The sequence below is a fragment of the Zingiber officinale genome, chromosome 2A (genome assembly GCF_018446385.1).
Source record: "Zingiber officinale cultivar Zhangliang chromosome 2A, Zo_v1.1, whole genome shotgun sequence".
Taxonomy (NCBI): Eukaryota; Viridiplantae; Streptophyta; class Magnoliopsida; order Zingiberales; family Zingiberaceae; genus Zingiber; species Zingiber officinale.
Window position 1 is genome coordinate 48,946,286 of NC_055988.1, and position 144,179 is coordinate 49,090,464.

The 144,179-nt window shown below is 40.0% G+C and overlaps 1 protein-coding gene and 1 non-coding gene across 3 annotated transcripts; both read left to right on the forward strand.

The window, feature by feature from the left end:
• The first annotated feature begins 24,527 nt into the window (after positions 1-24,527).
• On the forward strand, positions 24,528-110,827 carry LOC122041098 (protein LAX PANICLE 2-like). 2 transcript variants are annotated; one of them, XM_042600677.1, is made up of 4 exons: positions 24,528-25,198; positions 25,268-25,318; positions 25,403-25,475; positions 110,586-110,827. In XM_042600677.1, the coding sequence occupies exons 1-4, from the start codon at positions 24,837-24,839 to the stop codon at positions 110,763-110,765; spliced, it is 666 nt and encodes a 221-aa protein (XP_042456611.1). In that variant the 5' UTR covers positions 24,528-24,836; the 3' UTR covers positions 110,766-110,827. The 2 variants fall into 2 exon arrangements, with proteins under 2 accessions (XP_042456611.1, XP_042456612.1); XM_042600678.1 differs by having other exon boundaries at positions 110,589-110,827.
• On the forward strand, positions 46,006-46,113 carry LOC122044695. The gene has a single exon (XR_006129715.1). It is a non-coding gene; the product is annotated as a small nucleolar RNA R71 (small nucleolar RNA).
• Positions 110,828-144,179: the final 33,352 nt, after the last annotated feature.

A 144,179-nucleotide genomic window follows, 5' to 3' on the forward strand; every position in this document is an offset into this window, starting at 1 on the left:
CACGCTTCCATCACACCTTTTGTATACACAAGACTTATCCAGTTACTAAATAAATCCATAGATCTGGATTACTTTGATAAACTGGATGTTCCAAGACCTTGAAGCTTTGCCTCAGTCCATAGACTGATTGAGCTTACACAAGATGCTCTTAGCCCTTTGCAATGAACCCTTCTGGTTGCTTTATATGGATGCTTTCTTCAAAACTTCCATTAAGGAATGCTGTCTTGACATCCTCTTGCCAAATAGATAAAAGAATCCGGATAGACTTAAGCATGACTACCAGTGAAAAAGTTTCTTTTTTCATCAAGCCTTGCTTTGAAAGTTACTACCTTCCTGTCTATCCCTCTTTTCCTATTATAGACCTTTTTACACCCAACGGCTTTTACACCATTTGGTGATTCTACAAGCTTCCAGATTTTATTAGAATACATATATTCTAATTCTTTTATTCATTACTCTTTGCCAAGATGCTGCATCTTTATCTTGGAGTGCTTCATCATATGACCGGAGATCAGGTTCATGCCCTCCAGGGATCGAGTCCAAAAACTCTCCCAAAACATGAACCTATTTAGGTTGCATAACAACCCTCCCACTACAATAAGACACTTTCTGTAATTGTGTATCAATTTGTGATACGTGTTGCAGTTTTCTTGTGGTATCTCATCTTGTACAGTTGGTACTAGATTAGACATGCCTTTTATTATTTCCTTAAGAACAAATTTTCTTATGGGCACATGGTTTATTACATAGTCCTTTTCTAAAAATCGGTCATTGATACTAACAATGATCTTCTGATTTTTAAGACTATAAACCTACTTTTATTTTACTAGGATAACCCACAAACAAGTGAATTCCTGTTCAACTTATCATTGTCTCTCTTCTGCATATGTGCTGGACTTCTCGAATCCGAATATGCTTCGAAATAGGCTTACGCCTATTCAGCAATTCTATATGAGTAAAGAGTTCTGACTTTAGAAGGTACTATATTCACTCTTGTTTCCAGAGTATATCCTTAAAATGATTTTGATAATATTCTTAATAACTCATCAATCTACTTATTTCCATAAGAGTCCTATACCTTCCTTTTCCTACACCATTCTGTTGGGGTGTACCAGGTGCAGTTAGTTTGGATTGAATCCCTACTTCTGATAAATGACTCCTAAATTCTCCCAAGAGGTACTTGCCACTACGATCTTCCATAGTGACATTTTACTTTAACATTTCTCCGCATCAACCTTGTACTCTTTGAACTAATCAAAGTACTTAGTCTTGCGGTACATTAAGTAAATTTATTTGTATCTTGAATAGTTGTCTATAAAATAGACAAAATATTCAATACTACCTCTTGTCTGGATAGTCATAGGATCACACAAATCAGAATGAACCGATTTCAACATATCTTTGACTCCATACCCCTTGGACTTAAAAGCTTCTTGGTTATTTTCCTTCCAAGTAAGACTCGCAGGTTGGAAATATTTCCACTACCAATGAACCCAAAAGTTCATTAGTTACCAATGAATCCTACTCAAGTATAACCTAGCTTTTAGATGCCAAAGATATAATTGGTTCATTTCCGAAGGTTGCTTTCTCTTAAAATTAGAAGATGTGTTACTAATTTCCATTTGTTGCATCGTGGGAGTTATTGGATTATAAATTGTCAACCATCATACCAGAATAGATAACTTCCCTATTTTTCTTGATAACAACTTTGTTATCAAAATAGACACAATATCTATAATAGTTTAGAAACTGAAATCAGGTTCTTTCTAAACTTGGTATGTAAAGACAATTACTTAAAATCCATATTTTATTCTTATCAAAGGATAAACATCTCCCACTGCAATAGCTACCACTTTTACAGTAGTGCCCATGTGGACGGTGATTTACCTTTCATTTAGTTGTCGGGTTTCCTGGAACCCTGCAATGAATTGCAGACATGATTAATGGCATCTTGTATCTACACTCCAGGTACCGGTAGATAACTCCACTAAACATGTATCAACTAATGAATAAAATACACCTCTATTATTCTTAGTTCTAAAAGGACAGTCTACCTTAATGTCCAAATCCTATTTCCAATCAATTATAATTGGGACCACTAAGTCTATCCTAAAGTATATCAGCTAGGGATTGACCATCATCCTAAGAATCACAAAAATATTTGGTTAAGACCAACTCCTTAAAAATCCCCATGAATTTTGTATGCCACGTTAGTGTGGACGTATACAAATTCAAAGAGGAAATTTTATTATTTAATTTTATTATCTCGTCATCCTTACTTTATGACGAATAAAATTAATAGTTGATCTATCTTTAATCAAATATTTGGTCAAGACTCTAAATTTAAAATAATATTGATTCCTCTAACAATACTATTTAAATTTACCAACACCTCAAAACACCGTGAATTTTGCATGCCACGTTAGTGTGGACGTATACAAAATTAACATTTGTAAGAGGAGGGTTTTACCCATTAACTATCTTGTCAACGTAACTTTATGACAAATAAAATTATCTCAAACACCGTTAATTTTGTATGCCACGTTAGTGTGGACGTATACAAAATCAATCATTTGTAAGAGGGGTTTTAACCCTTTAATTTTATTATCTTGTCAACCTAGTTTTATGACAAATTAATAGTTGGTCTCATTTGGTCACACAAATAATAGCAGTGACTCCGATGGGGAGGATACTATTAGATGTGTCTAAGTGTATACCATTACTTGACACTAAGTCCATTAATAAGATTATGCCCCTTCCGTTGGGGAAGATCACACGCTCTTAATTAACTTCCTATAGTCATCCAAAAATGGAAGTCTGTTCTAGTGATCTGCAAACAAGCCCATCCGTTATGGAGGAAGGCACTCAGAGCCAACGCACAAGCTTGTTTGCATCACTTACAAACCAGTAATGGAGACCATGGGATTTACTTAAAAATCCCTCTCCCACTTAGTTATTTATAAATGAGGAATTTTTAACTATGCTAGCCTACTAAACTTGTAAACTAACATGCACACACAGCACAATATAAAAGCAATAAATAGAAAATCTAATTTTCAACTATTATGACTTTTATCTCTAGTTGTCCTCCGTGTGTTGTCATCCCAAGCTGCTGCCATATTTGGCCACCACCACCGGGTCTAGCTGTCGTATCCATCTTGCTCCTAGTTCCGCTGCGCCTCTGGTCCTTAGAAGGTTCCACGCTTTGCAAGATTCGATCCGCGACATAAATAGAATTTTACATTTTGATCCTATATTCCATAAAAGGAATGTACATGTATCTAGATCAAAAATAAAATCCTAATAAATCTAAATACAGCTCCTGCTGTATTTTAATACAATCATGCACACACATATAAATGCCCTTGACATGTCCAAGGGTCCAATCACACACATAATAATTAAAAGCCATAATAGTTAGATCCTGCATCCACAAAGTTAGCACATCCTACTATTAACCTGCCTAAATTATGTATGACATGTGCATAATTAACCTAATACCAAATACACAGAGGCAAAACCCTAGCTCTGATACCAATTGTTGGTTGCTACTCGGAAAACCTAGAGGTTCCACTGTACAAAAATTTTGTACAAAGGTCTGAACCTTTTCCTAGCTACCATGTGTTCTTTTAAATTAAATTTTGGATCGCCTGCGGAACTTAACACGTTTGATCCAAAACTTAATCTATTTGTTCTTTAAGGTTTAGACTTGGATCTCCTGCGGAACTTAACACGTTTGATCCAAATCACCTAAGTTATTAATTCCATTAAATATTAATTTCCATAATTAGTTCCCAGTACTGACGTGGCGAGGCACATGGCCTTCTTGGATATGGGAACAACCACCACCGACTAGACAAAACCTTTTATGGAAAGCTAATATTTAATTTCCTAAAATAACTTTAGGTCAACCAAAAAGAACAATCAAATCACAAGGAAAAGAAAAATAAAAGAACACAACTTCGAAAAACATATTCGAAATACTAGAATCATAAGCCTCTTGTATTTGGTATTATTTCCATAAATAACTAGCATGATGCGGAAAGGAAAAATTACTAGTTATACCTTCTAAAAAGACCTTTGATCTTCTACCATATTCCTCTTCTAACCTCGGACGTTGTGTGGGCAACGATCTTCCGAGATGAGAACCACCAAGCACCTTCTTCTTCCTTGCAAGTTTCGGCCACCACAATTCTCCAAGAGAAGTAGAGGTCCGGCCACCACCACCAAGCTCCAAGGGATACAAGAAACAAAAACCACCTTTCTCTCCTTCTTCTCCTAGATAGAACCGGCCACCATCAAGAGCTCCAAGAGGGGTTGCCGCCGGCCATAAGAAGAAGAGAAGAGGAAGAAGCTAGGGCCGGCCACCAAGGAGGAAAAGAGAGGAGAAGAATAATAGAGTTGATCACCCGTGAAGGCACCTCTACCCCCTCTTTTATAATCCTTGGTCTTCACAAATAAGGAAATTTTAAAAAATTCCTTAATTCTTTTGTCATAAAAAAAGAAAAATTATTTTAATTAAAAACAATTTTCCTATTCTCAATTTACATGGCCGGCCACCATCAAGCTATAAACAAGGAGAGTTTTAATTAATTAAAACTTCCTAATTTGTCTCCAGAAATTTATAAAAAATTTCTCCAATAATTTTCCCTTCATGGTGGTTAATAAAAAGGAAATTTTATAAATAAAAATTCTTCTTTTAAACATGTGGATAAAAAGGAAAGTTATCTCTAAAAATTAAAATCTCTTTTCAATCTACAAATAAGGAAAGATATCAAATCTTTTCTTAATCTTTTGTAGAAACTAATAAAAGAGAATATTTAATTTTTAAACTTCTCTTTTAAATTATTATCATGGTTAAAAAGGAAAGTTTTTCTTAAAAATAAAATCTCCTTTCAATCTACAAATAAGGAAAGATTTCAAATCTTTTCTTAATCTTTTGTAGAAAGCTTTTAAAAGGAAAGATTTAATTTTAAACTCTCTTTTAAAACTATGATATCCACATAAAAAATCCTTTTTAATATGATGTGGCTGGCCACCTAAGCTTGGGCTCCAAGCTATTGGCCGGCCACCTTAAGGCCAACCTTTAGGCTTGGCCGGCCCTAAGCTTGAGCTTCAAGCTTAGCTTGGCCGGCCCCTATTGGTTGGGTAAGAAGGTGGGTATGTGGTGGGTATAAATCTCTATATACAAGAGGTTACGATAGGGACCGAGAGGAGGAATTGGTTTTGGTCTCCCGATAAAATTAAGCATCCCGTGTTCGCCCCGAACACACAACTTAATTTTATCAATAATAATTCATTCCACTAGAGAACTATTATTGAACTACCGCACCAATCCCAAATTACATTTTTGGGCTCCTTCTTATTATGAGTGTGTTAGTCTCTCTGTGTTTAAGATATCGAATGTCCACTAATTAAGTGAGTTACTGACAACTCATTTAATTAATATCTTAGTCCAAGAGTAGTACCACTCAACCTTATCATCATGTCGGACTAGGTCCACCTGCAGGGTTTAACATGACAATCCTTATGAGCTCCTCTTGAGGACATTATCAACCTAGTATCTCTAGGACACAGTTTCCTTCTATAATCAACAACACACACTATAAGTGATACCATTTCCCAACTTATCGGGCTTATTGATTCATCGAACTAAATCTCACCCATTGATAAATTAAAGAAATAAATATCAAATATATGTGCTTGTTATTATATTAGGATTAAGAGCACACACTTCCATAATAACCGAGGTCTTTGTTTCTTTATAAAATCAGTATAAAAGAAACGACCTCAAATGGTCCTACTCAATACACTCTAAGTGTACTAGTGTAATTATACAGTCAAGATAAACTGATACCTAATTACACTACGACCTTCTAATGGTTTGTTCCTTTCCATTTTGGTCGTGAGCTACTGTTTATAATTTATAAGGTACTGATAACATGATCCTCTGTGTGTGACACCACACACCATGTTATCTACAATATAAATTAATTGAACAACTACATTTATCATAAATGTAGACATTTGACCAATGTGATTCTTATTACTAGATAAATGTTTATACCAAAAGCTAGGCTTTTAGTATACATCCTAACATCTTCTTCCTCTCTTCTCTTGCTCTCCTTCTCCTCCATTGCCGAGACCTCTCAAGGGTGCTAGCACACTCTAAGTGGTTTTCTCCACCTTTTGTCCGTGTGGATACGTGTAGAGGAGTGTACACTTGACACTCTATGAAATCCGGCAACCGTTTGGGCGAGCGGGATAAGCGAAGGGCATCGTTACAAGGGTATACTTCTTTTTCATGTCGATCTAAGGTAGATCAAGTGTAGAAAAACATATACATGTACAATTTTATTTATCTTCGCATGGATCCATGGCTAACTTCGGGGTTTCCGCAACACAAAAAAGTGATTTTTGCAGCTCGAATGGCTAACAGTGGTATCAGAGCCATGTGCGAAGCATATACATGTTTTGTATTTGTTATTATGAAAAATTTTTAGATCTGTAAGTTTCTATAATTTTTCTATTTTTATGGATTTTGTGAGTATTTTTCTCGTAGAAGCGAAACAACGAGTGCTTGGACACTTGTTGGCTTTGAATACCGAGAAAAATCTTCCGAAACGACAATGTCTCGCCCAAACAAAAATTATTTTTTTTAGGACAGCGACTTGAGGAACTTTTAGATCATTTTGGGACACTCGTGATATTCATTTCGCGAGAAGGGGCGCTGCCCCTAACCCCGCAAGGGGCATTGTCTCGCGATCGTGCCCGAAAATCGCTAAACGGGACCGCCACGGAGTTATGACTCATAAAATTGATAAAAACAGTAGTAAAATTATAGAAATTTATGTAAAATATATAATTTAGAATTATGTATTATATTGTGATGGTCATGGCCCAAAACCCCAATTTGATTGGTTTAAAATTGTGTTGTAATTCATAATATGGCCTGCGTGCCATTTTAATGTTGTGCGTGTTGTATATGATATATGACCTGCGCGTCGTGCCTCCTTTATTTATGTTCCTGTTGTAAATAGACTTTAGATTCGAATGTAACTCAAGTTTCATATTTGTAATGTACAAAATGAAGCGGTGGAAGGTTCACTCAAGAAGGAGTTACGAGCAGGATGCAGTCAACACATGGCGGTCAAAAGTAGGCGCTTGAAGAAGCCGTTGACCCTAGGTTGATCGTCCGATCTTCTCATTGGCTTGAGAAGATCGTAGTAGGGTCATGACCTCATCACAAATTCATTAATCAGTATATATGATTGCTTGTGTGTATGTGATGCATGCTAATGTAGGGTAATTAGTGCCTTAATGCGTATATAATACACATTCATGATTAGATTCGATCTTAATCAAGTCAACTCGAAATGCCTACCAATTTTTGATACCCATCACTACCTCAATCATTTGTTGTTGTTGAATCTGCCAAAGCAGAGCAATGCAAATTACCTTGGTAGGGTGCGGAGGGGCAATCTTGGTTCCGCCTATCAAAACTTGGGTGAGTACAAACTCAATTAGATTGAGTATAACTAGTTAACTCAATTGGATCAAGTAAAACTATAGGTATTTTCCAATGGTTGGATAAACAAGAGTTGCATAGAGATATAATTGATAATTAGTTATCTACCGATCATACTAAGTCTTCGGCGATTTAGCCAAAGCTAACTCAAGGCATAGTATGATGTGGATCTTGTCCCACGAGAATTATAGCTAATTGGTATGAATCTTGTAGTGTGGTTTGACCACATCCATGACTTGATTCTACAAAAGCCTTATAATTCAGTGTGAGCATCATTTAGTTAAAGGTCTAATTAAATGATTAGTGGAATATGATATTTACTCTCTGCTTTATTTATGTTGTAGATTGTCATGTCGACAAACACGAACACTTTCTCCCTGCGTTCTGTCCTTGATAAGGACAAGCTCAATGGAGCTAATTTTCTGGACTGGTACAGGAATCTGAGAATCGTTCTCACACAAGAAAGAAAACTGTACATCCTAGAGCAGCCCTTTCCGGAGGCACCTCCTGCCACTGCCATACGAGCTGACCGAGATGCATATAAGAAGCATCAAGATGATGCATTAGATGTGTCATGCCTCATGCTCGCAACCATGAACTCTGAGCTTCAGAAGCAACACGAGTTAATGACTACTTATGATATGGTTGAACATCTTCGTCAACTATATCAAGGACAAGCAAGGCACGAGAGATTCGAGATCTCTAAGGCATTGTTTCAGTGCAAGATGCAAGATGGGACTCCCGTAGGTCCATATGTACTCAAGATGATTAGGTATATAGAGAACCTACAGAGGTTGAGATTCCCACTTGGCCAAGAACTGGCCACTGACTTGATCCTGCAATCCTTGCCAGAAAGTTACAGTCAGTTTGTCATGAATTACAACATGAACGAAATTGATAAGCCACTGCCTGAGCTTTTAAGCATGTTGCGAACTACTAAGCTCAACCTTAAGAAGGTAAAGCCTAACTCCATTCTGATGGTGCAAAAGCATAAATGCAAGGGCAAGCCTAAAATCAAGGGCAAGCCTAAAATCAAGGGAAAGTCTCAAGACAAGGGCAAAGGCAAGGTAATGAAACTTAAAGGAGGGGTTGCCAAGGATGCAACCTGCTTCCACTGCGGTCAAACCGGGCACTGGAAGAGGAACTGCAAAGTATACCTGGAAGATCTTAAGAAGAAGAGAAATGAGGTTTCTACTTCAGGTATATATGTTATAGAAGCCAATCTCTCTATTTCTTCATCATGGGTATTAGATACTGGATGTGCTTCACACATTTGTACTAATGTACAGGCGCTGAGAAATAGCAGGGCATTGACGAAGGGCGAGGTGGACCTATGAGTAGGCAATAGAGCATGGGTTGCTGTTGTTGCTGTAGGAACTTACTATCTATCTCTGCCCTCTGGGCTTGTACTAGAATTAGATGAATGTTGTTATGTGTCTGCTCTCACAAAGAACATCATTTTAGTTTCTTGTTTAGACAAGAAAGACTTTTCGTTTATAATAAAGAACAAATGTTGTTCCATTTATTTAAATGATATGTTCTATTGTAGTGCACCTCTGATGAACGGACTCTACATTCTAGACTTAGAGAACCCCATCTATAACATAAGTACCAAAAGGTTCAAGTCAAATAAAATGAACCGAACCTATCTCTGGCATTGTCGCTTAAGTCATATAAATGAGAATCGCTTATCCCAGCTCCATAAAGATGGTTTGCTGGACTCATTTGATTTTGAATCATATTAGACATGCGAGTTATGCCTACTAGGCAAGATGACCAAGACTCCTTTTAGTGGACACAGCGAAAGAGCAAAAGAATTGTTAGGACTTATACATAGTGATGTATGTGGCCCTTTCAATGTCACTGCCAGAGGTGGTTATAGGTACTTCATTACATTTACTGATGACTTCAGTAGATATGGTTATATGTATTTGATGACACATAAGTCACAATCCTTTGAAAAGTTCAAAGAATTCAAGAATGAAGTACAAAACCAGCTGGACAAGAGTATTAAAATTCTTCGATCAGATTGAGGTGGTGAATACCTTAGCTATGAGTTTCGTGACTATCTAGCTGAGTGTGGATTCTATCCCAACTCACTCCTCCTGAAACACCACAGTGGAATGGTATATCCGAAAGGAGGAATCGTACCCTATTAGATATGGTACGATCTATGATGAGTCACACAGATCTTCCTATATCTTTTGGGGGATATGCTCTAGACATAGCAGCCTTCACACTTAACCGTGTTCCATCCAAAGTTATGATAAAGACACCATATAGGATATGAACTGGGAGAGATGCCTAGATGTCTTTTATGAGGATTTAGGGTTGTGAGGCTTACGTTTGACGTCAAGTCTCGGACAAACTTGGACCCAAATCTAATAAGTGCTATTTTATAGGATATCCCAAGGAAACGAAGGGATATTACTTCTACATTCTCAGTCACCACAAAGTGTTTGTGGCTAAGACTGGGGTATTTCTAGAAAATGACTTTGTTTCTAGAACAACTAGTGGGAATACGTTCGATCTTAAAGAAGTTCAAGATATGGACCATAGCACCAAAGCCTTGATGGAAGTTGAATTGGAACCGCAAAATATTGTGGAAGATGCGATTGTTGCACAAGGAGTTGAGCAACAATAACCAATTCAAGTAGACCTACCTCTTCGCAGGTTTGACAGGGTACGTCGTCAGCCTGAGAGATACTTATTTCTCTTGTCTGACCATGACAACGTTATGCTCATTGAGAATGAGCCTACCTCCTATCAGGAAGCTGTGATGAGACCAGATTCCGAGAAATGGCTAGAGGCCATGAGATCCGAGATGGAATCCATGTACACCAACCAAGTATGGACTTTGGTTGATCCACCTGAAGGCGTCAAACCCATTGGGTATAAGTGGGTCTTTAAGAGAAAGACTGACATGAATAGACTTATTACCTATAAGGGTCATTTGGTAGCAAAAGGTTTCAAGCAAATTCATGGTATTGACTATGATGAAACTTTTTCTCCAGTAGTGATGTTTAAGTCCATTCAGATCATGCTTGCTATTGCAGCATACCACGATTATTATATCTGGCAGATGGATCTCAAAACCACATTTCTGAATAGAAACTTGCTCGAGGATGTGTACATGACACAACCTGAGGGTTTTTTAGATCCACTGCATACTGGCAGAGTATACAAGCTACATAAGTCCATTTATGGACTAAAGCAAGCTTCTCGGAGCTGGAATCTTCGATTCGATGATGCGGTCAAACAGTTTGGTTTCATCAAGAATGAAGATGAACCTTGTGTCTACAAGAAGGTTGTTGGGAACACAGTTGTCTTCCTTGTATGACATCCCTTTGCTGTAATCTGTAAAGACTTGGCTGGGGAATTGTTTCTCAATGAAGGACTTAGGTGAAGCAGCCTGTATTCGAGGCATAAAGATTTATAGAGATAGATCTAAGAGATTGCTTGGCCTAAGTCAAAGTACATATATTGACACGGTATTACTACGATTTTCCATGCAGAATTCCAAGAAAGGATTTTTGCCGATGTCACATGGTGTGAGTCTTTCGAAGACTCAAAGTCCCTCTTCTAAAGAGGAGAGAGCCCGCATGGATAAGATTCCTTATGCTTCAGCCATAGGATCTATCATGTACGTCATACTATGTACTTGTCCTGATGTTTCATATACTTTGAGCATGACGAGCAGATACCGGTCAGATCCAAGTGAACGTCACTGGATAGTGGTCAAGAATATTCTTAAGTACTTAAGAAGGACTAAAGAATATTTCTTGATATATGGAGGTGATGGCGAGCTAGCTATAAAGGGTTACAGTGATGCCAGCTTCCAAACTGGCCAGGATGATTATAGATTGCAGTCTGGGTTCGTGTTTTGCTTAAATGGTGGTCTGTGAGCTGGAAGAGTTCGAAGCAGGACACAGTTGCTGATTCTACAACAGAGGCCGAGTATATTGCTGCATCAGAAGCAGCAAAGGAGGTAGTTTTGATCCGCAAGTTTATTATTGAGCTTGGGGTGCTTCCTAGCATAGCCGATCCTATAGAGCTCTATTGTGACAACAATGGAGGAATTGCGTAGGCTAAGGAACCTCGCTCACACCAGTGGACCAAACACATAATACGGCATTTTCATCTCATTCGAGAGATCATTGATAGAGGAGATGTCAAAATTTGTAAAGTACCTATAGAGGCGAACGTCGCTGATCCCTTGACCAAGGCTTTGGCATAGAGAAAGCATGATGGTCACACTAGGTCATTGGGCATTATAGCCTACACTGATTGGCACTAGTGCTAGTGGGAGATTGTTAGTGAGAGCCCTAAAGTCAATCGTGTGATGATTGTTGTATGGACTCGATATATCATATTCCTATATTTATAAAGGCATTTCTTATGGTTATTATACTTACTTGTATTGGTGCCAAATAACTAAGTATAATAGCGTCCTTGAGTGGAAAGTTCTTATCTATATCAATCGATTGGTTGAATTGATAGTGAGAAGATATAGAGAACACTACTCTTAATCATTCCTAGTCAAGTATTAACATTCAGGGGCAATGTTAATGCGCTGAGACTAGCATGTAGGTCAACTCGATGACTTGATCTCACAAGTCATGGATATTAGATATCAAGTTGACACATGGGTATGCATTGGAGAATGTATACTGAATGACCCGCTATGAGAAAGTATCATGGATCGTTATATGAGTGTCATATACTTTCTCATGTGACTATTAGTATGACTATTAGTCCTTGGACATGAAGTCACCATGGTTCCCTACATAAGAGTTGCATACTTTGGCTTCGTCAAACGTCACCCGTAAATGGGTGGACTATAAAGGCGACTACTGGGTATGTAACAAATTATGCAGAGGGATGTGAGTGATGTAGATGGGATTTATCCCTCCTATATGACGGGAGTGACATCATGATTCTTGATAGAATGAGACCACTAAGTGCATGGCCATGCCCAAATGAGTCAATATGAGATATTGAGCTCATTTGATTAGAGTGAGTCTACTTGGAGTTTAAGACATAGATTGATTAGAGGATGACATGGTCTATGCCTCAATTGATCAATCTAGATGTCTAGGATAGAAGGACATTGTCACATATTGTGAGAGTCACAATTAGTAGTCACAATGGTGATGTTGGATCTCAACATTCTTGTAACTTGGGTAGTAATGATGTGTTTCTAGATACCGCTCATTACTTATGTTTCTAAATGGGTTTAGGAGCATTGCCAACGTTACATAAACCTATAGGGTCACACACAAAGGGCAATTAGATGGATATTAGGTTCATATGATGGACCAAGAGGATTAGATTCATGTGATGAACTAAATTGGATTAAGAGTAATCCAAACTAGACTAATTGAGTTGGACTTAATTTGATTCATGTGTCGAATGAGTCTAATTTAGATTATGATTCATTGAGTCAATTTAAACCAATGAATAGAAATTCATTAAATTAAATTGATTTGAGTCAAAGGTTAGATTTGATCAATCATGGGAGATAAGAGGTCAAGTTTGACTTTACTTGAGAGGGAAGATGAAGGGTCAAGTTTGACTTGACCAAATGCCACGACATGGTGACTTGGCATGGGCCGACCAATGATGGTGTTCCACATCATCAAGGCTACATCAATGTGTGCCACCTCATGAGGGAGACCAAGAGTCATGACTCTTAGTATTACATGGAGGTTTAAAACCTCTCATTTAGTGGTCGGCCACATTAGTGGTGAGTGAATTCTCATTCAAGGCTTCTTCTTCCTCTTCCTCTCTTCTCTTGCTCTCCTTCTCCTCCATTGCCGAGACCTCTCAAGGGTGCTAGCACACTCTAAGTGGTTTTCTCCACCTTTTGTCCATGTGACTACGTGTAGAGGAGTGTACACTTGACACTCTACGAGATTCGACAACCGTTTGGACGAGCGGGATAAGCGAAGGGCATCGCTACAAGGGTATACTTCTTTTTCATGTAGATCTAAGGTAGATCTAGTGTAGACAAACATGTACATGTACAATTTTATTTATCTTCGCACGGATCTGTGGCTAGCTTCGGGGTTTCCGCAGCGCAAAAAAAGTGCTTTTTACGACTTGAATGGCTAACACCTGCTCAATACACACATAGTGTACAAGTGTAATTTTATAGTCAAGATAAACTAGTAATAAATTACACTACAATCATTCTAATGATTTGTCCCAATCCTTCTTGGTTGTGAGCTACTATTTATAATTTATAAGGAACTGATAACATGATCTTCTGTGTGACACCACACACCATGTTATCTACAATATAAATTAAATGGACAACTGCATTTTACTAAATACAGACATTTGACCAATGTGATTCTCATTTCAAAATAAATGTTCATACAAAAAGCTAGGCTTTTAGTATACATCCTAACATCAATATGAGGTTGCACAATGGGAGACATAAATCTTGCAGAAATGGGTACAGAAAAATCTCTTAAGGGCATGTTTGACATGTTAGTGCTCATGGATATCTAATAAAAAATTATGAGAAAAAAATTAAAATTAAAATTAAAATTAAAGATAAGTAATAAAATGCTATATGAAAAAAAAGAAAGAAAATGCAGGATTTAAATTGCAAAAAAGAAAGTACATAATGAAAACAAGAAAGAAAAGGCAAAAGGAAAAAAGAAAAATGTCTAGAGTAACTCATGCTAATCAACTAATATTAATCGAAAACAGTCCCCGGCAACGGCGCCAAAAATTTCTTACGAACCGCAAGTGCATGATTTCGTCGTCAGTAATAAAAAATATCAAATCCACAGGGACTGTTGATTAAGCACTAGTTAACTTCACACGGTGAATTATCTAGACAAACATAAGATTGGTGAGAAAAGAGAGTAAGAGAAAGAGAAGAAGGAAGAGAGAGAATGGATCTTGAGAGGGGTTAAGCTAAGAGGATGGAGGATGATAGATTCTAAGATTTTAGTTTCCTTATAATGCTAGGCGATGTTATATAGATTTCTTTGTTCCTATCCTCTACGTTAATGCTTTTGTAGGAAGTTAGATGCATTACTGACTCTCCCCTGCAGTGGATAAGCCGGCATGATCTCCTACTCCATGTCCTATGCTACCAAATGGAAGTGATTCCTATGAATTTTGTTAGTGGGGTAGCCCTGTCACGATGCCCCTCGGTCATACAACATAGAAACACACTAACACACAATAACATAGAGATAGAAATAGTGATTATGTATGATCCCCTACTTCCTTGTGGAGATTTGCTTATCCTTTCAAGGTGATACCCTAGACGTCCGTTAGCGGGGCAACCCTGTCATGACACCCCTCAGTTATACAATCTAAACATGAACAAGGCATTAACAAGTCATTGAATAGAAACATGACAAATCCACATAGTTTTATATCTCTATCACATCACAAATACTTCCTACATCCTAGATCTGGAGATCTACTCCATTGCAAAGGAAGAACAGTCCCAAAACATAAAATAAAGCATACTTACAACCCTAGATGTGAGAAGAAGGGTAAGAAGAGATGCTTGTCGATGTTTCTAATGTCTTGGGGATGCCTCCTTGCTCTGGAGATGGACGAATCTTCAAGGGATGGAGGTGAATGAAGCTTTAGAGTTTCCACCTAAGGGGAGAACCCTTCCCCAAGGAGACGGACGAAGTCCCAAACCCAAGATGAGTCAAAGAATGAGGATCTTGACCCTTTTATACATCCTCCAAACTGCCCAGAAAAACCAGGATTATAGGGGTATGGTAAACTGAGTTTTCACCCATTAAATTAGGTTTTCTCGTGACTCACCATGAACCAAAGTTGTATCTCTTGAAGTTACCTACAATCTGATACTTGGATTGAGCCTTGGCTCCAACCGACCTGGAAGTTATAGCGGTTCAAAGTTTGGTCTGCAGTCTGGGCGGAGGTCTAGATGAACCCGCGGTTCGGAGACACGGACGTGCCATTTAACACGGGTAGAAAATGCTATCTCTCTGTTGAATATGAAGCAAAGTTGTAGACTTTAAAGTTAGCTACATTTCAATATAAAGAACAGCCCAAAACTCCAACCAAGCGTAAAGTTATGGCCATTTTATGATCGGCCTGCAATCTGCCAGAATTCAGCATAACTCTGATTTGGCATGGCACGGCCCCATGTTCTTCGTCACACAGTCGTGTGGTATCCACATGACCTCACCTGACTTCCTCATGGGTTGAGTCACACGCCCATGTGGCTCACACAGCTGTGGCCTTCTTCTTCTCTGCCAAAGTCACATGGTCGTATGAATTCACACGGTTGTGGCCTTCTGTGCCTCTGGAAAGTTGGCACGGTCGTACCATTTGGCACGACCATGTGCTGTTTGGCCACAGGATGTTGACATGGCCATGTGGCTCACACAGTCGTGGCTTGATTTGCCTCTGGTCGGGGAGCACGACCGTGTGGGTCACACGACCTTGGCTTGATTTCTTCCAAAGTTGTTCTCGTGTGCGTTTTCGCTCCATTTTCGCTCCAAATAGCGTTCTGTCAATAAAAACAAGCAAAGAGCATATCTCTGAATAGAATATAATGGAAGTATGACATTATAATGAAATAGGGTGCAATAAACATAGATTATGCTCATGAAATAAAAGTAGATGTGCGTCAAGACATGCATAAAAGTGTATAAAACCTACGCACATCAGCCCACAATCGTCAATCACTTTCGTTGGGCAGTTCACTAGAAATTCAAAGTATTACACAATATATCTTGATTGCAATGTAAGTGTGAATATATAAAAGTTACCAACTGCCAAAGATTTGTGGACTCAAGCTTTTGGTCAATGAAGCAGCATTTCGGCGTAGTAGAATTGTTTCCGGAGCAACGCAATGGAGAGAAAGTCATTCGAATTGATCTACTGAAGGTGCTACTTGAACCCTCCTTTTATAGCTCCATTTGGGCACCTGGACTCCTCCCTCAACACCTTCCCATTGGGCTGACGTGATGTGCTCTTGTCAAAACTTCATCTAGTAAATTTTATCCATCTCCGGGCGCTTGTACTTGTCTGAGCGCCTGGACTGTGACGTAGGTCGGTGAATTAGTGTGCACCACCTTAGCTCCTGAGGTCACTCGCTCGGTCCCATCCCAAGCACCTGGACCACCTTTACTCGTCTGAACATTTGGGCGCCCAGACCTAGTCCGGGAGCCTCGTTTTCCAGCGTTTGTCTTTTTGCAAAATAGAGTTAGTTCGATATATAATATGTAAAGAAAAATAATATTAGACAGTCTCTCGACTGTCCGATCCTGATTTTGAGTTTCATTGAAATTCTAAGTCAGACCAACGCCTACTGCTCTCTCTATAGGGAACATGTCTTCACCTACTCCTCTCAGGAGAATTTACCTTTTACTACACCGGTCTTTCAGACCGTTTGGACTTTTTCTTAACATCCAAGACATTAGGACTTTCACCTAATATTCCCAACCCTAGAATTTCTTGCTTGGTATTCACAACCTCCAGGACTTTTACTTAGTGTTCTTGACCCTAGAATTTGTACCATACATCCTCGACCTACCAAGACTTCACACAGTCTCACAGACCAAGACTTCATTGCCTAGTCATAATTAGGACTTTCCACCTGCCTAGTGTCCACTAAGACTTCTTTGCCTAACCTTAACTAGGACTTTCACCATGCCTCAAATCACTTAAGACTTTCCACACACTCAGTTAGACTTGTTAGATCACATCACAACTTAACTTTGAACCACTTCTAAATATAAAAGCAAAAGTTTGATTAGCTAGTGCTTCTAGCACCAACAATTTCCACTGCCTAGCTTCATTTTACTAGGGATTTTCCATTGCTAATCTCTAGTTAGGAATTCTCAATATCTAACCTCCAGTTAAGACTTCTCATTGCCTAACTCTAGTTAGGAATTTCTATTGCCTAATCTCTAGTTAGGAATTTCCAAGACAAATATATAGTCCTCCCTTGAGCTACTTGACTTATCTCTCATATATTGTCAAATATTGAAACTCAAGCTTGAGCCAACTTAAGCTTAGTTAAACTGGTCATCCTTAACTCAAGGACGATTGCACCAATACTAGGGATGATCTATGAGGACACTTGGGATGAGCGTAATCACTTTTTATTACAATTGCATAAAATTCATATAAGTCAATATATTATAATCTTGAACAATTATTTATCTATACAAATTTAAACATTCGATCAAGAAAACAATTATATACCTACTGGTAAGTAATGCCCAATATGGTTGCATGCTAAAATATGTTTTATAAATATGCACGGTAGAAGACAAAATGATAATTCCTAATTATTACAACACAGTATTATATGCATACAAGGATACATCTCATGCAGACATGATCTTAAAATAACTTTTACTCTAGGTATATCTGATAGATGATGCAAAGTAGAAATGGCATCAACTAGCAAACCCAACGGAGTTTGCCTCTACTTGTATCCATGCAGAGTTGTCATTGAGATAGCTTCATGAAGCCACGAGGCATTTATCTTTGATCGGTGGGCGATGTGACACTGAAATTGTCAACATTGAATTTGTCAGCACCAAAATCATCGGCACCAAATTTATCGGTATTGAATTTGTCGGCATCGAATTCGGTGGCTGGAGATGACCAACGGTAACTCTTGGGCGGCAAGAGATTGGGTAGTGGCTAGAGAGAGAGAGAGAGAGAGAGAGGGAGAAGAGGATGAGAAGAAGTCATAAACAAATTAGAATTTTCTCTCAAAGAATAAAAAATCACTCCTCTCTTCTCCTCATAGAGAGGTATTTATATACCTCTACATAACTTTGAAAGCAAGTCATCTCCTAAACTCAATAAGCAAAGCCAACCCGATCCTTTACCATTAAGATTAAGTTTGGTTCAAAACTAAATCATCTTAGTTCATAATTAAACCAAACCCTTTTGGTTTATTATTAAACCAAGTTGTTTCATAACTAAATCAGACCTCTTCTGGTTTATTATCAAACCATAATGAATCCATATATCTTACAATAGTCATGGCCCATCCATGCTTCCATTCCGATAAATATCTTTCAATATTTCTCATTTCTGTTTGATCCAACTAGACTCTATCTCTCTCTCAATTTGAGAATCAAATTCTCAAACTCGTTTTAAGTCTCTCAGATAAACTTGTAATACATGTGATCTTATAGGTTCCTGGTTATGTTAGTCATCCATAATTAACAATTAATTATTAAATGATCATGAGTGACACCTAATAGTACATCATGATCTCCAATTGATCAAAAAATCATAGTTAATTCCAAAATCACTTCTGAACCCTTCAACAGCTATAGTGAATCGTGTCTCATTCCTTTCACTTCTCTTATATCCACTTGGTTTAGGACATGGTTTATGTATCAGTCTCCACTAGGCTGACTACGTCACACCTAGCCTAAGAAATATTTCCTCGTCTTACGAATTTAAATTACTTGTACATGTGTCCAAGAGTACAATACTCTTAACATATGATGCTTTGACCAAAGACTTTGAGTAATAATCTTGATGTAAAATACAACAACAAATATTAATTAAACAATAAGGTTAAATAGAGGAATAACCTTAACGAAATTTTCTGGAATTTTTAATTTTTTTTTGAAAATTTTTCGGATGTCATATGGTGTAGGTTATGGGGATCAATTACAAGGCCATGGGAAAGCCTATTTAATCTACCCTCATTTTAACGAGGAAAAGTTAAAATTTTCCTTTTCTTTTCTTTTCTTTATTTTCCCTCTTCGATTTCCTTATTGTGCCCTAAGCTGACCTGACACCATCTTCTTCCCCAAACCGACGCCATCTCCCCTCCCCCCGCGTTCATAACCCTCGGCCAAAGGAAAGCCCGAAGCCCCAACGTCGCTTTCCCCTCCTTTGTCCCATCGCCTCCTCGCCGCGGAGATCCCATCAGGCCAGCGCTTCTGCTAACCACCGGTCGTCGGGCGTTAGTGCCGACAACCACGAAGGGGTTGGATGCCACTACTTAGCCTCACAACCTCCATAGTAGGTTGCAGCCGCGATAGGAGCAGCGACCATCTCTCACAGTCGCCTCGCGCCACCCTTGCTCCACCACTTCGCCGAGCGCTTACGTTGATCGCCACCACTTGCCAACGCCAACCGCGAACCAGTCACTGACCTTGGGGAAGCATGGAGTGTAGCTTGCTAGTGGACACCTCTCCTTTTTTCCCCTGACTCCAGCCTCTGTCGATCTCACGCCTCAGCACCGCCATCCCTGTGCCCTAGCGTCGACCGCTTTCTTCTCTGCCCAAGATTTCCTCCAGCCGATTTTCTCTCGCCAATGCTCTCTGCTCTAGTTCACCACCACAGGAGCTTGGTATTAGGTTAATAGGGATCAGATTTCATGTTCTGTTGGATGTTGAGATTGTTATGTGACCGAGCATTTTTGTCCCTTGCTCAACAGGGGTATTTGGTTGCTGTATTCCAATTTGATAGTGTTGTCTCTTGGTTTCCAGCGGCTACCCTTCTCTGTAAGCAGCATCCCTGGCTGTGAGTTTGAGGTAAGATATTTAAATTAGGTTGAATTAGGTTTTGGTAGTTGAGTGAAACATGGATTGTCACTAGAATTGATTTAAGTATAGATTTAAATCTAAACGGATAATTGGGGTTAAGGAAACTAACCCTAGTTGACCGTTGAGTTATATTTAATTAAGGTTAAAAGGTTGGATTCAATCTAAACTTCGAGTTGGATCCGGTTTATTTAATTAATCGAGATCAACGAATAAAATTAGGATTTCCTGGTTAATAGGAATTTTGATTAAGCTATTGGATATTTGCGAGCATGGCTTAATTATATATATGTTGTTACAGGGCTTTGATTCGAGACGAGCGTCTTGGCGTGGGGTCTATTTTGGAGACGATCTCCACTTTTTGAGGCGGGTACCTTGACTTATCTCTTTTGATAATATTATGTTGATATGCGTAGTAGGTTATAGCCTCTAGTAATAATGATGTTTATCTTTGATTTGGTATGTCACTGCATGATACCTGTTGCATGCTTTTATCTATTCTGCATTTATGTTTTATACCCTCTTGTTTATTGCCATGATTATTTATGCTTATAGAGGTAATGACATACCATGCCTTATGATAGACCGGACTGGACATTTATCATATCTGACCCGTGTATCTAGATCTGTTTATTTGATCTATTTATTTTTGGTACATGTTTTATCGAGGTAGATATAGTCAGGATTTTTATGCTTAGTGTCATGCACCATCTCGCATGATTTCATGCTGAGCGATTGTCGGCTCTATTATTGTTGAACATATCGCCAGTTACATGGATCTGCATACACAACCATTCATGGGTTAGTGGTTTTTATTCAAGCAGGGTGTGTTGCATCAGGTTGCTCTATTAGGCTCTGTTTGTCCGCTCATGGGTAGTGGTGACACAGCGTGGTAGCCGGTAGGGATCCCTCTTCTGGATTGTCTCAGGGAGATGAGAGTATTGAGCTCCCCCACTTATGATTTGGGGTAGGAGGATAGGTGTACTCCGATAGCATCCTGTCCACTCGGTCACTCATCAGGAGTAGTGATAACAGAGTGCACAATTGTCATAGCCCTACCCACTCGGTCTTACCATCGTGTGAGATGACTAACAGACCTCAGGGGTGACCAGGGCATGTCATTTGCATCATATGCATGATTGCATTTATTGCTTGTGTCTGTTGCACTTTATTTACTGCATGTTGGATGGATGCATATGATTGACATGCATACATGGACATGTTATTTACGGTCTGACGACCTTATCATCCTGGTAGGAGGTCCTGGAGAGTACAACTTCTCCCTTTTCTTTCAGTTATGCATTTTCATTACTTCAGGAGACTGTACACATATTTGTTATTGTTGGTTATAGTTTATTATACATGTCAATTTGGTATCCGCTGAGTGTTGGACTCACCCTGTTGATTATATCTATTTCAGGTTGAGGCCGTCAGGAGATTCCAGTCGCTAGTCCCCACTTTGTGTCACGATGATTTTCTGCTTACGGACTTGATTCCTTGTTTTTGTGTTGATCTTCTTGTTGATCTATATACTTGTGATTGTTCTCGAGGATTTTTATCGAGTTTTGGTCTACTACACTTATTTTTCCGTTGCGTTGGTTTCTTTGTTGTGGTTTTAAGTTTTTCGTCGTTGTGGTGGAGTAGGGCTTATTTAAATATAAACTGCGTGGTTGTGTCAACCAGAGGCTGAAATATATAAACTGCGTGGATTGTTAGTTATGTTTATTATTATTGTTCTGACCGTGTTGGCCAAGGTTTGTGTGGCTCAGAGGGCTTTGTAGTAAAGTTTCATATTGTCACCCTTACAAGGGAGATGCCGCCGAAATTTCTTCTGACAGGGACTACCTGGGGCGTGACACCTGACAAGTGGCCATATGGTATACATCTCCTCGCAAGGAGTGGTGAATCCTCTATGGGCTATTCATATACTTTTAGACACTTTGACTTATACTCAATCATCCCGGGTTCACATCTCTATGGAGATATTTACTTAAAATGTCAAAGTATAAGTCTTCATGACCAAGATGACTTGAATACCTTAAGTCGAAAGAAACTTGCACTCGAGCTACAATAAGATTTTCATTGACATATTTATATATGTAGAGAATCATATGAAGTCTCATAGTAGGTCATTCAAATGTACTAGAGAATCATATAAAGTTTCATAGCAAGTCATTCCAATGAACTAGTTACTATAACTAACATCCATGGTTATATCTCAATACCTCTAGCCAGTGATGAACAACTGCTTGGTTAGACCAAGAAGTATAACCTATGCTCGTCTTACAAAATTGATGATTTTCAAACTCATCAATTCATCGACTAGAGATTTTTTCAATACATTCATAATTATACATATAGAGATACTAACAAATTATGATCCAATCACAAGTTATCTCATGCTATAAATCGTATTACAGACATTTAGTAAATGAGTTTAAGGTCAAATCATACGCTCAGAGTACGTGCACTCAATTAGTAAAACTTTATTTATCCAATAAATAAATACAAAGCATATGACGATTGTCTTAGGATACCTCTCAAATATAACACTTATCATTATGAAAACCATTACATATTATTCTATAAATTAACAATCCATAATTTTAAATATTGAATTTTACCCATAATCGTTTAAGCTCGTTGGAGTTTTTCACAGAGACTAGCGAGGGCATCATCATGCAGTTACTAAGGAGGAGAAAGGTGGAGGAAGATGACATTATCGATAGAGAAGAAAGCTCGAGGGAAAACCATGGTTCCTAGCCATGGAGGGAGGTAGACGGAGGAAGAGGAGAAAATAAAAAGAAAGAAGAGAGCTATGATGACTCATGGAGGAGGAAGAGGACGGTAAAGGAGAAGGAAGAGAACGGTGAAGGAAGGAAGGTAGTGGTTAACTGGGGAGAAATTTAGGACAAATATGATTAAAATTTTACTGGCCAAATTTGTAACAATATTATTTTTGATTGAATATTGCCCACGATATAAGTTTTAATTTTTTAAAAATTATAAGCCAAAAGCTTGTTCCATAAGATTATCAAATTTTGTTGGTAAAACTTTTAAATAAAAATCTAGTGTCCAACTTCGAGTGTGTTTTCATAAAAAAAAAATGTATCGATTATTAAACAAATTTAGTTAGCAAAGATTAAAAATATATAGATCAAACTTAACCGTAAATAGTAAAAATTAAATGGTAGTACTTTTAAATTTTTAAGCAAAAATCAACAAAGGACATTGTCAAATGGGCATTCTAAAAAATATCAAATAGACGCCCAGCAAATATTTCATCATGAGAATATCTTTACTCTGAATACTGTTATGATAGTTACGACTAGCCGCTATAAGGGTATTCATATTAGATGTATTAATGGAGTATTATAATACCCTTTAGTATTAAAACTAAAATGAAAAGGTGTTGAATGCATTCAAGATTTTGAATGCCTTCAATATAGTGCGGAGTGGGGCTGGCCCACCCCATATGAGTGTATTTTTAAAAATTATATTTATTAAAAAAATTATAAATTTTTGAATATTATTTTTTAAAATAGTAAAATTATTTTTTAAATGTAAGATTATTATTATATATAATAATAATAATTTTAATATTTTAAAATATATTTATTTAATATATATAATTTTAAAATATTGAGTGAATTGTGAGACTTATAAATAATGAATGTTAATGTTAAAAAAAATATAGATGAAAAAGATATATTGTTATAAAAAGTATGTAACAGTAAATCTCATTCGTTTCGATAAGATGATGAATATTATAATGAAAATGGATTATGGATACTCTAATGTATAGTAATTATTATTTTTTTTTTGTACCTATTATAATATTATAACACTCTTTACATCCAATACTCTTATAACAGCTATGATTAGCTATTATAATATGAAACAACTATTGTTGTTGTTACTATAACTATTTAAAAGTTATTTTAAATAATTTAAAGATATTTTGATGATTTTTTTTTAAGTTAATAAAAAATATTTTTATATACTAATGCTTTATGTGTAACAATATTGCTTAAAGTAAAATAGTCAAATTTTCACTATATTAGTAACTACTATAACAACTCCAAAAATAAGAGATATTTTTGGTACAAAACATCTGGTGGTGAGACTTCCTTTTGTCTTTTTCTTAAAAATAACATCATTTATATAATTTGGGTGCTCTTTGAATTTTCGTCCTAAAATTTTTACTACCAAAAGGTACCGTTACGTTACCTTAATTTTTATTACTTCATTATTATAATTTTATTCTGTAATTATTGATACTATATTGATGCTACAATATTATAAAAATATATAAGTCTATCCTATAATAATAATAATTATATTTTTTAAGAACTTAAAGTTTTCTTCGGCCTATCTTAGAGGGGCACTAACAATTTTCTTTTCTTTTATATATATATATATATATATATAACATAAGAGATGCTCCAACCTCCAGGGCGTCTCCCTCCACAATCTGACTGCCACAAGGACAAGTTAGCTGGTAACTTCACCGGATTCTCTTAACCATCTCCTTCGCCATGAACTCCTCATCCTCCACTGTCTCTCACCCACCGCTTCCGTTTCTTCGGGGACTTCTACTCTCAGCTACCTATTAGTCGAGTGAAGCGAGGAGGAATCCCAGACGCCGGCCATGAGACGACGATGGTCCGCGTGATCTGCTTCAGCCACTCTAGGAGGAGGCCGAAGCTCTCATGCTAATGCTACCACAACCGTCACCAATACTCGTGCGAAGTTGAATTCCTTCATTTATGGATGAAGCGCCTCCCCAAGAGCAAGAAGAAGAGGAAGAGGGACAGGACGAAGCCGACGTGGCTCCCACAACCAGCTCCTCCCGAATGGCCGCTGATTGGCTCCAATTAAGCCTCGGGACCACCGCTTCGCCGGCAGTCATCCGGGAGAGATCAGGAAGACAACCGCCCCCTCTGGTGACGTTGCCAGAACTCCGCTTGTCTGTAGATATCCCATCATCACCTGTGGCGGCGGCTGCGGCTGCGGCTGCAGGTGAGCCTCCAGGACCAACAAGTCAGGATCCTACCAGAGACATGAGTGTGATTCGTCCTCCGCCAAGGCAAACCGGCCTTTGGTTGATGCTCCAGGTCCAACAATCCCAGTAAGTCTATCGCTCACTGCCAAATTAGCTAATCCACTGGCTAACTTGGGCTCGCTGGAATTGATGCAGAGGAGAACAGCCCTCTTTGCCTCAGATCTCCAGGAACTACTTGAGAATAAGGCTAGCACTCGCTTCAAGAAATCAATACAGTTCTGGTTTATCATAATCATCTTCCCTACTGTCGTTAACATACACAACATGCAGAGATGGAGGAATGACAGTGAGACTGCTCATCAAGTACTTAGTCAGCAAACTATCTTTGGAGGATGAATCAGAGGTATGTTCTTAATTAAATTAGTAACATACATTGTCATTTACTCTGATGCTCATGAAATACAGAACGTAACTCTAAATTACTGGTATTAATTACTTTACTCTTGTTTCCTTCCTCGCTCTCTTTTAGCCGTTGGTGTATGGTTTTGTCATGGTAGTTGACGCAGTAAACACATGAAAGAAACCTGGGAACTGAAAGAGCACTAAAGAATGTGGCCTGCCAACTTAAGGCATAGTTACTAGTTGGAGTTTAGGTAGAACGTGCATGTCGAGTGCACATCAATACTTCTCATCATGATTAAGGCTTCTTAGCTTGTCTTTGGCACTAGCAGTGTTTAATTGAGTTAGGTCTACCCCATCTGAGAGATCATGATTGATTAAGCCCAATTCGAATCTCCTGCATCAACCATTAAGGTATGGGAGACAGAGAAATGGCAAATAAGCAGAGGAGAAGACAAGAGCAAGTTTGGCGTCTACGAAAACTTTGGAAGACAAAAAAAAAAGAAAATGATCGTATAGGTGTATAAAATTCACTGCTCACCTAACATGGCGAGCTGAAAGTAAATATGTCTCGTCGTTTCTTCTTCCACGTCTTGATTGGTTCCCTATGGCTACCATGAGTAGCTGAAAGTAACTTAGCCACAAAATGATCTCGACGTTTGAATTGTTTCTCTATTGTGTTTGGTGCTAAATTCTGTCGGCAGATCTTTTCCAATGGGCATGCAGACACCGTGAAGAAATTAATTAGGGCAAAATATCTTGATCGTTCCCACTCATTTAAAATAAATCCACTTAATTTGGACCTTCTATTCGTGTTCAATGGAGGACGTAGAAGTACTCCTCCCAGCCTGCTCCACCAAAAAATTCTTAGACTTGACGTCGATTGGCTTTATGTGCAAATTTATAATAAACACATGCATTAGCCTGCTGATGATGCAGAAAGAAGATCTGCCGTTGAGTCGCATGTTGATTCGAGAGTGTCGACCTGTATGGATATTAGTTTTGAGATCAATTTTAATAAGTATAAAATACCTTTTTTTTTGGATGTCTAATTTCCCCTATACAAAGGTCATTGTGCCGGATAAAATATCCCATGTGATTTATCTGTTCATATTTTACCTTGAGGCCGACAATACTAAATGATTTGGGACGAACAATATTATCTTTTACTCTAAGAAAATGTTGATGTGGAGGCAATTGCCAACAAGATGAATGTCGAGCAAGAGATGAAGTTCCACTAGTACAATTGTTGGTCGCTATTCAAAATTCTGTTTTGCTTCTCATGTACAAAAATTTGTACAAGCACAGAACTTTCCTAACAACCTATGTGTTCCTCATGAGTTAAACTTGAATTGTAAACGAAACTTAACATTTTTACTTCAAGTTCAACTCATATGTTCTTCAGTAGTTAAAACTTGGATTGCAACCGATACTTAACATTATTAATCCAAGTTCATCTCATATTATAGAAGTTGATTAAATACCTATTTCAAGGATTAGCTTCCAGGTTAAACATGGCGAGACACTTAGCCTTCTTGGATATGAGATCATCCACCACTTCCTAAACAAAGTCTTTCAAAGAAATTGGATATTTAAACTTTTTACAGTAACCCTATTAATTTAACGAATAAATCTTACCCATTAATAAATTAAAGAAATAAATATTAAGTATATGTGATTGTTATTATATCGGGATTAAGAGTACGCACATCCATAATAACAGAGGTGTTCTTTTATGCATTCAGTATAAAAGGAAAAATCTCAAATGGTCCTACTCAATACACACATAGTGTACTAATATAATTTTATAGTCAAGATAAACTAGTACCAAATTACACTGCAATCATTTCAATGGTTTGCCCCAATCCATCTTGATTGTCAGCTACTATTTATAATTTATAGGAAACTAATAACATGATATTCTATGTAACACCACACACCATGCTATCTACAATATAAATTAAATGGACAACTGTATTTAACTAAATATAGACATTCAACTAATATTATTCTTATTATAAAATAAATATTCATTCAATAAATATTCATACAAAAATTAAACTTTTAATATACATTCTAATAATAACGTTATCCAATTTAGACAAACTAACTTATTGTTATCCAATTTAGACAAACTAGCTTGACTTGTGCATCTGAGAGCAAATGTCAGAGCCATCAGGTGAAATACTTCTGAATTTTAAATTACTAAGGTGGAGTAGAAGTCAAAGTTAAGAGAATTACAAGTGAAACTGCTAGGCTGTCGTGTCAAGAGCCGTTATATTTCCAAATTTATCTGGGGATGAATTGGGGACGGCAGTCCACCTCCCGAATCAGTGAGACAAAGGCTTAATATTTGGATTAAAAAAAAAAACAAAAACAAATGAGAATTACAAGTGGGAGAGTGATTCTATTCTTGTAAATAATGCCCATTCTTTGTATTTATGTACACGAGATCAAAGGGAAATTATAACCACTTCAGAAAATCACTTAGTTATTTCCATTGATGTCAATAGTTTGACCATTATTGGTTATGAATTCGGAAGCAATTAATGCGGAGGAACCATGTAAAGGTCATGGGCCACGTTTGTGTATGGCCATTACTAAATCGAGAATTTAAGGAATCAATATTGATGAAGAGCTCGAGGAGTTTGAAATATATGAAGGTAAGAACTTGGGAGTTCGAAGTGGGGAGCTTGGGAAGCTCATCTCGGGAAGTCAACTCCTTGTGACCTTGGGTCAAGAGAAACATACTAATGTCGAGTGGAATCACGCAGGTATGATATGCTGATATAGCTTAAGGCCATTACCAAGGTTATAACAAGCTTCCCTTTCAAATCGAGTTAAGGTACACAAGACTTAATTGGGGTATTCAGGGCAGCAAGTTGTCGAGGTGGACTCATGTGTATAGCTGGGTGGTAGATAAAAGGGCCTTTGAGGTGGGCTTCCTTGACGATGAAACTGGCATGAAACAAGGACGAGTGGAAGAGGGTGGTTGCCAAAGAGTTTCCTTAACGACCAATATTCTATAAACCTTGTAGGGTTTGTCACCCTCAACAATTCAATCAAGATTGCAACGGAGGTTCAGGGGTCAAGGGTCGTCAGTTGCACACGGACGTAAAATCTCAGTCTGCTGCGCTTTAAATTCCACTCAACCCCCAGTCACCCCTCCTGCCTAGCTTAACCGTGATTTACCTCCTCTGGATATCTGTAGGGCCGGACCCAGGGGGCCGCTAAGGTGACGGTTCCATCTTAGATTGCCACACTGGAGGATTTGCAAACCATACACTGCTAAGCCGACTAGTGAACCATCTGACTTGGACTTGCTAAATAGCCCATGTTATATAACCAACCTTATCTTTGGGGCACACTAATGTTTTCTTGGCATAGACAATGATGGTAGACTAGGAGATGCTAGAGCAAATCCTGTGTATCTATCATGCCCAAGTCACAACTTAGTCTTGGGAAGTTGAGTAGAGGTTTTGACGTTGTACAAGATAATGATTATCCTTCGGACTAATAAGAAGATGGAATTGAGGAGAAGACAAAAAAAAATCACTCAAAATAAAGAGAAACTCATTATTTTCTAAGTTTTACCTAAAAAAGAAAATTTTATTATCAATAGAGAATGATTTCTCAAATAGCTAAATAAGTGCTTATATAAACTCTAGAACTTAAAATAAAAAAAAAGAAAGAAATCCTAATATATATAGATCTCAATTCCTATCTTGTAAAAAAAATAAAAAAATCCTACTAGAAAAGAAAAATTCATAATAGAAATCCTAACAAAAAGGAATTATCAAAACAGAATGTTTATATAGACAAACTCTAACACATAAATGTTTGACATAAAAAAAAATATCTTAAATATCATAAAAATAAAAATTACTAAATATAGTACAAAGATATTTGGATCCTCCGAAAAGAACCTAAACCATGCTCTTTGGGCCTAAAATTGATAGTTACGAGTTCCCCGAAAACAAATGTAGATCTTTAAATTCTACACGCGTGAGCTTAGACAGAGTGTAATTATGAGTCTCGAGTCAAAAGTTATGTCTGTTGAAAATTGGGTACTCCAATATTTGTCCTGCATCAGTTGCCTCAGGTTGAAAAGAACTCGTCCTCGAGTTCATAGTAGTATCATCGGTATCCTCAGAATAAGGAGTCAAGTGTTTCTCATTGAAGACATCAAAAGTCTTCAAATGAGTAAGAAGGCGCAACCTATAGAAATTATCGTTGATCTTTTGTAGTATCTCACACGATCCAGTCTTCCAATCCTTTAACTTGTTATACTCGTCAATAGGGAAAACGATCACAAGTCAATACAATCTAGACAAAATCTCCAACCTTAAAAAGTATCTAACGACGATGACTATCAATTCGAGTCTTGTACTTGGTATTGCTCTCAAGAATTGTCAGTTTCATCTACTCATGCATGCCCGAAAGATGTTCTGTCATATCATCTTCTTTAGGACTAAATCATCCTACATATGGAATAGGAGCTAAGTTTAGAATCCCATATGTGTTTCACCCATAGACAATCTCAAAAGGACTCAAACCTATAGTCTTATTTGTCGATCTATTATATGCAAATTCTACTTGAGGTAACGCCAAGTCCCACTGCTTTGATTGAGTTCCTATGAGACATCTCAGAAGATTACCTAGAATTTGATTCACCACCTTGGTCTATTGTCCATCTATATGAGGGTGGTTGACACTTTAAAGTTTAACTACGTGTCCAATTTTTTCCATAAACCCTTCCAGAAATGGCTGATTAACTTGATATCTTGATTTGAAGTCATTGATTAAGGAACTGCATGTAAATGTACGATCTCCTTAAAGTAAAGATGGGCAATCTGGACAACATCCATAGTTTTCCTACAAGATACAAAATGTGTTATCTTTGAAAATCTATCAACCACAACTATAATACAATCTAAGATTTGTCGGATGCAGGGTAATCCCAATACAAAATCCATGTTGACATGGAACCAAAGAATTTCAGGAATAGGTAAAGGAGTGTACACACTCGCATTAGTGAGAATACCCTTAGACTACTGGCATGTAGAATAATGGTTCATGAAGTGAGCTATATCACTTGTTAACTTGAGCCAATAAAAATCAACAAATATGAGAGCGAGTGTCTTATCACGGCCAAAGTGCCCCTTATTATGAAATTCACTAACAATTTTCTACCTCAGTGAATAATTTGGAACACACAACTACAATCTATGAAACATGTAACTATTATGTGAAATAAAATCATGGCGATGACTGTCATGTAACTAGGCATGGCTGTGTTGAATGACATAGTCGTGCAGTTCCTTCTTTTGAGTTTGGAGGCATGAATATGCCTGAGGGGCACAACTAGCTCGTTCCTTCCTGCAGATGCTTCACAAGACCAGGTGAATGAGACACGACCGGGCCTTCAAATTTACTCCAGTTTACTCCCGACACCATTTTTCTTAGGTCTTTCTCTTTTCGGATGCCTCCATGCCCACAGAAAGATTCATGGCCAACTCCTGGAAGCTAACTATCCTAAAAATATAAAAAATAAACAAACTAAAACTCTAGAATAATAAATGCAAACAAGAAAAGAAATTAATCAGCAGCACCCTTGGGTTATCTCCCAAAGAGCACTTATTTAAGGTCATGAGCTCGACCCCAACTGGCTCAGCTATGACTCTTTGCCTTGAAGGGGAACATCTCCCCTTGATCCTAGCAAAGTTTGCTTGACCCCTCCATCTGGGCACATGCCGAAATGATGTATTTTTCATTTTGGGTGCGGGATCATTTTTCTTTTTTCGCTAGATCTGGTGCTTCATCCGGAGGTTTCTCTTGGGAATGGTGGTATCCTCTTCTTCTTGGTGGGCTTGATCTACCTTATGGAAATGACTTTCAGAAACCGAGACTTGGTAAGAAAGCTTAGACAAATTGAATTCTAGTCTTTCCTCGCCTATTTCCAGTGTCAATCTATGATTCTTAACATCAATCAGTGCTCCTGCGGTAGCAAGGAAAGACCTTCCATGGATTACAAGAATTTTAGGATCTTCTTCCATGTCGACAATGACAAAATCCATAGGGATGATGAATCCCCCTACTTCTACCAACACATCTTCTACGACACCCATTGGGTATCGGCAAGTATGATCAACAAGTTGTAATGTCATGGTGGTTAGTTTTAGATCATTAAAATCTTACTGATAAAGGAGACTTACACTAGCTCCAAGGTCATAAAAAACCTTACCGATAACTATGGTACCAATCTTACACGCTATAGAAAAGCTTCCTGAGTCTTAAAGTTTTAGAGATAGTGTGTCTAGGAGTAGAGCGCTACACTCTTTTTGTCAGGGCAATAGGCTCAAATCCTTTTTTCTTTCTTAAGCTAGATATGATCTTCTTCATGAACTTTGTAAATCTTAATATTTGTTGCAAGGAATCTAAGAGAGGGATGTCAATGCATATTTCCTTAATCTTCTCTAGAAACTTGCCAAATTCAGCATCTTTCATTACTTTGAAGATTCTTTGAGGGAAAGGAATGGGTGGTATAATTCTTTGCAATGGATACCCTTCAACCAGTGTTGTAATTCTCTTCCTCCTCTTGAACAACCCCATGAAAAGAGGTAGAAGGAGACAACTTTCCATTATATGCCATCCCCTTGTCTTTAGCGGTCACTTGGGGCACTTTAAAAGTCCGTCCGATCCTCAATTCAATTATATTGTAATGTTTCACTAGGTTTTATTCTAGCTTTCCTAGAAAATTTCCTATTGTCCTTGAAGAAGAACTCACCACTTGTGTTATTTGAGTATCAAGCATCTTCAAGTACTTTTTGGTGTTGTCCATCCTTGTGTTCAGTTGTTTGATATTGTTCTTCATTTCTCCTTGATTGGCAAGTATCTACTTAAGGAGTTTCTCTATTCTTGATGATTGATTGCTTTGTTGATATCACGCTAGCCTTTATTCTTGATTATTTCTATATCAGAAGTTTGGATGGTTCCTCCATTCAAGGTTATAATTGTTGGAGTATAAATTATTTTATCTTTGATTGAAGTTACCTCTCACATCAACTTGTTAAATTTGAGCCAATTATACAGCAATGGCTTCAAGTGGGTAGCTTCCTTATTATGTTCAATGCTTCCGCATCCTTCACAAGTAGTAAAAATATCATTCATTGGATTGATCTTCATTTTATCAAACTTCTTACTTAGGGCCTTGTTACGATTCCGCAAGTGCACGGATTCGTCGTCAGTAATAAAGATTATCGATCCCACGAGAACTGGTTATAAGAACTAGTGATGACACACTTAGGATTAGCTACACTATCGATGGTTGTAAGTAATCTAAAGAAAAAGATTGGAAGGCAGAAACGAGAACTAGTAACGAGAAGTAATCAACCTAGTTTATGAAGAGTTCTAGGAGTTCGGTTTCATTGTGGTGGTATTGATGTATCACATACTATCCTATACTCATTGTCCATCAGTATGCATTCACCGGAAGCTAAAGCAACTATCCTTAAGCACCAAACAAAGACGATCCCTATGAAATCCTGTTACAGTTAACCCCTATCACTAGGGTGCCTCGGTAGATCACAAGGGCACAACTCTAATTGATGTTATGAAGGATAGAATTAAGGAGCTTAGTTTGGTCTCTTACTTCCTTGTAGAGGAGTCGCCTCTCCTTTCAAGGAAGTACCCTAGATGTCTGTGAACGAGTTATCCCTGTCACTAGGGCCCCTCGGGTATACAATCTAAGGTATTCCCTCTATGAGGCTGGCAATTCCTACACAATCAATCAACATGACATAGAGATCGAGTAGTCGAAACAAAGCAAGCGAAATCATCCAATGAATATAAGCATAATATGAGTCTTACATCAAAACCAATCCATAATTACTCCCTCATCCTAGAACAAGGACTCTACTCCATAGACGCCGGAGAAAAACCCGAAGACATGATGTATTTAAACATATAATTCTCAAACATGAAGAGAGAAAGAAGAAGTATGTTTATCCAACGACGTAGAGTGATCTTCGGATTCAATCCTTTGCTTTTGGAGTTGATGTGGTGATGAAAGATCACTGGACCGATGTTCTGGATGGCGTGGGACGGCACCAGAGTGATTCTCTTGTTGACGGCTCACTTCCCGGCTCCCCCCCCCCCCCCCACCCCCCTCTCGAGGAAAAGGGTTAACCCTCTATGGCAGCATGACCGTGTAAGGATGGAATGACCGTGCTCTTCTTTGTCTCTGGCTGCGCTGCACGGCCGTGCCAATTGGCACGACAACTTCGGGCTCGGCTCCTGGGACACGGCCGTGCAGGGTTGTACGGTCGTGTGTTGCATGGTTGCGGTCATGGGAGGGCACAGCCGTGCAGGGTTGCACGACCGTTCCTTGCTTGGTTGCTGGCTGTGAAGCACGACCGTGCTCAGATCCCTCTCTGGAGTGGCCACACAGCCGTGCAAGGTTGTACGACCGTGCTCTCTGCTTTATTCCGGTGCATTGACAATCATCGTTTTCGCTCCAAAAGTTTTCTCTGTCAACACAAAATCAAACAAAGAGCAAATATCCGAACAAAAGAGTATATATGATGAATACATGATAAAAGAGGTGATCATGCAAGAAATATATACGTATAAAGCAAGTGAATGTGTGTTAAAACATGCATAAACGATCATAATATTTATGCACATCACACCCCCAGACTTGAACCTTTGCTTGTCCTCAAGGAAAACACTACAAACGATGTTCATGAGCGCTTGACAGTGTTTCATAACCCCTAGTGCATTCGCCTAACTCTATCAGCTAGTTTCATTGATAAACATGATCGTGGAGTTACCTAAGTATGACCTAAGCATAAGTTCTTTGTACTCAGTGCAATAGTAGCTCAAACTCTTCAAGTTTCAATTCTTTGTCCTAGTTAAGTCATTATACAATTAAGTTCCTAATGTTCCTTGTGATAGGCACTTACCTGTCACACACTTGGTTCGTTTTTCTTAAATTACACAAGGTCTCAAAGGATACTTCTCGGAATCAAGAGAAGCATAATATTCATTTCCCCAGTAACCTCGGGCTCAAAGGGGTGAATTGTTTGTTTCCACTCATGACAACTATTTTTTATCCCTTATTCATTTTTTTTATTTTTTTATGTTATAGTATAATACTAATCACATATGCGGGATGCATATGCTGGGATTTAGATTTTCCCAAATGAGCTTCCATGATCCGAGGTCATCCAGTAACCAAAATGTAAATAAGAAATCATCATGGGAACAAAAGTACTAAACAATTTGGATGAATCATAAATATTCCAAAAGTATTTCTACTATTCAAGCTTAAGTACTTAAGTGTAGTGTAAATAAGATCCTTAAGGTTAAGCCAAAATTTATACCAAACTCCGTACAATACTTAGCTTATTTCATACTACTAGAGATAGAGAAAGGAGATACACCAAACATACTAACACTATCTTGACAACACATAAACTAAGAAAATGCTAGTCATTTTGCTATCGGACAAATAGCAGAAAAAGTAGAAAGTTTGATGTTCTCAAATATACCTAGAAATATGAATCTCATAAAATGCGAATAAACAAAGCAAAGTGCAAATGAGATGCAAATAAAAATATGAAACTAGTAAAATACGAATAAACAAAATAGACTAATAAAATATGCAAAACAAAATAAAATGCAAAAAGAAAAAAAACTCGACTTGACTCAGGTTATGCAGACAGACACAACACCCCCCCAGACTTAGACTTTTCATCGTCCCGATAAAATCAAAATGGTTGATGAGGCCGAAGGTCGGGGAGATTTGGAAGCTCAGGATAAGTCTTAACCACCCATCTCAGATCCCTTACCCGTTTATGATATGCAAACAACTCATCGATATTGCTCTGAAAGTTCCTCATATACCACCTAAAATCTTCATTCCAAACCATTCTCTTTCTATGAGCCTCCATAAATTCAAGCATTTGTGTGCATAACTCTCTCTCTCACTCTTAAAACAATCTTATAGTTGCTTAAACTGCTCGTCCTCCATGCAAAAATTCCTAGTAAGCAATCCATTATTTTGTTCTAGATCATGATAAAGAGAGTTAATGATAGGGCTAAAATCTTGAAAATCAAATCGTAAAACATCCCGACTAACCGAAGGCATATTTCTAGGAAGGGAGGTTGGAGGTGGCCTAATCTATTGCTTTGCTAAAGTCAAACGCCAATTCCCCTTAACATGGATCATAGTTAAAACTGGGTTGGGCAATATAAAGGGAAAACTATCCTTAATCACAAGACTATACCCAATTCCTCTTGACAAATCAAACGAGTGGTTAAACAAAAATTTAAATCTATTCGAGAAACATCTTCAATTATTTCAAGACCACTCAAGTCATAGCCTAATACTACTGCAATATGAGTAAGCAATCCACCTAAAACAATGGGGGTAGGGGAGGAATTTTTCCCTAATTTTACCAAGTGCTTCAAAATGAAATATCTTGAATTAATAGACATATTTTCTACCATTCCCCATAAACAATACAAGTCTGAAAGTCTTACAATTTCATCCTTATCGCCCCTTCCAAATATCGTGTTTCTCATCATCATATGGACATATCGAAAGATTGGGTTAATGATACTACTACCATTAGAAATGTGTGGATTAAAGCCGGACTCTCCACCAATTTGCTCCCATAAATTTGATTTTTCAAAAGCAGGCAGGATTATGCAAGCTCCATCCCTAGGTAAATCATAGCATATATTAAAATCCTCAAGACTCCATTCATAGTCATCATTAAATAAATGAACTTTTAATTTCCCTCCTCCTTGAATATTATCAACAGAAATGGAGCTTAAAATTTCCAAGACAATACGAGGATAAGTTGGGTACCTTAGGGTCATTATGCTAGGCCAACCTATTCTATCAAGCAACCAATCAATATCATTTCCAAACCCTAATACTTCTAAGGTTTCTCAGTCCATAAATCTAGTGCTTAAAATGGGACATTTAGATAAAGAATGATAACGATGCAATTGATCATCATTAGAGAAAGTAATACCAAAGTTGTTCGATATACCTTCGAAGTGTGCATTCTCCTCGTTTGAGACGACCAACACTTCTTTTCCTTTCCTTTGACGAGAGTTCCTTTTGATGAAGTTCGACATCACAGATGATCGATTGGAATGAGATGAACGTGGGGAAGGAGTGGTAACACCTTGGGAAGTTGGAGGAAGAGAGGAGAGAAAGGAGGTATGGGGGAGAGGGTGAAAGTCACGGCATCGGCGTGCAAGCCTCCGCACACCTGTGCCCTAATAAAGGAGGAGTTTGGGCCGGGTCGTGTAGGGTTTCATGACCCCTTCATGGTGATTCTACACGGTTGTGCCAATTGGCACGACCCCCTCTTTTCTCCACTCGGCCGAAGTTGGACGGCCGTGTTGATTGACACGACTAGCTCCTTCTTCCTTTCTGCCTTGATCGCAAGGCTGCGTCGATTGGCATGGCCTGTGTCTCTTTTTTTTTTCACTGGTGCCCTTGCACGGCTGTGCCAATTGGCACGGCCCGTGCCTTTCTCCTTTCTGCATTGGCCACACGGTCATGCAAGGTTGCATGACCAGTGGCCTTTGCCTCTCTGTCGGCTTCGCATGACTGTATGTGGTCACACGGTCGACTCCTTTAAGTGCACGGTGGCTCACCTTTCACCATTTCGGTTCTTATGACGCCTCCACGCCCATGAAACACTCACGACTAGCTCATGGATGCTCTGCACATCCTGAAAACGAAAACCCAAAAGAAATAATAAAAGTATTCAACTTAAACTTACTAGAGAAATAAAACGACAAAAGGAATGATGAACTAAAATAAAAGAAAACCCTTGGGATGTCTCCCAAGAAGCGCTTGTTTTAGGTCTTTAGCACGACCCCGTTTTAACTCATTCAGGTGGACGTGGATCTGAAAAGTATATCAGCATATTTCCTCTGCCGGCACATCGTGGAGGTATTTTTTTAAATGCTGCCCGTTTACTTTAAATTCTCCACGCTCCTCGCTCCAAATGTCAACAGCTCTAAACGGGTAAACCTTCTTGACTTGGAATGCTCTTGTCCATCTTGATTTTAATTTTCCAGGAAAAAGTTTCCATCTTGAATTAAACAGCAGCATTGAGCCCCCTTCCTTGAATTCTCTCCGCATGATATGTTAATCATGTCATCTCTTTGTTCTCTCTTTGTAGGATTTAGCATGTTCGTAGGCATCCATCCTCAACTCATCAATATCATTTAATTGGAGTTTCCTTCTGTCTCCTACTAACTTCAGGTCCATGTTAAGCTTCCTTATCGCCCAGTAAGTCTTGTGTTCTAATTCTACTAGAAGATGCCACGACTTTCCATATACAAGTCGGAATGGGGTCATACCAATTAGAGTCTTGAAAGCAGTACGGTATGCCCATAAAGCATCATCCAATTTCAATGACCAGTCTTTGCGGGAATTGGACACTGTCTTTTCTAATATTGCTTTGATCTCCCGGTTGGAAATCTCCGCTTGTCCATTGGTCTGGGGATGATATGGTGTTGCTACTTTGTGGCAAACTCCGTATTTTTTTAGCAAATTTTCAAATTATCTTTCAATGAAATACGAACCCCCATCGCTAATAACTGCCCTAGGTACATCGAACCATAGGAAAATTACCTTTTTAAACAATTTAATGACTGTTTTGGTGTCACTGGTAGGAGAAGCTATGACTTCTACCTATTTCGACACATAGTCCACTGCCACCAAGATATAATTGTTTCCATATGATGAAGAAAAGAGTCCCATAAAGTCTACTCCCCATACATTGAATAGTTCCACTTCGAGAATGTAATTCAGTGACATCTCATTTCTTCTAGTAATGTTCCCGGTCTTCTGGCATTGGTCGCAGGACTGCACAAAATTCTTCGTGTCTTTAAATAGACTTGGCCAAAAGAATCCTACTTGTAAAATTTTTACAGTTATTTTTGACACGCCCAAATGTCCACTGTAAGATGATGAGTGACAGTGAAATAAAATGTCCTTGATTTCGTCTTCCAGCACACACCTTTGGTTGATTGTATCTCCGCATTGCCTAAAAAGTAGTGGTTCGTCCCATATGTAGTGTTTGACGTTTGAGAAAAACTTTTTCTTCTGCTGCCAGGTAATTAACAAAATCCGCATACCAAGGAACTCTCTTAGAATTTACTGCCAACAAATGCTTGTCAGGGAAAACATTATTTATGGGCGGATCAAAATCCACGTCTTTTTGCCCATTTGGCTATACTTGGGATAGATGATCTGCCACAACATTTTCAGCCCTTTTTTTATCTCTAATTTCTAGATTAAATTCCTGAAGAAGCAAGATCTACCTGATCAAGTGAGGTTTGACATCTTACTTATTAAGCAGATATCTTATGGCAGCATGATCAGAATACACTATCACTTTTGAGCCCACTAGATAGGACCTAAACTTGTCGATTGCAAACACTATGGCCAACAATTCCTTTTCAGTGGTAGAATAATTCATTTGTGCTACATCCAATGTCTTTCTCGCATATTGGATTTGTTGGTTGCTACTCGGAAAACCTAGAGGTTCCACTGTACAAAAATTTTGTACAAAGGTCTGAACCCTTTCCTAGCTACCATGTGTTCTTTTAAATTAAATTTTGGATCGCTTGCGTAACTTAACACGTTTGATCCAAAACTTAATCTATTTGTTCTTTTAGGTTTTGACTTGGGTCTCCTGCGGAACTTAACACGTTCGACCCAAATCACCTTAAGTTATTAATTCCATTAAATATTAATTTCCATAATTGGTTCCCAGTACTGACGTGGCGAGGCACACGGCCTTCTTGGATATGGGAGCAACCACCACCGACTAGACAAAACCTTTTATAGAAAGCTAATATTTAATTTCCTAAAATAACTTTAGGTCAACCGAAAAGAACAATCAAATCACAAGGAAAAAAAAACAAAGAAACACTATATCGAAAACAAATTCGAAACACTAGAATCGTATGCCTCTTGTATTTAGTATTATTTCCAAAAATAACTAGTATGATGCGGAAAGAAAAATTACTAGTTATACCTTTTAGAAAGACCTCTTGATCTTCTACCGTATTTCTCTTCTAACCTCGGACGTTGTGTGGGCAACGATCTTCCGAGATGAGAACCACCAAGCACCTTCTTCTTCCTTACAAGTTTCGGCCATCAAAACTTCTCCTAGGATAAAGAGGTTCGGCCACCACCACCATGCTCCAAGGGATGCTAGAAAAGAGGCTTCTTTTCTCTCCTTCTTCTCCTTCTTAGATCCGGCCACCAAAGCTATCTCCACCATGAGAAGGTTTCGGCCACACAAAGGAGAGGAGAGGAAAGAAAGGGCCGGCCATACCCAAGGAGAAAAGAGAGGAAAAATAGAATAGAGTCGTTCACTTTGAAGCCTCCTCTACCCCCTCTTTTATAATCCTTGGTCTTGGCAAATAAGGAAAATTTAATAAAAACTTCCTTAATTCTTTTGCCATTGAAAAGGAAAATTTATTTAATTAAAATAATTTTCTCTTTTCAAATTATAATGGCCACTCTTCCCCAAAACAAGGAGAGTTTTAATTAAAACAAAATTAAAACTTCCTAATTTGTTTCTAGAAATTTATAAAATTTCTCCAATAATTTTAATCCCTTCATGATTGGTTAATAAAAAGAAATTTTATAAATTAAAATCTTTCTTTTAAACATGTGGATAATTTCCAAAAAGAAAAGTTATCTCTAAAAATTAAAATCTCCTTTCAATCTACAAATAAGGAAAGATATTAAATCTTTTCTTAATCTTTTGTAGAAACTAATAAAAGAGAATTTTTAATTTTTAAACTTTCTTTTAAATCATGAATATAATTAAAAGGAAAGTTTTTACCAAAATTAAAATCAACCTTTTAATCTACAAATAAGGAAAGAGATTTTAACTCTTCTCTTAATCTTTTGTAGAATCTTATAAAAGGAAGGATTTAAATTTTTAAACTCTCTTTTAAATTATATTATCCACATAAGAAAAATTTTAAAATTCCTTTTTATTTAATAGGGCCGGCCACATGAATTCACCCATGAACATACCCATGGCCGGCCCTAGCTTGGTCTCCAAGCTAGCTTGGCCGGCCCCTATAGGATGGGTAAGAAGGTGGGTATAGGTGGGTATAGTACTCTATAATTAAGAGGCTACGATAGGGACCGAGAGGAGGAATTGGTTTTGGTCTCCCGATAAAATTAAGCATCCCGTGCTCGCTCCGAACACACAACTTAATTTTATCAATAATAATTCATTCCACTAGAGAACTATTATTGAACTACCGCACCAATCCCAAATTACATTTTGGGCTCCTTCTTATCATGAGTGTGTTAGTCTCCCTGTGTTTAAGATAACAAATGTCCACTAATTAAGGAAGTTACTGACAACTCCTTAATTAATATCTAGCTCCAAGAGTAGTACCACTCAACTTCATCGTCAAGTCGGACTAAGTCCACCTGTAGGGTTTAACATGACAATTCTTATGAGCTCCTCTTGTGGACATTCTCAACCTAGATCACTAGGACACAGTTTCCTTTTATAATCAACAACACACACTATAAGTGATATCATTTCCCAACTTATCAGGCTTATTGATTTATCGAACTAAATCTCACCCATTGATAAATTAAAGAAATAAATATCAAATATATGTGCTTGTTATTATATTAGGATTAAGAGCACACGCTTCCATAATAACTGAGGTCTTTGTTCCTTTATTAAGTCAGTATAAAAGGAACGACCTCAAATGGTCCTACTCAATACACTTTAAGTGTACTAGTGTAATTATATAGTTAAGATAAACTAATACCTAATTACACTACGACCTTCCAATGGTTTGTTCCTTTCCATCTTGGTCGTGAGCTACTGTTTATAATTTATAAGGTACTGATAACATGATCTTCTGTGTGTGACACCACACACCATGTTATCTACAATATAAATAAATTGAACAACTACATTTATCATAAATGTAGTCATTTGACCAATGTGATTCTTATTTCTAGATAAATGTTTATACCAAAAGCTAGGCTTTTAGTATACACTCTAACAGGATTGTGTACAGTACTTTGTTCTTTCTTTGTCCTAAAATTGCACCTACTGCAAAATCACTGGCATTGCACATGATTTTGAATGGGAGTTCCCAGTCTGGAGCTTGAATTACGGGAGCTGAGATAAGAGCACTCTTGATTTTCTTAAACGCCTCATTACAGTCATTATCAAAATAGAATTCAGCATCTTTAATCAACAGGTTAGTTAGTGGCTTGGAAATTTTTAAGAAATCCTTGATGAAACGCCTATAAAATCTAGCATGCCCTAAAAAGCTCCTAACCCCTTTTACGTTAAGAGGTGGAGGTAGTTTCTCAATTGTCTCTATTTTGGCTTTATCTACCTCAATTCCTCGTTCTGAAATCTTATGTCCTAAAACAATTCCCTCTTTGACCATGAAGTGGCATTTCTCCTAGTTCAGAACTAAGTTCACATCTTCACATCTCTGAAGAACTTTAGGAAGGTTCAGAAGACAAGAATTGAAGTCATTCCTATAAACTGAGAAATTGTCCATGAATACCTCCATAATCTTTTCTGTGAAATATGAGAATATTGCCATCATACATCGCTGAAATGTAGCTGGTGCGTTGTAGAGTCCAAACGGCATTCGTTGATAAACATAGGTACCAAAAGGGCACATGAAGGTGGTCTTTTCTTGATCTAGAGGATGTATTGGAATTTGAAAGAAACCAGAATATCCATCCATATAATAAAAATAGGAATGCTTTGCCAATCTTTCTAGCATCTCATCAATGAATGGTAAGGGAAAATGATCTTTCCTAGTCTCCTTGTTTAGCTTCCTATAATCAATACACATCCGCCATCCTATAACTGTCCTTGTTGGAATCAATTCATTATTTTCATTTCTAACCACAATCATTCCCCCCCTTTTGGGGGTCACATGGACTAGACTCACCCATTCACTATCCGATATAGGATAAATAATTCCAGCATCAAGAAGTTTTAATACTTCTTTCTTCACCACCTCTTTCAAATTTGGATTTAACCTTCTTTGATGCTCAATTAAATTTTTATATCCTTCTTCAAGCATAATTCTGTGTATGTAGATCGAAGAACTGACCCCTTTAATGTCATCAATGGTATATCCGATTGCTTTTCTGTGCGTTCTCAGCTCCTGGATAAATTTCTGAGCCTCCATCTCCATCAAATAGGCTTTAATTATTACTGGGAAGGTGGAATCTGGACCAAGGAACACATATTTAAGGTTAGGTGGCAGAGGCTTTAAATCCACTTGAGGTGGTACAATCTCAGGCAAGGCTGGTTCCTGTTCTAATAATCATATTTCTTCGTTTACCATGACTTCTTCTAGTGCTCCCTCAATTTCTTGGGTCATTCCCTCAATATCATCGTCATCATCTAAGTCCTCCTCCATACATGATGCCGAGGTAGATATCAAACCTCCCGACAATTTTAATAAGACCTCTCCACACCAAGGAAACATTTTTTGTACATCCTTGCACCGCACACTGATGGACTCCTCTAATTCTACCTGAACCTCGTTCCCTACGTGTCTTAATTTATTTCCATCCATCAACACTCCCATATCATATTCTACTTTGATCAGGTGTAGAGATAAGTTTAGCACGTCTTGTCCTGACCACTCACTAAGATTTGACACCATCATATGGATTATTTCTTGTGCTTCATCCAAACTTTTTTTCATGAGTGATCCCAGTTGCTGTGTCCAAAAGGCTCTTGTTTTGGAATGAGAGTCCAATGTAAAATATGTGAAGAACCAACCAACTCTCAATACCGTGATGTGGGCACTGATATAGAATTGACAGGTACCTATCCCAAGCTTGATGCAATGCTTCTTCGTCATGTTGCTTGAAGTGTAGAATCTGATCCCTCAACTGAGCAGTTTTTTTGGGAGGAAAGTATCTATTTAGAAATTTTCTCTCTAATTCATCCCACGCCCTGATGCTTCTCGGCTGCAGAGTGTTGAACCAAACCTTTGCATTACTTCTGAGACTGAATGGAAAAGCTATAAGTTGTATTGAATCAGCCGGAACCCCCTCAACTCTCAGTGTGTTGCAATAGTTGTGGAAATCTAGGAGATGCAAGTAAGAATTCTCTAAATCTAATCCCCTCAAACTGATTTTCTTGCACTTTAGAGATGAATGATGATCTGAGCATAAAATTCTTCGCTGGGATTTCTGGAAACATAATGGACCCTAGCTCTTTAGTAGACTTTGGTGCTCCATAATCCTTTAATGCTTTTAACATCATGTCCTATCCGAACAGACCGGGAGCGCGAAATAGACAGACATGTAGGGTAATTGAATCTCCTGCAAGGTTAGCTATTTGCATGCAAAAACAATATATGAAATAAAATGCAGAATGTTAGACAAAGGAAAGATAAAGAAAAAGAAAGCAAAGTCTAGTCTAATCTAATATGACTATCACAAATGTTATAGACGCAGTCCTCGGCAACGGCGCCAAAAACTTGTTACAATTTCACAAATGCATGGATTCATCATCAGTAATAAAGATTATCGATCCCACGAGGACTGGTTATAAGCACCAGTGATGGCACACTTAGGATTAGCTACACTATCGATGGTTGTAAGTAATTTAAGAAAAGAGATTGGAAGGCGGAAACGAGAACTAGCAACAAGAAGTAATTAACCTGGTTTATGAAGAGTTCTAGGAGTTCGGTTTCATTGTGGCCGTATTGATGTATCACATACTATCCTATACTCATTGTCCATCAGCATGCATTCACCGAAAGCTAAAGCAATTATCCTTAAGCACCAAACAAAGACGATCCCTATGAAATCTTGTTACGGTTAACCCCTATCACTAGGGCGCCTCGGTAGATCACAAGGACACAACTCTAATTGATGTTATGAAGGATAGAATTAAGGAGCTTAGTTTGTTCTCTTACTTCCTTGTGGAGAAGTCGTCTCTCCTTTCAAGGAAGTACCCTAAATGTCCGTGAATGGGTTATCCCTGTTACTAGGGCCCCTCGGGTCTACAATCTAAGGTATTCCCTCTACGAGGTTAGCAATTCTTACACAATCAATCAACACGACATAGAGATCGAGTAGTCGAAACAAAGCAAGCGAAATCATCCAATGAATATAAGAATAATACGAGTCTTACATCAAAACCAATCTACAATTACTCCCTCATCCTAGAACAAGGACTCTACTTCATAGACGTTGGAGAAAAACCCGAATACATGATGTATTTAAACATACAATTCTCAAACACGAAGAGAGAAAGAAGAAGTATGTTTATCCAACGACGACGAGTGATCTTCGGATTCAATCCTTTGCTTCTGGAGTTGATGTGGTGATGAAAGATCGCTAGACTGATGCCCTGGATGGTGTGGGACGACACCAAAGTGATTCTCTTGTTGACAACTCGCTTCCCGGGTCTCCCCCCTCGAGGAAAAGGGTTAAAACCCTTTTATAAGCTAGGGCACGGCTACGGCGGCACGACCGTGTAAGGATGGCATGGCCGTGCCCTTCTTTGTCTCTGGCTGCGCTGCACAACCGTGCCAATTGGCATGGTTATGTGAACTCCGGGCTCGGCTCCTAGGACATGGCCGTGCAGGATTGCATGGCCGTGTGCTGCATGGTTGTGCTTATGGGAGGGCATGACTGTGCAGGGTTGGATGACCGTTCCTTGCTTGGTTGCTGGCTGTGAGGCACGACCGTGCAGGGTTGCACGACTGTGCTCAGATCCCTCTCTGGATTGGCCACACGGTCGTGCAAGGTTGCACGATCGTGCTCTCTGTTTTATTCTGGTGTGTTAACAATCATCGTTTTCACTCCAAAAATTGTCCCTGTCAACATAAAACCAAACAAAGAGCAGATATCCGAACAAAAGAATATATATGATGAATACATGATAAAAGAGGTGGTAATGCAAGGAATATATACGTATAAAACAAGTGAATGTGTGTTAAAACATGTATAAATGATCATAATATTTACGCACATCAGGCATCAAGCTTGGTAGAAATTAGATTCATTGCATCAACATGATACTTTCCAGCTACTTTAATTGGGTTCTTATTTCTCTCTGAAGCCCATTGATGGTAGTTTAGTGCTACACTCTTAATAATCTCTTCGATTTCATCCAATCCCTTATTCATTAACTCTCCACTACTGTGGAGTCTAAAGAGACCTTGGCTTGTCCCCTTGGATGGGTCTAGTGGCTAGTGCATGAGGTATTGCCACAATGAGGTCTGGAGTTCGAATCTCGATAAAGTCGAGGTAAATACCTCTCTTATGTGCTACTCACTATTTTAAAGGCTAGTAGCCACCCGTGATTTACCTCCTCCGTGTTGGCCTTGGGATGGGTTAGCAGGGGCGTTGGGGGTGAGCATATTCGCCTTTCGCCACAATAAAGAGACCTTGGCTTAGTAGTTGATGTCGTTATAAAAAGTATATATCATGCCACTTCTCTAAACCATGATGGGGACATAGTTTGAGCATCCTTTTAAACCTATCACATGCTTCATACAAAGATTCACTCTCATTTGATCAGAAGCTATCAATTAAATTCCTCATGTGCGCTGTTTTTCTTGGAGGGAAGAAATTCTCCAAGAATATCTACTCGCATTGCTCCCATGAGGTGATGTTGTTTGCTGGTAGGGAATTCAACCATGTCTTTGCTCTGTCTCTAAGGGAAAATCCAAATAATAGTAGTCTAATTGCCTAAGGAGAGACCCCATTCATTTTCATAGTGCAACATATCTCATAAAATATTTCTAAGTATTGATTTGGATTTTCATTGAGTCCTCCCCAAACTAGTTTTGTTGTACCATGGAGATGAATGCTGGTTTAATTTCAAAATTAGTGGCCTCAACTGTCATCCTAGTAATGCTAAATCTGATTCCTCTAGCATATAGTGAGACATAATCCTTCAAAGGTTTGCCATGGCTCTCTGAACTTGTTCTTCTTGTGCTTGTTTCTACAAGTTTCTTCTCCTTCTAAAAGTTCTATCAATCTCTAGATCGATAGGTAACAAATTCCTTAAAGTTATCAATCTTCGCATCAAAGTACGCAAGTGAAAATAGTTTATGATATGAAAAAAATAAAATACAGAAATTGAAGTGCAGAAATGAAGGAAAGGAAGTGCATAAAAAATATTTACAAAAAGAAAGAAAAAATTATCCAGAGTAACCCAAATGTTTATCTCCTAATGTTACTCAAAACTAATCCTAGCAATAACACTAAAAACTTATTAACTGTTCGCAAGTGCAAGAAAGAGTCCTAAGTAATAAAAGATATCGATCCTCAAGGACTGACAAATATAACTAGGGATGTTGCAAAGCAAATTATCTAAACTATAGAATTGTTGAAGGGTTGTGAACTTAAAGGAGAATGAGAGCTAAAGAGAGAGAGAGCTAGAGGAAAAGTTGATAATCATGATTAGCTTAGGAAGGTAGTTCTAGGTTTTCAATTTCATTATGATACTTCGTAGTGTAATATGGATTGCCAATCCATCAATCCTTTATATTTATACCTCGTAGGGAACCTAAGTAAATACTATTACTACCTCATGATTGTCACACTGGAGTGGTCTCCCCATTGACATCTGATGCTACTAAGTGGACAGGATAACGTAAAAGGTCTTATTTAATAGTTAACCTCTATCACTAAGGGACCCTCGATCAAACGCACTAAATTAACCTAATCACCTCCTAGCATAGAATTGGGGAAAATCCATTAATCACTAATTAGAGTTTCTCTTGTATGGATTTGACCTCCATTTCAAGGGAATGCTCAAAATGACCTGTTTAGTGGTTACCCTCTATCACTAAGGGACCCTCGGTCGTACAATCTCAAGTATTCCCACTACGTGGCGACTAATCAATACATCTATTCAACCAAACAACACATGTACGCATCAAGAATTCACATATGAATTCAATCAAAAAAGAACTAAACATAAACATGTCATAGAAATGAGAGATGACAATACCCATAGATTTTACATCCAATTCACATCATAGCTACTTACTTATCCTAGAACTAGGAGAATCTACTCCATATACAAAGGATTAAGAGTAGAAGACATGAAAGAAAGCATTCTACAACTTGAAATGAAAAGAAAAGAGAAGAGATGCTTAGCCTATGAGAGAATGAAGTTTTCAAGACCCAATCCTATGTAACGGAGATGAGTGGATGAAGAAAGCGGCTTCGGATCGTCTTGAAAGTTCTTTGAATGTGATGATAGCTGCCCAAGATGTCCTCTCCTAAGGGAGAAAACTTTCTCCTCCAAGAAAAGAGGAGGAGTTCCTCTTATATAGGGTGGGGGCCATGTGCCCTGACCCTATGAAGTGCATGACCGTGTTGAATGATATGACTATGTCATGTACACGGTGTAAGAAGAGGCATGACCATGCCTCGTTGGTCCTTGTGTATTGTTGAGCGGAGGTGGCACAATCGTGCCACTTGACACGCCCCCTTCGTGTGGTTTCTTGAGAGGTAAGGCACAACCTTGTCACTTGGCATAGTCAAGCCATGTGAATCTCCGGGATGAGTGGCTCGACTGTGCTTCATGGCACAACCTGCTTATGTTGAGTACTGGAAGAGGTTTGTAACATTTTCTTTATAGAATTTTACTCCTTATTGTGCCCTGTCAATAAAAAGACAAAGAGGATCAGATCTCTGAATAAACCAAGTATTATTCTGATAAAATGATGAAAATGAGTGTGATAGCATAAACCAAATACAAGAAATGCAAATAAAATGTGCATCAATGAATGTTTAAATACATATATGATCCACACACATTATTAACTCGAGTTCATTTCCTACAACATAGAGTTACTCCATAACACATATAGGTATAAGACTAAGCCTGGACAATTATCATGTCCACCTTGAATTCAAAATTCTGAGTGGTTTCTCCATCAGGTTTGAGCCTAGCTATGAGTCTAGCCTCATCCCTAAATGGAGAACTCTCCTTACCACTTTCTTGGTTAGATGGTCTCTCTCTGAACTTACGTTGTCTAGTTACCCATGATTTATGTTTCTTAATGTCTAGTTTTACTAACCCATCGGGACTTCGTCTGTTTGGTGTGTGGTTCTCCTTACCCATCATGGCTTCTTCTACTTAGTGTTTGGTTACCTAACCTACCAAGGATCCTTTTGCTTAGCGTTTGGTCACCCGACCCACCAAGGCTCATTCTTCTTGGTATGTGGTCACCTGACCTATGAAGACTCCTTATGCTTGATATCTAATCACCTAACCTACCAAGACTCCTATTTGGTATCCAATCACCTGACTCACAATGACTCCTTCTGTCATGTTCCTTGCACACTTTACACACATTAGAACATTCACAATCTAATTTTAAACCATACTTCCATATATAAAAATATTGGTTCTATCATGTGGTGCTAACTTGCACCATCAGAGTCTTCACCTAAGTTGAAGACTAGTTTCTTCTAGGTATAAGTCTCTCAACTCTCAAGTCACTTAAAATTCTTACCTCACAGGTTTTTTGTCACATAACCATCTTCTATTAGGCTTCTCATCTTTAAATGCATCGAGCTCCACCTACATAACTTAACTTCTCTAGGTTAACTACACTATGTTCTGATCACTAAGAGAATGATTTCATTAACAATTATCTTTCATATCACAACTCTCAACACCATTCTTGAAGACTATGGGTCCCAAAACTCTTGTAGTCACTCTTTGGTCAAGCTTCAAACACAATATTTGTGGCTATTGAAGTACTACCACCCTCGCTAATGCAAAAATAGCTATTGCTAAGAACTTGCTCAACTTAGAGAGGTGGACATCATTCCGAGGTTGTTTGCCGAAAGCATATTGGTGTTGTTGGAGACCAAAATGACTGAGGTGACCCTTACCACAATCATTCAACGATGACTTCTAGGGTATGGGAGTGACTCACAACTTTCATTTTTCTGATTGTGGACATATTTTGGTGTTGTGGGATGAGCAACTTGTAAATGTAGAGGTTATAGAGGCTGATGACCATCTTATACATTGCCTAGTTCATTTTAAAGTCACTCAAAAATTTATACTCACGACATTTGTCTCTAGGATGCATAATGTCATTAGATGAAAATCACTTCTGAATTCCCTAAAGTAGCTAGCTAGGGGAGGACATTGTTGATCTTTGGCTAATTCTGGGGACTTCAAGGAGATGTTAACCATCGAGGACAAAGTTGGAGGACTACCAATGACAAACTATAACCCGCACGACCTCATAACCTAGTTAACAATAGTAACTTAGTGGATCTCCAATAGATAGGTGTTATCTAACTTGGAAGAATGACACAATCACTTGCAAATTGGATGGGACAATGGTGAACACTCAATGGCTGGAGCAGGATAGGAGCGCCTATGATGAGTTCAGACCTCCAGGGATCTACTCTGACCATGCATCCTGTATTGTGTCCATCTTGGAGCCCAGATGACCACAAACAAAGTCCTTCAAATTTTTCAACATGTGGACCACACATCATGACTTCAACCGCCTAGTACAAGAGAATTGGACACTTGCGGACTCTATGATCAGGGACGGTGTATGCCAGTTCAAATTAAAGGAGAAGCTATCTAGATTGAAGCGTAAGTTGAGACTCCTAAATGAGCAACATTTCTAGCATATCTGGCAGAAAGTGCTTCATGCTAAGGTGGAATTAGAGGAGATGCAGTGTGGAATATGTTGGGACTTTCGGGCCGCAAAAACTGCTTTTGCGTTGCGGAAACCCCGAAATCCCATGCCACCGGATCCGTGCGAATATTAATTTTTTTTACATGTACAAGTTTCTCTAATCCTAGATCTACACTAGATCTACAAGAAAAGGATTTATACCTTTGATGCGAAGTCCTTCGCTTATCCCGCTCGTCCAAGGTTCACCGGATCTCAAGGGTGTCAAATGAACACCCCTCTATGTGTATCCACACGAACAAAAGGTGGAGAAGAAACCTTAGAGTGTGCTAGCACCCTTGAAGGTTTCGGCCAAGTTGGAGGAGAGGGAGAGAAGAAGAAACAAGGAGGAAGAAGATGAAGCCTTGAATAGCACACAAGAGCAATCAACACCACTTAAGTGGTCGGCCACTTCAAGAGGGGTTTTTAAACTCCATGGAATGCCAAGAGTCACAACTCTTGATCTCCCTCATGAGGTGGCACACACATGTACTATCCTTGATGATGTGGAAGATCATCATTGGCCCACTTAATGCCAACTCAAAAATGAGGTGGCAATGGTCAAGTCAAACTTGGCCTTTCATCTTCCCTCTCAAGTCAAGTCAAACTTGACCACTTCTCTCCCATGGTTGATCAAATCTAACCATTTGATTCAAATCAATTTAATATAATGAATCTCTATTCATTGATTAAATTGATTCAATGAAACATAATCTAAATTAGATCCATTGAACACATGAATCAAATCGAGTCCAACTCAATTAGTTTAATTTGGATTACTCTTAATCTAATTTGGTTCATCATATGAACCTAATCCTCTAGGTACATCAAATAAACCTAATCTCCATCTAATTTCCCTTTGTGTGTGACCCTATAGGTTCTTGTAACGTTGGCAATGCTCATAAACTCATTTAGAAGCATAAGTAATGAGCGGTATCTAGCAACACATCATTACTACCTAAGTTACAAGAAAGTTGAGATCCAATATCACCTTGTGACTACTAATTGTGACTCTTCACAATATATAACAAGTGTCCTTCTATCCTTGACACCTAGATTGATCAATGTGAGGCATAGACCGTGTCATCCTCTAATCAATCTAAATCTTGAACTCCAAGTAGACTCACTCTAATCAAATGAGCTCAATATCTCATATTGACTCACTTGGGCATGATCATGCACTTAGTGGTCTCACTCTATCAAGAATAACGATGTCACTCCCTATATATAGGAGGGATAGATCCCATCTACATCACTCACATCCCTCCACATAATTTGTTACATACCCAGTAATCGCCTTTATTGTCCACCTAGTTACGGGTAACGTTTGACGAAGCCAAAGTATTTAACTCCTTATATAGGGAACCATGGTGACTTCAAGTCCAAGGACTAATAGTCATACTAATAGCCACATGAGAAAGTATATGACACTCATATAACGATCCATGATATTTTCTCATGGCGGGTCATTCAGTATACATTCTCAAATGCATACCCATGTGTCAACTTGATATCTCTATATCTATGCCTTGTGAGATCAAGTCATCGAGTTGACCTACATGCTAGTCTCGTCGCATTAACATTGTCCCAGAATGTTAATACTTGACTAGGAATGATTAAGAGTAGTGTTCTCTATATCATCTCACTATTGATTCAACCAATCGATTGATATAGATAAGAACTTCTACTCAAAGATGCTATTATACTTAGTTATTTGGCACCAATACAAGTAAGTATAATAACCAAAACAAATGCCTTTATATACATAGGAATATGATACAATAAGTCCATACAACAATCATCATATGATTGGCTCTAGGGCTCTAACTAACAATCTCCCACTAACACTAGTGCCAATCAGTGTAAGCTCTAAGGCCCAATGACCTAGTGTAACCATCATGCTTTCTCTATGCCAAAGCCTTGGTCAAGGGTTCTACGATGTTAGCCTCTGTGGGTGCTTTGCAAATCTTCACATCTCCTCTATCGATGATCTCTCGAATGAGATGGAAGCGCCGTAGTATGTGTTTGGTCCGCTGGTGTGAGCGAGGTTCCTTAGCCTGCGCAATTGCTCCATTGTTGTCACAATAGAGCTCTATCGGATCAGCTATGCTAGAAACCACCCCAAGCTCAGTAATGAACTTGCAGATCCAAATTGCTTCCTTTACTGCATCTGATGTAGCAATATACTCGGCCTCTGTTGTAGAATCAGCGACTGTGTCCTGCTTCAAACTCTTCCAGCTCACAACACCACCATTCAAGAAAAACATGAACCCAGACTGTGATCTATAATCATCCTGGTCAGTTTGGAAGCTGGCATCACTGTAGCTCTTTACAGCTAGCTATCGCCTCTACATATCAAGAAATATTTTTTAGTCCTTCTTAAGTACTTAAAAGTATTCTTGACTACTATCCAGTGACTTTCACTTGGATCTGACTGGTATCTGCTCGTCATGCTCAAAGCATATGAGACATCAGGACGAGTACATAGCATGGCGTACATGATAGATCCTATGGCTGAAGCATAAGAGATCTGATCCATGCGGTCTCTCTCCTCTCTAGAAGAGGGACTTTGAGTCTTCGAAAGACTCACACTATATGACATCGGCAGAAATCCTTCCTTGGAATTCTGCATGGCAAACCGTAGTAATACCTTGTCAATATATGTACTCTGACTTAGGCTAAGAAATCTCTTAGATCTATCTCTATAGATCTGTATACCTAGAATACGGGTTGCTTCACCTAAGTCCTTCATTGAGAAATAATTCCCTAGCCAAGTCTTTACAGACTGCAGCAAAAGGATGTCGTTCCCAATGAGTAGTATGTCATCCACATACTATATAAGGAAGACAACTGTGTTCCCTACAACCTTCTTGTAGACACAGGGTTCATTTTCATTCTTGATGAAACCAAACTGTTTGATTGCATCATCGAATCGAAGATTCTAGCTCCGAGAAACTTACTTTAGTCCATAAATGGACTTATGCAGCTTGCATACTTTGCTAGTATACTGTGGATCTACAAAACCCTCAGGTTGTGTCATGTATACATCCTCAAGTAGGTTTCCATTCAGAAACGCGGTTTTCACATCCATCTGCTAGATCTCATAATCGTGGTATTCTGTAATAGCAAGCATGATCCGAATGGACTTAAACATCGCTACTGGAGAGAAGGTTTCATCATAGTCAACACCATGAATTTGTTTGAAACCTTTAGCTATCAGACGACCCTTATATATCAGTCCATCCATGTCAGTCTTTCTTTTAAAGACCCACTTACACCCAATGGGTTTTCTCCCTTCAGGTGGATCAACTAAAGTTCATACTTGGTTGGTGTACATGGATTCCATTTTGGATCTCATGGCCTATAACCATTTCTCAGAATCTGGTCTCATCACAGCTTCCTGATAGGAGGTAGGCTCATTCTCAATGAGCATAGCGTCGTCATGGTCAGACAAGAGAAATGAGTATCTCTCAGGCTGATGACGTACCCTATCAAACCTGCGAAGAGGTATGTCTACTTGAATTGGTTGTTGTTCCTCAACTCCTTGTGGAATAATCTTATCATCCACAACACTTTGTGGTTCCAGTTCAACTTCCATCAAGGCTTTAGTGTTATGGTCCATATCTTGAACTTCTTCAAGATTGAATGTACTCCTACTAGTTTTTCTAGAAACAAAGTCCCTTTCTAGAAAAACCCAGTCTTAGCCACAACTACTTTGTGTTGACTGGGAATGTAGAAGTAATATCCCTTCGTTTCCTTGGGATATCCTATAAAATAGTACTTATTGGATTTGGGTCCCAGTTTGTCTAAGACTTGACGTCGAACGTAAGCCTCACAACCCCAAATCCTCACAAAAGATACCTGGGCATCTCTCCCAGTCCATATCCTATATGGTGTCTTTATAACAGTCTTGGATGGAACACGATTGAGTATGATGGTTGCTGTGTCCAGAGCATAACCCCAAAGAGATGTAGGAATATCTGTGTGACTCATCATAGACCGTACCATATCTAATAGGGTACGATTCCTCCTTTCGGATACACCATTCCACTGTGGTGTTCCAGGAGGAGTGAGTTGGGATAGAATTCCACACTCAGTTAGATAGTCATGAAACTCATGGCTAAGGTATTCTTCACCTCGATCTGATCGAAGTATCTTAATACTCTTGCCAAGCTGAGTTTGTACTTCATTCTTGAATGCTTTGAACTTTTCAAAGGATTCTAACTTATGTGTCATCAGATACACATAATCATATCTACTGAAGTCATCAGTAAATATAATGAAGTACCTATAACCACATCTGGCAGCGATATTGAAAGGGCCACATACATCACTATGTATAAGTCCTAACAAGTCAGTCGCTCTCTCGCTGTGTCCACTAAAGAGAGTCTTGGTCATCTTGCCTAGTATGCATGACTCGCATGACTCATATAATTCAAAATCAAATGAGTCTAGCAAACCATCTTTATGGAGCTGGGATAAGCGTTTGTCATTTATATGACCTAAGCGACAGTGCCAGAGATAGGTTTGGTTCATTTCATTTGATTTGAACCTTTTGGTATTTATGTTATAGATGGGGTTCTCTAAGTCTAGAATATAGAGTCCGTTCATCAGAGGTGCACTACAATAGAACATATCATTTAAATAAACTGAACAACATTTGTTCTTTATTATAAATGAAAAACCTTTCTTGTCCAAACAAGAAACTGAAATTATGTTCTTAGTAAGAGCAGACACATAACAACATTCATCTAGTTCTAGTACAAGCCCAGAGGGCAGAGATAGAAAGTAAGTCCCTATAACAACAGCAGTAACCCGTGCTCCATTGCCTACTCATAGGTCCACCTCGTCCTTCGTCAATGCCCTGCTATTTCTCAATGCCTGCACATTAGTACAAATGCAAGAAGTACATCCGGTATCTAATACCCATGATGAAGAAATAGATAGATTGACTTCAATAACATATATACCTGAAGTAGAAGTTTCACTTCTCTTCTTCTTAAGATCTTCCAGGTAAACTTTGTAGTTCCTCTTCCAGTGCCCGATCTGACCGCAGTGGAAGCAGGTAGCATCCTTGGCGACCCCTCCTTTGGGTTTCAGTGCCTTGCCTTTGCCCTTGGCTTGGGACTTTCCCTTACCTTTAGGCTTGCCCTTGCCTTTGCCCTTTTGCACCATCAAAATGGAGTTGGGCTTAACCTTCTTAAGGTTGATCTCAGCAGTTCTCAACATACTTAGAAGCTCAGGCAGTGGCTTGTCAATTTCATTCATGTTGTAGTTCATGACGAATAGATTGTAGCTCTCTGGCAAGGATTGCAAGACCAAATCAGTGGTCATCTCTTGGCCAAGGGGGTATCCCAACCTCTGTAGGTTTTCTATGTACCCAATCATCTTGAGTACATATGGACCTACGGGAGTCTCGTCTTGCATCTTGCACTGAAACAGTGCCTTAGAGATCTCGAATATCTCGTGCCTAGCTTGTCCTTGATATAGTTGACGAAGATGTTCAACCATATCATAAGCACCCATCAACTCGTGTTGCTTCTGAAGCTCAGAGTTCATGGTCACGAGTATGAGACAGGACACATCTAATGTGTCATCTTGATGATTCTTATAAGCATCACTGTCAGCTCGCATGGCAGTGGCAGGAGGTGCCTCGGGAATGGGCTGCTCCAGGACGTATAATTTTCGTTCCTGTGTGAGAACAATTCTCAGGTTCCTGTACCAGTCCAGGAAGTTAGCTCCATTGAGCTTGTCCTTATCAAGGACAGAATGCAGGGAGAAGGTGTTCGTGTTTGACGACATGACAATCTACAACAGAAAATGCAGAAAATAAATATCATATTCCATTAATCATTTAATTAAGCCTTTAACTAAATGATGCTCCCACTAAATTATAGAACTTTTGTAGAATCAAGTCATGGATGTGGTCCACCTACTAGATTCTAACCAACTAGCTATAATTCTTGTGGGACAAGATCTACATCATACTACGCCTTGAGTTAGCTTTGGCTAAATCACCCAAGACTTAATATGATCGATTGGTAACTAATTACCAATTACATCTCTATGCAACTCTTGTTTATAGGATCAAGATCCGTATTTATATTAAAACTTGAGTTAGCTTTGGCTAAATCGCCCAAGAGTTAATATAAATATGATTTTGACCTATCTACCAATCATTGAAAAATGCCTATAGTTAAACCCGATCCAATTGAGTTTAACTAGTCTTACTCAATCTAATTAAGTTTGTACTCACCCATGCGTTGATAAGCAGGACCAAGATTGTCCCTCCGCACCCTACCAAGATAATATGTGTTGCTCTGCTTTGGCAGATTCAACAACAACATGTGATCGAGGTAGTGATGGGTATCACAGCATGGTAAGTATTTTTGAGTTGTCACGATTAAGATCTAATCTAATCGTTGACGTGTATCATATACGCGATTTAGATCTAATCTAATTGTTAAAACACTAATTAATTACTCTACACTAGCATGCATCACATACACACACAAGCAATTAATTAAATTTTGTTAGGTCATGGCCCTACTACGATCTTCTCAAGCCAATGAGAAGATTGGACGGTCAACCTAGGGTCAACAGCTTCTCTAAGCTCCTCCCTTTGACCGCCATGTGTTGCTCGCACCCTCCTCGTAACTCCTCCACGAGTGGACCTTCCACCACTTCAATTTTTGTACATTACAAATTTGAAACTTGAGTTATATTTGAGTCTAAACTATTTACAACAGGAATATAAAATAATGGAAGGCACGACATGCAAATCGCGATCATATACAATACGCACAAACACACAAAATGGCACGCATGCCATATTATGAATTACAACACAAATTTTTCAACCTAATTGGGGTTTTGGGCCATTACCATCACAAAATTATACATAATACTAAATTATGTATTTTCCATAAATTTCTGTAATTTTTACTACTATTTTTATAATTTTATGAGTCAAAATTTTTCGGTGGTCCCGTTTAGCGATTTTCGGGCGCGATCGCGGGACAATACCTCTTGCGGGGTTAGGGGCAGCGCCCCTTCTTGTAAAATGAATATCACGAGTGTCCTACAATGATCTTATAATGCTATAAGCCGCTGTCCCAAAATGATTTGGGCGAAACCTTGCCGTTTCAGAAAAGTTTTCTCTGTAGTCGAAGCCTACAAGTGTCCAAACACTTGTTGCTTCGCCTATACGAGAAAAATACCCATAAAATCTATAAAAATTGTCAATATACAAAAACTTACAGATCTGAATGTTTTTCATAAAAACAAAAATGAAACTCGTACACGCTTCGCACGTGGCTCTGATACCACTATTAGGACTTTCGGGCCGCAAAAAATGCTTTTGCGTTGCGAAAATTCCGAAATCCCATGCCACCGGATTCGTGCGAATATTAAATTTTTTTTTACATGTACAAGTTTCTCTAATCCTAGATCTACACTAGATCTACAAGAAGAAGGATTTATACCTTTGATCCGAAGTCCTTCGCTTATCCCGCTCGTCCAAGGTTCGCCGGATCTCAAGGGTGTCAAATGAACTCCCCTCTATGTGTATCCACACGAACAAAAGGTGGAGAAGAAACCTTAGAGTGTGCTATCACCCTTGAAGGTTTCGGCCAAGGTGGAGGAGATGGAGAGAAGAAGAAACAAGGAGGAAGAAGATGAAGCCTTGAATAGCACACAAGAGCAATTAACACCACTTAAGTGGCCGACCACTTCAAGAGGGGGTTTTAAACTCCATGGAATGCCAAGAGTCACAACTCTTGATCTCCCTCATGAGATGGCACACACATGTACTATCCTTGATGATGTGGAATATCATCATTGACGCACTTAATGCCAACTCACAAATGAGGTGGCAATGGTCAAGTCAAACTTGACCTTTCATCTTCCCTCTCAAGTCAAGTCAAACTTGACCACTTCTCTCCCATGGTTGATCAAATCTAACCATTTGATTCAAATCAATTTAATATAATAAATCTCTATTCATTGATTAAATTGATTCAATAAAATATAATCTAAATTAGATCCATTGAACACATGAATCAAATCGAATCCAACTCAATTAGTTTAATTTGGATGACTCTTTATCCAATTTGGTTCATCATATGAACCTAATCCTCTAGGTACATCAAATGAACCTAATCTCCATCTAATTGCCCTTTGTGTGTGACCCTATAGGTGTTGGTGCAGCGGGGACCGACAAGAGGGGGGTGAATTGCCTGCAAATAAAAGTTACCCTCCTCAAAGCGTTTCAACTCTAAAATAATGCAACACTAAATAAAAGAAAGAGAAGTGAAGAAAGAATTTTTAACCTGGTTTCAACCAAGAGGGTTGTTAATCCAGGGCGATGGAAAGCGCAGTAAGAAACTCCTTCTTTGAAGGCGGAGAAACCTTTTACACTTTGAGAGCACAAAGGTTGCTTAAATAGAGATTACAAGAGTTGAGTATCGTATCAATTCGTTGTACTCTAAAGCTACCTGAGACCCTCTTTATATAGGGGTTCTCGAGCTTATCAGATCACCTGATCCTTCGGGATCAGGTTTGACTCGAGAGGGATCGGTCGATCGATTCCCAGGTTCGGTCGACCGAACTTGCTATACCTACCCAGTTTTCCGTCCAGGTGCAGTCTCTGTGGATCGAGCTCAGGTTCGGTCAACCGATCATTTTGTTCGGTCGACCGATCGGCCAACGGTCTCCAGCTGAGTTGGCCCGATCAAACTGCTCGATTTGGTCTCTAGATAAACTTGGATTCGGTCGACCGATCAGAAGGTTCGGTCAACCGATCAGCTTCACCAACGGTCAACTTCTAACGTGGCATTCGACGTGTCTGCTGCGGTTGGCTTCGGTTGAAGAAGGGTTCGGTCGACCGATCAATAGGTTCGGTCGACTGAACCGTTGACAAGTCAACTCCCATTTGACTTGCTCCGGTTCGACTCCTTGGGTGATTGCGGCCATCTGGAATAGGGCTCACCCGAACCCAGTTCCCGGCCTTCTCCTCGAGCAGGCTTCCGTCCGGATTCTCGTCCCTCGAACGCCGTGCACGTTCTTCTCGCTCCACTGGAGTACTCTTCCGCAGCTCTCTCGTCCTTCGGACGCACTGAGTCTGTCGGTTCCCTTCCCGTGCCGTCCTTCTCACTAGCTGAGTCTTCCGCTTGACTTCCTATGCTCCTAAGTTCCTGCACACTCAGACACAGGGATCAGACAAAACGCAGAACCTAACCAACTTGGTTGATCACATCAAAACTACTACGGGGTCCAACAATCTCCCCCTTTTTGATGTGCATCAACCCAAGTTCAAGTTAGGGTTAAAACTAGACAAATGTAATTTTAAGAAAATTACTAAACTAACAAGTATACCATAAATTTGCAATAAATAAAATTCCAACATGGTTTAGAGAAAAAAATATTAAAATTTCAATTTCCTAATTCCCCCTAAACTTGTACTTTACTCTCCCCCTTTGATCACAGCAAAAACGGGGTGAGAACTCAAAAATATTTTTAAAAAAATTTGTAACCTTAAAAAAAATTTCTATTTAATAAAAAATGATTTTGCAGAAATTTGAAAAAAAATTTTAAGTAAGAATGTGGTTTGAAAAAAAAAATCCAAGTTAAACTCAATTTTCCAAAAAAAAACATTCTAAGTCAAAAAAAAAAAAAATTCTAATTTCTAACAAAAAAAAATTTTAAAGTTAGAATTTTCAAAAAAAATTTCTAAGTAAAAAAATGTTTGATAAACTTTCAAAGCATTATTTAATTTTTATTTTTAATGCTTTTTCAGAAAGTTAATTAAATATTTTCTTTCAATATTTTAGCTTCTAGGTCGTGGCGAGACACTAGGCCTTCTTGGTTATTGGAGTAACAACCACTTTCTTAGACAAAGCTTCCATAAAGAATTTCAATGTTTAATTTTCTCACTGTCTGCTTTTAATTAAAAGTGAAATTTTAAACTAACAAAGATTTTGGAACCCAATAAATGTTCCTTCCTGCAAGGTTGGTCAAAAACTTAGGGGGTACATGATTTTTGGGCACTTTTCTAAGTTGACCCTGGTGTTTTCTAATGTACCAATTTAATTTTCCATAAGTTCTTAATTTTGATTTAGGAAATTTATTTAAGCATACATCATATTTCAATTTTTCAATTTCTAATTTTAATTTATCATTTTCTGATTTTATACTATCGTACATCTCAAGTGGACATGCTTTTGCTAATTTCATTTTTAATTATTTATTTTTTTTTCTAAATCTAATAAGTCTTTAGAAAGCGATTTAATAAAGTAAAAAGACTGAGTCGGGGTTAGATTTCGTACTTGACTTACCTGACTCGGTGAGGCTCCCCCTTCACTGCCGCTTTCCTCTTCTAATGTTCCTCCCCCTTCATCGATGCTCATCTCTGAGCTTGACTCCTCTTCTGGCTGATGGTTAGCTAGTAGAGCTAATCCTGAGAGTTCTTCGACTTTTGACTCGGAGGATGAAGAGTCGTCCCATGTCGCCTTCAGATTTTTGTGCTTGGGTCGAGCTGGCTTCTTGCTTCTTTCCTTATCTTTCTGTTTGCTCTTCAATTTTGGGCAATCATCCTTGATGTGCCCTTTTTCGTTACAATTGTAGCATCGAACTGTCCTTCCTTTTTGATGACGTTTACTTGACTGCGATCTAAACTTGTTAGATTTAAAAAACTTATTAAAACGTCTTACCATTAACGCAGCTTCGTTTTCGTCGATTGACGCTTCGGAGTCAGGATCGTCCTTTTTCAGCTTGTAGGGCAACGTTGAGGTTCGACTTCTCTACTAGTTTTTCTGCAAGTCGAGACTCGTGAAGTTCGAAAGTTGAAAACAAGTTTTCTAAGCTACTTACCTCAAAGTCCTTAGAGATGTAGTAAGCATCTAATAAGGAGGCCCATTCTGAATTCCTCGGGAAGGCATTGAGCGCGTATTTGATGGAATCCCGGTTGGTTACTTCTTCTCCAAGGGTCGTTAGTTGCGTTATCAGCTCCTTGATTCTCGCTTGGAGTTGTGCTACCTTCTCGCCGTTGTTCATCCGGAGGTTTGTTAGTTGTGTCCGGAGAATGTCGCGCCGCGCCAGCTTCGCTTCAGAGGTACCTTCGTGAAGCTCCAGAAATTTCTCCCAGAGATCTTTCGCTGATACATAGCTTCCTATCCGACTTACCTCCTGAGGTGGCAGAACGCTGAGGAGGTGGAATTCAGCTTTTCCGTTGGCGCCGAAATCGGCTTGCTCCTTCTTGCTCCACGTGTTTTCTTCTTTGTCTTTAGGAGCTGCAAAACCATATTTCATAGTAATTAAAATATCAAAGTCTGTTTTAAAAAATACCTCCATTTTTTGCTTCCATGTAGCGAAATCTCCGTCGAACTTCAGGGGATAAATGTTCGCGTCGGCCATTGTCTTGATCTTAGTGCTTCAGACGACGGTTAATTTTTCTGAGGCTTTCAGGCTCTGATACCACTTGTTGGTGCAGTGGGAACCGGCAAGAGGGGGGTGAATTGCCTGCAAATAAAAGTAACCCTCCTCAAAGCTTTTCAACTCTAAAATAATGCAACACTAAATAAAAGAAAGAGAAGTGAAGACATAACTTTTAACCTGGTTACAACCAAGAGGGTTGTTAATCCAGGGCGATGGAAAGCGCAGTAAGAAACTCCTTCTTTGAAGACGGAGAAGCCTTTTACACTTTGAGAGCACAAAGGTTGCTTAAACAGAGATTTCAAGAGTTGAGTATCGTATCAATTCGTTGTACTCTAAAGCTACCCGAGACCCTCTTTATATAGGGGTTCTCGAGCTTATCAGATCACCTGATCCTTCAGGATCAGGTTTGACTCGAGAGGGATTGGTCGACCGATCCCCAGGTTCGGTCGACCGATCCCCAGGTTCGGTCGACCGAACCTGCTGTACCTGTCCAGTTTTCCGTCCAGGTGCAGTCTCTCTGGATCGAGCTCAGGTTCGGTCGACCGATCCTTTTGTTCGGTCGACCGATCGGCCAACGGTCTCCAGCTGAGTTGGCCCGATCAAACTGCTCGAATTGGTCTCTGGATAAACTTGGGTTCGGTCGACCGATCAGAAGGTTCGGTCGACCAATATGCTTCACCAACGGTCAGCTTCTGACGTGGCATTCGACGTGTCTTCTGCGGTTGGCTTCGGTTGAAGAAGGGTTTGGTCGACCGAACCGTTGACAAGTCAACTCCCAGTTGACTTGCTCCAGTTCGGCTCCTTGGGTGATTGCGGCCATCCGGAATAGGGCTCACCCGAACCCAATTCCCGGCCTTCTCCTCGAGCAGGCTTCCGTCCGGCTTCTCGTCCCTCGAACGCCACACACGTTCTTCTCGCTCCACCTGAGTACTCTTTCGCAGCTCTCTCGTCCTTCAGACACACCGAGCCCGTCGACTCCCATCCCGTGTCGTCCTTCTCTCTAGCTGCGTCTTCCGCTCGACTTCCTGTGCTCCTAAGTTCTTGCACACTCAGACACAGGGATCAGACAAAATGCAGGACCTAACCAACTTGGTTGATCACATCAAAACTATCACGGGATCCAACAATAGGTTCTTGTAACGTTGGTAATACTCCTAAACCCATTTAGAAGCATAAGTAATGAGCGGTATCTAGCAACACATCATTACTACCCAAGTTACAAGAATGTTGAGATCCAACATCAGCTTGTGACTACTAATTGTGACTCTTCACAATATATGACAAGTGTCCTTCTATCCTTGATACCTAGATTGATCAATGTGAGGCATAGACTGTGTCATCCTCTAATCAATCTAAATCTTAAACTCCAAGTAGACTCACTCTAATCAAATGAGCTCAATATCTCATATTTACTCACTTGGGCATGATCATGCACTTAGTGGTCTCACTCTATCAAGAATAACGATATCACTCCCGTTATATAGGAGGGATAGATCCCATCTACATCACTCACATCCCTCCGCATAATTTGTTACATACCCAGTAATCGCCTTTATAGTCCAGCAAGTTACGGGTGACGTTTGACGAAGCCAAAGTATGTAACTCCTTATGTAGGGAGTTGGTGAAGATGGCTCTACAAGGTGTTAAGTGCTTTTAGGTCTCCATAGTATTGGTTATGAGTGAGATCCTTGACAAACTATACTCAATTTGCTTACCGAAGGAGTAAGGGGGCATGGGGTTAGATATCTTTGAGCATGGAATTTGATGTTGCTCAGTCATGCTTCATGGAATATTTAGCGAAAGAAAGCCTTGCTCTGGATATGGCGGATTCATCATCAATACTTGGGGTAGACTGACCTTTGGGTGTGTCAAGCAAAGGCCTCAGGCTCTCGACTCATCATAAGACTATTGCAAATCTGGGATGACCTTCTTGCACGCATGGGCATACTAGAGTAGGCTACTTCACTGCTCTCTGATTGATACACGCGAGACTAGTAGGGACCTTCCAAAGCCTACGACTTCTTCCATCCAAGTAGTGCTCAACCATGGGCCATCGTTGTTTGGAATCCTTATCTCATGCCATAGCACAACTTCACATTGTGGCCACTTGCACATGGACACCTACGAACCAAGGATCGTTTACCATGTGTGCAATACAAGATGTGCCCATTATGTCAAGGGGCGGATGAGACACTCGGTCACACCTTCTTCCGATGTTTGATCATCATGGTCCTATGGGCCAAAGTGCAACATGACTAGGAATGCGATAAGAGATGATTATGACAATGAGAATGTTGTGAGTCTTCAAGATGACCTTCCGAGGAAGCTGTCAACTCACTAGGGGGGGAGGGGTTGTTGGCTATCTCGTGCATGATATATTTCATATGGCAAGCTAGGAATCAAAGTAATTTTGATGGAGATGTGACCAGGATTGATAGGATGTTCATCAAGATCCAACACGTGTTTCAATCTTCGAACACCTAGTATGTGCATTATTTTCTTGACTCCTTAGCTTAATAGTATTTATCTTATCTAAAAAATATTAAGAATATCAATCGAGTATTTGTCCCCTCTTAAAGCATGGCATATGAATAACATGAGGACATATAATAGTTGCCAATTATAATTTATATTAAATTGTAGTTTTATAACACTTAAAGTTTCATAATTTCAATTATAAGTGTCAATTTTATATTGGCATTCAAGGTAAACATGCTTAAGTGATAAAAATGAACCTAAGCAAATTTGTTCAATGTTATAAATCGCATAAACACATTTAAATATGAGCGAGGGCTTCAAAATATTTAAAAAGCTAGCACGAATTACTTGAAATTGAACTGGTTCTTCTATTCTAGTTTATTGAACTATCCATTTCCATTGACTAAACTAAGTCCAACAGTCGAGTAGAAGCTTAAATCCTTTATGTTAGTATTTTCATTCCAATCTAGTTATCGAATGATTATTTAAACATGAGTTAACTAATACTATCATTTCGATAATATGTACATCATTGAAATACATCTGTTAGACTCATAGATAGATAATTTTGACAATTCTATGGTTCTATTGATACTTCCTACCACAATCTATGATTATTTGAAGGCCTATCTAGCAAACATGATGTTTTTTTTCATTATGTGTATATTTTCAAGTTTGTACATATAGAATCAAGTATACTACTCTTCACGTAATTTGCATCATCAATTCACAAATTTAATACTTTTGGTCCAATTACACTATGACCAATTAATGTATCAGCCTATCGTCTCACGGATCATCTAAGATGTTACAATAAAAAATCAAAGTTATTCTAAGATTTCTTGTGTGATGATTAATTAATGCATTATTTTAATACTTCTATGTGATCATACTAACAAATATATAAATGTGTCGAATATCATACAACTAAGTATGCCTACCAAAAAAATTAGCAACATTCATGCATATAGACATTCATATCATACAATCAAGCATTGGATCGGATAGCATAAGATCATGGCATGTTAAGCACAAATCATTCAATTAGCACAAAATTCATTGTTCAATTACAAGCATGATGTAAGTATATCATTTAACATGGGTATATATCCTAAATTATGTCCCAACTTATTAGGACTTGAGCACACTAGAGGAGGAGTAAAATGATCACAACAAAATAAGACCACAATGCTAGTATGCTAGATTTTATTTGGTTCACCGTCTCTCAAAGTGACTATGTCCAATCACGTGGTTATCATAATACTATAACTAAAAAACCTTGATAAACTCTGATGTTTGTTTGATTTCATGCCATATCGCATGGTTATCATACTTGAACATATTTTTTAGGATTAACTTGGATTAATGTGTGAATATAAAAGTTTTGGGATGGTACTTTTGTGTTTATCTTTAATGGAAATATCTAATCATGATCTTCAAACGGAATACACATGGATTATGTATTGCTCTTTCCCATTACTGGCCAAGTCAATGATTCATGAATGGATTTCATTTTTTTTGTCCAAAGTAATACATCATAATAAGTATTATGAATAAGATAAATGTCCTTAGCACCTCACAATCATCTAAACATCAATACACAATTATGCAAAACCTTATGTTTTTATGAGATGCAATAAAAAGGTGAAAACAAATTTTAATGATATTTAATCTTTTAAGTGATCATGAAGACAACTTTATCTGACCATGCACATTCCCAACTCCCACCATAAATGACTATATTCAATTTTCGGGAGTGATTTGATAAATATATTGGTTAGGTTAGCTTTGGACTCAATGTAATTTAGGACAATGTCTCCTTTAACCAAATGATCTCTAATGAAATGATATTTGAGCTCTATGTGTTTTGACCTAGAATGATGGATTGCATTTTTAATCAAATTTATGGTGCTTACATTATCACAAAGGGATTGTATATTTTTGTAGATAAGTCAATAGTCCTCTAGAGTATGAGTCATCCATAAAAATTGCGATACACACTCTCCTATGACAATATATTCAACTTTAGTTATGGATAGAGCTATACAATGTTATTTTTAATTTGAATGATTTGATAAATTGACCAACTAGCTAAGGATGACTTGATAAATTGACATCAACCACTACTACTCTTTTGATGTAATTTTCATCCAGCATAATCAGAATCAGAGTATCTAACAAGGTCAAAGGTTTTAGTCCTAGGGTACTATAATCCTATGTTTTGGGTTCCCTACAAATATTGTAATATTCGTTTCTCTGCACATAAGTATAATTCCTTGGCACAAGATTGAAATCTTATACACATGCCCACAATGAGTAAAATATCGGGTCTACAATGAGTAAAATTGTATCGTAGTACTATGCTTTGAGCCACCTCTTGCAAAATCCTATTCTATCTTTCCATAACACTATTTTGTTGTGATGTCTTAGGAGTTAAAAGTTCATGTTTATAGCTTTTCTCTAGACAAAATTCAGAAAATCTATCATTTTCAAACTCGCCTCTATGATCGCTTCTTATGCGATTTATTTTCGGATTCTTTTAATTTTATAAAAATAATAAAGGTATCTAGAGTTTGATTCTTACACTTCAATAAAAACACCCAAGTGAATCTAGTATAATCATCAACTATAATAAAGCAATATCTACTACCATTCAAATACTTATATTTACTACTATCAAGTAAGTCTATATGAATAAACTCTAATGCATTTGATGTACTCATGACATTTTTACCTTTGTGGGTATCTTTGGTTTACTTACCAATTTAACATGCATCACATAGTTATTGGGTATCTCTATGTGCGTTTTAAATTTTTATTTCCTAAACAAGCAGCAAAAATATAATAATTTCAAAAATTATTACAACACGCACACCATACACATGCATAATACAACATGAGTAGACATAGCCATAGAACATAAATTTCATAAAGGCTATTATCTTCTAGATGACATTAAGTGGGAACGACATCAACTAGCAAACTTGACAAAGTTTGCCTCTAGCGATATCCATGCCGAGATATCCTCAAGACGTTTTCGCTAAGACATAAGTTTTTCATCTCTGATTGGTACTAGCTAAGCATGGAGATGAAGCGATATGAGAGAGAGAGAGAGATCTTTGATTCAACTTTGTACCCAGCAGCGAGGGAAACCCGACATCACCAAGGGAGGGAAACAAGCAACAGAGAAGTTGTTGTTCGGTCTGGAAAGAGATGCTATCTGGAGCTTTTCCTCACTGTTTAGCGTCCGCGAAGTCACTATCGACAAGGGACAACGTACCCTGAGGCGTTAGTGTTTTGGTAGCAACATTTGCTTGCCAGAATGAATCTTGGGGAGCCCTAGAATGTAGTTGCACATTGACAGATAGATTCTGCTCGCTTGTTGATTTTTGGTCTCGGCAGTAGTAGTCCTTGGCTAGAGGGGGGGGGGGGGGGGGGGCCCTCCGAAGTCCTGCTAGTTGGCAGCATGTTGCTGGCTGGTAGGAGGTGTTGGGCTTTTCGGGCCGCGAAAATCGTGTTTTCGCGTCGCGGAAACCTCGAATCACCCATGCCACTGGATCTCATTCGAAGGATAGATTTCAAAATTTTAAATACGAGTACGAGTTTACTAAAACTTAGATCTACTCCTAGATCTACATGAAAAAGATTTTATACCTTCGATGTGTGCCCTTCGCAATCCCGCAAGTCCAAGGTACGCCGGATCTCGAAGTTGTCAACGTACACAACTCTCTAGTGATATCCACACGAACAAGATGTGTTCTCTAACACTCAAGGATGGAGAAGAGAGCACCCAAAGTGTGCAAACACTTTCTAGGGCTCTCGGGTAGGATTTGAAAGGAAGAAAAAGAGAGGATGCAAAAAGAATCTCATACACTCAAGAAGTAGTATCCTCCTTTGTGACCTTCACTCTTCCTTATTCTCTTGGAACTCACTCAACCACCTTCTCCTTCCATGAAAACTCATGGCAACAGCAAGCAAAGAGGAGGAAGAAGCTAGGAAGAAGGAGAAGCAATTACCACACATGAATACACATCAATACACAAAAACAAAACCTCCTCACCACATTAGTCTGGCCGGCCACATGTTGTAACCTCCCTCATTAATGTGGCCGGCCACATTAAATGGCATGGGATTTGTAACCTCCATGAGGTGGCACACCATGAAGATGTGGAGATGATGTGGCAAGGTTAGTCATGCCATGTAGGATGAGTCAACCTTCATGATGTGGCAATACATCAAGTCAAACTTGATGTTTCAACTTCCATTTGGTCAAGTCAAAATTAACCAATTCTCTTCTTTGTTGAGTTAAATCCAACCTTTGATTCAAGTCAATTTCAATTTAATGAATCTCAATTCATTAATATAAATTGACTCAATGAATCAAATTTAAATTAGACTCATTCAACAATTGAATCTAATTAAGTCTAACTCAATAAGTCTAATTTGAATTAATCCGAATCCAATCCTTGGTGCATCATATGAACCTAATCCAATTGGTTCATCATATGAACCTAATCTCCATCTACTTGTTCTTTGTGTGTGACCCAATAGGTTCTTGTAATGTTGGCAATGTTTCTAAACTCTAGAAACATAAGCAATGAGCGACATCTAGCAATACATCATTGCTACCCAAGTTACAAGAATGTTGAGATCCAACATCACCTTGTGACTACTAATTGTGACTCCTCACAATATGTGACATTGTCCTTCTATCCTAGACATCTAGATTGATCAATGTGAGGCATAGACCGTGTCATCCTCTAATCAATCTAAATCTTGAACTCCAAGTAGACTCACTAAATTAAATGAGCTCAATATCTCATATTGACTCATTTGGGCATGGCTATGCACTTCGTGGTCTCACTCTATCAAGAATATTGATGTCACTCCCGTCATATAGGAGGGATAGATCCCATCTACATCACTCACATCCCTCCGCATAATTTGTTACATATCCAGTAATCGCCTTTATAGTCCACCCAGTTACGGGTGACGTTTGACAAAACCAAAGTACATAACTCCTTATGTAGGGAACCATGGTGACTTCAGGTCTAAGGACTAGTAGTCATACTAATAGCCACATGAGAAAGTATATGACACTCATATAACGATCCATGATACTTTCTCATGGCGGGTCATTCAGTATACATTCTCTAATGCATACCCATGTGTCAACTTGATATCTCTATATCCATGACTTGTGAGATCAAGTCATCGAGTTGACCTACATGCTAGTCTTATTGCATTAACATTATCCCTGAATGTTAATACTCGACTAGGAATGATTAAGAGTAGTTTTCCCTATATCATCTCACTATCGATTCAACCAATCGATTGATATAGGTAAGAACCTTCTACTCAAGGACGTTATTATACTTAGTTTATTTGGCACCAATACAAATAAGTATAACAACCAAAAACCAAATGCCTTTATTTATATAGAATATGATACAATAAGTCCAAACTACAATCATCAAATGATTGGCTCTAGGGCTCTAGCTAACAATCTCCCACTAGCACTAGTGCCAATCAGTGTAGGCTCTAAGCCCCAATGACCTAGTGTGACCATCATGCTTCCTCTGTGTCAAAGTCTTGGTCAAGGGATCTGCGATGTTAGCCTCTGTAGGTACTCTACAAATCTTCACATCTCCTCTCTCGATGATCTCTCGAATGAGATGGAAGCGCCGTAGTATGTGTTTGGTCCTCTGGTGTGAGCGAGGTTCCTTCGCCTGTGCTATAGCTCCATTGTTGTCACAATAGAGCTCAATGGGGTCAGTAATGCTAGGAACCACCCCAAGTTCAGTGATGAACTTGCGGATCTAAACTGCCTCCTTTGCTGCCTCTGATGCAGCAATGTACTCGGCCTCTGTTGTAGAATCAGCTACTGTGTCCTACTTCGAACTCTTCCAGCTGACAGCACCACCATTAATGCAAAATACGAACCCCGACTGCGATCTATAGTCATCCTGGTCGGTCTGGAAGCTAGCATCACTGTAACCCTTTACAGCTAGCTCATCATTGCCTCCATATATCAAGAAATATTCTTTAGTCCTTCTTAAGTACTTAAGAATATTCTTAACCGCTATCCAGTGACTTTCACCTGGATCTGACTGGTATCTGCTCGTCATGCTCAAAGCATACGAGACATCAGGTCGAGAACATAGCATGGCGTACATGATCGATCCTATGACTGAGGCATAAGGGATTTGATCCATGCGGTCTCTCTCCTCTCTAGAAGAGGGACCTTGAGTCTTCGAAAGACTCACGCCATGTGACATCGGCAGAAATCCCTTCTTGGAGTTCTGCATGGCAAACCGAAGGAGTACTTTGTCTATGTATGTACTCTGACTTAGGCCAAGCAATCTCTTAGATCTATCTCTATAGATCTGTATTCCTAGAATGCGGGATGCCTCACCTAAGTCCTTCATTGAGAAGCAACTCCCTAGCCAGGTCTTGACAGACTGAAGCATAGGGATGTCCTTCCCAATGAGCAGTATGTCATCCACATACAATATGAGGAAGACAACTATGTCCCCTACAACCTTCTTGTAGACACAAGGCTCATTTTCATTCTTGATGAAACCAAACTGTTTGATCGCATCATCGAATCGAAGATTCCAGCTTCGAGAATCTTGCTTTAGTCCATAAATGGACCTATGCAGCTTGCATACTCTGCTAGTATGCTTTGGATCTACAAAACCCTCAGGTTGTATCATGTACACATCCTCGAGTAGGTTTCCATTCAGAAACGCGGTTTTGACGTCCATCTGCCAGATCTCGTAATCGTGGTAAGCTGCAATAGCAAGCATGATCCGAATGGACTTAAACATCGCTACTGGAGAAAAAGTTTCATCATAGTCAATACCATGAATCTGCTTGAAACCTTTAGCTACCAAGCGACCCTTATAGATAAGTCCATCCATGTCAGTCTTTCTCTTAAAGACCCACTTGCACCCAATGGGTTTTACCCCTTCAGGTGGATCAACCAAAGTCCATACTTGGTTGGTGTACATGGATTCCATCTCGGATCTCATGGCTTCTAGCCATTTCTCGGAATCAGTTCTCATCACAGCTTCCTGATAGGTGGTAGACTCATCATCTATGAGCACAGCGTCATCATGGTCAGACAAGAGAAATGAGTATCTCTCAGGCTGACGACGTACCCTATCAGACCTGCGAAGAGGTATGTCTACTTGAACTGGTTGTTGTTCCTCAACTCTTTGTGGAACAACATCATCCACAACACATTATGGTTCCAGTTCAATTTCCATCGAGGCATCAGTGCTATTGTTTACATCTTGAACTTCTTCAAGATCGAACGCACTCCCACTAGTCTTTCTAGAAACAAAGTCCCTTTCTAGAAAGACCCCAGTCTTTGCCACAACTACCTTGTGCTGACTGGGAATGTAGAAGTAATATCCCTTAGTTTCCTTGGGATATCCAATAAAGTAGCACTTGTCGGATTTGAGTCCTAACTTGTCTGAGACTTGACGTCGAACGTAAGCCTCACAACCCCAAATCCTCATGAAAGACACCTGGGCATCTCTCCCAGTCCATATCCTATATGGTGTCTTTATCACGGCCTTGGATGGAACTCGGTTGAGTATAAAAGCTGCCGTGTCTAGAGCATAGCCCCAAAGGAATGTCGGAAGATCTGTGTGACTCGTCATAGATCGTACCATATCTAATAGAGTACGATTCCTCCTTTCGGATACACCATTCCACTGTGGTGTTCCAGGAGGAGTGAGTTGGGATAGGATCCCACACTCTGCTAGATAGTCACGAAACTCATGGCTAAGGTATTCTCCACCTCGATCTGATCGAAGTATCTTAATACTCTTGCCTAGCTGGTTCTGTACTTCATTTTTGAATTCTTTGAACTTTTCAAAGGATTCAGACTTATGTGTCATCAAGTACACATAACCATATCTACTGAAGTCATCAGTAAATGTGATGAAATACTTATAACCACCCTAGCAGCGACATTGAAAGGGCCACATACATCACTATGTATGAGTCCTAACAAATCAGTCGCTCTCTCGCTGTGCCCACTAAAGGGAGTCTTGGTTATCTTGCCTCGTAGGCATGACTCGCATATCTCATATGATTCTAAATCAAATGAGTCCAGCAAACCATCCTTATGGAGATGGGATAAGCGTTTGTCATTTATATGACCTAAGCGACAGTGCCAGAGGTAGGTTTGGTTCTTGTCATTTGACTTGAACCTCTTGGTATTTATGTTATAGATAGGGCTCTCAAGGTCTAGAATATAGAGTCCGTTCATCAAAGGTGCACTACAATATAACATATCATTTAAATAGACGGAACAACATTTGTTCTTTATTGTAAACGAAAATCCTTTCTTGTCCAAACAAGAAACTGAAATTATGTTCTTAGTCAAGGCAGGCACATAACAACAATCATCTAATTCTAGTACAAGCCCAGAGGGTAGAGATAGATAGTAAGTTCTTACAGCAATAGCAGCAACCCGTGCTCCATTGCCTACTCGTAGGTCTACCTCACCCTTCATCAATACTCTGCTATTTCTCAGCACTTGTATATTAGTACAAATGTGCGAAGCACATCCGGTATCTAATACCCACGATGAAGAAATAGAGAGGTTGACTTCTATAACATGTATACCTGAAGTAGAAATCTTATTTCTCTTCTTCTTAAGGTCTTCCAGGTATTCTTTAGAGTTCCTCTTCCAGTGCCTTGCTTGTCCTTGATATAGGTGACAAAGATGTTCAACCATATCGTAAGCGCCCATCAACTCATGTTGCTTCTTAAGCTCAGAGTTCATGGTCGCGAGCATAAGACAGGACACATCTAATGCGTCAACTTGATGCTTCTTGTAAGCATCTCAGTATGCTTGCGTGACAGTGGCAGGAGGAGCCTCCGGAATGGGTTGCTCCAGAACGTACAGTTTATGTTCTTGGGTGAGAACTATTCTCAGGTTCCTGTACCAGTCCAGGAAATTTGCTCCATTGAGCTTGTCCTTCTTAAGGACAGATCGCAGGGAGAAGGTGTTCATATTCGACGTCATGGTAATCTACAACAGAAATAAATGCAGAAATAAGTATCATATTCTTAATCATTTAATTAGGCCTTTAACTAAATGATGCTCCCACTGAATTCTATAATTCATGTGGGACAAGATCCACATCATACTAACCCTTGAGTTAGCTTTGGCTAATACGCCCAAGACTTAGTATGATCGGTAGGTAACGATTACCAATTACATCTCTATGCAACTCTTGTTTATAGGATCAAAATTCGCATTTATATTAAAACTCGAGTTAGCTTTGGCTAATACGCCCAAGAGTTAATATAAACGTGATTTTGACCTATCTACCAACCATTGGATAATGCCTATAGTTAAACTCGATCCAATTGAGTTAACTAGTTACTCAATCTAATTGAGTCGTACTCACCCATGCGTTGATAGGCGGGACCAAGATTGTCCCTCCGTACCCTACCAAGATAGTATGTGTTGCTCTGCTTTGGCAGATTCAACAACAACATGCGATCGAGGTAGTGGTAGGTATCACGGCATGGTAGGCATTACGAGTTGACGCGATTTAGATCTAATCTAAACGATGCTGCGTATCATATACTCGATAGATCAAATCTAATCGAAGGGTGCATCATGTGCACGACTTAGATCTAATCTAATCGTTAGGCACTAATTAATTACTTAATTAACTAGCATGCATCACATACACACAAAAGCAATTAATTAAATAATTTTGTGATTATGTCATGGCCCTACTACAATCTTCTCAAGCCAATGAGAAGATCGGATGGTCAACCTAAGGTCAACAGCTTCTCAAGCTCCTTCTTTTGACCACTTCGTGTTGCTCGCGCCCTCCTCGTAACTCCGTCTCGAGTGGACCTTCCACCGCTTCAAAATTTACATTACATTTTGAAACTCGAGTTACATTCGAGTCTAAATCTAATTTACAACAAGAATATAAGAGAAAGGCACGACGCGCAGGTCGCGAATAAAATAAAAATAAAAAATACAACATGCACATCACATAACGGCACGCAGGCCGTATTATGAATTACAACACATTTATTCCAATCCAATTGGGTCTTTTGGGCCATGACTATCACAAAATTAATATATAATTCTAAATTATATATTTTTCATAATTTTCTGTAATTTTTCATATTTTTTACAATTTTATGAGTAAATTTTTCCCGGCGGTCCCGTTTAGCGTTTTCGGGCGCAATCGCGGAACGAATCCCCTTGCGGGGCCAGGGGCAGCACCCCTACCCGCGATCTAACCATCGCGAGGGTTCCTTTGTGATCTAACAGCGCCTAAGCCCGCTGTCCCAAAAAAAATTTTGGGACGAAACATTGCCATTTCGGAAAATTCTTCTCGGTAGTCGAAGCCTACAAGTGTCTAAACACTTGTGCTTCGCTTCTTTGAGAAAAATACCCATTAAAACTATAAAAACATGAATTTATAGAATGTTTACAGATCTATATTTTTCATAAAAATACGAATCTAAACTCGTACTCGCTTCGCACGTGGTTCAGATACCACTGTTGGGCTTTTCGGGCCGCGAAAACCGCGTTTTGGCGTCGCGGAAACCCCGAATCACCCATGCCACTGGATCTCATGCGAAGGATAGATTTCAAAATTTTAAATACGAGTAAGAGTTTACTAAAACTTAGATATACTCCAAGATCTACATGAAAAAGATTTTATACCTTCGATGCGTGCCCATCGCAATCCCGCAAGTCCAAGGTACGCCGGATCTCAAAGTTGTCAACGTAGACAACTCTCTAGTGATATCCACACGAACAAGATGTGTTCTCTAACACTAAAGGATGGAGAAGAGAGCACCCCAAGTGTGCTAGCACTTTCTAGGGCTCTCGGGTAGGATTTGAAAGGAAGAAAAAGAGAGGATGCAAAAAGAATCTCATACACTCAAGAAGTAGTATCCTCCTTTGTGACCTTCACTCTTCCTTATTCTCTTGGAACTCACTCAACCACCTTCTCCTTCCATGAAAACTCATGGCAACAGTAAGCAAAGAGGAGGAAAAAGCTAGGAAGAAGGAGAAGCAATTACCACACATGAATACACATCAATACACAAAAACAAAACCTCCTCACCACATTAGTGTGGCTGGCCACATTAAATGGCATGGGATGTGTAACCTCCATGAGGTGGCACACCATGAAGATGTGGAGATGATGTGGCAAGGTTAGTCATGCCATGTAGGATGAGTCAACCTTCATGATGTGGCAATACATCAAGTCAAACTTGATGTTTCAACTTCCATTTGGTCAAGTCAAAATTAACCAATTCTCTTCCTTGTTGAGTTAAATCCAACCTTTGATTCAAGTCAATTTCAATTTAATTAATCTCAATTCATTAATATAAATTGACTTAATGAATCAAATTTAAATTAGACTCATTCAACAATTGAATCTAATTGAGTCTAACTCAATAAGTCTAATTTGAATTAATCCGAATCCAATCCTTGGTGCATCATATGAACCTAATCCAATTGGTTCATCATATGAACCTAATTTCCATCCACTTATTCTTTGTGTGTGACCCAATAGGTTCTTGTAATGTTGGCAATGTTTCTAAACTCTAGAAACATAAGCAATGAGCGACATCTAGCAATACATCATTGCTACCCAAGTTACAAGAATGTTGAGATCCAACATCACCTTGTGACTACTAATTGTGACTCCTCACAATATGTGACATTGTCCTTCTATCCTACACATCTAGATTGATCAATGTGAGGCATAGACTGTGTCATCCTCTAATCAATCTAAATCTTGAACTTTAAGTAGACTCACTAAATCAAATGAGCTCAATATCTCATATTGACTCATTTGGGCATGGTCATGCACTTCGTGGTCTCACTCTATCAAGAATATTGATGTCACTCCCGTCATATAGGAGGGATAGATCCCATCTACATCACTCACATCCCTCCACATAATTTGTTACATACCCAGTAATCGCCTTTATAGTCCACCCAGTTACGGGTGACGTTTGACGAAACCAAAGTACATAACTCCTTATGTCGGGAACCATGGTGACTTCAGGTCTAAGGACTAGTAGTCATACTAATAGCCACATGAGAAAGTATATGACACTCATATAACGATCTATGATACTTTCTCATGGCGGGTCATTCAGTATACATTCTCTAATGCATACCCATGTGTCAACTTGATATCTCTATATCCATGACTTGTGAGATCAAGTCATCGAGTTAACCTACATGCTAGTCTTATTGCATTAACATTGTCCCTGAATGTTAATACTCGACTAGGAATGATTAAGAATAGTGTTCCCTATATCATCTCACTATCGATTCAACCAATCGATTGATATAGGTAAGAACCTTCTACTCAAGGACGTTATTATACTTAGTTTATTTGGCACCAATACAAGTAAGTATAACAACCAAAAACCAAATGCCTTTATTTATATAGAATATGATACAATAAGTCCAAAATATAATCATCAAATGATTGACTCTTGGGCTCTAGCTAACAGGAGGTGGTTGGCATTGGTGGTTGGGTGACGACACAAGGAAAACAACTTCTCCTTGTAGTTGGCAAGAAGAGGAGAGTCCCTAATTTAATTAGGTTTTTTCCAATCAATTCCAATGAATAACTCTCCTCATGGATAAGTATATTTACACACCTTATCAATGACTTGGGGAACAAGTCATCTCCTAACCCTAATAACTCAATAGCAACCCAATCCATTACCATTAAGTTTGGTTCAAAACTAAACCATCTTGGTTCACAACTAAACCAAACCCTTTTAGTTTATCATTAAACCATTTTGGTTCATAACTAAACCAAATCCTTTTAGTTTATTATTAAACCATAATGAATCTAACCTTGACTACAAGAGAAATGACCCACCATCACTTTTGTTGCGCTGAACACCTTCCATATTTACTCCTCGTCAGGTCCTATCAGACTTAGTCTCTCTCAATCTGAGAATCTAATTCTTAAATTTATTTTAAATCATTTAGATATACTCCTTGTACGTTTGACCCACAAATTCCCGATTTATATTAGCATGTAACGACCCGCCTTCTACTAACTAGGCTGTAAGGCTGATCGTCATGTTATGCTGTGCTAAACTATTCCCTGACCATTACTAAATCTAAATGTGGAAGCTGTACTAGTTAAAATTTTACTAACTACTGACATTTCTTGGTTCTATACATGCTAAGGGTGGTAAACTGACTACTCATAACATGTTTTACCTTCCCCATGGCCAAGGAACTGAACTTAGACACTTCCCCGCTGATGCCAGACCTCCCAATCGATCCACGGATCGATTGGAATAGTCAGATCGATCCAGTGATCGATCCAGCCGGCTACTGTATGCGGGACATAGGTTGGATCGATCCAGTGATCGATCCAGCCGGCTACTCTATGCGGGACATAGGTTGGATCGATCCAGTGATCGATCCAGCACGCTACTGTGCTCGGGCAATAATCTGGATCGATCGACTGATCGATCTAGGCTGGTCAATCGATCCAGTGATCGATCCCAGGGCCTTCTGTTCGCGACAGAAATGGCTGGATCGATCGGCTGATCGATCCAGACGCCTACTGTTCGTGAGCCGAATTGCCCAGTCGATCAGTTGATCGATTGGAGACCCTCAAATCGATCAGCTGATCGATCCGAGTTTCTGATTTCGATAAAAGGTGTGATTTCAGCACTTGTTCATGCCAAAATCACCTACAACAATTCTAAACCTCATACCAAATGTTCTAACAACATTTAAATGACATTCTAAGCATGGTTACTAACAATCTAGACAGGTCTTTCATAATTCATGCATTAAAACAACTAAAAATGCGGAATTCAACATGATATAAATCTAAAGTGTTAGTTTGCTAGTTTCTCCAAGATCTCTACTCCAGGTTCCTTCCACACACATCTTCATCATGGCATTGACCTCCAGCCTCCGCTAGTCCATCTTTCCTTTACATTTATCTGCTGTATAAGGAAAAGAAAGTATCTATAAGCTTTCGCTTAGTAAGAAACCATCCACCTCACTAAAACATGCATACGATGCATTTATGATTTTAAAAACATGCTATTAAACAGATGCTGAACTTGCTAAAACATGGTATACTGAAATCACTGAATATGAACGCTAAAGCATGGCATACAAAGCTAATCATAAACAATCATATGCATCAATAAAGGAAAAGCTGAACTGAACATGAACTGATTTAAACTGGAGCTGAATTCAAACTCAACTAACTTAACTAACCTTTGTGAGTTTTGAAAAGCTAATAACATGCTAGATCAAAATACATAATTATACTGCTAATGGGTCCGGCAACTGTACATGCTATGCGCGCATCCTTAACTAGACCCGGGGTTGTAAGTCCCGAATTTAGTAAGGTTTACTAGGTTATCTAAACCTAGGGACCGACTATGGGAACCCTGCCCAATGGATATCTAATCCTGTACAGTGCCACTGAAAGGTAAAATACTGAACACTAGCTAATAAATATTGATCTTGCTCTTACTAGGTTGTCTAAACCCAGAACTAGGTTATCTAAACCTAGAGGCGACTGTGGGAGCCCACCCATTGGACATCTAGTCGGGTAAAAGCTGAAGCAAGACTACTAAATAATCTGTAAAAATGCTTCTATTGCATTTATCCAAGCTACTAAAATGCCTAAGTTGCATTTTACTGCGATAAACAATTTAATCGAACACTTGGTGTGCGCTAATTCACATCCCTTGTGTCGAAAGTCTATGTACTGCTAAACTAAAACATAAAATCCACACGGAAGCTACTTATACTACAGGTGAGGGGTTTCTTACCTCGTACGCTAATTTCCTTACAACTCTATTCGCTAGAATTCCGGTGGAGACGATCCTTTCGACAATCTCCTCGCTCCAACGCGTTCTTCTCGCGGAGGGAAACGTTCTTGTACTGGAATTGCTGCCAGAAGGTGCTCTTAGGGCCCTAGGGAGAGAACCCTAGGGTTGGCGCTGAGAGGAAGAAGGAGAAGGAGAGGGGGCGGCGTGTAAGGTGAGGTCTCGGTGGAGAGTTCCCGAACCAAAGAATAAACCAACCCACTCAAGTTTTCTATTTATATTAAGTGGGTATTTCGGCCCAACTCTAATATAAATATTATTGATTCCCTCTTCTTTCAGCACACCCCTGCTGGGGCTCCTGGCTAGCCGGATTCACTTAAGTCTCGGCTCGGCTAGAGGTCATGGGTTCAATTCCCGCGAAGGCCGTTTTACGCTTATATTTATTTTTGCTACTTCCGCTACTCTAAAAATTCCGGAAAAATATCTCAAAATTCTAGAAAAATCATACAATATTTCTAATATAGTTTTGAGAATTTTTGGGTGTTACAATCCACCATACCTTATAAAAAGTTCATCCTCGAACTTAGAATAATTCTGGGTACTTCTGTCTCATGCTGGCTTCTGTCTCCCAAGTTGCCTCTTCTGCTGTGTGACTGTGCCAAATAACCTTGACTAATGGTACTTCCTTGTTCTGCAATTTCTTAACTGCTCGGTCTATTATCTGAATAGGCCGACTGTCATAGCTGAGGTCTTCGCGGATCTGTACCGACTGAGGCTCAATCACCTGGGTGGCATCTGGGATATGCTTCTTCTGCATAGAGACATGAAATACATTGTGGGCAGCTGACATTTCCTGGGGTAGCTCTAGCTCATATGCTACCTTGCCCACTCTTCTGCTGATAAGGTATGGTCCCACATATCTGGGACTTAGCTTGCCCTTCTTCCCAAAACGCATTACTCCCTTCATGAGAGCTACTCTGAGGAACACTGAATCCCCAACTGAAAACTCTAAAGGTCTGCGCCGTATATCAGCATAGCTTTTCTGGCGGCTCTGCGCTGTCTCTATCCTCTGGCGGATCTGCTGTATAGCTGCTGTGGTATCTGCCACTAGATCTGTCTGAAGTTCTAGTTCTTTCTGTTCACCACTCTCATACCAGCAAATTGGAGATCTACACCTCCGCCCATAGAGAGCCTCATAAGGTGCCATGCCGATGGTGGCCTGATAGCTGTTGTTGTATGCAAATTCTGCTAGACTCAGATATTTACACCAACTTCCTTTGAAATCTAGGGCACATGCTTGGAGCATATCTTCGAGTATCTGATTTACTCGCTCTGTCTGTCCATCTGTCTGAGGGTGGAAAGCTGTGCTGAACTTTAACTTCGTGCCCAAAGCTGACTGTACACACTCCCAGAAGTGTGATGTGAATCTACTGTCCCTGTCTGAGATAATGGTTCATGGAATTTCATGTAGTCTAACGATCTCCTTGAGATATAATTGAGCTAACTGTTCCATGGAGTAGGATATCCTGATAGCTAAGAAGTGGGCTGATTTAGTCAATCTGTTGACTATTACCCAGATGGTATCAAAACCATTCGTGGTCCTGGGTAATCCCACTATGAAATCCATAGAAATGTCTTCCCACTTCCATTCTGGTATCTGTGTGGGCTGCAAAACTTCCCTTGGTCTTTGATGCTCTGCCTTAACCCTCTGACAGGTTAGACAGGTGCTGACATATCGAGCGATGTCTCTCTTCATCCTAGGCCACCAAAAACATTTCCTCAAGTCCTGATATATTTTGGTGGAGCCAGGATGCATCGCATAAGGAGTCTTGTGAGCCTCATCTAGGATTTTCCTCTGTAGTTCCTCCTGATCTGGAATGCATAATCTGTCACCAAAATATAATACCCCGCTATCTGATATTCTGAACTCTCCACCTTCTGATTCTGCTAAACCTTGCTTGATTCTCTGAATTTCAGGATCCTGCTCCTGAGTTGTCTGGATGTCACCGAGCAAGGTAGACTCTAATGTCATAGTAGAGAGCTGTCCGACTATGAGCTCGAGACCGAAATCTGAGATCTCCTTCTGTAGGGGTGGTGATATGGCTGCTAGAGATAATAGGGCAGCACTGGACTTTCTGCTAAGTGCATCTGCCACCCTATTTGCTTTTCCTGGGTGGTAGAGGATGTCTATGTCGTAGTCTTTGACCAGCTCTAGCCATCTGCGCTGTCGCATATTCAGATCCTTCTGAGTGAAGAAGTACTTCAGACTCTGATGATCTGTATACACTCTGCACTGAGCTCCATATAAGTAATGTCTCCAAATTTTGAGAGCGAACACTACTGCTACAAGCTCAAGGTCATGAGTGGGGTAATTCCTCTCATAATCCTTAAGTTGTCTGGAGGCGTAGGCGATTACCTTGCCATCTTGCATCAGCACTACTCCTAATCCCAACTTCGAGGCATCACTATATATATCGAAGCTATCTGCATTTTCTAGTAGAGTCAGTATAGGTGCACCGGTCAATCTTCTTTTCAGCTCGCTGAAACTGTTCTCACAGTCCTCTGTCCACTGAAATTTTATGTTCTTTCTGGTAAGAGCTGTCAATGGGGAGGCTATCCTGGAGAAGTCCTCTACGAATTTTCTGTAGTAGCCTACTAATCCCAGAAAACTTCTGATCTCACCGGCGTTCTTGGGTATTTTCCAGTTGCTCACAGCTTCTATCTTACCGGGGTCTACCATGATACCATCCTTTGAGATGATATGACCCAGGAAGGACACCTGATCTAACCAAAATTCACATTTTGTGAACTTGGCGTACAGCTGGTTCTGCTGAAGGGTCTGCAATACTGTTCTCAGGTGCTCTGCTTATTATTCCTGAGTTCTGGAATAGATAAGAATGCCATCGATGAACACGATAACGAACTTATCTAAATATTCCCTGAATACCCTGTTCATGAGGTCCATGAAAGTAGCTGGGGCATTTGTCACGCCAAAGGGCATGACTACTAACTCGTAATGTCTGTATCTGGTTCTGAATGCTGTCTTGGGTATATCCCCTTCTTTAACCTTCACCTGATGATAACCTGATCTGAGGTCTATCTTAGAGAACACTGCTGCTCCCTTTAGCTGGTCGAATAGGTCATCAATTCTGGGAAGAGGATACCTGTTCTTGATTGTGACTTGGTTCAGTGCCCGGTAATCTATACACAGGCGCATGCTCCCATCCTTCTTCTTCACGAACAATACAGGTGCTCCCCATGGTGAGTGACTAGGGCGTATGAAGCCTTTGTCAAGCAGCTCCTGTAGTTGCTCATGAAGTTCTTTTAGTTCTGCTGGAGCCATGCGGTAAGGTGCTCTGGAGAGAGGATTTGTACCGGGGATGAGCTCTATCTCAAATTCGATCTCCCTGTCTGGTGCTAGGCCTGGTAACTCTTCAGGGAAGACTGCTGGGTAGTCACATACGACTCGGACCTCTGCTAGCTGTTGGTCCTTGTCCTGACTGGTACTGACTACGTGTGCTAAGAACCACGTACATCCTGAATCCATCAACCTCTGTGCCTTCATAGCTGAGAGAAACTTCTTGGCCTTTCTCCTGGGTTCTCCGACGAATTCGAACTGTGCTTCCGCTTCAGGTTGGAATATGACTTTCTGTTTATGGCACTCGATGGAGGCACCGTATTTGATCAAGAAGCCCATCCCGAAGATAACGTCGTAGTCGGTCATATTAATCACTATCAGATCGTAAAATAGCTCTCTGTCTGCTATAGTGACCGGTACTGCTCTGAGCCAGTGCGTAGATGCCATAATTTCTCCTGAGGGTAACGTCGTAAGGAACTGGCTACTGAGTACCTCTGGAGGTCTTGCTAACCTCTCAGCAAATGCCCTGGATATATATGAATGGGTTGCCCTAGTATCGAATAAGACAGTTGTACTTTGCTGTAAAATACTAATCTGACCTGTAACAACTGTTGAGGCATTCGCTGTGTCCTCTCTAGTGAGTGAGTAGATCCTCGCATTGGTCGTAGCTGGAGGGGCTTCTAATCTGCCCTGGCTGATATGTGGACCATCTAAAGCGGCCTGTATCTGATGTAATTGAGTTGGCTGGCCTCCATACTGAATCGGCTGTGGCTGAGGAAGACTGATCTTGTTTGGACACTGCTTGGCCATATGCCCTTTCTGTCCGCATTCAAAGCATCCTCGTGTGCCCTTACGACAAACTCCAGGGTGGAATTTCCCACAAGTAGCACACTTTGGATAGCTGGGCTGTTTACTAGCTGGTCCTCCTTTTGGGTAACTCCCTGGTTTGCGCTTGTTGTTGGAGTTCCCTTTCCAGTTAGAGCCATGGGAGATGTGGCCCTGTTGTTTCTGAGTGCCTGAGCCTCCTTGACCTTTAGCTTCCGAGAGGACTTGCTTCTGCTGCTTGATGCTATTCTGGTAATGCTCAGTGATTAGAGCACTGCTCACTAGCTCTTCTGTGGTTTGTGGACTATGAACGCCACCAGCCACGTTCATTGCTATTTCCGGCCTCAGCATCTTGAGCATCAATCGGACTCGTTCTTTCTCTGTGTTGACTAATTCAAGGCATAGATGAGCTAATCTATTGAATTTCTTCACGGCTTCCTCAATTGATAGATTGCCCTGACGAAACTCAGTGAACTCGTCGTAGTGGCGGTTGGTGACCCGCATGTGAAAGAACTCCTTAAAGAATTCCTTCTCGAAGTCAGCCCGTGTCATCTGGTTTACTGGGCGCTTCGCTCTAATTCTCTCCCACCACATGCGTGCATCTCCTGTCAAGAAGAAGGAGGCGCACTTCACCTTTTCATACTCTGGCCAGTCCAGAAGCTCCATCGTACTTTCCAGTGTTTTGAACCAGGCTTGAGCATCCCATGGTTCGCTGGTGCCTGAGAAATTCTCTAGCTTGACTCTCTGCCACTGGATCAGATAGGCTTCCCTCTGTGTTCCTGCTGCTGGAGCCACTGGTGCTGCAGGTTGGACTGGTGGAACCTCTAAAACCACTGGTGTCGCTAAGTTAGGTTCCGGGGTGACAGTGGGAGTGTTTTGCTAACTAGCCTTTAAGGTGGCTATTTCCTGTTGCTGTTCAGCTAGCTGCTGCTGTAACTGAGCCACTAGTGCTGTAAGGTCTGGGGGAGGCACTGAACTGCCTGCCTCGTGCTGGGGCTCAGTATCTGGTGTCCTTCTAGCTGGGCGTCCTCGTGCCATTTCTAAAGGAACAAAGGACATACATAACTAATACAAACATACTGGAGTAACTATTGTTATCATGTTAACTACCATCATAAACAAGCATGCTGTGGTTATATCTAAACATAGAAACAAGAAGCATAAAGAAAGTGAGAGATGTTCTTACTTGGAAGCTGCAGGTTCAATGCTGATGTGTGCGTAGGAAGTATGGAAACTGCTCTGATACCACTCTGTAACGACCCGACTTCTACTAACTAGGCTGTAAGGCTGATCGTCACGTTATGCTGTGCTAAACTATTCCCTGACCATTACTAAATCTAAATGCGGAAGCTGTACTAGTTAAAATTTTACTAACTACTGACATTTCTTGGTTCTATACATGCTAAGGGAGGTAAACTGACTACTCATAACATGTTTTACCTTCCCCATGGCCAAGGAACTGAACTTAGACACTTCCCCGCTGATACCAGACCTCCCAATCGATCCACGGATCGATTGGAATAGTCAGATCAATCCAGTGATCGATCCAACCGGCTACTGTATGCGGGACATAGGTTGGATCGATCCAGTGATCGATCCAGCACGCTACTGTGCTCGGGCAATAATCTGGATCGATCGACTGATCGATCCAGGCTGGTCAATCGATCCAGTGATCGATCCCAGGGCCTTCTATTCGCGACAGAAATGGCTGGATCGATCGGCTGATCGATCCAGACGCCTACTGTTCGCGAGCCGAATTGCCTAGTCGATCAGTTGATCGATTGGAGACCCTCGAATCGATCAGCTGATCGATCCGAGTTTCTGATTTCGACAAAAGGTCTTATTTCAGCACTTGTTCGTGCCAAAATCACCTACAACAATTCTAAACCTCATACCAAATGTTCTAACAACATTTAAATGACATTCTAAGCATGGTTACTAACAATCTAGACAGGTCTTTCATAATTCATGCATTAAAACAACTAAAAATGCGGAATTCAACATGATATAAATCTAAAGTGTTAGTTTGCTAGTTTCTCCAAGATCTCTTCTCCAGGTTTCTTCCACACACATCTTCATCATGGCATTGACCTCCAACCTCCGCTAGTCCATCTTTCCTTTACCTTTATCTGCAGTATAAGGAAAAGAAAGTATCTATAAGCTTTCGCTTAGTAAGAAACCATCTACCTCACTAAAACATGCATACGATGCATTTATGATTTTAAAAACATGCTATTAAACAGATGCTGAACTTGCTAAAACATGGTATACTGAAATCACTGAATATGAATGCTAAAGCATGGCATACAAAGCTAATCATAAACAATCATATGCATCAATAAAGGAAAAGCTGAACTGAACATGAACTGATTTAAACTGGAGCTGAATTCAAACTCAACTAACTTAACTAACCTTTGTGAGTTTTGAAAAGCTAATAACGTACTAGATCAAAATACATAATCATACTGCTAATGGGCCCGGCAACTGTACATGCTATGCGCACATCCTTAACTAGACCCGGGGTTACAAGTCCCGAATTTAGTAAGGTTTACTAGGTTATCTAAACCTAGGGACCGACTATGGGAGCCCAGCCCAATGGATATCTAATCCTGTACAGTGCCACTGAAAGGTAAAATACTGAACACTAGCTAATAAATATTGATCTTGCTCTTACTAGGTTGTCTAAACCCAGAACTAGGTTATCTAAACCTAGAGGCGACTGTGGGAGCCCACCCATTGGACATCTAGTCCGGTAAAAGCTGAAGCAAGACTGCTAAATAATCTGTAAAAATGCTTCTATTGCATTTATCCAAGCTACTAAAATGCCTAAGTTGCATTTTACTGCAATAAACAATTTAATCGAACACTTGGTGTGCGCTAATTCACATCCCTTGTGTCGAAAGTCTATGTACTGCTAAACTAAAACATAAAATCCACACGGAAGCTACTTATACTGCAGGTGAGGGGTTTCTTACCTCGTACGCTAATTTCCTTACAACTCTATTCTCTAGAATTCCGGTGGAGACGATCCTTTCGACAATCTCCTCGCTCCAACGCGTTCTTCTCGCGGAGGGAAACGTTCTTGTGCTGGAATTGCTGCCGGAAGGTGCTCTTAGGGCCCTAGGGAGAGAACCCTAGGGTTGGCGCCGAGAGGAAGAAGGAGAAGGAGAGGGGGCGGCGTGTAAGGTGAGGTCTCGGTGGAGAGTTCCCGAACCAAAGAATAAACCAACCCACTCAAGTTTTCTATTTATTTTAAGTGGGTATTTCGGCCCAACTCTAATATAAATATTATTGATTCCCTCTTCTTTTAGCACACCCCTGCTGGGGCTCCTGGCTAGCCGGATTCACTTAAGTCTCGGCTCGGCTAGAGGTCATGGGTTCAATTCCCGCGAAGGCCGTTTTACGCTTATATTTATTTTTGCTACTTCCGCTACTCTAAAAATTCCAGAAAAATCATACAATATTTCTAATATAGTTTTGAGAATTTTCAGGCATTACATAGCCATTCATAATTAACCATTAATTATAAATTGATCATGAGTGACACTTAATAGTATATAATGATCCTCAATTAACTAAAAAAATAATAGTTGATTCTAGGACCACTTATGAACCCTTCAACAACTATAGTTATTTGTGTGTCTATTCTTTTTACTAATATTATATCCATTTGGTTCAAGATATGGTCTATGTGTTAGTTCTTACGGCTGACTATATCACACCTAACCTAAGTAGTAGTTCCCTATCCTATGGATTCAAATTACTCAAACACATGTCCAAAAAGACCATCCTCTTGATGTGTAATGCCTTAGTCAAAGACTTACAAGTATTAATCATGATAAGAGATCATAGGGTATGCATCTCATAATAAAAGGAGTGGTGAATCTTTGTGACTACTTAATCATTTTCAGACACTTTGACTTATATCCAATCATCCTGGGTCTGCACCTCCAAGGAGATGCTTGCTTAAGACATCAAAGCATAAGTCTCCATGATCAAGATGACTTGAATACCTTAAGTCAAAGGAAACTTACACTTGAGATGTAATAAGATCTTCATTGACATATACATATATGTATAGAACCATATGAAGTCGCATGACAAGTCACTTCAATGAATTAGTTATCTTTAATTAATATCTACGTTTGACTCTCAACATCCCAACGTCTCTAGATAGCAAGAAGCAGCTACTTGAATAAAATAAGGAGTATAACATGTGTTAGTTTTAAGAATCAATAATGTCCTAACTCATCAATTTATCGACTAGGAAATATTTTGATATATTCATAATTATACATATAGAGATGCTCACTAGTTGTGATCTAATCACAAGCTCTCTCATGCTATGAATAGTATTATGGATATTTAGTAAATGAGTTTAAGATCTAATCATATATATTGAGAATGTGTATTCAAATAGTAAATTTATTTATATAATATTTAAGGCGATTTGCTTGAGGACATATCTCAAATATAATAATAGTTTATCCTTTTAAAATTTTAACTTTGACAATCTTTGGACCAACTCTCTCTTTGATAATCTTTTGATGTTCCTCATATTAGTGTGAATAAGTCTTCAGTACCAATGTCAAGCCTCCTCTTCTTTAGATACGAAATACTTAGCAAACACATTAGTAGTATCATATAACTCAACTTGATAAATATTTTCTTTTCTATATCATATGAGTATGGTAGTGTTCAATTTACTATGCTTAATTAGATATTGAGATGAGTTAAACTTAATTTGATATCTAGAATCACATATTTAGCTAACACTTAAAAGATTAAAATCATGACCTTTTACTAGTAAAACATTTTTTTATCTTAAATTATTAAGAAATATCAATGTCACCTATTCCTACAACCTTGAGTTCTCCACTATTACAAAAAAAAAACAATACCTTTATTTTTTTTCTTTTGTGATGAGATCTTCTTTGAGTCCCTCTCTATGTATCTGGAACATTCACTATTATAAACCATATTGTTAGATGCTCCCCTCAGTGTATTCCTACTCAAATACGAAAGACTAAATGTCTTCGCACTCAAATTTTGGATCTAGTAGCATCAATAACAAATTGCTTGGGTACCCATGCTTGCACAATTCTAGTTTCATAAGAATTATTTCTACTGATCAAAGACATAAACTTCACTTTCTTTTGCTTTAGTTTGTACCTTAATCTAGCTCTATTATAAACAACCCATTAAGCTCCTAGAATCATGTCTAAATATTTAAACTTGAAGAGAACTTTTCTATTGCACTTGTAAGATATTCTACTTGTAATTTCAGGGATGTATTTTATGTTTAAGCTCATCAACTTGAGTAGTGACATTCTCATAATGTATGCAAGTAACACATGCCACATTTTAATTTTTATATGATTTTAATTTAGATTGTAAAGATTTAACTCTACCTTTTGATTTTGATAAAACATTTGTTAAGCATGCAAAGTCAGAATATAATTTATCTAATTTTGGATAAATTACCTCGCCATTATTAGATAATGACTCACTTGAAGACACTACATCTTCTTCATGGCTTTCCTCTTCACCCGCACTGCTTTCAATGTCGTTCAACACCATAAATGTCAAATGGCTTTTCTTTTTTGTATTCATCTTCTTATGATAAGCTTAAAAGATGAATCATCCCATATAGCCTTCAAAGCCTTCTTCTTCTTTAGCTTATCCTCTTGCTACTCGTAACAAACTACATAAGATTTTGATTTTGATTTTGATCTTACTAGAGACTTACCCCTCCTTTTGTTTTCACTGAAGATTCTCTTTACATCATTCTTGTTGTACTTTTGAGAGTGTCTCATCATTTTTTGAACAAAGTTTGTCATTTTTCTCGATGATAGCTACTTTTCACTATGACTCCCTTTCCCTTTTCCTTATTAGATATGGACTCTTCCTTCTTTTCCTTTTTCTTTTCTCTACTTTTTTATGTTTTTCTCACCTACAACAAAAGTCATACCTTTCTCATCATGGATTGAATTAGCTTATTCATGTAATTCTAATTCGCAAAAGAGTTCATCTAACTTAACAATAGATAAATCCATTGAAACCTTATAGGCATCATCCATTGATTACCATAAAGAGTTTCTTGGGAAAGATTTTAAAGCACACTTGATGAGATCTTGATTCTTCACACTTTCTCCAAATGAATGGAGATAATTGAGGAGTTCCTTGAACTTCTCATGAAGTTGACTTACCTTTTCTGCTTCCTTCATAGCAAAATTCTACATTTGGTTTATGAAGAGATCCCTTTTGGCAATTCTTGATTCTTTCATTCCTTCATTAAGTTCAATTAGTTTCTCCTATAGCTCCTTAGCACTTCAGAATGGACTGACTTTTTTGAGTTGTTCTGTAGCAAGTTCACACTAAAGAGTTACCATTATCTTTACATTAGGATACACTTTCTTTCTCTATTTAGTTGTCCATCTTCTAGATTCTAGAACTTTGCCATCATCTACAATAGGAAGTGCTAGTCCCTCAGTCACCACCAACCACATGCCAATGTTGGTCATCAAATAGTACTCCATACAACTCCTCTAGTAAGGAATGTTATTTCTGTCGAAGAATGGAGGACGTGTAGTGCTGTAGCACTCTTGCATCGCCATTCTGCTTGCTCTTTTGGTTGTTAATCCTCTGGATAAACCTTTCTGTAATACCAATTGTTAGGATCTGAGCGTCCTAGAGGGGGGGGGGGTGATGAATAACTCTGATCAATTTGATGATATTGCACAACAGAAGACTTGAAATAACACAACTAAACAAGACCTAAATGCTAACATGCCAGGTTTTACTTGGTTTACAGCTTCCCAAGGCGACTATGTCTAAGACTTAGTGCTAACAACTAACACCACTAGTAGTTTTCCTCTTTCTTGGATCAAATCTGGAGGTAGAGACACCTCTTAAATAGTATTATAATTTTCAACACAATGAAAGCAACTAGAGAGAAGAGACAAGATGAGTTACACTTTTCACACAAGAGCTCTTCCTCTTTTTCGATGGAAGATTGCTGAGAATGAAAGCCTTTGAACTTCAATTGAGCAAGAGAATTGTAGCTTAGATGTATTGAAGAAGACAACAAAATGCCCTTTTAAACACGCTTCAATTTGGTTGCTTTCCACACCTTTCTACAATCACCAATCGATTGCTATCATCCTAAATCGACTATTATGGAGATTTAATTGCTGATATAACCATTAAAATAGTCAATGACTCTGGATCTACAGTTGCTAATATCTTATTTTTTTGAATATCAATCGATTGCTAGAGATCACTAATTGATTAACGACCTTCAGTCGAACTAATCAGTTGAGTTGATAACATTTTGTTCGCCGAAAATAAGCTACCAATCGATTGCTAGATTCTAGCAATCTATTGCTATGTTCTAGCAATCTATTGCTAGTCATCATTTGAATTGGTCAGTCATATTAGGAGCATTTTGTTCGTCTGAAATAGATTTGCAGTCGATTGCTAGAACATAGTAGTCGACTTTTATCCATGCTATCCGAATGTTTCTGTTTGAGGTTTACGGTTACTATGCAAATCCCAAATTTAGAGTTTAGTCTAGTAGTTGAACTGTTGAAAACTAGCAGTTGAATGATAAACCCTAAGTCAGTGTTTGCACACTTTAATCCTTCAATCTCAAAACCTTTCCTCATCTGTAATGTATCAATGGATTGGTAGAATTTACTAAACGACTAACACACTATTTTCAGCCATCCTAATGGCTAAAATATACCTAAGTCCACTACCCTCGACCCATGAGTACCTCATGCTAGATAAATATCTTGTTCCCTAGATTTTTGTGCTTAGAGCTCCCTTATCTCAGAATCTTCATCCACCATTGCATCTGATCTCCAATCTACTCAGGCTCCTTTTGTGAAGAATTTGGCCCTCAGTCTCCTTAGGCTTCCATGCCTTGCATCTATTTGTCCAATTTGTAAGGACTTCTCTTTTCTAAGAATCCAATCCTCCCTTGACCTCCTTGGACTTATGTGCCTTGCATCTAGTAGTCCGATCTGTAAGGATTTCTCCTTACTAAGAATCTAGCCCTCGACCTCCTTGGACTTTTTCTGAACACTTGTCACACAAGTAAGATCCAACTGATTTACCTAAACTTAAATGCTCGTCAAACATCGAAACTTGCCATACGGGACATGACTGCACTAATACAACTCAATAGGGATGAACTCACCATTCTTCCCCACTTGTTGGTCCATTTAAAGTAATTTGGAGTGAAGCTATATACTCGGAATCCAATACAATTGTGTCCAACTTGATTGACTAAGTATTTCTTAGTTATTCATTTTCTAAGAAATTTATTGATCTTTTTGATTGCATTCGTATATGGCCCATATAAATTGATTTTAATTTTGGATTGTTCCACCCCCAATTATAATAGAAGAAGAGAAGAATAGACCTTTTCATTTGCCTTGATTCATGTCCTAGGCTAGTCATACTAAAATTTACTATTTTACTTTTAATGTTCATATCTAAATACTTGGACTCACATGAGAATTTTCCTATGACTATTGTTGTCAGGCCATCTACAAGGGGGTTTTTTTTCTAAAAAAAAAAAATTTTGGTCCTCAAGTTCCTTTACCTGAGATTTTTCTTACATATGTGATTCATCAAGAGGTGGTGATAGGGAGCTGATTTGTGGTTTTAGGGCTTTTAATTATTTCTTGCCATTCTTATTTTATGACCTTACCCTGTTACAAAGAATTTGAAAAACTAGCTACCATATCAAATAATTCTTCAATTAAGGGAGAGTTGACCTCATTGTAACTTTTGTACAAAGCTCCCTCTTCATTGTTGCTATAGTGCTCCTCTTTGCTAATGGTGCAGACTCCATCTATCGTCATTAGTGCAAGGTAGTTGATTTTGAGCCTTGTCTCTTGTTCTTATTTAGAAGTTGAAGGTGCGCCGTCAAAAGTAGTCCCTGGGGCATATATTGCTTCTTCTACTCCTTCACTTTTTTATTTTATTTTATTTTTATAATTTTGAGCAATCACATTTCAAGTGCCTTATTCATTACAATCAAAATACTAAGGGTGCGTTTGGTACGCGCGTTTTTCATTTTCATTTTCTGGAAAACGCGTATTTTTTAGAAAACAAAAAATGACTTTTGTCATTTTCTGTTTTTTTAGAAAACGCTAGCTATTTTTATAGAAAACAAGCACGAAAAACACAAACCAAACATCATTTTTCAGAAAACGCGCGTTTTCCAAAAAATGAAAATGGAAAACGCGCGTACTAAACGCACCCTTAACTATCATTCTATTCTCCTTTTTGGCATTGAGGATCTTCCTAATGCCATTTGTGTTCAATTTTCTTTTTATTTTTCCTCAAGTCCTCATTACTAAAAGTGCAACTTGCTCTTCTTCAGCGCTTTCAGGATACGATAATGATGAACTTCTCACCATTTCCTCTTGATGAGCTACAAATGCTGCACCCTTTTTGTTGTTCTCCTTGACAATTCAATTCGCTTTTTCGTGTGATTTGAGATCTCTCGATACCTTGTAGACATCACCATTATCTAAAGTAGTGTGTGTGTGTGGAAGTTTCTTCGTGGTGAATCAAACTAACTCACTATTTATTACTTACTCTCCAAGTGAAATTGGGTAGTGTTGGATTTCCTTGAATCTCCCATGTGTTTGATTGACTGCACGCCCATTTTTCATGTTTAAGCTTTGTAGTTATCTCATGAGAATATCATGCTATAGCAATCAATGATCCTTGATTTCCTTCATGCAATTCTATAATTTTCTCTTACAACTCGTTTTCATTCTAGAATCCCCCCGCTTTGATTGATTATTCCTTTGGTACACCGTATTAGAGTTTGATGATTTCTTTTGCACTTGCTTGAGATTTCTTTTTCACCTCTCCATTTCACCAATTTATGTTGATTTCTTCATCATTATTATCAAGTGGCACCTTAAAGTACTTTTTTAAAACATTCAAATTTTAATGTTCACCGTCAAGTAGTATTTCATTCTTGGTTTTTGATATAAAAAATTTACTCTGTTGAAGAATGGTGGCCTTCTTTTGTGTTTACCCTCTTGCATAACCATCTATGCTGAATGCTAATTCAAATGTAATTAAAGACTTACTTGATCCGGCGGTAAGAATGGGGGATCCACTTCCTGAAGGGTCTCAGCTGGAGGACAGATGGAGGGCTGACTAAGCGGTTAATGGCCGCGCCGAGCAGCTGAGTAGGTCCGAGCGGAACCAAAGATAACCCAGCCAGGCCTGGGTTTCCGACGACAAGGCAGGAGGATTGAATGGCCGAGCGGGGCGTCTGCCCGGCTGGAACCGAGGGGCCGAGCGGGTGGTCCGTTCGGCCAGGATTAGGGCGAGGATACAAAGGTTAGCCGAGCGGCCTATTCGTTCGGCTCGAGATATGGGATGTCAGCAGAGGCATGTCTAATGATTATGCCGTACACAGGATTTCACGATAGAAGATCTTGCCGTCACATCATGGAGAGGTTGATACAGTAGCGGTATGGCCTCATGTATGCCCTTCTGACAGACCCATACCTAGGCATGGTCGAAAGCAGGAGATTGCTTCGATTGGCGCACCCAGACTTCTTGGAGAGGTCTATATAAGGTCTCCATTTCTTCACCGGAGGTACACGAGTCTTCATTCTGCAGCCACCTTCTTCACCCATTCCTCGCCTGACTTGAGCGTCGGAGGGCCGTCGCCGGGACATCCCCCCCGGCTCGGTTTTGTTGCAGGTTGGCCGGAGCACTCGAGGGTCCAGCAGGGAGCGCCACGTCCCCAGCGTTCGTTGACTCCTGGTTCTGACAGGATCAATTTGGCGCCGTCTGTGGGAACGCACCTGCATTCGAACGGGAACAATGGACGAGGCTGGACGACAACACACGGTGACGCTTTCGACGGAAGAACTCGACGCTTTGGTCGAGATGAGGGCCGCCAAACTTGTGGAGTTAAAACAAAAAGCATCAGCCGAGCGGCCGGAGCAACAAGCAACATCTGCATCGGGTGGCCGAGCGGACGCACCTCAAGCCACCGTTGCATTCCATCGGGCCTTATTCCGCACCCCTGAAGCCGGGCCAGCTCAGAGAGATAGAGGATCTTCTTCCGACGAAATGCCTAGGCGAAACGCCAGAAAGGGGAAAATGCCCCGAGCGGACTCATCTCCCGAGCGGATCAATCGCCAATTTTCGGAGGCTATTCTACGAGACCCTCTGCCTAAACATTACGCGCCCCCGGCGATCGGCGAGTACAATGGAACAACAGACCCGGATGATCATCTGGGTAAGTTCGATAACACAGCTACGCTCCATCAATATACAGATGGAGTAAAGTGCCGAGTCTTTCTTACCACTCTCTCGGGATCGGCTCAACGGTGGTTTCGGAGGCTGCCGGACGGATCCATCACTAGCTTCAAGGACTTCTGAACAGCCTTCCTCCACCACTTCGCCAGCAGTCGGCGTGTCAGCTTGTTCGCCATCAAGCAAGAGCCGAGAGAATCGCTTCGAGCTTACATCCAGCGATTCAACCAAGTGGCGATGGATATTCCAACGGCCACATCGGAGACGATGATGAATGCCTTCACGCAAGGCCTTGTGGACGGGGACTTCTTCCGGTCGCTCATCCGAAAGCCACCCCAAGATTATGATCATATGCTACACCGGGCCAATGAATATATCAACGTGGAGGAAGCGCAGGCAGCCAGGAAGAAAGAAACACCAACTGAACGGGCTCCTCCTGCCGAGCGGAGACCCTTGGCCGCTCATCAACCGCCAAGAGGACCGAGGGCTGAAGCAGTCCGATCCCCCCATGCCAGATCACACGTACAAGAGGTAGCTGCCGCTCGGCCCAAGCCAAAGAAGAGATGGACCCCTATGTTCTGCTCCATCCACCGGACGGATACGCACAACACGAGGGATTGTCGAAGTCTTCCCTTCGTGGCTAATCCCATTCCCAGGAATGCCGAACGGCGGTCTCCTCCCATCGACAGAAGACAAAGGACCCATGAAGCCGATCGGACACACACCGAGAGGCGTCATCAACAGACGCCCGATCGGCACCGATCTCCAAGACAGGAGAATCGACGGGCGTCCAGAGAACGGTCCCGACCGTCCGCTCGGGAAGAGGAGAATAGAAGCAATACTGCCCGAGGCGAGATCAACGTTATTGCTGGTGGGCCGACCGGAGGAGACTCTAACCGAGCCAGAAAGGCGGGCGTCCGACAGCTACAGATCCACACAGTCGGTTGTAGCCAAGAGCGGGCAAGTGGACCGGAAATCACTTTCGGGCCCGGAGACTTAGAAGGAGTAGAAGTGCCCTACGACGACGCTCTGCTCATCAAAGCGGTGATAGCAAATTACACTATTCATCGCGTATTTGTTGACACAGGGAGCTCGGTCAACATCATATTCAAGAGGGCGTTCGATCAGCTACAAATTGATCGAGCCGAGCTGCTACTTATGACGACTCCGCTCTACGGGTTCACGGGTAACGAAGTTCAGCCGGTCGGCCAGATCCGGTTGGCTACCTCGCTGGGAGAAGAGCCGCTCAGGAGGACGAGAACAACAAACTTTGTGGTGGTCGACTCTCCCTCATCCTACAACGTCATTTTGGGACGACCGGCGCTCAGCGAATTCCGGGCGGTCGTCTCAACCTTCCACCAAAAGATGAAGTTCCCCGTCGAAGACAAGGTGGGAGAAGTACGGGGAGACCAGTTAGCAGCTCGGCGATGCTAAATCGAGATGGTCCGAGCAGAATCCAACTCCGCTCGGAAGGTGCCTCGAATCGAGGTAAATGCTATCACTGAAAAGCCACCCGCCTTAATTTATGAGGAAAAAGAAGAGGTGCAGATTCATCCGACCCGATCGGAGGCCACGACTTTTGTTGCCTCTGATCTGGAGGAGAAGCAGAAGGAGGAGCTGATCCAATGCCTCCGACGAAACCATGATGTATTCGTCTGGTCAACACATGAATTGCCTGGAATTTCGCCGAACATAGCACAGCATGAGTTGCATGTCCGACCGGATGCTCGGCCGATAAAGCAGAGGAAAAGGGATTTCAGTGCCGAGCAGAATGCAATCATCCGGGCGGAAGTAGAGAAACTTCTGGAGGCCGGCCATATACGCGAAGTGCAGTTCCCGAGCTGGCTGGCTAATGTAGTATTAGTCTCCAAGCCGGGCGGCAAGTGGAGAGTCTGTATCGACTTTCGGGACTTAAATAAAGCATGCCCCAAAGATTTTTATCCCCTGCCCCGGATAGATCAGCTGGTGGATTCTACGGCCGGCTGCGAATTAATTCGATCAAGAAAAAGTAAGCTTCGTAACGGCCGACGGCACATATTGCTACAATGTAATGCCGTTCGGGTTGAAGAATGCCGGGGCCACCTATCAACGCTTGATGAATAAAGTGTTCAAGGAGCAGATCGGGCGGAATCTGGAAGTTTATATGGACGATATTCTTATCAAGTCCGTCCGAGCGGCCGATCTCTTCAAGGACATGGAAGAAACCTTCCGAACGCTCCGCAAATATGGAGTCAAGCTAAATCCCCAAAAGTGCCTGTTCGGAGCAAAAGGAGGGCGTTTCTTGGGATACATAGTGACCGAGCGGGGAATCAAAGCCAATCCCAGCAAGGTGAAAGCTCTGCAAGACATGCCGCCTCCAAGAAATACAAGGGAAGTGCAGCGGTTGACCGGTCAGATAACTGCTTTGTCCAGATTCATCTCCAAAACCGCCGACCGGAGCCTACCATACTTCAAGATCCTGCGCAAGGCTACTAAGTTCCAGTGGGATGAAGAATGTGACCGAGCATTCGAAGAATTGAAGACATATCTTAATTCTCTGCCTATACTTGCCAAGCTGATCGGGGGTGAGTCACTTTATATTTATCTATCGTCAACTGAGCATGCTGTAGGCTCAGCACTTGTAAGGGCGAACGGCGAAGAGCAGCCGGTGTATTTTCTGAGCCATATTTTAAAAGATGCTGAATCTCGTTACACCGGGCTCGAGAAGTTGGCCTTTGCTTTAGTTCTAGCCGCTCGGCGTCTTCGACCATATTTCTTGGCTCACACCATCATTGTCCGGACGAACAGCCCGCTAGGAAGGGTGCTGTTAAATCCAGAAGCGTCCGGACGGCTCATCAAATGGACAACAGAACTAAGTGAATTTGACATCCAATACCAGCCTCGCTCGGCGATCAAAGCGCAATCCTTGGCTGACTTTGTGACCGAAGTGCAAAAGCCAGAGCCGGAAGCTCTGTGGAGAATATATGTGGACGGGTCTTCCACTTGGCTCGGAAGTGGGATTGGAATATTGCTGCTCTCGCCTCAAGAAGAAAAGATGCACCTATCCGTCCAGCTGGATTATAAAGCTACCAACAATGAAGCAGAGTATGAGGCCCTCATAGCCGGATTGCAGGCGACGCGGCATGTGGGAGCCGGTCGGGTGACACTTTATTCAGATTCACAGTTGGCCGCTCAGCAACTTTCTGGCACCTTTGAAATCAACAGCGTCCGGCTTAAGCTCTACGCTGAAGCCTTTGAAAAACTCAAAGCTACTTTCCGAGAGGTCCTTATTCAAAAGATTCCCCGAACGGAGAACCAGGTAGCCGATGACTTGGCCAAACTAGCAAGTTCTATAGTGCCGGTCACCATTCAGCAACCAATTGAAAAAGTACTGCTGGTAGCGCACGTCGACCGGATGGAAAGCCTCACGTTTCCAAGCGACTGGAGGACACCCATCATAGAGTTCCTCTGCTCGGGAGCCACACCGGCCGATCGGGATGAAGCCCAGCTGCTCAGGAGGAGGGCCGGTCGATTCACACTCATCGGTGACCAGCTCTACAAGAAGGCTTTCTCACGTCCGCTGTTGAAATGCGTGAGCTCGGAAGACTCGACTTACATTCTCCAAGAAGTACATCAAGGATCGTGTGGAGGGCATCCAGGCGGACGATCATTAGCTAAGAAGATCCTGCTAGCTGGATATTTTTGGCCGACCTTACAATTAGACGCCGCTCGGACAGTATCTACATGCCTTTCGTGCCAGAAGTATCACAACTTCTCCCACCGACCGGCAGAGGAGATGAAGGCATCAACCGTCTCATGTCCGTTCGATCAATGGGGAATGGATATCGTGGGTCCATTTCCAATGGCGACCGGGCAGAGGAAATTTTTGCTGGTGGCAGTCGATTATTTCTCCAAGTGGGTGGAAGCCGAGCCGCTAGCCAGGATCACCGAACAGATGGTCAAAAAATTCATATGGCAACACATCATCTGTAGGTTCGGTATCCCTCGTCGACTGGTTTCCGACAATGGGCGGCAATTCACAGGGAAGGTGCTAGAAGATTGGTGCAAAAGCTACGGCATCGAGCAACACTTCACGTCCGTGGCATACCCCCAAAGCAACGGTCAAGCCGAAGTAGCCAACCGGGAAATTCTCCGTATTCTACGCACTCGGCTCGACCACGTGGGGGGGAGTTGGCCGGATGAAGTGTCGGGCGTTTTATGGGCCATCTGGATGACTCCTAAGGAAGCAACGGGCGTCACACCTTTTCATCTGGTGTACGACGGTGAAGCAGTCATTCCAGTTGAAGTCGGCGTCGAGTCCGTCCGGGTCCAATTGTACGATGAAGGCAACGCCGATCGGAGGAACATGGAGCTGGATTTGATTGACGAGGAGCGAGCCAAGGCATCCGTTCGGCTGATGGCATACCGTCAACGAATGAAGCAAAACTACAACTGCCGCGTCATTCCTCGATCATTCCAGGTCGGCGACCTTGTCTGGAAGAAAGTCAAACCGGTTGGCGACGTCGGCAAGCTTGAAGCTCTGTGGGCCCTTCAAAATTATCAAAAAGCTCCGCTCGGGTGCGTATTATTTGGAGGATGAGGACGGTCGGCAGTTAGATAGGCCGTGGAGCGCGAACCACCTCCAGCCTTACCGGGCGGGATGAAAGGTGTACCACTGTAAATTATCCTGTGTACTTTTTTCGACTGAATACTGGAAATGCAGAAATGAAGAATCAAGAGAACAAATATAAGACATTGGCAAGAAACGAAGGCCCCGCGTCGTTCGGCCGGAGGTAAATGGGTCGAGCCAAGCGCTCGAGGATCGAAGACCCAGTACCTTCCGGACGGAGGTAAATTAGCCGAGCCAAAATGCTCGACGAAGCAGACCCTGAGCCGTTCGGCCAGGAGTACGTTCTCCAAGCTGGGTGAAAGGGGCATATGGATTATCCGAGCCAAGCACCCGAATAGTGAAGGCCTTCCAGCCGATTGGATTCACAAGCAAATGACCCGTGCCGTTCGGCCGGGCACAAAGACTGTTCAAGCGCGAGATAAGTTATGAAGGCCAAGGTTGCTCGACCTGGTAAGGAGTTAGCCTTGAAGGTCGACGAGCACCGTCGTTAAAGATCGAGAGCCGCGCCGATCGGCTATAAACATCCGCGCCGACGAGCACCGTCGTTAAAGATCGAGAGCCGCGCCGATCGGCTATAAACATCCGCGCCGACGAGCACCGTCGTTAAAGATCGAGAGCCGCGCCGATCGGCTATAAACATCCGCGCCGACGAGCACCGTCGTTAAAGATCGAGAGCCGCGCCGATCGGCTATAAACATCCGCGCCGACGAGCACCGTCGTTAAAGATCGAGAGCCGCGCCGATCGGCTATAAACATCCGCGCCGACGAGCACCGTCGTTAAAGATCGAGAGCCGCACCGATCGGCTATAAACATCCGCGCCGACGAGCACCGTTGTTAAAGATCGAGAGTCGCGCCGATCCGCTATAAACATCCGCGCCGACGAGCACCGTCGTTAAAGATCGAGATCCGCGCCGTTCGGCTATAAACATCCGCCGACGAGCACCGTCGTTAAAGATCGAGCCGCGCCGATCGGCTATAAACATCCGCGCCGAGCACCGTCGTTAAAGATCGAGAGCCGCGCCGATCGGCTATAAACATCCGCGCCGACGAGCACCGTCGTTAAAGATCGAGAGTCGCGCCGATCGGCTATAAACATCCGCGCCGACGAGTACCGTCGTTAAAGATCGAGAGCCGCACCGATCGGCTATAAACATCCGCGCCGACGAGCACCGTCGTTAAAAACTAAATTGTTTAAGTCCGATCGGCCGTCGGTTTGCCAACACTTCGCATTCACTGAAGGCAAACAGTATAACCAAGCGCTAAATGATTTTGAGGAAACAAGTCAATTGATTAACCCGATCGGTCGTTTAGTAGGAAACTAGGGGAGTCCAACTGATTCTACGAATAAGCAGCAACACACTAAAAAGAGACAATGAAGGGCAAACAAAAAATACAAGCAAAGGAACATAAGGAGGCCGAACGACACGTACAAAAATTTTTTGCATCCGCTGAGCGGATGAAATACAGAAAGCACTCGAAAGAACTCGCCTCACTCCGGGTCTTCAAAATTAAAAAAGGCGTCCGGGATATCATCAATCATGGCCGCCAGGTCGGAGGAGGGAATATGCATTCCCGTAGGAAGGTGGCCACCCTTCTTCAAATACGCCACGGTGACCTTGACCGCCTCGGCGAAAGTTGAGGAGACGTTGTCGCCGAATTTTGCGCCGAACCGTTCCGAGCGGAGATATTCTTGGCGCGCTGCTGCTAAGCGACTCGGCTCTCCCTCCTTATATTTTTTAAGTACCGCCCGGGAGGCAGTTAAGGAATCTTGGACTGCCTTCAAGTCCATCTCAGCTTTTGTGCGTTCAGCCAAACGGACCTCCCGCTCGGCGTTCAGCTGGGCCTCCAGATCCTTGGATCGCTGATCTAGCGCACGGACATCTACTTTCATCTTGTCCAGATCAGCTATCGCTCGCTTCTTCCGGGCAGTAGCGCGTTTGGCATCCGCTTCGCGCTTCTTGATTTGGCCCTCTAGCCGAGCCACCTCTGTAGACAGGTCGGCGGCCTTCTTCTGTTCGGCCTCGCGGGTTTGTTTCTCCCGCTCGGCCGATGGACCCCCCGACACTTGGAGTTTCTCCAGGAGATCCTCCAGCTCGGCTAGCCGATGGCTAGTGGCGATTTGCTCAGCCCAGCGCTGTAAGGAAAATAATAAAATCAGGAATCAAACAATAGCATGGCACAAGCAGAAAGATGAATTTACCTGAGTGGCCTGCTGCATGTTGTTATCGCCGAGCTGCTTAGGCGTCATGAGGGCCACTTGAATCTGGGCATCCTCGAAGAGCTTGGCGAGCAGACCCGTCAGGGTTATTTCATGTACGGGGCTTGATGGCCGATCGGCGGACAGCAAATATTCCTCCGATGGAAATCGGAGGGTAGTCTTGATGGTAGGGTGGCCGGCCGGCACTTCTTCAGCCGCACTCGCCTTGCCCGAGGACTCCCCTATGGTAGAGGTTTCGCCCAACCGTCGTAAGCGACGGCGAGTTCGTGGAGGAGAACCAGAGGGCTGTGCGGTGGGCGAGGCCGCTGGAGTCCCGATATGCGTCGGCGTGCGATCTGGCGAAGCTACCCCGATCGGCACCTGTTGTCCTCCCTCTTGGGTCGGCGGAAGGCTGGAGTCAGTTTGACGTTTTCGCCGAACTTCCAGTGGGGGATCCCCGACCTGGGGGACCCCCAGCTCGGCTGGGGCAGAGGAAACAGGGTCCGCCTCAACTTCCGTTGAAGCGGATGGGGTAACTTCTGTTTCAGGAGTGGACTGCGTCCCCCCCTCTTCTGTAGCTGCCGGGCGGCTGGGGATAAGACCCCGCTCGGCGAGCTCTCTTTTGGTGGCCGCTTCAATTTCCACGGCCTTCAACTTCAGATGAGCGGTAGCTTTGGAGCGCCACATGACTTCAGCTGCAATAGAAGAAATTAAAATCAGTTAGACAAAAAAAGGCGAGGAAAGTAAAAAGTCCTTACTCATGCGGTAGGGGAGATTGGCCCGAACGGGAGATAATCCGAAAATATACAACACCCCCTTGAGAAGCAACTGGTCGATCTTGTACCGCTGACCGGACAACCAGTTCACCGCATGAAGGTATGCCGGGTTGCTTCTGAATTTGCCGAGCTCCGGCTGGGTCGGCACGGCGGTCTGCCATTTGGTTCGAAATGCTGGCCGCTCGGGAAGTCGGATGTAGAAGAAAAATTCCTTCCAGTGCTTGTTGGAGGTCGGCATATTATCAAAAAATTTAAAGCCTATTCTACTCTGGAAAATGAAAGTGCCCAACTCGGATTGTTTGGGGTAGAAGAATAAGTGGAATATTTTGGGGTCAAGGGGGATACTATGCAGCTTAAAGAGGACAACCACCCCGCTCAGCAACCTAAAGGAGTTCGGCACAAGTTAGCCGAGCGGGATGCGGAAATAATTACAAACCTCCAAAATGAATGGATGGGTAGGAAATCTAAGGCCGCCCTGGAATTGGTCTAAAAAGAAACAAACGGTGCCGATCGGCGGGTTATGAGGCCGGTCGGACGGGTCGGCTATAATTATTTCATGGTCATCAGGGATCCCATACGTCCGAACAAGACGCCGAGCGCCCTCTTCATCAAACCGACTCTCCATGGTCATATACCAAGGGCCATGAACAGCAAGAGCGGGCTCAGAGGAGCTTGCCATCTCGGAGAAGCAATAAGATAGCAAGAAACAAGAGGAACGGGAACGAAAGAGGCAAAACGAGTTGGGAAGACCTTGTAAACGAAGGGAGAAGACTCACTGAGAAGGAAATGGGCGGAAAGGATCACCGGTGGGATGGTAGCCGCCGAAAAACAGGAACTGGATCGTCGGAGGTCGCAGCAGAAGAAGAGGCGAAAGGACAACGCACAAGCAAGCATGCGATGAAGGAAGTAGGCGGAGGCTTTATACGGCTGAGGCTGGTCGGCCTCCGCCGTCGGATGCAGGTCACGAGAGACGAGGTCATCATCTAACCGTCCATTTCAAAGTAATCGGCGTCCCATCGTACGGATCATCACCGCCACGCAAGAAGAGCCACGTGGCGCTCTGTCACCAGGCGCAATTAAGGCGCCCATACCGCGCATGCTTCGGTTTAATGAAGAGGATTTGCATGATTTTCGAGAAGATTTTGACAAGCAAACATCCACGTTGAGCGACAAGACAACCAAAACGAAGAGCCGAGCGAGCCGAGCGGCTGAATTTGGCAGAAGGGTCGAACGGCCCCAGGGATATTATAAGCGACGGAAAGGCGACGACCGCCCGCTCGGACACATAGTCCAGTCAGTCGGACTCACTGCCTCCTTCGACTAGACTTGAAGGGGAGGCAAGTGATCCGGCGGTAAGAATGGGGGATCCACTTCCTGAAGGATCTCAGCTGGAGGACAGATGGAGGGCTGACTAAGCGGTTAATGGCCGCGCCGAGGACGACAAGGCAGGAGGATTGAATGGCCGAGCGGGGCGTCTGCCCGGCTGGAACCGAGGGGCCGAGCGGGTGGTCCGTTCGGCCAGGATTAGGGCGAGGATACAAAGGTTAGCCGAGCGGCCTATTCGTTCGGCTCGAGATATGGGATGTCAGCAGAGGCATGTCTAATGATTATGCCGTACACAGGATTTCACGATAGAAGATCTTGCCGTCACATCATGGAGAGGTTGATACAGTAGCGGTATGGCCTCATGTATGCCCTTCTGACAGACCCATACCTGGGCATGGTCGAAAGCAGGAGATTGCTTCGATTGGCGCGCCCAGGCTTCTTGGAGAGGTCTATATAAGGTCTCCATTTCTTCACCGGAGGTACGCGAGTCTTCATTCTGCAGCCACCTTCTTCACCCATTCCTCGCCTGACTTGAGCGTCGGAGGGCCGTCGCCGGGACATCCCCCCGGCTCGGTTTTGTTGCAGGTTGGCCGGAGCACTCGAGGGTCCAGCAGGGAGCGTCACGTCCCCAGCGTTCGTTGACTCCTGGTTCGGACAGGATCATTACTTAATTCCACTTGTAGGATCATTGTAGAATCACTGATGGCTTGACTTATAGTCAATTCACCTAATTTAATTTTTCTCTCATAAATATAAATGATGAAATGATTAGATGCATGAGTGCTTAAGTACTGCATTGTTCATCTCAAGAATATGTAATGTAAATGTATGAAAGACAAAAAAAAATGCTAAACCAATCATTTAATGAGGCTCAAAGACCCTGCTTTTATGATCTATTTAATGAGGCTCCAAGACCAATGACTCGTATAGTAAGTCACCCTAACAAAGGTTCTATTAGAACCAAACTCTCAACAATTGGTAATAGGGAAAAATTGAAATGTAGCTTGAGTTGAAATATCACTTGGGATGATTTGTAATTAGAATACATTCTCTTAAAAAAAAAAATTGAAATGTAGCTTGAGTTGAGCCTTCAACCTTATTATAATTAGATTAAGATTATAGTCATTTTAAAGATGTCTTTATGCATCCTTTCAAAACTCAAATCTCTCTGAGATATTTTATAAGTGAGCCCCAATTGATATATTTTACCCACTTCTAGTCGATTGAAAACACTTTCAATTGATTATAGTAAAAAGATAAAATCTGTCACCCTAATGATCCCACACGACCGACTCCGCGACTATTTATAAGGTGGTAAATCGGGAAGCTATAGTTGACGACTAAGGGGAGGACATTATTCTTGACTTTGTCGAGATTCAACCCCTTACATATTATAGTAATATCTACTATACAGTAACCAACTCAACTATACTCCGAGAGTAAAATACCTTCAATTGATGACTTTGGCAAAGCTAGTCATTGAGCTACTAATGACTATCTTGGTATTAGGGTAGTCTGACTAGAAATTTCTTTAGCCTCTAGTTAATTAGATCCAATTCTAATCAAGAGTTGCTAACACAGAAAAACCCTTGTATTTAGTTGACACTTAAGTCGAAGAACTTTCTAGTTGATTGGATGCAACTCGCTCATCAACTAATTTGCTTGGTGGTCCCTCCTTCACTTGGCTTATTTCCAATAAGCCTACATAATGTCTCAGGACCAATCTAAGATGTAGCCTAAGACTTGACATAAGTAATTCCCTAGTCGAAGGCTTCACTCAAACCATCAAATAGTCTACCCCTACCTAGCTAAACACGTTATCTTTGATGATGATGCCCAAATGCATTAGACTAAGATTACATTTGACATACATAATCTCTTAGAATATCTATTACATTAACAACTCCCCTAGTGTCGGTCTCACGGATATAGAGGGAGGTACATGCAGGTACATAGGCGTCAGACGCATGGTGGGGTAAACCCCAAGTTGTCAGTTCTTGAGAATCGACGTCTGGCCATTACGCAAGAGATTTCATGTGTCCACTGTTTGTGCTACACCCTGAGAGAGACATACATAACCTCTTAGGCTTTAATGCCCCCAAGTCTTCAATGTCTTTGATCTTCCACTCCCTAAAATCGAGCTTGTAAGTCCTTCAATATCTTATAAGTACCAAATGTTGGTGCAACTAGGCTCAACTTAATCTTGATAGATCAAGGGTTGTGTGTTGATATTTGAACAATATGTTTATGCAATAATATTTTAGGTAATACGGTTGAAATGTGTTTAAATTAGGTTGATATGTCAAGTATATTAAGGTTGACTAGATATTTAACATTGAATAAAGTTTAATTCGATTAAGGTTAATCAAACATTTGGAAAAGTAGAAAGTCTAATATGTACTGACAAGTAGAAAATCCAATATATGTTAGCAGATAGAAAGTCTAATAAAGAGTTGACAATATAAAAGTCCAATAGTTAATTAACAAGTGGAAAGTCTAATAAGCATTGTCAGATGAGGAGACCAATAAGGAATTGACATGAGAAAAGCCCAACAAGTGTTGGTAGTGAAATTTCAGGTAGATTAAAGAGGATTGAATACTTGATAAGTGATGAAAGCTCAAATTTATCAAGGAGGATTAAATTTTTAACAAGTGATGGAAATTCAAGAACGTTAAGAAAGATTGAACATTTGACAAGTGGTAAAGTCTAAATAGGTCAAAGATGATCGAATGCTAGGTAAGGATGAAGTTCCAATAGGTCAAGTTGAAAAGATGTCAATAAATTAAGTCTTAGAGGAGTAACCTTTGGCAAGTGGAAACCTCATGGGTCAAGATTGAATTAAGATTGGACAAGTGAAATTCTTGATGAGTTAAGGTTGACCTAAGGATGGACACATGAAAGTTCTAGTGAGTTAAGTTCTAGTAAGTCAAACTTGATTGACACCAGATTAAAAAATAAAATCCCAAAGGCTAGGTCTCTAGGAAATAGAAGTCTTAGTAAATTGAAGTCAACTGATACTAGGAAAATGACAAAGCCTTGAAAGTCTTAATAAGTCAAGGCCAAACTTATACTATACTAGAAAAATGAGGAAGTTCCAAAGAAATCAGGTTTCTTGGAAAGATGAGACTTAGCCTGAGAGTTTACTGGAGTCAAGGTATCAGTTGATTAATAAGGGATATTAGTTGACTAGGCAATCAATTGATAAGGGAGATTAGTTAATTGATGGTACTACATGAATCTAAGAAGAGAGCCATTAATCCTAACATCTAGACACTATAATAGATTAGTCGACTTAATGGAGGATCAATCAATTGAAGTGGCCATTATGGCCTAGAGCAATCAACTACATGTAGGTTTAGTCAACTCAGTTGAAGTAATTAATTGACTATCAAAGTAATCTCTTGATTGAACAAGTAGATTACAACAGCTAATAAGAGTTTTGTAAGAAGGGAGTTAGTTTTTTTTGGTAATCGATTATTGAGTAAGTGTCATTGCATTTGTGAGTCTATTTGAGCAATCCAAAGTAAAAGAAAACAATTCAAGAGAGGAAGCTTCATTGTGTAATTCATTTATATTGCATGGTATTTGTTATTTAATTTTGTATTCTCTTGTGCATTGTTGCAAGATCAAGCTTCGTAAATAGTTTCTCCACTTCTTATCTATGGAGAAAAGATAGAGAATTTTCTAAGAGTGACCTACCAATGGATCATAAGTCATGGAATATGAAACAAATTGTTCATGTGTATTGGTTTATATTTTTGAGTATGTTTTATGTTTTTGCACTAACTCTATTGTAGACATGAACTCAAAAATAAAAATGACCATTTATTCATCCCCCAACAACATCTTATGGTCCCGACACCAAGTTCTCTAAGCTTACTCCATGTCATCCTACTTGTCTTCAAGTTCACCTTGTGGTCCACCCTATAATCGCACTCTCATGAATTCCTTCATAACATCTTATTCTCTGTACACACACAAAAAAAAAAAAAAATCTTAGTCCTGAAAACTTGAGGATATTTTGGTTATAGTGACCTTTTTGGAGTTGTCTTGATACTGACTACATATATACAAAGAATATGACCAGACAAATCTTATACATATCATGACATGTAATCAATCCTATTGCTAAAGCATATGAAATCCAACTCATTCTTTCTCTCTCTACTTGCGCATTTAGACACGACTTCAAAGAGAGCAATTCTTTCTTGGATCCTTTTGTACTAAATGTCAACATTACTTTTTTGATGTATGAACTCTGGAAGAGTCTCAATAACCTTTTGATTTTTATCCCTATAGATTCTTCTATTAGTATATAGGTTTTCTATCCCAATGCTTATTAGAGAATCTTATTGAGAATCATATTTTGACGGGTTGTAACATTAGGATATCATTCTTAATAAGTAAATATCAACAACATAGAAGATTAGAAAAGTGACTACAGTTCCACTATTTTTCTTGTACAAGGTACATCTTCATTTTGTCTAAAGTTAAACCCTTTAATCGTTTCATCAAAATGGAGATTCCAACTTTGAAATGCTTGCTTTTGTTTGTAAATGAACCACTAGATCTTGTAAATTCTTTGGCTTGTAAGTTTTAGAGGTGTAATTCTTAAAGAAGAGCACATTATCATGCAAAGAGACTTGAGATCCATATCTCATATGCACTGTATGAATCCTACTAGACCTCGTGGTTCTTGTGCTTTAGGTAGTTGAATTGTTACAACATGCATCTTGTATTGCATCTAGGCTTTCCTTCTCAAGAATATTTACTATGTGGTGAGAAACAAACACTTTGTTCTCATGTGGGTGGTAGAAACAATTCCTTTTAGATTTTCCATAGGTATTCTACAACTAACCATTGATTTTATTTGAGGTTAAAATTTATCACTACTCACATTCTTAACATCTTCTTCACAACCCCAAAGTCTCAGGTAAGAAAGGCTTTCATATCTCATAAGAGGTCTATTTTACAAACTTTGAGGGCACTTTATTGAGAATGTGTGTCAAAGTCATGAGCATTTATCCCACATATTAAGGCGTTAGGTCAATTTAACTCATCATTGATCAAATCATGTTCAATATCACTTCTTAGACATACCATTGGATTGTAGTATTTCTAGAGGAGTTTACTAAGAGAATCTAATTCTCTTTTAGGTATCTAGAATTAAAAGACAATATTTTGCCTTAATTTTATCAAAGCACTTTAATATTTCTATATATCTATGTCTCTACTTCAAATATGAACTATTTAAACCCTTCTAAAGCTCTAGACTTGTGTCTCATCATGTGTGTAGAATGTTATTGATCACTTGTAAAGAGTATAAAAGTCAAAACCTCTATACACATGTGTGAATATTAAATAAATATCAAATTTAATATTTATTTGACATATTTTACCCTTTTCTCTAAAGGGTTACTTTGTCGATTTATCAAGTAAACAAGATTCATATCTTTATCAATGAGTCAAGTATTCTCATTTGTAATTTTGGATACACATGGTGTGTTAAGTGTGTTTAAGTGGCAAAATTAAAAACATTTGACTGATTATAAATTTGTAGTGGTTCTATAAAATACATTCATTTTATAAAAAGAAAATTTAATAATCTTAAATGAAATTTAAAACAACACTTGTCAATATGAGATAATAAAATCATTATCTCAGTCTCACTAGTAATCTAGTATTTGTTCCTTACTTAAGTTTATATTTATAAAACTTTTGTTGTCTTTTAGCATGTCAATTTGTAATGCCGCCTTATTCTTTAGAAACTAGCATAGAAGGAACTAATTCATTGATCACAAAGGTCAAAATTGATCTCCTAGAATTTCTTCCCTTCTGAAGTATTCAATTGTATCTGCACATGGCTAACCCAATTGAATAGTCAATGAGGAATAAGTTGAATATCAAGGATCCTTTTTGAATCCCTTCCTTCTACATCAATTTGAATATTAGAATAACTTACTTTTATAGGGAGTTTGTGAATCAGAAAACTCTTATCATTATTAGTTCAAATCTTGAAATCATACATGTTATGTGGTTGACCCTACAAGTTATGCAAGGGTGTGCTAACTGGATTTATGTCCCATACATGTGATATTTAAGGTTACAATGCTTTAGACTTTGCATACGACCTTACAGGGAATGACTCAATATTTGTTTTCAAGAATTTAGTTATATCTAATGGCAATTTCAAATGTCCTTCATGACAATATTAGAGGGATCATCTACAAGTTTACGTTCGTATATAACTCTTAGGTGTTGTTTTATATCAAGTTTACATTAGGAGAGATTCCTTTCATGGAAAATAGATGAAGTCTGAAAAAGGTATTAACATTGAGCCTACTTGATATGTTGAAGTCATTGGCATATCCATGATTTCGATGCCAGCATAATGCTCACCTTCCACACACTTCCAATCACATGATCTTGATGCTAGCATAACAGCCGGTCACCTCTAGGTGGTTGACCATCACTTGATCAAGTCTATGTTCCTAGTAGCAATAATAGTGCGATTCTACTTGAATTTTTCTATGCACAAAAACAACTATTGAGTACAAGTCCATCGATTCCTTTATTCAATCATATTAATCAAATTGATTAAATTGATAATCATTGTTAGGAAAACCCTACGGCCTACCATTTTTTTTTTTCATTACTGAACAACTCTCTTTCCATAGTATCAAAAAGTATGTCTTGAATAATTTTAACATCATTTAAAATTGTGGTGTTCACACTTTATTACATCACATTTGCATCATACTTATCCCCCTTTTGATTCTAAGGGGAAAACCTACTCCCTAGCATGAACAACCAGTAGGGCTTCTTCATATCTAAAAGTCACAAAACTATTTGCCATTAGTGTTAGCTTTTTGTCTTGCTATCCACATTGGAAAAAAATGATTTTGTGTTCATTCCTTTTATTGTGTGAATAAATATTTTCACTACCATAATTTATAAATGAAATCATATTTGCATTGATATGTTTTATTTGAAATTATCCATCCACTCACTTCTAATTTCCAAGGCACTATAACTTGATTGATGCACACTTTAGGAATGGAAAATAAGGTCATACATTTTCTTTTCTTTAGTATCTTCATTCCTTGCAACTTGTCCATGTGAATTTGAATTACAAAGTTACAACTTATATTAAGATACGACATATGAGTTTCAATTTATTTCAACTTGAAGCAGGTGGAGATCACATGCAGAGATCAACTACTTCTTCCCTCCTTTACGTTGCAATATGTTCGTGATAACATCTGGTGTCCTGGCAATATTACATCGATACTCCCTAACTTTCCTAGCATTGACCATGTCATGAGATTGCAATATAGAAGAAGAACAACAATTCATGTATCAATATTGTGATTAAATATTTAACTAATTTTTACTTGTGAATTGAGAAATTTTCATCCCCACGCCAACACTTCATTTCCTAACATTTGGACAATAACTTTGTTAACACTATCTACAATACTATTAATGGACTAAATCCTTGACCACGCATATGATGCCTAAAAACCAACAAGTACAAGTGCTCAAATAGTAAGCAGAATACAATAATAGAATTAAGAGAAATATCATTATTAATTATTCTTGTTAGAGCTACTCTAGTTCAACATTTATTGTTTTTCTTTATATAGCTTAAATTAAGTGTTATGAAAAGTTGTTATTTGATCATCCAATTCTACAAGTACATAAAGTGTGTTTATATTACAAGGATGTCCAACAACATCAAGTAAACAAAAATTAATTAGCTACAACATTATCGCCATGAATTTGCACAATCATATCATGTATTTTGACATCATTAGAAGTTTCAAACTTAATTCTCCTCTTTCAAAATTTACAATAGCATACTATTAGAATAAAATTTTATTGTTTTTACCCAATTATTCAAGTAGATGGGTTGTTGAAATTATATTATAGTGGAAGGTGTTGGATCGTAAAAGCGCTAGAGGGAGGGTTGAATAGTGATTGAAAAATTCAACAAAAGTACGTTGCGGAAAAATGAAAATCACAATGCTAACAAGAACTAGTTTTACTTAGTTCTGAGCCTTCGTTGATTCCTACTCTAAGGCCCGCACTCGTTGAGTATTTTCGTTGGACAATCACTAATAGTTCGCAAATTGATTACAACAGAAGGTACATGAACTATTAAATCGAAATACCGACAATAATAAGGAAAAAAAACATGAACCGCAAGTTGTCGGAGTAGCTTCGCAGCGTCGCAGGGGCAGAGCGCAACAGAGTAGTTGTAGAAGGAGTTGTTGTATTTGATGCTCCATGGAGGCCTTATTTTATAGGCATGCTCCAAGCGCCCGGACCACCATTCTCTAGAAATTCCTTTTCCTGCATGAAAATGTTAGTCTGAAGCAAAATAAAAGTTAAACTACCCTGCAAAACAAAAGTTAGCATAATTTATAATCAAACAGAGTAGTAATTAGATTCTGTCTCCTCGAGACTAGAATCTAGTCACGATCTCAATTTCAATTTTCTAAATGATTCTAAGTTGGATCGACGCCTAAGTTCCCTAACTGGGAACGTCCCTCACCAAGTCACTCCCTTCCAGTGAGTTACCTTAACTTACTTGTCAGACGTCTGGTCAGCCCGTCGATCCGTCTAGACTTCGTGCTAGCTACTCGGTCGGCCTATTGACCTAGCTGGACTTCATGCCAGACATCCATGTTGGTGCAATATTCCCTAGGTCAAGGTTGACCTGGTTGACTAAGCTTGAGATGGCTCAAGCTTGAGTCTTGATGTTTGAGTTTCGATGTTTGACAATACAAGGACACTGATAATACATGGAGATTGCAGGTGCAATTGTTCATTTGGAGAGATTGTTGGTACAATTCTCCTTTGGTCATGGTTGGCCAGTTAGATGTGAAGAAGAGTCAAGTAGGTCAAGACTGACTGGATACTTGACTAAAAAGTCCTGGTGAGTGAAGCCAGGCAGATGGAAAGTCCTTGTGAGTGAAGCCAGGCAGATGGAAAGTCCTGATCAGTGAAGCCAGGTAGTTGGAAAATCCTAGTGAGTGAAGCTAGGTGAAAGTCCTGGTGAGTGAAGCCAGGCAGATAAGAAATCCTAGTGAGTGAATCTAGGTAAAAGTTCTGGTGGGTGAAGCAAGGAAGATGGGAAACCCTAGTGAGTGAAGCTAGGTGAAAGTCCTGGTGAGTGAAGCCAGGCAGATGAGAAGTCCTAGTAAGTGAAGGTAGACAGAAGGGAAGTCCTGGTGAGTGAAGTCAGGCACGTGGAAATCCAGGTGGGTCAAGGTTGACCGGATACCTGGTATTGAGAAGTCCAAGTAGGTCAAAGGGTTGACCGGATACTTGGCACGAGGAGAAAAATCCAAGTGGGTCAAAGGAATTGACCGGACACTTGGTGAGGAAGTCCTAGCAGGTCGAGGGTGATCGGATGCTAAGCATGATTTCCCAACAGGTCATGGTTGACCAGATGTTGGGTTTTAGGGGCTTGGGACTTGATTAGGGCAAATCAAGTTGGATCAATCGATCAACTGATCTATTGACTCATGCCCAATCGATTAGTTGATCAATTGGGTGAGGTGCCACGATAAAAACATCTCCCAATCGATCGGTGGATCGATTGGGGAGAATCAGCGCAAGCACAGAAAACCTCCCAATCGATCACCCGATTGATTGGGAGCCTCCAATCGATTGGGCGATCGATTGAGAGGCAGAAAATCGCACGAGAACCCTGAATCGATCGGGCAATCGATTCAGACGATTTTCAGAGAGCACAGAGGCACTTTGGATCGATCGACCGATCGATCCAAAGCCTCCCCAATCGATTGGGAGCAATCTAATCAATTGGAATCCGACCGTTAACGTAGATTATATCCGTTGGCGAGCGTTCTTATTCGCACAACTCACACGGCTATAGCTCAATTCATCTCAGATCTTCACAACAACTCTCCGAGCTCTTACCGCCAGTTCTTGAAAGTTCTTGGAGGCAAGTGCTTATGCACGTCCAAGTCAAGAGGCGATCTACGACAACAAGAAGAAGCTAGGGTTAGTGTTTCAAGTGTAAATCTTGTAAGATTTCAATTGTATTTGCTTCCCTTTTTTTCTTATTGTATTGAAAGTGTTGTAGGGCTTCTCTGCCTTCGGTAGTTACCGTAAAAGAGTATTTTCATAGTGAAGAGTGCTTGTGTGTGTGGATCCTTAGATTAGTCACCTCTTCTTGAGATGGATACCAAGTAAATCCTTCGTGTTAGCGTTGTATTTGTGTTTCTTGTATTTTCCGCTGCCTATCATCACCAAGAAGTAAGACAATGAGCGCACGATGAGCTATTCATCCCCCCTGTTGGAGCAATCCCAATGGTCAGTGGGACCATGTGTTTTGGTGTTTGGGCAAAGGGTTTAAGTTAGGTTCACCCTTGTATTTGATATGTGTACTTGAGTTGTGCAGGACTGCAGGATACACATGTGACTCAGGTTGATGAGTTTGGGTTCGGTGATGGATGGAGCATCCGAGGGACCGTGGACAAGGCAGCAAGGATAAGGGTCGAGGGAAACGACTTCGAGGCATACGCGAAAGATGCCATTGGGGATGAGCCGCGGGCTTGTATGCATCTGAGGGACGAGAGCCAAAGAGGAAGTAGTCTTGAAGAAAAAAGGTCAAGGCTGCGAAGGAAGCATCAAATGAGTCGTAAGGGTGAGGGTCCGAGTGCTATGAGAGAATGTACTCAGTACCAGTCAATTGCATGTTTCATCAGTCGACTGGTGCAGTCGACTGGGAGCGAATAGAATGCTTCTGTTCGCTCAGCCAGTGTGGAGCAGTCGACTACTAGTTTTAGCAGTCAACTGGTATCGAGCCGTTGAGATGTAACGGTCGAATTTCCATAGAGGACAGTCGACTGCATGTTTTGACAGTCCACTAGTAAGCGGGGGTTTCAACCCGCGACCTATATAACTAAGGCTTAGAAGCTTGGTTATCCCTGATGAAATTGGACTTGGTTAAAGTCTAATTAGTAGTCTTTTGTGCTCAAGAGATCTTTGTGTGCCAAGAGGTCTTGGTTGGAGTTGTGGTGAGATTTCTCCACCCACAAGGAGGTTGAGCTAGCCGGAGTTTGCCGAGGATTAATCCACCGATGGATTGAGGGATCATCCACCTTACGGACACGCCGTGGAGTAGGAGTAAGTTATCTCCAAACCACATAAACGAATGTGTTCACGGTTTGCATTTCCTTTCTTAGTTTTCATTCTACTTGTTTGTTTGTATTTCCGCTTGCACACTAACATTGTAGAAAGAAGTGAGTATTTGGGAGTGTCGTCTATCCAACCCCCCTTCTAGTCGGCCACTGTTCTCCCCTACAAGTGGCATCAAAGCGAGGTTCGCACTTCACCGGACTGACCACCGAGAAGAGCAACTACAAGAAGATGACTGGCTTGATTGAACCTCTAAAGTTTGAAGGAGGAAGCCTTGGGGACATTATATTTTGGATGATGAAGATAGAAGTCTTCTTCGACATAGATTGGGACACCATGATGGTGATCAAAGACCCGTTCGAAGTCCCAAGAGACAAGAAGGGAAAAAGACTCCGACCACGACATTGGACGGAAGAGCAAACCTCATGATTGGAGGCAAACTCAAAGGTAATATCAATCTTAATAGATATATTGCCATCTAATGTGATGAGTGGTGTAGTTGAATATAAGAACGCCCATGATTTGTGGAGCAAAGTGAAGATGTTCTACAGGAAGAACCTAAACCTACACAAGAAGAAGAAGAACCCAAGGAGATGGGTTTAATTGCTCAAGTTGAGGAGGAGCAAACAGAAGTTGAGTCACGCTCAACATCCGAGGAGGAAAAAGAAGATGAGATATCATCTACATCCTCAAGAATTGAAGAAAATTCCAAGACAAGTGAAGAAGAAGAAGAGGTCTTGGAAGTGGTCAACCTTCTTGGATCGAGAAGCGCTAAAGGGGGGGGGGATGAATAGCGCTCGTGGCTATTTCATTTCAGAATCGTAAAACTCGAGTAATAAACGCAGCAGAAATTAAAAGAAAACAATCACACACAAAGACACGAGGAGTTACTTGGTTCAGAGCTTGTGACGACTCCTACTCCAAGGCCCGCGATCGTTGATCACTTCCGGTGGGCAACAACTATAAGCTAAAAAATTATTACAATCTAAGTACAGAGAGAAACAATAATTAAATTAATACCGACAATAGAATACTGAAAACTGAAGATCCGGGTTGTCGGGATGATGTTGCAGCACTTCAGGATCGTCTCGTTAGCAGCTTGTAGCGTAAGGATTGCTCAGAAGGTGTTCTACTGGGTTGCTGGTCGAGATTCCCTTATAAAGGGTGTTCAAGGCGCCTCCATCAAGCTCCAAGGCCCCTTAGTACCTAAGTTTTATTCCGCTTCGATCGCTGTCGATCAAGCTTCGATCGACTGGACTTTTGCTCGGCGCTCGATGCTTCCAAACTTTCTGCTGGACGCTCGCTCCCCGACCCGTCCAGTCATCCACCTAGTTCGCGACACCAGGAGTTTTTACCTTGGGTTACCACCCCTAGGACTTTTGCCTGAAGCCTGCGACCCGCTAAGACTTTCCGCATAGAGTTACCACCCCCTATGACCTAGGGTTATCACCCCCTAGGGTTTTCCACCTTCCTAACCTCAGTTAGGACTTTTTCCTAAGTACACTTAGGACTTTCCTGCAAGCTCATTCAAACTTGTTAGATCACAACATAACCTTAACTTTGAATCCTTTGCCATTATCAAAACATTGGTTCGATCGTCGGATGCTTCTCGCACCAACAATCTCCCCCTGTTTGATTATGGCAACTTAAATTCAAAGTTAAGTAAAGCAAGCATAAGTAAACGAATGTATCAATAAACATAAGCAAGCTTTTTAAGTAAAAGGTTCAAGTAAGAACGTAAGCAAGCTAAATGTATAAGGCTCCCCCTAAATAAGAGCTCTCTTTCTCTTATCCTTAATTTAAATTTTGAATAATTTGAATTTATGAATAATTTGAATTGATCTTACTCTCCCCCTTTTCCATATATCAAAAACTTTTGTATGGAGAAAAATAGTAAAAAGACAACATGAAAGGACTAAGTTTTTTAACAACTTACATTTTTAGCTTAAAAAGTTATATTTTAAAACACTTTAAAGCAATATTTCCAACTTAAAAGGACTAAGTGAAATTTGATAAGGGAAAACTTGTCTTTGAAATAAACAAATTAAAGCTTAAGAAATATTTTAAGCAAGAAGTTGGTTTTAAGAAAACTGAGTTTAGTAGCTAATTTAGTTTAAAAGATTTTTCTTTGAACTGAAACATAGCTAAATTAAGATATCTATTTTAAACAACTCCTTTAACTTAGACAAATTTTGAGCAAATTTAGGAAAAATTAAAACAAATGATTTTCGAAAGGCAAGTTTTGAGAAATAGTAAGCTTAAGTTTTGCAATAAAAAATGACTTAGCTAGTTTTGTAAGGCTTTGTTGAAAAATATTTCGTTAAAGAATTTTTAAAGCCGTTTTTTAAAAAATATTACTTTCGCAAAGCTTTTTCAAATAATTTTTAAAAGTTTAAAAAAGTAAACTGAGACCTTTTTGTAAAATGCTTGAACAGAATATTTTTGAAAATTGTTAGTTATGTAGGAGGAAAAAAGTCTTTTGATTTGACTTAGTTAAAAGATGACTATGGAAGTCGTAATAAAGAATTTTAAATTAACGGCAATGGAGGAGCAATTAATTAAGAACATAATGTCCAAGCATGAGTCAAGTTAAATGGATTTTAAATTAACCAATTTCCTTTAGTGAGGTATTAGAGCCCTAAAGTGCAAGCATGAGTCAACTTGAAATTTTAATATCCTTAGCCAACTGTCTAACCATTAGTTACTGGCTGAATACCTAGAGGGCACTAGTTTTCACTTGGTTAGTCAAGTTAAGTTAGTAATCCAGTTAGATTTGACTATGGCTGGATCATTTAACTTGATTAATGTAAAGTTAGTTTTAACGCCCAGACTTACTATGATGCACAGAAATAAGCATTATGGAGTTCAGGCTGTACCCTATGCATCTCACGCCGTTCTAAGTTTCTTTCAAAACACAAGCAAGTTATGACTAGTGTGTTTGTGAGATGCTCTGGCTGAAACTAGGGAAACATGATTTCTAGGGGGAAGATCCTAGGCTAAGTCCAAATTTTGAAAAACTAATAAGATTGGGATTTTGAAAACATTATTTTTCCTAGAATATTAAAAGATAATTTTATAGTTAATCTATTTTGAAGATAAAAAAAAAATTTAAAATTAGATGTAGGAAATTTATTTGAAAATCAAGATCTATTCTACCCAGCACATTCCTACTCGTGTAGAATTAAAACATTAAAAGACTGGTAATCAGAAGTAAGCAGCGTAACTGAATTCTACTAAACACAAGTTCAACTAGACTAGGAAATGAAAGTGTCTATATCCAAAATCCAAGGTACAATGCATGAAAGAGATGGTATCAATGAGTGGGATCATCAGCTGGAGGGTCGTCAGCTGGAGGTGGTGCAATGGGTTGCTCGGGTGCAGGCTGTCCCTGCCGACGTATCTCATCCCGGAGAGAGGTGAATCCGACAGCTATCTCGGATCGGAGGGATCGGAGGGAGCGATGGCTATCTAGAACAGCCCGTCGCGTCGGAATGGACTGAACCTTGAGACGAGCGAGTCTGTCCCCGACGGAGAGTGGTGCCGAAGTTGAAGGCTCGGCTGAAGTGGAAGGCCCGGCGGAGGTGGAAGGTAATGGATTTCCGAAAAACTCCTCAGCTAAGAAGTCGGGCCACTCCTCACCCTCGCCCGGGACAATGTCGAGCGGTGCATCCTCGGCCTCTGGATCAATCGGATCAGCAGCTGGCTGTGGTTGACCCCTCCACGCTAGAATCCCCTCATTAGTGACGTGAACACGGGCTAACTTAAGATTGCGCTGACCAAACTCGTCATATAGGGTAAGAGGGATGACTGTCCCTCTGGTAGTATCTATCCTAAGGGTCGAAAAGATGTAGGTCAAAACATGACAGTAGGGCATATGGACTACATGGGATGTGACTGTACTAGATGCATAAATAATGTTCTGGAATATATGTAATGCTATGTCTATGTCCAAACTGTGACTCCAAGCATACAAAAGGAATGAATGCCAGGGTCGCATCTTCGGGACGTCCCGAGATGAGATTGGCAAGATATAGGCTGTCAAGACTCTATACATAACATAGTCCTGAACCCTAAGAGAGATTGACTTGAACTCAGTCAAGCCAAGTGGTCTCTCCTCCTCGAAAAAGTACATATAGATGGTATCTAATGTAATATGGGAGTAGGGATTTCCAAATGGTAAATCCCTACTAGGGTAGCATAGAAAGGGACATGTAGATGCCCTAAGCTCTAAATTAATACGGATGAGTGAGGGGGTAAACTGGATGTATGTCCCACCAACTCTGGTAGAATTTGTACTATCATCAACCTGCTCGAGGTTGTGATAGAACTGTGCACATAAATCATGATTTACTGTATTACTGCAGTAAACCAGTCTACCCAGTTGGTAGTACTCTATCATCTGGACTGATGGGTGACAAAACTGATCAAAAAATGATCTTCTTAGATACTAAGGTTTGATGGTTTCAAATGTGTATCTAGCAAAGTTAATCTTATGTTGTTCTGAGGGGAATCTGAGATCCGTGGATGGGGTTCTAGCCGGAGTAGGATCAACATTGCGACGTTTCCTATTTTTGACAATATACAAGAAAAATAGCAAAAACTAGCACTAAAATCATGTAGGAGATGATTAGGAGTAGTTTAGAGTATACCTAGGAGGCATTGCTAGGTGTAGAAAGGGAAGAGTTGGCTTGAAGGCGCCTTGGCTGATGGATTTGAGTAGAGATCGCATGGGAAACTCGTGGGAATTTTCGCCAAAAGACGAACAGAAATCTTTCTGTTCGTGGTAAAAAGCTTGGGTTGAAGGCGCCTTATAGGTGTTCTAAGGCGCCTTAGACATCCTATTTGAGGTTCCACGAAGATGATCTGAGGCGCGTTAGATCGGCGGGATTATTCCCGTCGCTGTCGAGGGCGGCTCCCTTGTATGGGAGGCGCCTTAGTTAGGCCACGCGTTTTTTTTAAAAGAAATATTAAGTTTATTAAAAAAATTTAAGTTAATTAATTTTGAAAGAGTTTTAAGTTAAAAAAAAATATGAAAAAAAATTAAATTTAGGTTAATTAATTTTTGATTAAATTAATTAAATTTTGAGAAATGTTTAAGTTAATTAAATTTGAAAAATAGTTAATTTTATATTTGAAAAATATTTAAGTTAATTAAACTTTGAAAAAGTGGTAAGTTAATTAGATTTGAAAAATATTTAAGTTAATTTTAAATTTGAAAAATATTTAAGTTAATTAAACTTTGAACAATAATAAGTTAATTAAATTTTGAAAAATGTTTAAGTTGATTAAATTTGAAAAATATTAGGTTAATTAAATTTGAAGTTAATTAAAATTTTAAAATATTAAGTTAATTAAATTTTTGAAAAAATGTTAAGTTAATTAAATTTTGAAAATATTAAGTTAATTATATTTGAAAAATATTAAGATTTAATTTAATTTAATTTAATTTTTATTTAATTTAATTCTTATTTTAATTTAATTTAATTTTTATTTTAATTTAAGTTTTGTCTTTAGTCATCTCACCGGATCTAGATTTTTCGATCAGGGAATCCTATAATTTTGTGAGATGAATTAGTTTCAATTATAGGGCTTGGTTTAACTTTATGTTAGATTCAGGTTTAGCTTTGGGCTCAACAAATTGGCATTCCTTGGATAAACTTCTGGGCTATGGTGAGTCATATGGACATCATTAAAGTAACCATGCCTTCGAGGTTTTCCAAATAGTCCTATCCACTGAACTTAGTACAAAACCTTGGTCTAACTAGTTAGGATTCATAAAGGGTAGCTTCGGTCAGTTCTACTTAGCCAAATGCACCAGGTCGAAGCCATATCTTCCTAGACATGCATAGACTAAACTTCCCTAACGTACTATCATCCAATACTTCACCAGTACCGTGGGTCAAGTTAAGCTTAGCCCTTTTTATTCTAGCCCTAATTACCCTACCGGGTAGGTTACATTTGGTTACCCTGTCGGGTAGATTCCTTTTGGAGGTGTCAGCTATTCTGGAGCCTCCATTATTGATTTTACTTTTAACTTGCTTTTAAAGTTTTAATTTAGAATTATATTCCTTTAAATTTATGTGTTAAGATATTTTTTATTTATTAAAATAATTTTAACTTAATTTAATTAATTATTTATTTGTTAAGATAATTTTTATTTTTATTTTTTATTTTATTTAGATAATTTTAATTTAATCTAATTAATTATTTATTTGTTAAGATAATTTTTGTTTATTTATTAATTAAAATAATTTTTCTTTTTGCTCCCCCTGGATTATAGCCTCGATAAGGTTTATCAAGGTAATGTACTTTATCCTTGGGGACCCAATATTGACCAAGTACAACTTGATTGACCAAGTTGGACTTGGGTACCCATGCTTGAACTAGTTTACTATTTGGTCTGTTGATTAAGGATAGATATGATCGATATTTCTTCTTGGTTTTGAAACCTAGTTCAGTTCTATTGTAAACGGCTCTTTGTGTCCCAAGAATTAGGTCAAGGTTCTTGGACCCCAAAGAAAACCGTTCTAGGGTCTTCTCCAGATCCTTGACCTGAGTTTTCAGACTAGAATTTTCTTCTTCATGCTTTTGGACTTGAGTTGAATTTCTAGTCTAAACTGGGTTAGGCAAGATTTTGGAGTTAGTCACTTCTTTAAGGAATGCTACTTCCTTTAGAAGTGACTTGACCCGAATGTTTGATTTTGCTAATTTGCATAATAAGTAATTCACTAAATTATTTAATTGAGGAATACTTACAGAGGGATCGGGCGATTCAGAAATGGATACGGATCCGTGGCTTCTTTCTGAGTTTGCTTCCGATTCGCTCTCGCTCTCGGACATGTTGATTTGGTCCCGAGCCATTAGTGCTAGGAGGCTCGTTTGTTCAAGCTCGTCGTCAATATCTTCTTCTGAGGATTCTTCAAAGGTCGCTTTCAACACCTTCTTCTTCCTTTGCTTCTTTACATCCTTCTGATTTGGGCAGTTGGCTTTGATGTGTCCCTCCTGGTTGCACCCATAGCAGATCACCTCGAACTTGACTTTTAAACTAGGTTTAACCTCCTTGGATTGTACTGCCTTCTTTTGGTCTCTCTTGTTGAAGCCCTTCTTTTTCTTGTAGAGCTTCTTCACAAGGTTCACGAGTTCGGTTGTCAGTTCGTCATCTTCTTCATCTGAGTTGGGTTCTTCTTCCAGCTCTGGTTCGGTTCACGTGTTCTATTGGTACCTGCAAGCAAAGCTACACCTTTCTTGATTGGCTGCGCATTAGTCTGCTCCTGTAATTCAAACTTAGAAAATAATTCATCTAGTTTTATACAAGATAAATCCTTGGAAACTTTGTAGGCATCTACCATTGATGCCCACAATGTGTTCCTCAGAAAAGAGTTGAGTGCGTACCTTATGACGTCCCGATTCTCAACTTTCTGCCCGATTGCATGGAGGGAGTTGAGAATATCTTGTATTCATGCGTGGAGTTGACTTGCTGTCTCTCCTTCCTGCATTTTGAGATTGTATAGTTTATTAAATAGTAAATCTCTTTTACTCACCTTGGTGTCGGAGGTGCCCTCGTGGAGTTCGATTAGTTTCTCCCATAGCTCTTTTGCGCTGGAGAATGGTCCAACTCTATTGAGCTCCTCTTTGGTCAGTCCACACTGGAGGGTGCAGGTCGCTCTGGCATTGGCTTCCACCTTCTTGATTAGAGTTGGTTCCCAGTTCTCGCAGGATGTGGACTTGCCGTCTTCGTCGGTTGGCAGTTGTAATCCAGTCTTGATGATCATCCACGTCTCGAACTGGATTTTTAGAAAGTTCTCCATTCGTCCTTTCCAGTACCCGAAATCTTCTCCGGTGAAGAGCGGGGGACGAACGGTGTTGTAACCCTCTTGTTGGGCCATTGATACCTTGCATGACAAAAATAATAAAATCTATTCCAAGACTTGGTCTTGGATTAGTACTGCGGGAATATATAAAAAAAAATGAACTCGAGTGGTGTTGCACCAGCTTCGAGAAAAACTAATTTGAACGAGAAATAGATCGGAATATAGTAATTATACTAATTCCGGTCGACTCCAAAAAACTGAAAATATCATGAAAAAATTGCTTGATTAGTGGTTGCACCAAATCGAAGCAACCCCGCTCTGATACCAATTATTGGATTGAGAAGCGCTAGAGGGGGGGGGGGGTGAATAGCGCTCGTGGCTATTTTTTTTTCGGAATCGTAAAACTCGAGTAATAAACGCAGCGGAAATTAAAAGAAAACAATCACACACAAAGACACGAGGAGTTACTTGGTTCGGAGCCTGTGATGACTCCTACTCCAAGGCCCACGATCGTTGATCGCTTCCGGTGGGAAACAACTATTAGCTCAAAAATTATTACAATCTAAGTACAGAGAGAAATAGTAATTAAATTAATACCGACAACAGAATACTAAAAACTGAAGATCCGGATTGTCGGGATGATGTTGCAGCACTTTGGGATCATCTCGTTAGCAGCTTGTAGTGTAAGGATTGCTCAGAAGGTGTTCTACTGGGCTGCTAGTCGAGACTCCCTTATAAAGGGTGTTCAAGGCGCCTCCATCAAGCTCCAAGGTGCCTTATAACCTAAGTTTTATCCCGCTTCGATCGTTGTCGATCAAGCTTTAACCGCTGCTCATTATCCACCTGAAGGCGCCATCAATGCCGCTCCAAGGCGCCTTCGAGCAGTGATTCAAGGCGCCTTCGGTCCCCATGAAGGCGCCTCCTGCTCCTCTGCACAACTGGCTTCGGCTTACACCCGAGGCGCCTCCAAGCTCAATGGAGGTGCCTCTGACACTATTCATCCGAGGTGAAAGTTGCTCCTTTGTTCCTGCAAAATGTGTTAGTTCCAAACACATACCCTAAAAAACAAAGTTAGCACACAATAGACACAGTAAATATAAAATATTGATAGTCTTCGGACTATCCTGCGGCTGACTTCGGATTTCCAACTGGAAACCCTAGGTCGATCCGACGCCTACTGTTCCCTCTGCAAGGAACGTGTCCTCACCTACTCCTCTCAGGAGAGTTACCTTTTACCAGTGCGATCCTCCAGATCGACCGGACTTTTGCTCGACGCTTGATGCTTCTGGACTTTCTGCTGGACGCTCGCTCCCTGACCCGTCCAGTCTTCCACCTGGTTCGCGACACCAGGAGTTTTCACCTAGGGTTACCACCCCCTAGGACTTTTACCTGAAGCCCGCGACCCGCCAAAACTTTCCGCATAGAGTTACCACCCCCTATGACCTAGGGTTACCATCCCCTAGGGTTTTCCACCTGTCTAACCTCAGTTAGGGCTTTTGCCTAAGTACACTTAGAACTTTCCTGCAAGCTCATTCAAACTTGTTAGATCACAACATAACCTTAACTTTGAATCCTTTGTCATTATCAAAACACTGGTTTGATTGTCGAATGCTTCTCGCACCAACAAACCTAGCACGCACCTCCACCGAAGTGAAGTTAAAGGACCACAAAATTTTCTTCGGGTGCAATGAGAAGGGACACTACAAGAGTAGGTGTCCAATGGGTAAGAAGAAGGTAACTCCTAAACCTATTCAAGTTAATTTGAATACTAACAAGGGTTGTAGAAATGAAGAAACCCAAGGAAGGAGGATGCACATCATATGCTTCACGTGAGGAGAGAAGGGTCACTATCACACCAAATGTCCCAAGAAGGGAGAGATTAAGAAGCTAGTGCATCTAAAGAAATGGGAGAAGGAGAGAAGCAAGTGTCAAGGGGGAGCTTCAAGGGTAAGGGTGGTATACCCTAACTTGAATCGTAATTCAAATTCTTATACTCCAATGCATGCTAGGAAAAATAATGATTATCATTATGTAGCAATGAAAAATTTTGGATTTAAATATCATGATAGGAGTAGGGTAAATGTGAATCATAACCTTAGGAAATCTATGCATGAAAAATTTAGAAATGGTAGACCTAAGGAGACCCAAGGCATTAATCCCAAGAAGAGGAGACACATGCCTAGAAAGGGTAGGTCTAGGAATGTCCATGGTGGACATGTTGACTCTAGGTTTAGGTATCTAGAAAGGGAAAATCAAGCTTTGAAGGAAAAGCTTGATAAATTGGAGAAAATCCTAGAAAGATTCAATGTTGGATCTAAGGGTTTAGGTATGGTGTTGGGTAGTCAAAAACCCAACAATGATAGATTGAGTCTAAGATACCGATCTTGGGTTTCTAATGCTAAGGGAAAGTCTTATGCTAGGGTTGCATATGACTATAGCAAGGAGAAACCAATAAATGGCAAGGAAAAACCATTTAAAGGTAAGGAAAAATTAACCAAGGACAAGGTGTACAAGGTTAAGAAGGTTAGGTTTGTAGGCCAAGTGTCACCGAAGGTGCACCGATGTGGCTTAGCCATTGTAGATGAGTCACCTAGGGAGGTGGCTAAGACTAAGAGCTCTAAGGGGAGCTCAAAGAGTCAATTTGGGATCCATGGGAAATGGATCTCAGGTGGGCTATACTTAGGAGTCTAGATGAGCCATGGAATGTGCCAAGTGGTTTGGAGATGGACTTATGTCTCAAACCTAGGGATTTGGCACAATTGGTTTATGTTTCATGCTTAGAAATATGACATTGGGGTCATATAGCATGATAATTAGTTTTGGATGTATAGATGTCATATAAACCAATGCTAGAGATGCATTGTGGGCTAGTATGGGCAAATACATCAAGAGGAAGCCAAAACTAGGACTTTAGGTCAAGGTTCAATTGAACTATTTGGCTAGATTTGGGTTTTGTGTCAATCTTGGGATTGATGATAGATACATTTTTGAATGTATTTTCCCCAAGTAGACATGGGTAAAACAGACCTCTCCATAAAATTTGAAAATTTGTAGATGTCTGTGAAATTATTGGCGCATTTCTTGAATTAGGTTCAGAATGTTGAAAAGGGTTGAAACAACGTACCAGTCGACTGGTGCAGTTATTAGTAGACTGGTAATAGTGAAAATCGAGCACAAAATGGTTCTGTGTGATGTTTCGATAAGGGCAGTCGATTGGGGTAGTCGACTGATACCAGTCTGATTTTGTTTTCAGCATTGGTTTGTGACCGGGTCAACTCGTTGAGGTGTATGAGATCCATGGAGGATGAATACATGAGTTTAAGGTCAAATTTTGATGACAAGTTTTTAACAATTGGGATATTGTTGGAGAACTTTTTGAATGTTAGGCAAAGGGGGAGAAGTAAGGTTTAGTTGGGAAAACCTGAAAATGCCTTTGTGTAGGGGGAGCCTTGGGATAGGTTCTTAAAAAGCCCTGTGGTAAAATCTTGGCTCAATGGGGAGCATAGGTGTAGGGGGAGCCTTGTGAGAGGTTCTTAAAATGTCCTGTGGGAAAATCCTAGCTCAATGGGGAGCATAGGTGATTCGGCGTGGCCCATTTGGCGGCCCCTTGGTGGCCCCTTAGGCAGCCCAACTGGCGACCCAAATTGGCGATCCCTTATGTAGTCGACCGACGAACCTCGGTCATGCCGTTACTCACTAGGTCTTTCCACCCCTGGCCAGTGGATTTTTTCCTTCCCCAGGATTCGAACTCTAGACCTCTAGGCTAAGTACTAGAGTTTATGAATCCTGGTAGCCAAGTGAGCGATGCTCACTTGGCTACCAGGATTCATAAACTCTAGTACTTATCCTGGATGTCTATAGTTCGAATCCTGGGGAAGGCAAAAATCTACTGGCCAGGGTGAAAAGACCTAGTGACTAACGGCACGGCCGAGGGTCGTCGGTCGACGACATAAGGGGTCATCAATTTGGGCTGCCAGTTGTGCCGCCCAAGGGACCGCCAAGGGGTTGAGGGGCCGGGGCGTTACAATAAAAGGCGCCTTTTTATTGTAATGACCCGACCCCTCGGCCCCTTGTGCGGCCCAACTAGCGGTCCATTTGGTGGCCCCTTGGTGGTCCCTTGGGCTGCCAACTGGTGGCCCAACTGGTGACCCCTTATGTCGTCGACCGACGACCCTCGGCCATGCCCTTACTCACTAGGTCTTCCCACCCCTGTCCAGTAGATTTTTGCCTTCCCCAGGATTCGAACTCTAGACCTCTAGGCTAAGTACTAGAGTTTATGAATCCTGGTAGCCAAGTGATGTGTACCCTAGAACAAGCATGTAACAAATCGGGTAGTGACCAACCGAAGCAGATAAGAAACATAATCATTGCTATTTGTTAAAAATACTACTATGCATATCAAATAACATAAAGTCAAAGTACCCGCCTCCAATAAGAAAGGTCCAATCCGGTCCAAATCCGATGTCAAGATACTCGTCTCGCGTCAAAGTTCTGTAGTACATGGTATCTAGATTTAGCTAATTACATATAAATAAATTAGCTAAATCAAATTCTCGAGAAGCTAACATAAATTCATAAGCAATTATAAACTCTAAGTGGATCATTTAACTCCTCAATCAATTCTAACTAATCCATTCAAATTAGGACTTGCAATAAACATAATCAATCATAGCATCTTACACGATTTAGCCCTAATTCAACTCATATACCAAATCCCTACCCTTACCTCAAGTTCCACAGCCGTTCTTGTTGTTGGAATCAAAAAGTTGCTGCCCAATTAGGGTTGTTGCTACCAGCAAAGGTTAATTGCTGCTGGATGGAAGTAGCTGTCGGATCCAAGGAAACCCATAGCACAAGATTACCCTCGTGATCACTGATCCATCAAACCCTACACCTGCGGACCAGATCAGAAGGGGAAATTAAGAGTGCAACCCAGTGTTCCAAGTACAACCAACTCACCTTGTTGGCTCGGCAGTAAGGAAAACTCGGCACGGAAGAGGGCAGCGATCTGTCGAGGACGACTGTGAGGCGATCGGCGGTGGACGAAGGCTAGGGCACGGGTAATTCGCGTAGAGAGGGGTGGAGACCGGGAGAAGGGAAGAGTAGGAAACGACTCGGGGTGTCGCAGGAGGGTGAGGGAGGTAGCGACGCTAGGGCACAGGGGATGTTGGCGGCACTTCTGTGCGGCAGCGACGCTATGCAGAGGTGCTTGGCGTCACTAGCGACGGTGGGTCGGCGGTGGCAGATCGTCGCCGGTGCTTGGGGAAAAGGAGCGGCAGTGGCGTCGATGTCTATCAGGCGGCTTGGCTTCGGGTGGAGGAGACAGTGAAGAAGATCAGCTCGGGGAAAAATTTAAGGATCGGGAGAAGAGAGTCGGGCACGACTTAAATCGCAAGGAGAAGGGAAGAAACCGTCGCGGCACCGGTTAGGGCAAGGCACGGGTTCGACGGCGTCCGACGCGCGGGGGGAAGGGAAGAGCTCGGTGAAAACAAAGAAAAGAAAAATAAAAGGAATTAAGAAAATAAATATTTCCTCGCTTAAATGGGGTAGCCAAAATAGGCTTTCCTAGGGCCCAGTTTTATCCCCGTAAACTCGTTTATACGATCTCCGAAAAATTCTCAAAAAATTCCCAAAAATTCTAAAAAATTCCCTTATCATTATTCACCATTTTTCAATATTTTATATTCTCCTCCACTAATAAAAATTTGGTCCCCCAAATTTCGTTATCTACCATCAGCAAATACTAACAACAGGTAAAGATTATAAATGTTGAACGGTAAATTAAATCACATACCTCAAGTGAAAAGATGGGGGTATCGAGCTCGGATAGTATCCTCGAGCTCCCAGGTAACCTCCTCGTCCGAATGATGCTGCCATTCGACTTTAACCAGCTGGATAGTCTTGTTCCGCAACTGACGCTCTTTCCGGTCCAAAATCCATACCGGAACCTCCTCATAAGTGACGTCAGGCAGAACGGGAACTAAGATGTCTGCCAGCACATGTGTCAGGTTGGGTACGTATCTTATCAGCATAGATACGTGGAATACGTCGTGGACGCATGCCAGGGACGGTGGTAGTGCCAAACGATAAGCTACTGCTCCAATCCTCGCCATGATCTGGAAAGGGCCAATGTATCGCGGAGTTAGTTTACCTCTGAGGCCAAATCTCTTCACCCCTTTTGTGGGTGAAACTCGCAGAAATACATGGTCGCCTGTAGAGAACTCCAGGGGTCTGCGTCTCCGATCTGCATAACTCTTCTGGCAGTCCTGCGCCTTTGACATCCTCCGTCTGATAGTATGGACCAACTCTGCCTCATGCTGAGCTCTATGAGGTCCCAACAGCTAGACCTCCCCAACCTCATCCAAGAGGGTGGGTGTCCGACAAGACCTACCATACAACGCTTCAAACGGTGCCATCTGGAGAGCCGAATGAAAGCTGTTGTTGTAGGCGAACTCTACCAATGGCAAGTGGTCCTCCCAACTGCCTCCAAAATTTAATACACATGACCTTAGCAAGTCCTCTAGAGTCTGAATGGTCCACTCTGACTGTCCATCTGTCTGCGGATGGAAAGCTGTACTGAAACGGAGTTGAGTGCCCAAGGCCTACTGCAGATTCTGCTAGAATCAAGACGTGAACCAAGGGTCTCTATCTGAAATAATAGTCAAAGGAACACCATGTAATATGATGATCTCCCGGCAATACAGATCTGTTAATCGATCCAGGGAATCAGTCTTCTGGATCGCTACGAAGTGCGCGGATTTGGTTAATCGATCAACGATTACCCAAATCACGTCATGGCCTCGTCGTGTCCTCGACAAACCCACCACAAAGTCCATGGTATTATGTTCCCATTTCCACTCAGGAATAGGAATCCGCTGAAGTAATCCGGCAGGTCTCTTGTGCTCAGCCTTCACCTGCTGACAGACAAGACATCTAGCTACAAATTCCGCGATGTCTTTCTTCATACCGTTCCACCAGTAGGAACGCCTCAAATCTCTATACATGCGGGTCCCACCTGGATGGATCATAAATCAAGAATGATGAGCCTGCTGAAGTAGCTCCTGTAAGACCGGTTGAGACTGAGGTACGCATAATCTACCTCAGAAGTATATAATACCCTCCTCATCTCTTGTGAACTCGGTCTGCTGCCTGGAAGCTATCTGACTGCTAATAAACTACAAATGCTGATCACTGGCCTGGGCCTCTCGGATCCTCATCCTGATCGACGATTGAGTAACCATGGTAACTAGAATACCCTGCTCTGTCAGTCCCTGATCCTGTAGGCCCAACTCGGAGAAACCCTGAACCAAGTCTATTACTGAAACTCGGTGGCAAGCCAAAGTCCCTCTGGACTTCCTGCTGAGTGCATCGCAACCACATTAGCTTTCCCCAGATGGTAGCTAATGGTACAATCATAATTCTTCAGGAACTCCATCCATCTCCTCTGTCGGAGATTAAGCTCCTTCTAGGTGAAAATATACTTGAGACTCTTATGATCAATGAAAATCTCAAACGTAATGTCGTACAAATGATGTCGCCAAATCTTCAAAGCAAAGATGATGGCGGCTAGCTCCAGATCATGTACTGGGTAGTTCTTCTCATGCTCCTTCAACTGTCGAGAAGCATAGGAGACTACTCTGTCTTGCTGCATCAGAACAGCGCCCAAACCCTAAAGAGATGCGTCAGTATAGAGCACGAATCCATCCTCTCCGGAGGGTAAAACTAAAAATGGAGCCGACACTAATCTCTGCTTCAGCTCTTGGAAGCTGGTCTCGCAGTTCTCGGTCCAAGTGAACTTCACGCCTTTCCTGGTCAAGCGTGTCAACGGCATAGCAATACGCGAGAAACCCTCAATGAACGGTCTGTAATATCCTGCTAGTCCCAGAAAACTGCAGATCTCCTGAACTAATTTCGACTGCTCCCAACTAGTGATAGGCTCGATCTTCTGACGGTCTATTGAAATACCTCTGCTAGAGACCACATGTCCCAGAAAACTAACTGAGGATAGCCAGAAACCACACTTGCTGAACTTCGCGTACAGCTGATGTCGTCGAAGAGTCTCCAAGACTGTGCGAAGATGCTGCGCGTGTTCCTCTTCGGAATGCGAATAGACCAATATGTCATCGATAAAAATGATAATAAACTGATCAAGATACTCCAAGAAGACGCGGTTCATCAAATCCATAAACACCGCTGGAGCATTGGTAAGCCTAAATGGCATTACCAAAAACTCATAATGGCTGTATCTGGTATGGAATGCTGTCTTCTGAGTATCAGATTCTCTGACTCTCATCTGATGATATCCGGATCGCTAATCAATTTTAGAATACACTGATGTACCTCTGAGTTGATCACACAAATCCTCGATCCGAGGTAAGGGGTACTTTTTTCTGACGGTCACTACATTCAGCTGTCTGTAGTCAATGCATAACCTCAGTTTACCATCTTTTTTATTGACAAATAATACCGGAGAACCCCATGGAGAAGCACTAGGGCGTATAAATCCCTTGTCTAAAAGCTCTTGGAGTTAAACCTTCAGTTCATCCAACTCTTTTAGTGACATACTATAGGGAGCTTTCGATGTTGGCGCGTTTCTTGGAATCAACTCAATAGCAAACTCCACTTGCCTTTTGAGAGGCAAACCTGGTAGCTCATCTAGAAATACATCTAGATACTCTCGGACTACTGGAATGTCGGAGAGTTGAGAACTGCTGTTGTCTTCAGTATGAATCAAGGATAACAGAAAACCCTGACAGCCATGTGATAGCAGTTTCTGCACCTGAATCGCCGAAATGGTCGATATGCCGTCGTCTCTGATGCCAGTGAAATCCCACGAGGGTTGGTTCGAAGGACGAAATGTGACCACCTTCGTCTGGCAATCAACAGTGGCATGATATGCTTACAAACAGTCCATGCCAAGAATAATATCAAAGTCGATCATTTCCAGTACTAAAAGATCTACCGTGAGTATCATGTTGCCAAAGTATAATGGGCAACCTCTGACCTCCTGGGTGACTTACAAGGTATCACCGGACGATAGAGAGACGGTCAGTCGCTGCGGTCTGAAAGTGGGTAATCTACCAATCTCCCTCATAAAGGTACGGGCTCTAATCAACTGAGCTAATAGGCTATCCTCTGGCCTACCATGCTCAGTGAATTAAATGTTGGTGTCAAAATTTAACTTGGGAAGGGTCTGCTCCATAGTCTCTATCCAAGACTGGGCCACACTCGAATCGGTCTCTCCACGTAATATTGTGAATCGACTTTTCATTGACTTCACCAAAGCCGGGATCTGAGCTCGTGCCGCGACAATGTCAGTGACGTGGGTAGGGACGGCTGCTGGAACTGGCGGAACCACTGGAGCTGGTGCTACAGGTAGTACCGCTAGATAGACTGGGGGAGGTACTCCTAGTGTTGCTTTATAAACTGGGGTATATACCACCGGTGGAACTGCAAGGTCAGCATAGGTGGCCATGGTTGGAGGTCTGGTGGGTGGTACCGAATGTGGAGCAACCGGTACCGCTGGTGCCAGTGTTGCTGGATACACTATAGGTGTCACGCCCCGGGTGTGTCTCTACCGAAAAATTTTGGTAGCATCTCCCCTGTACCGGTGACAATCTGAACATCACATACATGCAAAATACATCAGCCACATGCGGCTGGAATATATGTGCACAAAAGAAACACAACCACGCAGTTAATATTCACAGCCTACCCGGCTGGATAAAAGAAATGAAAACAATCATACAAATAATATGTAGCCCACACAGCTATATCAAAAACACAACGGAAAGTCGAAGAGGAAACCCACAAACACAAAAGTCCACAAAAACACATCACAGATATGAAGTCCGTAGTACAAGTATCAAAACATAATCCGTACTAAAAAATACAACGAATACGAAATGTGGATAAGGAGAAACAAAACAAAAACTCATCCCTCGGATATGACACGGGAAATGGGACCGGCTGGCAATATGCTCCAAGCATCTCAATGTCATCTATCTACTGCCTGAAAAATCAAAATGGTATAGACGGGGTGGTGAGTACAGGTAACTCAGCGGGTAATGGACAGAATAAAGCATGGTTTGCATAATAAATAGGAATCAAGAATACAGTCTCCTAAGTAAAGAATAGAATTATGCTGTCAACAGTATAGTACATCTAACTATATCTAATACAACAATGGTATATGAATGAACCTGACATAATAAATGCACATAACATAAATGTACATACCCGAAAAGAATCAATACCATGATCGGTAAACTCACCGAGGCAACAACACCTGTGCAATACATATACGACTGCAAATATATGTAAAGTAAATGACATGTATGCAACATGGCATCTATATGTAACAATCATATCTCAAACAAGTGCAACATCACACAATCACATGCAACTAATAGCTACTAGTCATGTATGCAAATGTATCTCCACAGATGCACCGCGCATCATATGCAAAAATGCGCATGCATGACATATGGTCACCCCCGACATCCCTCCAGACACCACGACCCCGGTATGGCCGAGAGGCTTGGGTTCGTGACAAACCGTACAAGCCTCACGCACGTAACTGCTATAAAGCGACTGAGACTACGATACACTATGTAGTTATCTAAATACATAGTTAAGGGTCCCTGACCACTCACAACCCAAGCCCTCTGACTACTGTACCCTCAAGACCCACTACTCCAGAGTGGTCGAGGCTGACAGAGTAATAATACTGAGCAGCTGAGTAAGCGCGACAGGACTAGCTCTACTCCTAATTACCACTCTCCAACAGTGGCAGAAAGGACAACTACACACAACCGACGACACTCTCAACCACAAGGGAGACTATAGTCGTCGGTATGCAATGAATGATGAACATGATGTGAATAATCACAATATAAATACCATCATCAATCATGCAACCTCAGAAACCCCCTCCTAATCATAACAAACATATAAACACACAACCCAATACAAGATGGTCAATGAACTATGCAACTCCAACAACCACATACCCATCACGTATACACTAACTCAATAATATGCATGATCAACATGTAAACCGAATAAACCAGACATCCCTATGATACAAACTCTACACGTACATATGTACAGAGTCTAGATGTCAAAAGTTGAGACTGTAATGAATTAAACAAGATTATATCAAAGGTCGAACAAAAGTGACAAGCAGGAAAAACAGCAATAAACAGATTTAAGGAATGCAACCTAAATATCCAAATATAACCATGCTTTATAGTTCAAAGAACTAAATAGGAGATAAGAAAGGAATACCCGCCTCAATATATCCCGTATCGACAGAACCACCCACGTCACGTAGAACGTCGCCAATCAAGGTCCTGTATCACATATACAATTTCATGTAACTATATATGTGCACTCTACAAATAGATGAATTAATTTACAAGTAACTAGCCAACTTTCAAGCAATAGCTGACCACGATTCCTACTCCTTTCTACTGGTAAGTGTAGATTAAATTTCAACTTAGCTTACCCATCCATAAATCAAATTCCCATTACCGACCTTAGTTATCACTAATCCTTTCTATATCACCTAACAAGAAATGAACCTAAACATCATGAAAATCCTTTTTATATTTAGATTCATCCACATTTGCCCCCTAATTATCGAAACAGATATAAAACAAAACCACTCAACACTTTAGTTTGTAATCCAAACACTGATAACAATTAAAACAGCCCACTCTTAACCCTCTAACCACTAATCCGAACAATTCTCAACTCATGATGTTCCATCACTGATTTAGATCAAGGAATACACCAAACTCATTAGATAGAAGTTACTGCAACTAAGGATTAGTCATGAGAAAGCACAAGAAGTAGACATTGCATCAAATCCCTGTTATCAGAAACCTACCCACTGTAACTTCACCCATCCGATCAAGAACAACAAAATTTTCTAATCTGTTTATCCCTACAACAGTAATACAAGTTCCTCTCCTTACCTCTGTTTCTTCAATCGCCGGACACGATCGCAGTTTCGATGGAGGAATGAAATCCCTAACAGAACTGTGGTTGCTGGAGATCAAAACACCGATCTCTGCTTCCCAAAGAAAACCACCCGAATCAACACTAGAAAAGGATCAAGGTTCGATTTCACAACCAAAACCAAAATGCTTACCTCCAAGAATTCCGGCTAGGGCACGATCTGTGCTTGCCGATGAACAGGGGACGGAGATAGTGGTCGTTATCTCACCAATTCGTCGATGCCGGCCAGATCCAATGCCGATACCCTCGATTCCCCTCCGACAGCCGGTGAAATCCACAGATCGAGGATCCGTCGCCGCTGTTCGCCGAGATCAAAGAAGAAAGAAAGGTTAGGGGAAAGAGGATCTCGTCCCTCCCAACGCTCCGAGATCCCTCCTCACCGGCACCACAGAGGGATGAAGGAGAGAATCGCCGATCGTCGGGTAAGCGTCGGTGTCGGGGCGATCGCGCGAGAGAGAAAGAGGAAGAGAAGAATCGGGTCGGGTTCTAGGGTTCGGGTGAGATCCGGAGCTCTATTAATAGAATTCACTTAGGGTTAAGGGAATTAAACCCTAGATAACTCCTCAATAGAACCCAATAATACATATCAATTTAAACAGGCTTCCCCCGTTCGATATGTTCATCCCCTTAAAACGGCTCATACGAGCTCCCTTTAATTCCGGAAAAATCTCTAAAAATTTCTTAAAAATTTCGTAAGATTATTTCTTGCTAACCTAAAATAAATTCGCATATATTACAATAGGCACTAGGGGCATGGGCGCTGCTGGTGCTGGGTACATGGTAGGTCCGGGTGGAGGTGGTGTCGGGTACGTCGCAGGCTCTACTGGAGCAGGTGTCAGGTATGCCAGTGGTACCCCTGGTGGTACCGTAAATATGGTAGGGGTGGGTACAGCCAGTGCAGCCGAGGCAGGTACCTCTAAAGGAGCGATCGGGGTCTAAGAGCCCGACGCACCCGCAATATCCTGAGTCTGTCCTTGACCGACAGGCTCAAACCCAGTAGGGATCTCTGGAGAGTCCAGAGATTCCAAAGTCCTCGTACGTTGCCGTCCAACACCACGTCTCGCAGCTATTCGTGTGGATCTCTTCATATCTGTTAAGTTATAACACAAATATCACTACAAGTATAAAAATTATAAAATTACCTTTTTACCTATTTGCCGTCTGGAGATGTTCCGTCATTGTCCAGCCCCCATTTTACCTTGGAATTCCATACGAGAAAACCAACGGAAATCCATACAAATCCAAAAATAAGTACCCAAGTTTACTGGCAAACTTGGGCTAACCTAAAAATCCAAAACACCAAAAGAAAGTATTCGTAACCCGCTTTGATACCAAATAAATTGGTATCAGATACTCTCAAAAGTCTGTAACATGAAAAACAACTTGGCTCTGATACCAAATAAATTGTCATGCCCCGGGAGAGTCCCTGCCAGAAGAAAGTTTGGCAGCATCTCCCCTGTACGGGTGACAATCTGAAACTTTATACATTACCCTCAGGGCCACATATACCTCGGCCAACATGAACAGAATAATAACAATAACAAAAATGTAACAACCAAGCATCCACGCAGTTTAATAGTAAACAAACTAAAGTAGTGATAAGAAACCTCAAAAATAACCCTACTCAACTACACCCATAAAGCTCAAAACACGACGAAACAAAATCCACTCACCTCTTCTATCATCCAGGCAGGCATGTAGTAAAACAAATCCAAATAAAACTCATCGATAACATCCGTAAATTAAACTAATACAAGTCTAGATATTGCAATAAGAAAATGAGAACCAAAAGTCCGAAACAACACATCCTTGCGACCTGCTGTGGACTAGCGACTGGAACTCTCCAGACAGCCTCAACCTGAAATGTAATAATAACCACGGGGTGAGTCAACTCCTCAGCAGGTAATATTGACATGCATAGTAAGAAAATAACAACTAGCACTAATCATGCGTACAGTCTCCTGATATAAGAAAGATAACTGCAAACTAAAATAAACAGGAGAAAAACCGTACTAACCAGGACCTAGGTATAAGTATAACAAGGTCGTCAGACCGAGAGTGTCAAAAATCCTATATGCATGTCAATCATATGCATCCATCAAAATGCAGCAAATAAATGCAACAAACACAAGCAATAAATGCATCAATGCGTATGATGCCAATGCCATGTCCTGGTCATCCCTACTCTCCAGTCAGCCGTCACACACACGATGGTGAGACCGAGTGGGTAGGCCTGTGACAACCGTGCACTCTGTCATCACTGCTCCTGAAGAGTACTCAAGTGGACGGGATATTGTCGGAGTACACCTATCCTCCTACCCTAAATCATAAGTGGGGAAGCGCAATGCTCTCATCTCCCTGAGACAATCCAGAGGAGGGATCCCTGATGTGCTACCACACTGCATCACGCTACCCATGAGTGGACCAGCGGAGCATTAACAGAGCACCTGCTACAACACACCCTGCCTGAATAAAAACCACTAACTCATGAGTGGTTGTGTGTGCAGATCCATGTAACTGGCGATGTGCTCAACAATAATGGAGCCGACTATCGCACAACATGAAATCATACGAGATAGTGCATGACACTAAGCATAGAAACTATCCTGAATCTATCCATATATATAATGTGTACCCTAGAACAAATTGACCTAATCAATGCCTTTTTATTGTAACGACCCTGCCCCTCGACCCCTTGGGCGGCCCAACTGGCGGCCCATTTGGCGACCCCTTATGTCGTCGACCGACGACCCTCGGCCATACCGTTACTCACTAGGTCTTCCCACCCCTGACTAGTGGAGTTTTGCCTTCCCCAGGATTCGAACTTTAGACCTCCAGGCTAAGTAGTAGAGTTTATGAATCCTGGTAGCCAAGTGAGTCGCGCTCAAATGTTTCATCTTTATTTTTTAAAAATTTTACCCAGGTGAATCTAGAATAGTCTTCTATTATTACTAGATAATATAAGGTACCATTTATTGATTTGACCCCATGGGAGTCAAATAGGTGTAAGTATAAAAGTTCTAGTATTGAGTTTGTTAGAAGTTGATTAGTTGACTTGTGAGTAGATTTTGTTTGTTTCCCTTGTTGACAAGTATTACAAATTGTTGAGTCTAAGTTAGGTAGTTTTGGTAATCCTCTAATTAATCCATTTAATTTGCTTATATTTCTGAAGTTAGTGTGTGACATTCATCTATGTCATAACCAGGTTTCTTCTTTTTGTGTTAAGTAACACTTAATCGAAGAAGTGATTAGATTAATTGCATAGATGTTGTCTTGTCTAAACCCTTTTAGACTTATAGTAGGGTTATCTAAGTGCTTGATTAAGCATTCCGAAAATAAAAACCTAACCTTACATCTAGTGTCACATAATTGACTAATACTAAGAAGATTATACTTGAAATTTTCACCGAGTAATACTTTTGTAATAATAAAGTCAGTTCTAAGTTTAATATTACCTATATCAATTACCTTGAGTTTACCGTTATTCCCAAAGACAACTGTTCTTAACCTTTTGTAGGTTAGTTCAGTGAATTTGGTGTGATCCCCAATCATATGTTTGGAGTAACTACTGTCCCAGATCCACTTGATTTCCTAGAACAGGTAGGAATTAATATTAGTTTGAGTATGAATTTAATTTTACATAAAATGATTTTAAGTTTAACTATTTAGTTAAAGATTTTTAAATGATTTTTTAAGTTAAATCAATTTTTAAATTAATTCTTAAGGTAAATTAATTTTTAAGATAATTCTTAAGTTAAATTAATTTTTAAAATAATTTTTTAAGTTAAATTAATTTTTAAAATAATTTTAAAGTTAAATTAATTTTTTAAAATAATTTTTTAGTTAAATTAATTTTTAAAATAATTTTTAAGTTAAATTAAATTTTAAAAAATTTTTTTAAGTTAAATTAATTTTTAGAATAATTTTTAACTTAAAGTAATTTTTAAAAGATAAATTAATTTTTAAAATAATTTTTAAGTTAATTTAAAATATTTTAAGTTAAATTAATTTTTAAAATAATTTTTAGGTTAATTTAAAATAATTTTAAAAATAATTTTTTAAGTTAAATTAATTTTTAGAATAATTTTTAAATTAATTTTTAAAATAATTTTTGAAGTTAAATAAATTTTTAAAATAATTTTTATTTAAATTAATATTTAAAATAATTTTTATGTAAAAATAATTTTAAAAATAATTTTTATGTTAAAATAATTTTTAAAAGTTAAATTAAATATTAAAATAATATTAATTTATAGAAGTTAAATTATTTTTTAAAATAATTTTTAAGTTAAATTAATTTTTAACATAATTTTTAAGTTTAATTAAAATTTAAAATAATTTTTAAGTTTAAATAAATTTTAAAATAATTTTTAAATTAAAGTAATTTTAAAATAATATTTAAGTTAAATTAGTTTTTAAAAAATTTTTAAGTTAAATTAATTTTTTTATAAATATATTTTTAAGTTAAAATAAATTTTATGTTAAATTAAGTTTTTAAAAATAATTTTTATGTTAAACTACTTTTCTTAAAGTTGTTTTTGGTTAAAATAATTTTTTAGTTAAACAATTTTTTAAAAAATAATTTTTAAGTTAAATTAATTTTAAAATAATTTTAATGTTAATTTAATTTTAAAATAATTTTTATGTTAAATTAATTTTTAAAATATTTTTTTAAGTTAAATTAGTTTTGAAAATATTTTTTAAGTTAAATAATTTTTTTAAGAAAATAATTTGAAATTGAATTGTTAATTAATTTAAATTAAATTAAATTTGATTTAGTTTAGTTTAGTTTAATTTAATTTAATTTTAAATTTTTTTTATTTTTAAATTTAATTTAATTCTAATTTCATTTAATTTTATTTGGTTGGATTTTATTCGATTCGATTTGTTTTGAAGTCCTTAGTCATCTCGCCCGGTCTTTATTTTCAATCAAGGGAACCTATAATTTTTGTGAGATGAAGTTAAGTTCAATTTTTAGGGTTTGATTTAACTTTGTGTTAGATTCAGGTAGGGGTGAGCATTCGGTTTATTCGGTTAATTTGATATTAATTTTATATAAATTCTTTTTATTGTTATTTTAAATAAATTTAGTTAATTCGGTGTTAATTGAAATAACTAATTCGATTAATTCAGTTTTAATAAAATTTTGATTTGATTCGGTTAGCCAACATTAAATCGGTTTTCGGTTAATTCGGTTAATTTATGGACCGAATTAACCGAATGCTCACCCCTAGATTCAGGTTTAACTTTGGTCTCAATAAATAGTCATTTTTTGGGTAAACTTCTGGGCTATGGTGAGTCACTTGGACATCATTAGACTAACCATGCCTTCGAGGCTTTCCAAATTGTCCTATCTACTGAACTTAGTACAAAACCTTGGTCTAACTAGTTAGGATCCGTAAGGGGTAGCTTCAGTTAGTTCCACTCAGCCAAATGCACCAGGTGAAAGCCATATCTTCCTAGACATGCATAGACTGAGCTTCCCTAACATACTATCATCCAAAACTTCACCAGTACTGTAGGTCAAGTTAAACTGAGTCTCTTTTTAAAATAATCCTAATTACCCTGTTGGGTAGGTTATTTTTGGAGGTGACAACTAGTTTGGAGTCTCCCCCTGAATTATTGATTTGTGTTAAATTTTAGTTTTAAGTTTATGTCGATTACTTTTATAGTTGTGATCAACTTGATGATAAGCTTGGTTTAAGTTGGTTTCATAGTTATTTCTATGGTTTGGATTAGGCTTAGCTGATTTATGTTTTTTGCTTTGGTTTATTTGATTTCACATAATATATTTTATTTTTAGATACATAATATAGATTTAATCCTACTTGCATATTTAGACACACTTTCGGAACCCAAGCTTTAGTTTGTGGTTTGTTTTGAGTTATTAGAGATATAAATGATTTATTGAATTTGACTTGTATCCAAGCCCAGATTTATTATAAACAAGATTTTGACTATTTAAGATAAGATCTAAATTTTTAGATCTAGCTGTAAATTTTTCTAAAAGCCCTTTTAGTTTTATGATTTCTGTTTTTAATGTTGAATTTTCCTCCTCATATGTTAAAACTTGATTTGGATTAGAATTTGTAATTTGTTCCTTGAGGTGTTGGTTCTCTTCAAGGAGCATTTTATTTTGATTTCCAATTGCAGGTAACTTTCTATCTAAACATGCAATAATTCTAAAAAACTTCTATTTTAACTAAGGTATACCTCCTCAGAACCTTTAGAAACGAGTACAGACTCATGGCTCGATTCGGGTTTGGACCCGTCTTCTGATTCATCCTCCGATTCTAATTCGCGGGCCATCAGCGCGAGGTGGCTTTGATGCCTCTACTCTTCGGCTTCTGATTCTTCTGAAGATGAATCGTCCCACGTTGCTTTAAGTGCCTTCTTCTTGATTGTCTTTGACTTGTCGTTCTTCACTTTTGGGCACTCGTTCTTGTAGTGTTTGTTGCATCCGAAGTATGTTACATTTCTTGGTTCAATTATGGAGTTGATCTTCTGTAGGTCCTTCCTACTGAAGTTCTTATTTCTCCTAGTGAACATCTTTCTTACCAAGTTCACCAGGTACTCTTCGTCTTCTGAATCTTGGTCAGACTCATCTTCAGGTTCAGTCTTATTCTTTGTCTTTTCCTTGGAGGAACCTGCAAAAGAGCAATACCTTTCTTGGTTTGGGCATTAGTTTGCTCGTAGCTCAAGTTCACAAAACAACTCGTCTAACTTTAATTTAGAAAGATTCTTAAAAATCTTGTAGGCATCCATGATGGATGCTCACAATGCATTTCGAGGAAATGTGTTTAGAGCGTACCTGATCAAATTGTGGTTCTCCATTTGGTGGCCAATAGCATAAAGTCCGTTGAGGATGCCCTTGATCCTCGCGTGGAGATGACTTGCGGATTCTCCTTCCTGCATCTTAATATTAAATAACTTATTTAAAAGAAGGTCTCGTTTGGTTACCTTGGCGTTGCTGGTTCCCTCGTGAAATTTGACGAGCTTATCCCATAGTTCTTTTGCATTCTAGTGTGGTCCCTCTCGGTTCAGTTCTTCCTTCGTCAGCCCACATTACAGTGTATTGAGCACTTTGAAATCCGTCTGGGCTTTCTACTTCATGTCCGGATTCCATTATTTCAGGTCCAATGGATTTTTGGAGTTGTCGACAAGCGCCTTGTAGCCACGGGTGACGCTGAACCATTGGTCGAAGTCGGTCTTGAAGTAGACCTCTATACGCTTTTTCTAGTAGGGGTCATCACCGTTGAACAGAGGTGGATGAACAATGCTAAAACCTTCGATTTGAGACATTGATCCTGCACACAAGGAGAGAAAAGAAAAAATGAATCCCAAGACTTGGTCTTGGATTAGTAGTGAGGGATTAAAATAAAATAAAATTGAATTGGTGTTGCACTAATTCAGCTTAATTGCTACGGAAAAATAACTTCCAAGAAGGTAATGATACCAGTTTGGATTGTATCATAAAACTTAAAATCGAAAAGAAGAAAGAAAGGAAAAAAAGTTTCACCCCCTTTGTCTGATTGGTGGTTACACCAAATCAGAGCGGTACCTGCTCTGATACCACTTGTTGGATTGTGAAAGCACTAGGGGGGGGGGTGAATAGTGATTGAAAAATTCAACAAGAGTACGCAGCAGAAAAATGAAAATCACAACGCTAACAAGAACAAGTTTTACTTGGTTCGGAGCCTTCGTCGACTCCTACTCCAAGGCCTACACTCGTTGAGTGCTTTCATTGGGCAATCACTAATAGTTCACAAATTGATTACAAAAGAAGGTACATGAACTATTAAATCGAAATACTGACAATAATAAGGGAAAAAAACTTGAACCGCAAGTTGTCGGAGTAGCTTCGCAGCGTCGCAGGGGTAGAGCACAACAGAGCAGTTGTAGATGGAGTTGTTGTATTTGATGCTCTGTGGAGGCCTTCTTTTATAGGTATTCTCCGGGCGCTCGGATCCCTTCTTGGTGCCCGAACCGTGACGTAGGTCCGGCCAATCAACGTGCTTTAAATTTGCGATGAGATGAGTTTTGCCTTCTGGGCGCCCGAATCCCTTCCGGGCGCCCGGACCACCATTCTCCAGAAATTCTTTTTCCTACAAGAAAATGTTAGTTCGAGGCAATATAAAAGTTAAACTACCCTGCAAAACAAAAGTTAGCACAATTTATAATCAAACAGAGTAGTAATTTGATTTCGTCTCCTCAAGATCGGAATCTAGTTACGATTTTAACTTAGATTTCTGAAATGGTTCTAAGTTGGATCGATGCCTAAGTTTCCTAACTGGGAACACGTCCTCACCAAGTCACTCTCCTCTAGTGACTTACCTTAACTTACCCACCAGACGTCCGGTCTACCCGTCGACCTATCTAGACTTCGTGCCAGCTACCCGGTCGGCCCGTTAACCTAGCTGGACTTCATGCCAGACATCCGGGCAGTCTATTGACCAGTCTGGACTTCGTGCCAGCTATCAAGTCAACCCGTCGACCTAGTTGGACTTTGTGCCAGACATATGGTCAGCTCGTCGACCAGTCTGGACTTCGTGCCAGCTATCAGGGCAGCCCGTTGACTTAGTTGAGCTTCTCCTGCACACTTCGTCAAAGTGTTAAATCACAATGATACTAACTTAACCTACTTTGCCATTCATCAAAATCTGAGTTTGACCGTCAGTGCTAACCACACCAACAGAAGGATCCTCTCTTGCTATAATTTCTTCTTTTCCAAAAAAATGATTCTTCTTGAAGTTGAATCAAGATATAGAAACACTAGCTTTAATCTAGGACTCCCTAAACTCCATTATGAATTAAAACTACAAAATATGAAATATTCTAATAATAAAATTATGGTTGCAAGCAAATTTTATAAGAATTGGTTGACTAAAAATACTTACAATATTTCACTTCTTGTGAATTAATTAAGGAGATTGGATTACCTTTTTATTGCCTTTCAAACTAAGACTCAAGGTCCTAGCCAAAAACAAATCATTAAACATGTTATGAGAAACTGACAACACCACAAAGAACCAAACTCTAGCTAAAGGCAAGGAACACTTTAAAGGCAAGAAACACTTTAAAAGGTTAGACACAAGGAGATTTAACATCCCTAAGTCATAGAAGGTGTTGAAAACTTATTATAGCTATCCCCTTACAAGAATGACCACCAAAAACTTGAAGGCCTCCCCAAGTTATGAAAAGAAGTTGTAAACTTGTTATAGTCCCTTCCCTATACAAGGAAAACCAATAAAAGAGTTGGAAATCAAAATAAACCTTAGTTAAGGAGGTGCCTCACTACAATAAAAATTTAAATTATTCTTTTTTAAATATTTGCCTCTAGAAATTATTTCTTGAGGTAAATTATTTTTAAAGTCAAGATAAACTTTATCTTGCAGTAGCTTGTTAGTAGAGTTAGGTTTTCTTAAGAAATAAAAATTTGATCCATGATTAATTCTTAGAAAGTAAAAATTTATCTTTTAAATTCATGATAAAGATTTATTAAGGAAAACATATTTATCTCTATAAATCATATAATTGTCTAAAATTTCTTTTATAGAGACAATCATTTTCGTCATAACATATGGTACAAATGCTTAAAGGTACTTTCTAAAGACAAATAATATGACCTACAAAAAGTCTCATACACGATGTGAAAATCGACAATAGATTTCGAATATTATTCGAAGTAATAGGTAGATATTATCGAAGTAGACACACATTGTAACGACCACCCTTCTTACTATACTATACTACTCTCTAAGGATGACCGCTACTTAAC

Excerpts from the sequence above, each read along its gene's own strand:
- LOC122041098 (XM_042600677.1), top strand. The coding sequence starts at position 24,837 with ATGGATGAAGCGCCTCCCCAAGAGCAAGAAGAAGAGGAAGAGGGACAG. Across the intron at positions 25,319-25,402 it reads AGGAACTACTTGAGAATAAG|AGATGGAGGAATGACAGTGA; the intron begins GCTAGCACTCGC and ends CACAACATGCAG. Across the intron at positions 25,476-110,585 it reads CTTTGGAGGATGAATCAGAG|CAGGTGGAGATCACATGCAG; the intron begins GTATGTTCTTAA and ends TTCAACTTGAAG.